Here is a 144,179-nt window from a genome sequence, read left to right on the forward strand (position 1 = left end):
TCAGTATCCCTCCGTAAAGCAGGCCACCAGAAGTCCTTAGAGATCAACGCGTAAGTTTTGCGAATACCAGGATGTCCCGCCATCTTGCTATTATGTAAACACTGTAAAAGTTCCAGTTGAAGAGCAGGAGGAACGAAATGACGGCCCGCAGGAGTCCGTTTAGGTGCTAGATGTTGCAACTTAATGATCTCGGCCAGTAATGGAGAATGAATCCTGAGATTCGTATTAGCAATGATATTGCATTTCGGAACTATAGAAGAAAGAACTGGTTCAGGTACAGTAGAAGGTTCATATTGGCGAGATAATGCATCGGCTTTAGAGTTTTTAGAACCAGGTCTGTAAGTCAGTACATAATTGAAGTGAGTCAGGAATAAGGACCAACGAGCTTGTCTAGAGGATAAGCGCTTAGCCTCCCCAATATAGGACAAGTTTTTGTGGTCCGTCAAAATCGTAATAGGGTGTAGGGTCCCCTCCAACAAATGTCTCCACTCCTTTAAGGCTTTAATGACTGCTAACAGTTCCCTTTCCCCGATGTCATATCTGCTCTCAGGCCCAGAAAATTTCTTAGAGAAGAAACCACAAGGGTGTAACGGTTTATCCACCCCTAACCTTTGAGACAGAACAGCCCCAACTGCTGTCTCAGAGGCATCGACCTCGAGCAAGAAAGGCAGAGTCGTATCAGGATGAACTAGAATGGGAGCCGAGGCAAAAAGTTCCTTGAGAGTCTTGAAAGCACCCAGAGCTTCCTTAGACCAGAACTTAGTATCAGCCCCTTGTTTGGTCATATTGGTAATAGGCGCAATGATAGAGGAGTATCCTTTAATGAAGCGCCTATAGTAGTTGGAAAAACCAATAAACCTTTGGATAGCCTTGAGTCCTTTGGGCAAGGGCCAGTCTAAAATAGATTGAAGTTTTACAGGATCCATTTTAAAACCCTCCCCAGAAATCACGTATCCAAGAAAGTCTACCTGAGACTGATCAAAACTGCACTTCTCCAATTTGCAATATAGACCATGTTGCAGCAGCTTGTGTAATACCTTTCTGACCTGTCTATGGTGAGTCTCAATCTCCTTAGAGTGTATTAGTATGTCGTCCAGGTAAACAATAACACAATCATGCTGAAACTCCCTAAGTACCTCATTAATCAAATCTTGAAATACTGCAGGAGCATTGCATAGTCCAAATGGCATAACAGTGTATTCGTAATGGCCATACCGGGTATTGAATGCCGTCATCCACTCGTGACCTTGCTGGATTCTCACCAAATTGTAAGCCCCTCTGAGATCTAACTTGGTGAAGATTTTGGAGCCCTTAAGACGATCAAATAACTCGGTAATCAGTGGGATAGGATAGGCATTTCTGACAGTTATTTTATTCAAGCCTCGGTAATCGATACAAGGTCTCAGCGTGCCATCCTTCTTCTTAATGAAAAAGAACCCAGCCCCGGCCGGAGAAGAAGACCTCCTGATGAATCCCTTTTCTAAATTCTCCCGAATATACTCCTCTAGAACCGAGTTTTCCTGAACAGACAAAGGATATACATGGCCCCTCGGAGGCATAGTGCCGGGTAGAAGCTTAATCTTACAGTCAAATGACCTGTGTGGAGGCAAAGAATCGGCATTCTTCTTGTCAAACACTGCCCTTAAGTCTAGGTAAAGGTCTGGTATTTGTCTTTCTGTGGACTGAGTAGGATTCTCCGGTATGTTAATATTAGCTAATGGAGAAACCTTGCACAAACACCGATCCTGGCAGCCCTGGCCCCACGAGAGTATCTCTCCTAACTCCCAATCGATAATAGGGTTATGTTTTTTCAACCATGGGTACCCCAGAACTATGGGAACGGAAGGAGACGAAATGAGCAGAAGAGATAAATTCTCCACGTGTAGGATACCCACATTTAGATTAATGGGTATGGTCTCACGAAAGATAACAGGGTCTAGTAGTGGTCTACCATCTATGGCCTCAACGGCCAAAGGTGTCTCCCTTAGCTGGGATGGGAAATTGTTCTTACTAGCAAAGGCTTGGTCGATAAAATTCTCAGCAGCACCGGAATCTATCAATGCCATAGCCCTTACTACTTCCTTCCCCCAAGTTAAGGAAACTGGTAGCAGAAGCCTGTGATCTTTATAATCAGGAGTAGAGGACAAAATAGAAACACCCAAGGCCTGTCCTCTAGAGAGACTTAGGTGCGAGCGTTTCCCGGGCGGTTAGAACAGTTCGAGAGTAAATGACCCTTGGCTCCACAATACATACACAAACCCTCTCTTCTCCTGTGCTGTCTTTCCTCCTCAGAGAGGCGGGTATACCCTATCTGCATAGGTTCAGTAAGCAAAGATATCGTGGAGTCAGGACTTGGAACAGCGGGAGCAAACCTAAAAGAAGGTCTCTGGTTCCTCTCTCGAGTGTTCTGTCTCTCTCTTAGACGTTCATCTATACGAGAGATGAACGAAATTAAATCCTCTAAATTCTCAGGGAGTTCTCTGGTAGCAACCTCATCAAGGATTACATCAGATAGGCCATTCAAAAATACATCCATATACGCCTGCTCATTCCACTTGATTTCTGCCGCCAGAGACCTGAACTCTAGTGCATAATCCACCAGTGTTTGGTTCTCCTGTCTCAGGCGCAACAGTAATCTGGCTGCATTAACCTTTCTACCTGGAGGGTCAAATGTTCTTCTAAAAGCAGCTACAAATGCGTTATAGTTATAAACTAATGGATTATCGTTCTCCCATAGTGGGTTGGCCCATCTCAGTGCTTTCTCAATGAGTAGGGTGATAATAAATCCTACTTTTGCCCTATCTGTAGGATAAGAGCGAGGTTGCAATTCAAAGTGGATACTAATTTGGTTTAAAAAACCACGACACTTCTCAGGAGCCCCACCATAGCGTACTGGGGGGGTAATGTGAGAAGAAGCACCCACTGTGGCTACCTCTAGACCTGAACCGACAGGAGAAACAGGGGTATTCCGTATCTCCTCTGGTGGGTTATTGGCACAAGCTAATAGAGCCTGTAGCGCAAGCGCCATCTGATCCATTCTGTGATCCATGGCTTCAAACCTAGGATCAGGAGCAGCCAGCTGACTGTTTGTACTTGCAGGATCCATTGGCCCTGTCGTAATGTCAGGATCGGGACAGGGATCCAACACGCAGAGTACAAACAGTAGCCAGATACGTATACCGGACCTTAGAATGGCCGGACTAACGTAAGTAGTACAGTATAGAATGGTCAAAGACAAGCCGAGGTCGAGGGTAACAGAAGACAGGTAAGCGAGAGACAAGCCAAATCAAGGGTAACAGAGATAAGCAGAGTAAGGTAAACAAGCCAGGTCAAAACCAAAAGGGATAATAGAATACACAAGCACTGAGTGACTAGAACAAGCTAGAACCACGACAGGGCAATGAGCTAATGAAAGAAGCTCTGTTAAATACCCTGTTCAGAGCAGTAACCACGCCTCCAAGGCGTCCTGATTGGTCCTGCAGCCATTGACTGACAGGTTGTTCCGGGGGAGTGTCCTGATGACTACTTCCTGCCTAGATGCTGTAAAAGGCAGTCACTCCTTCGCGGCCGGCCTAGCATGACCGGATAGACCGCGGGGAAGGGAGCCATCCCGTCTGGATGGAGGAACAGCTAAGTCTCTACCTCTTTCGGAGGTAGAGACCACAGGTACCCTGACACCTGCAGGGACTGTCTTTACTCACCAGCAAGATGCTACCAAGGAGTTTGTCCATGCTCTAGTAATTTCCCGCATGGATTACTGTAACTCTCTCCTGATTGGTCTCCCCAAAAGCCGTACTGCCCCGCTACAGTCTGTAATGAATGCTGCAGCTAGACTGATTTTCCTATCCAGTCGGTCCTCTCACACCTCGCCCCTCTGCCAGTCCTTACATTGGCTCCCTGTATCCTATCGGAGTCAATTCAAAGTGCTAACCCATACATTTAAAGCACTGAACAATTCCAGCCCCTCTTATATCTCTTCACTGATCCAGAGGTATGCCCCTCCTCGTACCCTCCGCTCTGCCCGCGACCACCTCCTGACCGCTGCTCGCACCCGTACGGCCAACTCGCGCTTGCAGGACCTCTCACGGGCGGCTCCTCTCCTTTGGAATAACTTGCCTACTGCCATCAGACTCTCCCCTAGTCTTCAATCATTTAAGAAGGGCCTTAAAACCCATCTCTTCAGGAAAGCGTATGGCCTCCCAGAGTAATCTCTCCCTTACATACCTGTCTCTTGCTCTCTCCTATGGGATAGTGCTTTGCTCTCTTCTTCAGCTCTGCTTCACTCCTACCTGATATTTCCTATCCTAATGTTTCTAATACCCCACCTCCTATAGACTGTAAGCTCATTTGAGCAGGGTTCTCTTCAACCTATTGTTCCTGTAAGTTTTCTTGTAATTGTCTTATTTATTGTTACATCCCCCCTCTCAAAATATTGTAAAGCGCTACGGAATCTGTTGGCGCTATATAAATGGCAATAATAATAATAATAATAATAATAATCAAGCTGTAATTGTTTTGGTGGCTATAGAGTCCCTTTAATAAAGCTCTCGCCTTTTCAAGGCAGCTAGATGTTAGTGTCACTATAATACTTTACAGTTACTTTTTCAAATGAAGTCTCTAATTACAATACATATTTTTTAATATGATATATATTTTTTTGTTATTTTAATATTCTAAAAAACATATTTAAAATATCCAATTGGGGCTTCAGTACTTTATGTTGAGATTTCTAAAATAAATCCTGCTTTTAGCAATATTCCATTGTAACACAATTACGGAACCCCAGAATTCTGGATTCTTGGCTCTTGAAGTTAATCTGAACATTCTTATAATTTCCATTTCAATCTTTGTACTGCACATTTACAGGCCTGGGTTGACCGGCATCTAAAGTGTTCATCATAGCTATACAGTTAAAGCATTATCAAGTATCCCATTCCAAGTTATATTGTCTAAACATATCTCTGGATCCTTTACTCATCTCATCTCTCACCTGCATAAAGGGGTTAAGCAGTAGGTATTTCATAACGTCTTTGAAGATACAACACTCACACCTTCATATTGCACTTACGCAGTGCAAATTGCATATCTTTCAGTGGGACTCACATCAAACGCAGCTTTAGATTACAGGGAAATCTGAATCTGTTTATGTTTTCTTTCATTTATTTTTTTCAGTGTGAAGAGTTACAGCAGCATTTTAAAAAGGAGACGGCATATATCCCTCCTTCCTTCCAGCCTCTCAATCATTATCTTTGAAAATGGAAAGATCACAGAACAAGCTCTTTTTAAGTATGGATTAGTGGAGTTGCCAAACAACTGTGAGTAAGGAAGATAATGTCAGGGAAGTTTATGCCAGGCTGGGTGGCATTCAGTAAGAATTAATACAGAGTTATCTCTAGGATTGGTGGCCTTAGCTGTTCCTTTCTGGGCTTACAGCCTGTTGACGCAACAGAAGAATTACACATTGGACCCGATCTGAAGACTTGCCTTTAAAAAAGCAGATGTAGAGTGCATTTAATTTTGGATCTGTTGTTGGAGTTTGTTAATAATTTAATAGACCTCATGGATGCGAATAAACAGGATGTATTCTTTAATAGGACATCTTTGCATTCTATGGCGATCCCATGGAGTTTGCAGATGGAGCACGGAAATACTCCTTTAATTGACCCATATGGAATTTCATTGCACTTTGATCCATCACCATGCTGGGACAGAAGGTTCTCGGGGCATTTTTCATGCCTGCCCTTCCAAAGACATTTGAGACTCAGCGACTATTCCCTGGAGCCAGCTTTCATTAGGAAACGGAACGAAAGGGAGAGACAACGTGTGAGGTGTGTCAATGAAGGATATGCACGACTCAGACAGCATCTGCCACAGGATTTGGCTGAGAAAAGGCTCAGCAAGGTGGAAACTCTACGAGCTGCTATTGGTTACATTAAACAACTACAGGAGTTACTGGATCTGGAAAGTTTGGGGTCTCCTGTGAAGGACACTCTTGCAGAGATCTCCCCACATTCTTTCCTCCATCCAACAATAGAGAGCGACAAACAAGGGCATTGTTTAAAGGACTCTGCCTATGTGTTTTGTAAAGAGGAACTGTAGCTAAATCCAACAACAATTGCAACTATTGACTGCATATTGGGGAACTATCATGGCATCTACAAAATTATTTTCCATATTTGTTTTCATCTTGATAAAGCTTTTTGCCTGTTTTTAACAATTTCTTTTCTGTGAATGATAATGAAATAACACATTCACCCCATGTGGATTGTGAATACTAATGAAATAACATATATTAAATCCATGTGTACAATTGGCCCCAACTATGCATTTCTGTGCATCAAATTTCACTTTTTATTTTTCTTGTATTCAAACTGTATCATGCACCGATATATGTATCTTGCATTCACAAATAACAAGTCAGTTTTTTCAGTAAAATAATTTACGTTCAAAATGTTTTTTTTGAGGAAGAGTTAGCTGGAAAGTTTAATCGACCTTTTACATTTGCATATTTCTTATATTCTGAAAGATTTAAAATTTTCAGGAATAGAACTATGACATTAAATTGATTTGAACCTAAACTGTTAATTCATATATGTGCCCTACAGTTATATATATATATATATATCAGGTAAGATTCTAGAGAAATTATGCAAGGGTAGAATTGTGTGGAAACAGGTTGTTGATCCAAAGAGGAATCTTATTGCCATAAATGGGGTCAAATAGGATTTTTTCGCATTTTGTGGCATAAAAAAGGCAACAAATGGGGGTTTTGCCTTCTTCGGCGGCATGGAGAATGGATTTTAAGATTGAACTTGATGGACGTCAGTTTTTTTTTCCCCAACCTAGAAAACTATGTAACTATATAATACATGTACACATGCACAATTTTCGATGTCTCTATAAAGAACATTAACTTGTATCTACACTGGCATCAGATTTGCTGGGACGACACAGGACTTAGTTGTACAATTTATATCCAATAAAATAGAACATTTTATCTAGATTTGGAATGGGAGTTTGTTTCAGGATTTGTTTTCCACTGAATATGAGGTGCGGTAAAATGAAACAGATTTTCAAAATGTAGGTCAGAAAAAGTCGACTTTAAATAAAATCTCAGAGTCTGCCAAGTTGGATAATTTTACAACTCTAATTTTGCTAGCATTACAATGCTTAGAGTGTCCTGGTGAAATTACCAAATTTATTAAATACAAAGGAGTAGTTAGAGATAATTTAGTGATCTTCTCAGTCCTTGGTGACTGACTGCCTCCTCCATAGTTACACTGATAGTGTGAAATTATGAGAAGTAGCAAAGTAATTTTGTAAAGTTTTTAAATAAAGAGAAGGCCCTAAAAATCCAAAATACAATAATACCAAATCAGTAACAAATGAAAAATCCAAAAGCAAAGTAATCCAACCGGTTACTTAGTGTTCAATTTAGAATTGCTTATTCATACTCTGTTAATATCACATATAAAAGTGTGTCGGCACTACTAAAATATACAGGGTGTAATATGCTTTATTAAAAAAGTGTTTCCCCAACACTTATAGTAAAATCATTAATAAACCACAATAACAATACACCAAAAAGTGGAAAATCACACACAATTAGTGACACTTGTAAATCAGGAACATTAGGATCACAAATAATGTTGATATGTGAATCTTCACAGTACAAAGTATCTACAGAGATAAATACATAATACACAGTGCAAACTGTAAAACCACTTGGGTATAATAAAGGGTTATATAAAACTCAGATTATAGAGCCGTGCCAGGCTCCAAGAGGTTTTTTTTTTTATTTTAATGTGTGAGTTTTTACATAGTGTCTGATTTTTATACAGTGTAATTTCTTAAACAATATAACACTCTACAGATTTTTCAGTTATAATCACCAATTCTGTGAGTGTACTTGTGTAAAGGATAAATACACACACATAGCTATTTCCTCTTTTGGTAGAAATAGTTTTAACTCTTTTCCTTTTTTTAGTACTCCAGTTACATATTAAGACATTTTAGAATTGTTATGTGTATGATAAAGATACATAGTTTAGTAAAGTAGAATATATGGACCCTATTACACTTAATAGCAAAATGGCCACAGTTATTATGGCCCTGCAATAAACAGAGAAACAGGGGACTGGAAATGAGGACTTTCATATGTCGGCCCGGCAACATGAATGAAGTCATAATGGAAATTACGTCTCCCGGTGACGGACCGAAAGTGAAGATCCTGGCAGGACTTAGAAATATTTCGGCCTAACGAAGACATCAATGCAAGCACTGAAGAATACTTTATTAATAGTTAAAACAAGTTTGCTTTCCATTTTTAGGAGTCCGAGCAGTGCATTTATTTTTTGCAGCACATTTTATAACCAATTCAATCTTTTTTTTTGCATACATACTTTTAAGTAAAATCCTTTTACTTAAAAGGATTTTTAACCTATTGGCTGTTTTCATTCCAGATTTCGATAGCTTGGATAGGCACCTTGGGGCATACTATATAGAACTTGGCACGTGTCTATAATCTCTGAGTTTTATTTCACCCATAATATACATAGTGGAAACTTATACCGTTTGCACTATGTGTATTATGTTTTTATCTTAACATTATTTGTGGAGATCTCCAAAGTTCCTGATTCATAAGTATTACTAATTGTGTGTAATGTTACACTTTTTGGTGTATTATTATTGTAGTTTTAAATACTCTGTTACCTGTTAAAGCGTGCAGGAGCCCCCTGTTTGTAATTAACAGAGCAGGATATAAAACCTTATAAAGTAAACACACTGTGCTGTCACATCAGCCAGGGGAGGTGTGGCTATGACTGCATAAACTAAAGCAAAAACTCCAAAATGGCAGAGAATTCATTAAGTAGTTTGGGCGCATATCTTATCACTTTTAAACACCCTGGAGCAAGGGGGGAGGTTTTAATTTCTAAAAATATATATTGTTGTGTAGTCGTTTTTGACTCTGTAAGGGGCATTCACAAAACTTAATTTAGACAACCCAGACACGGTTTAAGACAAGCATGTCAAATGTGCGGCCCACAATGGGTATCTTTGCAGCCCAGGGCTGGCCTGGCCTACTGGGAAATTTCGCAGTAGGCCCTCTCCTCTGGGGCCGCTTTGTGCTGTGCCCTCCCACGGGCTGCGGTCAATCATGTGCTTCATCGTATGGAGTCATATACAGCGGCGGTGCTACAATGCGCAGAATGGCTGGCTGCGTGCAGTGCAGGCCAGTCCCTTCCCCTTCCTTGCTGCTCACAGTGCTAGAGGAGCGTGTGGCCTGTTTGAGCAGAGAAGATCGAACAGGGCTTGACTGGAAGAAGGCTTAAGGTAGGGAAATAGGGGCTTGGGGGAACCTTCCTGTAGTGTAGTGTATTAAATTTGGGTGGCAGTGCATTAAATTGGGGAGGAGGGAGGGAAAGAAGTGTTTTAGAGTGGTGGGGGTCAGTTTATTAAATTGGGGGGAAGTGAATTAGAGTGGTGGGAGGAGGCAGTGTGTTAAATTGGGGAAAGCAAGGGGGAGAGAGCAGTGTATTAGAGTGGTGAGAGGGAGGAGGCAGTTTATTAGAGTGGTGGGGGGAGGAGGCAGTTTATTAGAGTGGTGGGAGGGGAAGTAGTGTATTACATTAGCGTGGTGGGAGTAGTGTATTATATTGGGGAGAAGTGTATTCGATTTGGGGAGGGGGCAGTGTATTAGAATGGAGGGGGCAGGGCTGCGGGATGCTATGTATTAGATTGGGGGGGGGCATAGTAAGTAACTTGAAGTGAAACGTTTGAGTAAATTATATATATATATATATATATATATATATATATATATATATATATATATATATATATATATATATATATATATATATATAAAATTACATATGTTTGCATGAGAATGATACAAGTAATTTTAGTTTGTGTTGGTCTATGTCAAACTTTATTTTTTTGGCCCACACAAACTTAAACCTTGTTTACTTGGCCCGTGTTAGCCTTTGAGTTTGACATGCTTGGTTTACACTATTTAACAATTTTTGAATTTTGCATAGCAGGTTCCAGATGGATTTCCAAAACACTGACCAGGATTGTTAAAATCCAGGACTAGATTTTAAAAATTTGAAATATTTGCCTGGTGGCACATATTACTATAAGCAGGTTTTTTTTACTTTTTTTCTACCTTCATATACCATGCTGCAAAATACTTGCTCATAATATTGGGAATACCTTAGTCACAAACAGGTTCAAAAATAACTTAACAAAAATATATGTATTTGTGCAAAGCATTTACTGCAATTTGAATTTATTTGGCATGTGCAGATGCATTCAACCAGTTAAAGATTTTCAGCAACATAATCAAAATGCAAACACTGAAGTCAAAATAATGGTGATTCTGCACAAATGGTAATTGAAAATGAACTTTTTCCCAAAGGTTATTGAAAAGAAATTAAATAATTTTGAAACTGATTTTTCCCAAGTATTTGGGTGGTGAGCTCATCGTCAATTTGCCTTCCCTGGAAGGCTGACTTGCTATGCCTTAATGTCAGACAGAGTTACTAGTGTAGTCCGTAGTGATAACAGAGCCTTGGATTCTTCAGCCCTTGATAACTGCTACAGGACGCAGTTTGATAGCTTTCTTGCTAATCCCAGCATCATGACAGGTATTCACCACATCTGTCACATTCTTGTAAGATTCGGGAGCCTGAGAATAGTAAAAATATTGTTTTATTAAAAGGAAGAAAAAAAAAAACAACAACACACGTGATATTTTCTTCTATTCCTGTAAGCAGGAATAGTCCACGCCCAGCTCTACATCCCACTGCTTCACATTTGCCAACTCTCAAATTGTTCATTCGCTGCAGGCCAGCTCTTGCTTGCCCCACAAAGTCCCTTGCAACCATGCCAGAGGGAATTCCCCATTTCTATACATTGAGGCCATTGTGGGAGGGTGGGTAATCAGGCTGGTCATCATCAGTATATGCAGATACAGTATACGGAGAGTTTGCCATCAGGATGGCCCTGATGTCAGGGTGTTAGTGTTAGAACAATATACAAGAATCTTTTTTACCCTGTTTTCATAAATATTATAAGAAAAAACAAACAAACCAAAGACATAGGTGCAACAATCAGTTATCACATGCAGTTATCAATGGAATTGGGAGAACAACTATAACACGCATTTAATACAATTTAATAAGTGGGTCACAAAATGTTTGAACATGGTGTAAATTTTGTAAATTGCAATACAGCCCCCAATATACAGAATTTGTTTACTAGTCCAGAACAAATTATTCCAAAATACTGGTGGATCTGCAGTAAACAGCTTACCTCTTCCATGACCAGTTTGGGAGATGCCACACGAATTGCTATTCCCATATCTGCAAGCTTGTCCAGAACATCTTGGAAGTCCAAGTTTCGTCTGGATTTTGCTCGAGACAGAGCTCTTCCCTGTATGAAGTAACATGTGAAAAAAGCCAGTAAGTGTAATTTCAAAACTCAAACACTGGTTGACAAGCAAGATGGTCAATATCTAAGACCACTAAATACTTTCATTATGCTGAATTTTAAAGCAGGTTTCTCACATTATAAATAAGAGTATGTTTAAATCCAGATCACAGTTATTAGCCATCTTTACTGCTTTACCACATATTTCAGTACAGTGACATTGCACCAGATTTCTGAAAAGGCACAGACAGTAATTTCATGCAGATTAACATTTTCCCATGATCCTGGTGAAATGAAATTGTGTTTGGACTTGAAAGCCATAATTTTGGGTAGATGTGCAGTTTTATGACTGGAATGGAAAACATAACTTTGAGCCACAAAGATAAATTATTGTGTTGGATAAAAAAAATAAAATAAAAAATACTCTTATCACTTAAGATAGCTTATTGTTTAAAACAGGTCTTTTACATGAAATAATAATCCATCCTATCTGAAAGTTTGACATATTCAACTCACAGCTCCATGGCAGGTGGTGCCAAATGTCTCAGTCATTCCTTGTTCAGTACCGGTTAAGACATAACTACAGGTTCCCATGGTGCCACCGATAAGCACAGGCTGACCTGTCAACTGGAGAGAGGGCAGAAATACTTATTTGATGGATAAAAGCAGGCAGAGACAATACACACTTTTGCATAGTGTGTGAAGAATTATACTACTCAGTGCAAAGAAAAAAAAAAAAAGGGCAACATTTCAGGATCTCATAAATACTTATATATTACATTACATTATCAATAGTGTAACAAAATTTGGCAACTCAAACACAGTAAGAATTACACTAAATAATACTACGTGACTCCCTACTGTGACATACAGCTTATGAACAAAGGCCGGCTCATAATTGTAAATAACTAGCTGCTGTGAATGGTTATTATACAACGTCTGTAGAAGACAGAAGTAAGTGATCGGAATGATCAAAATGCACTTGTTGCATCTCACACAGGGCCATTTTCCTTTTCATAGGAGATGCTATTTTACAACATGAAATGAGCAGCAGTGACAACTTAACTAAATGTAAGAATTGCATGAGCAGAAAACTTTATGTAACCAATAAATGACACAAAAGAATAAACAATATGTTTACAAAAGAAAATGTTACGGGGGAGTAAGGGTAAAATAACTAAGTGTTCAGGATCAGTAATCTATGAATACCAACAGGTTACACATGATCAGGGATCAAACTGGTCACAGAGATTTGATTTACTTCAGAAAATAACAGGCTATGTTTCAAACTCATAGATGAGGATTGCTGCTACTAGAAGGTAAATTAAAGGGAAGTGAAGGGTCAGGGGGGATACCCTGCCTCCATGGATTGGGGGAATCTAAGGACCTCTCTGAAAGCCTGCAATCCATTGCTATAGCGATATATATATATATATATCGAGTTGTGCATGCCGCATGCTGTCCTTGCATTTCCCAATGATTTAGAGTGTTGCTGCTAAAATACCCAGCCAGCTCTCTGAGTCACTGAAGAAAGCTAGACTGCAAGGAGGTCCGACTTTGAGCTGCAACTACCAAAGAATCTAGAAAGCAGATCACCAGGAATCCTATTATATCAGCCACCAGTGTTTATAAACCATGCTGTACAAAAGGCAAACAAGAGGGGTTGAGGGGGAGCGGGTGTGGAATGCTGCCTACGCACATCCCTACACACATACATAGGCTCCTCTCCTGTACAAACTCTGTGGGAGCTTAACGCATTGGTTGAGAGTGATAAGATGATTCTCTCCATCAGTGAGCTAGCCCTGCATACAGGAACGAAGTGATTGGAGCACTTCTATCAGCCTAATCATTATAACACACTTTATTACTTTTGTTCATTGAGGAGGCTTTTGATTAATTTGGAGTGTTTGTGAATGTAGGAGGTAGGTGGCTTGATGCAGTTACCTGGTAATCCACAGCAATCAAAGGGTGGTGTGGAGGGAAAGCTCTAGTAGATCCCTTCCTGTGTACCAGCAGCGTCCTTTCCTTGCCATCTACCACGTGTTGTTCCACCTTGGCTATGTTGTGAGACACATCATATATGACATGCATGTCAAGATCATCGGGAGTTGTGTTAAACACTTTAGCAAAAGCCTGAAAGAAAATTATATCAAATTTTACTAGAGATGTACCATTTTAGGAAATTTTGAAGCCATGATAAAAACAATTGCAGAGAAAAGTATCTTTTTTTAAACTGAAAGTAATTTGTCACTTTGGGAATAGCTTGTGCAATTTTAAAAGTCAGCCTGCCACATTCACACAATCACCATGTCGCAGTCACCGCACACACCACATACAGTCACACTCGACCCCTCTAAAATCACTGTTACACTTACCACCCACAAACCGCCCTGTAACACTCACCATGCAAACCACCCTGTTACACTCCTGTCACAAACCATCCTGTAACATTCAAACTGAATCATGAAGTGTATCCCAGGGGGGAATTAGTCAATGACTATTAATTAGTACAAATATTTAGGTAGTATAGATAGTTAACCAGATGCATATTTGTAAGAAAACGTAATTTAAGGGGGCGGGGCCAGGCCGCCAAGCAGGATGGTCGCATGTTAGACCAGCTCCTGGCATTCACAACAAAATAAGCATGAAAACCAGACTTTTGGCTTGAAGAGCCGGCCAGTGGCGGTGGACCTTATCGGGTGGAGAGCACCGGACCCAGGGTGAGGCTGGCCGGCCCGGTTTCAGTCCCCTGGAGGAAGAATCCTCACTGGCGAAAACGAGGCCTACTCCGGCGGTGAGTGGGGCAGACGGCCGCTGCCCCACTATCCTGCCCATCGGCGCTCAACCAAGGCCAGACCCGTCCGGTACTGGCCCCGTTCCCCCCCCTCTGGACCGGGGGGGTTATTCCGGCCCGCAATGGAGGAAAATACCACCGTCCACCGGCCACCAACCAGCCTACAGTGCACCGTGCACGTCGACACCAAACTGGCGGCAACACGACCAATACAGCGTTACACAGCTATACCTGCCCGCAGGCAGAAACAACAGCTCGCTGAGAATGGCCCCTAACTGCGAATCACAAGCATGACCACAAGAGATGACCCGTATGGGAAGTCCCCGACCACCTACCCACGGCTGAGGCTCAGCCGCCGCGAATGCCTCCCTGGGCCTTAACATCAGCTTGAACAGGACCCCAACTGATGGCCACGAGGAACCAGCAACATGGTACCCTGAACACACAGCACTGAGGGACTTCTGATCGCCGGCGGAGGGCATGAAAGTACCACACAGCAGATCTGCTTGCGGGGATACCCCAGCGACATCAGGCTGCCAGACCAGCTGACCCATCTTGCACGGCACCGGTGGACTTTGTCGGTAACCTTGGCTTACCTAGAGGACTGTATGTCTAATATTATGTTGCCACTTATCTTTGATTTCACCCTTATCTGCCATGATAGGCACATGCACCCTGTGACACATTATTTTGATGCCGTCTAAAAGATCTCTACAAGGTGATTAGCTAATGATGTGCCCACATCTAAACGCACTCAGCAGATCGTGTTTAAAGCAGTACCCTGCATGAACAAATTTAGTGTTACATAAATGGTCAGTCTAGGGAGCCTACTCCTCTTCCCTGTTCCCTTTTCCTCCTCTAAATCCTGTGTGCTACTCAAACTGTCTAACAAAACACACTATGCTCTGCACCGTTTCTACCAGAGTAGACTTTAGCTTGCATCCTTTAAAACAAAAATGTGTTGTCTAACTGCATGCAACGACTAAGATTCATTATCTCTTCTTCAGCTATTGTCCCTACACGTTTGTGTACTTCATCTTGTATAGCCAGCATGTACCCAACCTGTTTTATTATTTACTGTATAAAAAAAAAATATGTGCGCACTTATTAATGCTTAACAACTGTCCGAACTCTTGAATGTTTTTATTACTTAAGAATGCTGTTGTGGCATTACAGTCATGCGATTGTTTATACATGCACATCAAAAAAAAAAAAAAGAAAAAAAAAAAAAAAAAGAAAACGTAATTTTAAAAAAAAACAAAAAACTTTTAATTGTTATAGATTCAATAATATCAATAGATCAAAATTATTAAATAAAACTTTAAAAAATTGGATACATATCAAAGGTAGCTATAGTTGGTCTAAAACAGTGATGGCGAACCTTTTTGAGCCAGAGTGCCCAAACCGCAATACATGCCAACTTTTTTTTCCCTCAAAGTGCCAACACGGCAATTAAACCTGAATACTGAGGTTTAAGTTTAGAAAACACAACTCATACAGTTGTCCGAACTTATTAACAACTTTTGTTTTAAAAGAAGAGCACAACAACAGAGAGTTCAATTATACAAATTTTAAATAATGATATAAATAGATAAAATTAAGCTTATATTTATTAGTATCTCCAACAAATGCAATACACCTACTGCTGAACACATTCACACCGACTGCTTAATACACACACTACTGAATACACATACAGACAGACTGCTGAATACACACACACACATATACAGACTGCTAAATAGACACACACACACACACACACACACACACATACAGACTGCTAAATACACACACACACATACTGCTAAATACACACACACAGTCTACTGAATACATACATTGCTGAATACACACATTGCGGAGTACACACACACAGACCGCTGAATGCATACACACAGTCCGCTGAATGCATACACACATACATACTGCATTGAGGGGTGCAGTGTGTGGGGGGGTAGGGGTAAAGAGACAAAATATATAAAATCTGTATTCCCCCCCCTCTTCTTACCTTTGGTGAAGGAGGCGGGGGGGGAGCCAGCCCTGGTGATGCTGCGTGGAGCGTTGCCATGATAACGCGCGGCAACGCTCCACACAGATTGCTCACGGGATGACAGGAGAATCGCTTCCTAGAGCCCTCCCCCTGCCTCCAGGCATGTAGTAGACGCCTGCCGTTTTGGGCAGGCAGGTGCTTTCTCTGTATTGATGCAGGCAGCCAGCGACCCCCTCCCCCGGCGACCTATGGCCGCGTGCCCACAGAGATGGTCCGGCGTGCCACAGGTTCGCCATTACTGCTCTAAAAGATAGCTATTCGGTATCACTACATATATTATATTAGCTGCTTATATGAGCGAAAAATATAGTTGGTGCATAAAGATTATTGTTCAAAGGGTCCATAATAAAGTCTTATGAAAACCTTTGTAAGTTCTATTCAGTATGTCTTGTCAAAAGATCGTTTTTTGTATTTTATTTGGGTTTGTACAAATACACTTCTTGATAACTGTATGGTTATAAAAGTAATAAAAAAATAAGACATAGTTACACAATAGTAATGGCTTGGCTTCAGGCCTCACTCAACTATGTGAAAGACTGCATTTTCCATCCTGCAGTGAAACACCTACCACTCTCAGGTACTGACATTCTCATGTATTACTATAGATTTGTAACCATTTTACCTGTAGTTTGTAATATTCTGTGCATGCAGTATGTACTATAGTCATTTAATGTTTCTGACCAATATTTCATGTAGACAGTTATTAATATTTTGGGTGATAGAATTTGGTTGCTAAACTTTTCAATAGTATATAACACATGGATACTCTACCCCCCCTCCCCCCCCCTCCCCTCCCCTCCCCTCCCCTCCCCTCCCCTCCCCTCCCCCCTTCCCTCTCTCTCTCTCTCTCCTTTTCTCCTCCCCAGTTGTAAATACCTCCATATAACTGTTCAATCCCATTCTCTGTTCTTCAGGCCTAACTCAACTCAGTGAAAGACTGCATTTTTTCTCCCCACTTCTCACCCAGTCTCCCACAAAATATATAGCATGCTCCTACAGCTGTTCGAGATTCTCACCCAATTACCTCTTCATTCCCCTAACATCTTACCAACAGCTGCTTCTCTGTTAACTCTTTCAGCCATCACCTCATAACTTCCCCTACAACCTCTTGTCTCCAACCCCCATGGTATCCTTTTAGATTGTAAGCTCACGGGCCATCTAGGCAAGCACTTTGTATAAAAGAGCTCCAATGGCAAGATATCAGCTTACGGGCAGGGCTATCTCTACCTCTTGCATTTGTCTGTGTATATTGTACGTTTCTCCACTAATTGTACAGCGCTGCGGAATCTGTTGGCGCTTTATAAATAGCAGTAATAAAGTAGCGTTATTTTGTCTAGGATGATACATATATATGGTCACTGTAATCTAGGGTATATGGCGTTAGCCTGGAATACTGCACATCTTTAGTCACGTTGAACTAGGACTCGTGGCCATAGGACCAGTCACCGCGTCTGGGAAGTCACTCTAAATAGAAGTAGAACTCCCGGCTCTAGCTTCCTAAACTGGCTATATATAGTTGTTTCAATTGAGGCACATGGTTCGTAGGTGCTTATACTGCTTATGTGTAGTCGCATTAATCTAGGGCACAGGTCAATTTGTCGCTTATGTGTAGTCACTTTAACTAAAACATGGAACATTGGATTCAGAAACTGCATACACACAGCGTACAGTCACCGCAACTAAGACATCTGACCAGGGATTTATATACTGGTTATATATAGGCTCTCCAGACAAGGACATGAGGTAATAGATTCCTATACTGCAGATAGTCGCTTTAAACTAAGCCATAAGGGAAAAGATTCATATGTTACATTCCTATAGTCGTTTGGACGAAGATATGAGGCATTATATTCCTATACTGCGTAGATATATTTATTGTGAAGCAAAATAGAAGACATAATAGATTCATATAGTCACTGCTACTAAGACATATGGCGAGAGATGGGTATGCTACATGTGTATAGTCGTTTTAAAGAGATTAGGCATTAGAATTATATACATACATATATATATATATATATATATATATATATATATATATAGTCTATTCAAACTAATATATTAGGCATTCGTTTTGTTTACTGAATATGTATGTGGTCCCTTTAAACTAAGACATATAACAATGGGTTTATATACTGGGTAACTAGATTAAAAACAGCCCGAAAACAAATTTATCGAATAAGCGATGATCGCAGACCTACTGGTCTAATCCACCATATTATTCAAGTCACAATTCCTTTGCCTGGAGCTGCTGTTCCCTCTGTTGGCCCAGCTGACAGCTTTAGTTGTCGCAGGAATGCCTCCTTGTCACCAGAGGAGGTCAGGGTCAGGTTGTAGTCTCCGTGCGGGACATTCAGTGAGCCATCTCCTCCCCAGCAGTACCTCACCAAGTGTTCCCTCAGCAGCTATTGGAGTTAAGAGCCTCTTTTCTATCAGGATGGGAAACGTTAGGTCACTGAATACTGCCATGGTGCAACCTTCAAATTGGAGCTTCCCCCTGTCTCTGGAGCAGGCCAGGATGGCAGCGCGAGTCGCAACATCCGTAGTCACCACTAACGTGTCTCTCGGTACCCCGGCTGGTGTTGTTGCTTATTTTGGGATCCTAAATGCGTTTAATAGCAGCATGGGGACAGTCGTCCCCCCCCCCCTTCAGACCCATTGAGGCAATCAGCCCCTGTATAAATGGCATCAGCGCCTCTGCTCCTATCCTCTCTAGGATGCCACACAGGCGGATGTTCCGGGGTCTGTGGCGGAACTATCGTTGAGACCGCCCAGTTGAGCCTGACCCTTGGTAGCTTGCAGCAGGGTGTCCCAAGTGCTCTCCCTGGATTCTACCGTTTGGACTTTCTGGCGTGGGGGTGCCCAGCTCCTCCTGAGCCTCCCTCAGGTCGGCTTTCCACACTTCCCGCAGGTCTGCCAGGAGCCTTTTAATGTCTCCTTTTGTGGAGGGAGAGGAGTCCTCGTCTGATTCAGCCTCCTGGGAGTCCTCCCCCAATCCCAGAGAGGTTCTCTGAAGCCTCATCTTCCTCACGAGGCTCAGTCACCATCTTAAGCGGCTCTGGTGGAGTAGGCCTCTCAAAGGAAAGCCTTATATCGGGCATTCTAAGGCTCTCTCGGAGTTGAATTGTATGGTGTTTGCGCCCCATATTGTCATCTGTTGGGGGTGTCAGGTATGTGTCCTTTCAGAGCTCAAAAGGTTTTGGAAATGTCGATAGTTAGCGTTTCTGGTGCAGAGCTCAATAGAGACACGTCTGTGCTGCTGCTCAGTCGGCCACGCCCTCCAAAAGATCTTGTTTTAAGACACACAATGTCAAATGCCGGTCTGCAGCATGGCATTGAAATTGAGCGGGTTACATCATTACTTAGTATCAAAATAGTTTGTCGTAATAAAATGGTAAGTAAGATTTGTAAAAAAAAAAATTAACCTGCCGCTCATGGGTGGGGGCCGAGGGGGACCCTATGTCCCCTGTTAAATAGGGCTCGGGTGAGAGCTCGGGAGACACATTATGTCCCCCACGCTAGTTATTTTAATAGATAACTGACGGGGCACTTTATTGGAAGGGTGGGGGGATTTACAACAGTGAACAGCCACAAGCTTCTCACTGTTTAGTAGACATACCCTTAATCTGGCATAGCAGATATGTCAATCACCCTTATTTACCAATACTAAGTAGTTTTTACTTAGTATTAGTACATTTGGCTGAAAGACAGTGGACACACAATATGCATTCTGTTAGGACACAATTCGGTAGCTTTGCTGGTGTCCTGTTCGGGACTACTGAAAGGAGGCATCACAAGATCACGGAGGAAAGGGTGAGTATTGTGGAAAATGTATTTTAACAACAGGAAATGGGTCAAAGCTTGTCCCTACGTAGCCTTATGTTTTAAGGAAAACTAGATCTGAAAGGAAGAAAAGATCTTGAGAGAGAAAGAGAAGAGTAAGCGATTGGGGAAAGGCAAGTTCGGCGTGACAAAGTTGTTTTAAATACATCCAACATGAAATAAAATGTATTTTAACCCCTTAAGGACCAAACTTCTGGAATAAAAGGGAATCATGACATGTCACACATGTCATGTGTCCTTAAGGGGTTAAACACTGGAAAATTTGGGTAAGGACTAAAATTAAGTCAAGGTGATACAAAGATTGCAAAAGTTAGGTATTTGGTGGTTCATAGGTGGCTATTTAAACCAAACGTTTGCTATGTGAAACCTATTTGGCTATACAAAGAACGAGTTGTTTCAGCCATATTTTCATTTAATTTGGTCTTCTATTTACACACTATTTACAGCTGAACTTCAACCAAATGTTCTATATTCATTTACTTTAATCCATCTGATACAAAACAGGGGTCTTGTATCTATAACTGCAGCTTCAATAACTCTAAGTCACACAAACGCTACTTCCAAACCCTTAACGGTATATTTTTTCTTACAGCAGGGAAATTTATCTGCTATTCTGATAGAATTTGGTTGCTATACAGCTCATTGCAGCAGAAGGACTTGAATATAAATTTGGATTAATTATGTCAAAAGAAAAGAAGTGAATTTGCTACAGCATACCCAGCATTTAGTTAGAAGACCCCAGAGAGTTTGCTTTCCCTGGCAGAGTTTGTACCTGTCTAGTGAGAAATGTCATAGAGGAACGGTTGACCCACGCATAATTGCCAGCGCCAGCCATGCCTTTGAGATAGTCCTGCCCCTCATTAGAGTGAATTCTGGCACAAGCCAACTGTCGATCATTTACAACAATCTTATCCCTTTTCATTGCTTTCTCCATAGCAACAAGGGCATCTGCAAATAAAATAATAAATTATATATTTTTAAAAGCTCTATGTTTTTGCATTTATAATCTGTAGATTGAGGGAAAAAAATTCCTTGAATGAAATAAAGAAAAAAAAAAATACGTTGAAAGAAATGTTACTAACAAAAATTTAGCTTTAGGGTTCTATAGTGAAAAGACCGAAATACTGACCATGTATGGAATACATAGATCTGTTAAGTGCTCTAGTCTACAATCTTTATTATCCAATTGTTGCAGTAGTGGCATCGCAATATTTGTTCAGAGATACAAATGTGAGTAACATTGCATTAATAAATATATATATCTCTATCTCGAAATTTCTGGCACTCTTCCCCTGTATATTCAAATAAATTCACAATTTGACCAGGGTGCTTCTCTGTGCTCAAATATATAAATCAGAAACACCTTTGAGATATGCAAGAATGTTTTGGCTCATACCTGTTGCAACCTGATGCCCAAGCCCACGACTTCCACTGTGAATCATGACGCACACCTGCCCCTTGTGGTCAATGCCCATTTTCTTTGCAGCATACTCATCATAAATCTCATCCACCACCTGGATCTCTGCATAATGGTTTCCTGCTCCAAGAGTCCCTAGCTGTAGAAGACAAGAGTATCGAAAAATAACAGTCTGAGAAAGAAGAATAGGATCAAACAGAAAACAAGAGTAGAATAAATCAAGCCCTAAGTTATTGGATAGTAGATGGAAACCAAAACATTTCTAAGATACTTATAGGCAAACTGCCCATTAAATTAGCTCTATCTATGCAGGATCCTGTGGTCTCATGGGATCCGATCCTTCATAGACCTCAATGCTGTACTCTCGTGCATACCACTGGACCCCCCAATGGCAATGTCCCCATTGGAGGTCTTTGCAAATTATGTTCTGCTTCAATACTGTGTGTGTTTGTTACAAATATGAGTTTTTTCCCACCTGTGGTTTTTATCTCTTTTTGCTTGGCTTCTATCAAGTGGATGTGCGCAGTATTAGTTTGTTAACGGACTATATGAAACATGGTTTTGCAATTGCAACAATTCAGAATTTAGAAGCAGCTTAAATTTATTGATGCGCTTTCTTTATGTGTGTGTTTGTTTGTTTGTTTGTTTGTTTGTATGTATGTATGTATGTATGTATGTATGTATGTATGTATGTATGTATGTATGTATGTATGTATGTATGTATGTATGTATGTGTGCATGCATGGTACTGAAGCTCTTATGTTCGTTGTTGCTGATTACTTTGCTACTCTGTCTATATTTTAGTAACATTGTACCTTTAACCCCTTAACAGAGGTGTTGCCACATTCTGAAACAAAACCTTGAATGTGAGCTATAATGTTTGTTCCACTGTAATTTAAGGGTTTTCCTTTAAGTGCCCCCATACATATTATATATGAATGTGTTTAAAATACAGAAAAAGCTTTCATTTAACATCCTATACAGTCAGGTCCATAAATATTGGGACATCAACACAATTCTAATCTTTTTGGCTCTATACACCACCACAATGGATTTGAAATGAAATGAACAAGATGTATTTACATCCAAATCAGGTGAACGGTGTAGGAATTACAACAGTTTGTATATGTGCCTCCCACTTTTCAAGGGACCAAAAGTAATGGGACAATTGGCTGCTCAGCTGTTCCATGGCCAGGTGTGTGTTATTCCCTCATTTACAAGGAGCAGATAAAAGGCACAGAGTTCATTTCAAGTGTGCTATTTGCATTTGGAATCTGTTTCTGTCAACTCTCAATATGAGATCCAAAGAGCTGTCACTATCAGTGAAGCAAGCCATCATTAGGCTGAAAAAACAAAACAAACCCATCAGAGAGATAGCAAAAACATTAGGTGTGGCCAAATCAACTGTTTGGAACATCCTTAAAAAGAAAGAACGCACCGGTGAGCTCAGCAACACCAAAAGACCCGGAAGACCACGGAAAACAATTGTGGTGGATGACCGAAGAATTATTTCCATGGTGAAGAAAACACCCTTCACAACAGTTGGCCAGATCAAGAACACTCTCCAGGAGGTAGGTGTATGTGTGTTAAAGTCAACAATCAAGAGAAGACTTCACCAGAGTGAATACAGAGGGTTCCCCACAAGATGTAAACCATTGGTGAGCCTCAAAAACAGGAAGGCCAGATTAGAGTTTGCCAAACAACATCTAAAAAAAGCCTTCAAAGTTCTGGAACAACATCCTATGGACAGATGAGACCAAGATCCACTTGTACCAGAGTGATGGGAAGAGAAGAGTATGGAGAAGGAAAGGAACTGCTCATGATCCAAAGCATACCAGCTCATCAGTGAAGCATGGTGGTGGTAGTGTCATGGCATGGGCATATATGGCTGCCAATGGAACTGGTTCTCTTGTATTTATTGATGATGTGACTGCTGACAAAAGCAGCAGGATGAATTCTGAAGTGTTTCGGGCAATATTATCTGCTCATATTCAACCAAATGCTTCAGAACTCATTGGACGGCGCTTCACAGTGCAGATGGACAATGACCCGAAACATACTGCAAAAGCAACCAAAGAGTTTTTAAAGGGAAAGAAGTGGAATGTTATGCAATGGCCAAGTCAATCACCTGACCTGAATCCGATTGAGCATGCATTTCACTTGATGAAGACAAAACTGAAGGGAAAATGCCCCAAGAACAAGCAGGAACTGAAGACAGTTGCAGTAGAGGCCTGGCAGAGCATCACCAGGGATGAAACCCAGCGTCTGGTGATGTCTAGGCGTTCCAGACTTCAGGCTGTAATTGACTGCAAAGGATTTGCAACCATGTATTAAAAAGTGAAAGTTTGATTTATGACTGTTAATCAGTCCCATTACTTTTGGTCCCTTAAAAAGTGGGAGGCACATATACAAACTGTTGTAATTCCTACACCATTGACCTGATTTGGATGTAAATACCCTTAAATTAAAGCTGAAAGTCTGCAGTTAAAGCACATATTGTTTGTTTCATTTCAAACCCATTGTGTTGGTGTATAGAGACAAAAAGATTAGAATTGTGTCGATGTCCCAATATTTATGGACCTGACTGTATGTATACCTAACACAACATTAAGTATAAATACAATATTAAATAATGGGGAAAAACTAAACTTAACATTTTTGCTTATAATTTTTTTTTTTTTTTTACACATCCAGTGCTCACTTTCATTATTGCACAGAGCTCATCAGCCAGTCTGGGATCACCCCAGCTGACAAAAAAAATCCCCAGGTAACCATTGATACCCAAGGTTGGCAAGTGTGAGCAGGGTTTTAATCTTGCTCACATTGTAATCTCTAAGTTTGCATTTAAATGACTATTTAAAAAAGAGCTGCTTCCAGTACTTCAAACAGCTCATCAAAAAGGCTGGGGCCACTAAAATTAAACCTGTCAAAGTCAGTGAAGCCCCAGGCACCACAATCATTTTAGTAGGCATTTAAAACAGCTAATTCAAAAGTCTGGGGCCACCAAAAACAGGCCACAGCAGACAGAGGGGAGCCCCAAGTATCCATTGATACCTGAAATACCCTGATGTAACCGAGTCATTACATCCTAGGTGTTAAAGCCTATTATAGTTAGGACGTGCTGACACATCCTAACATTGTTAATGGATTATGTAGCAATATAAGCCTTTGCAGAACTATTAAATCTAATGGGAGTTTACTTGACGCTTTAAAAAAATAAAATAAAAGTATGTTAAAAGGTAACCGTGAATGGGTAATAGTCCCAATGTGGTGATCTTCCCTTGATCTCCAGCTTATATAGTTTTAAGGTAGTGCAATTTTCTTTATCTTGGAGAGTGATGTGGTATTTGATCATCAGTTTGGGTCTGAACGATACGCAGATTTGGATAATCACAAGTGCCCAGAATCACGAGCTACCAGGTTGTTCTGTACCTGGGGAAGGCCTCTTTTCTTCGCTTTGGATGACACTTTGCTGGGATCTGCCTGCAGCATCCTGCCATACTCTTCACAGTGCTCTTTGTCTTCGGCCCATGCATAGCCCTCCCTTAGGGACCAGTCTACACCCATCTCTAGTGCTTCTTCAAGGTCCCTAGAACATAATGTTGCATTTCATAAATAAAAAAATTTTACATTGTAATTCATCATCAAGATTTATATACATGCAACGCCCCCTCCCCTGCCACCAACTCACAACTTCTTATGAAGTCCATGTTTATGTTGCAAACCCTCAGGATTTACAGCTTCTGCAGTGAGTGCTCACATGAACAGGATGTGACAATTTTTTTCCATAGCTTCACAATTATTCTCAGTGAGTGTTAAGCTTATCTTGTAAATCCCTGACTAGCAAAGGACTGTAGACTAAGAAGTTCAGGAAAGACATGAAAAGACACTGCTGTGCAAAACAGAAGCCACAGTGTAGCATGTTTAAGTTGCTGAATAACTCTATTCATACTCTATTTTCATTAATGGAGCTAACTATGGCTGTGCATGCAAATCTACACACACAAGCTCTCTTAAAGATGGCTAGATGGGGCATAAACAAAACATGTCAGAGGGTAGGGGAGCATCTTGTACAACAAGCATGTCAAACTCGCGGCCCACAAGGACCATCTTTGCGGCCCGGCGAGCCGCGAGTGCATGCTCAGTGTTATAGCACAGTAGGCACCTGCTTTCCCCATATAGCAGGTGCCTACTCTGCTAACATTTACCTGGAGGAAGGCCGTGAGCTAGCTCAGTGTTCTAGCTCCTCACTACTCCCTCGCGCGCGCCAAATTAAATGAAGTCGGGCGCCGGAATATGACATCCAGGCGCCCCAGGGAGAGGAAGGTAAGGAGCAATAATGAAAAGTATGTGTGTGTAAGTGTGTCTGTCAGTGAGTATGTGTGTCTGTCAGCAAGTATGTGTGTCTGTCAGTGAGTATGTGTGTTTGTGTCTATATGTATGTGTCTGTCTGTCAATGAGGGTGTGTGTGTGTATGTGTCTGTCTGTGAGTATGTCTGAGTATGTGTGTCTATGTATGTGTCTGTCTGTCAATGAGTGTGTGTGTGTGTGTGTATGTGTCTGTCTGTCAGTGTGTGTGTCTGTCTGTCTGTGAGTATGTGTGTGTGTCGGTATGTGTGTGTCTGTCTGTCAGTGAGTATGTGTATGTGTGTGTGCGCGCATGTGCGACATGATGCCTGCCTCCACATATCTCCGATTGTCAGCCCCGGAGCAGGCTTGTCAGTCGCTGTTTTTTTTATTATTCTGTCCCATGGACCTTGGTAAGTTCCCACAGCTGTGCAGGGGTCGGTAAGGGTTATTTTGGGCCCAGTTTCCCCGTTCTGTGCTCGGAACTTCAATTTGGTGCGTCCGCTCGCTTCGGCAGTTAGGCTCCGCCCCGACACTATCATTTTTTGATATACATACTTTTTTTTTTTTAAATCAATAAATGTGCACTCATTTTGTATACATAGTTTTTCTGTGGATTATTTGGGATTATCTATGTGTGTGGACCTACATGCACCTATTGTGACACATTATCTATGATTGGGAAAAGTTCAGCATCGTGGCAAGAATCCTGTTTATTTAACAATGGAATGACTCACAACTACAATCTAAATTTTGGGGGCATTTCTGAGATAATTTGGTGTTGCGGCTATACATGTGAACGGAATATTACTTCCTGTTCACACTATCTTTAGTTCTTTGTTCTATCACTGTTTTCTAGATATTTGAATTAATCAACAGTGTGCCTAATTAAGTAACCACAGAGTATAGAATCCCATTGTATAGCGCTATGGAATTTGCTGGTGCTATATAAATAATAATATAATTGCGCCAACATTTTACATGGGTAATAGCTACATTAGCTAAAACCACAATATGTCATTTCAGTAATGTGCAAATGAAAACAAGCAAAACAACAGGCATACTTGGCACTCATGGGAATGACTCCCTTGGATCCCACGCCTACAGGTATGTGATCGAACATGGACTGTGCAAGCTGTTCTTTTACTGGCTGCACATCACCCTCGTCGAGGTTTGTACGCAGCAAGCGGACTCCACAGTTAATATCAAATCCGACACCACCTGAGGGACACATAAAACGATTAGGTAATCTATGGCTATTCTGCCCATGACCATGCTCCATGCTTCTAACCCAGAAATGAATGTGGCCATTTGAAAATTTGGAGCCTGTTTACCAACCTTGTGACTATTAATGACAAACAACTCACAGTAATATTAACTGGTATACCAGCTTTTAATTGATAGCATCTTTAACAACAATAAGAAAAGAAGGAGAAAATTCAAATAAATCCTCCAATGATACCCTATAAGGAGTGAATTAGCGGTGAAAAAAAACCCACAGTATTATCTTTAAATTTATAACAGTTAATTCAAACTATTTTTTCCTTGTATTTTTTTTATACCATACAGATATTGTCCTGGTGACAGACTGGGTGCAGATTACAGTTTTTGAGAAATATTGAGTATTTATATTGTGTAACTGGAATGCAATTTCTGTAATAAAAATGAGCTTTTAGCAATATAAAAGGAAAGGAGTAAAGTAGCTTTGTTATGAATTACATAGAGATATTCAGGTTTACCTGGCGATACAACGGCATCAGGGTCATTCATATCAAAAGCGGCCATATTTCCAATAGCAAAGCCATAACCAGAGTGGACATCAGGAAGCCCAATAGATCGCTGTAAGGAAAGTCCCCAGGGGAGTATTAAAAAAAATTCAAGATTACCAGATAACTGCTTCATACCATACCACACAAAGTGCATACCACTCTATCAGCCAATGTTTGGCAAACAATTATGGGAAATGCACACTAAAAACAGATGGGGGAGGGACCAAATAATGCACTAGTGAATTTAGTGGAGTCAAAAAGGTAGCATTAGGTAGAGTATAAGTGCAAGATTTCAAGTTGAATGATAGAAAATGGCAAGTAACATGAGATACCTGGAATTGCCTTCCAATTGAAACAGTCCAAAATGAACAAATAAGTTAAAATAATTTTTGTCTGCCTACAATTTCCCAATAGGGAAATTTTGTACCACTTGCCCTTAATAAATAGTATCTGGAAATGGAAAGGCTGACAATTTACAAAAAAAATCTGTTAAAATCTTACATGAACGATCCCAGGCAAAGCTGCCACATTTCCGATTTGCTTCATGGCAGGAAGAAATCCGCCGGCAGCTGAAAGGCCAAGAAAAAAAAAAATATTCATTTTCTATCAAAATGACATCATGTCTGCAAATGTATTCTGACAAATAAAACACTGAAGCAACCTCTAGTTCAAATACAAGGAACGTATTAGAGAAAGATTACTATAGCAAATGGTGAACACTTGAGTTTATTTTTGCCTTTGTGTCTGAACAGTCTGTGCAGAGATATCAAAGTATTTTATACATAGAAGAAAAATGTGCATCATCTTTATTATTAATTAATCTCATTAAAATTATTGGAATTATTACATGGAGACTTTTCACTGAGTAAATTCATTTGACACAGAATACAGGGTTATGGTAGTGTGGTAAAAATTACAAAAACATTTTGTTTTTTTAATATACATGCAGGGTCATTTCTTAAATGAGAATTCAAAGTGGATTTCAAATTTAAGGTCAGGGTAGCCAAAATAAGAGCATAGTTAGAGAATTTTTCCAGTTTAGTTATTTTAACCTCAAATTTAAAATTCACATTGAAATCTCACTTTAGTGAATAACCCTGACTGCGTGTTACTAAAATAAATATATATTGTGGATCAACCACAACATCAAATATCATGTAGGTACCCCTTCCCCTTGTGCTGCTAAAGCAGCTGTGATGTATTGAGGCATGCACTCCATAAGAATTCTGAACAGGTTCTGTGGTATCTGGCACCAAGACATTAGCAACAGACCCTTTAAGTCCTGCAAATTGCGAGGTGGTGCCTCCAATGATTGGATTTGTTGTTGCCACTACATTCCACGGATACTCAATTGGCTTGAACGCTGAGGAATTTGGAGGCCAAGGCGACACCCAGAACTCTTTGTTATGTTTCTCAAACCATTTCTGAATAATATTTGCAGTGTGGCAGGGTGCATTATCCTGCTGAAAAGGGCCATTGCCTTTAGGAAACACCCCATAAAGGTGTGTACGTGGTCTACATCAATCTCTAGTTAGGTAGTACGTGTCAAAGAAACATCCACATGAATGCCAGGACACAAGGTATCCCACCAGAACATTGCCCAGAGTATAATACTGCGTTCGCTGACCTGCCTTCTTCCCATGCTTCTGCCCTATCTTCCCAGGTAAACGACACACACACACACCGGCCATCCACCTGATCTAAAAGAAAATGTTATTCATCAGACCAGATAACCCTCTTCCATTGCTCCATGATCCAGTCTATCGCTAATGTCCCTACTGAAGGTACTTTCGGTGGTGGACAGGGGTCATCATGGGCACTCTGACCGGTCTGCGGCTGCGCTACCCCATACGAAGCAAAATGCAATGAACTATGTATTCTGACACCTTTCTACCATGGCCAGAATAAAGTTTTTCAGCAACTTGAGCTACATTAGAAATTTAAGAATGGACTGTTCACTTTCTACCTAATATATCCCACCCCTTGTCAGGTTCCACCATTGTAACGATATAATCATTATTTACTTCACCCATCAATGGTTTTAATGTTGTGACTGATCAGTGTGTTTGTATATGTGTATATACCCACACACACACCTTATAATATATTTATATATTTTTTCCCTGCACACAACACAACCTAAGACATCCAATGACAAAAATCCAATTAACTGTGTTTCAAAAGAATTACTTTATATGGACCAACAGTAATACCTCCCCCTCGACATGCATTCCTCAGCTCTTCAAACATCAACTTCTCCAGTGGGTCATTTACATAGAACACTCCTTCCACCTGCATAAGAAAAGGAATCCAAAACAAATTAGATAATCTGCCATGCTCAAAGTTAAAGGTAAAGAGCTGAATTATATGGGCTATCACAAGTTTGGTATCTGCATTTTTGTAAGAACACAGCATTATTCACTAAACAAGGAACTGACAAGAGAATTGCATGAAAATTGCTAAAATTTCTAAATTATCCAACTCGGCCACAACTTTTCAATTTCATAGTCAATTCCTAGCAATTACTAGGTTAGTGAAAAACATTTTATAAAGTAATAAATGCTTGCAGTTTTACCCATTTATTGAGATTCGCAATGAATAATGAAGCAAACAGAACCAATTTAAAATCAATGTATCTATTGTTGCTCCGTATATTTTATTAAATCTATTTTGCACATTTATTTTAGGATTAAACGTACTATAAATTATATATGACATACATTCAAGGCTGTACTTAAAGAGTCTGAACAACCACTTTAAGACAAAATAGAAGAGCACTTAAAAACCTGTGTTTGCCAGTGCAGCTCTAGAAGAATGTGTATGAATATAAACTAACACCCCTCCAACGAAATTTGCAGGGACGCTGGTTATCTGTCAATGAAGGGATTTATACTAGCCCTGACCACTATCCAGCGATTGATAGCATTTCCAGACATTTGGCATGTACTACGCATTTTCCACATGATCACAATTCGAAAAATTATGAACCCCTTTTCTGACAAAAATCTTAAAGGACCACTATAGTGCCAGGAAAACAAACTCGTGCCCCCACCCTCAGGGTCCCACTCCTGTCGGGCTGAAGGGGGAGGAAGGGGTTAATCCCTTATCTTTTTTCCAGCGCCAGGCTCCCTCGGCGCTGGAACTCTCCTCCCTCTTCTGATGTCATCGGCTGAATGCGCATCAAGAGCCGTGCGCGCATTCAGCCAGTCTTATAGGAAAGCATTCTCAATGCTTTCCTATGGACGCTGGCGTCTTCTCACTGTGAAAATCACAGTGAGAAGCGCGGAAGCTCCTCTAGCGGCTGTCAATGAGACAGCCGCTAGAGGCTCGATTAACCCGCAGGTAAACATAGCAGTTTCTCTGAAACTGCTATGTTTACAGCAGAAAGGGTTAATCCTAGATGGACTTAATGAAGTGGTTTATGTGCCATGTCTCACTCATTTTAACCTTGCAATTTAAAGTTACATTGTATGGTTTAAATGCTTGTATTGGCTGCCATACTTACAGTAACTAGAGATGGTTCTTAAGAAATAGCCGCATTTCACTTGCTATTTCAATCAGATGGTGTCACAGAGTTTTAATTTGTGTGCATTTCTTGGATCTTAAAACACGTTAAAATATTCTTATAACATAAGATCCAGCATTTCATCTAACTACTTTATGAGAATAACCAGGCATGAAACTGCTAAGAAAGAAATCATTAAAAGGACCACTATAGTGCCAGGAAAACATACTCGTTTTCCTGGAACTATAGGGTCTCTAGGTCCCCCCCAAGCTGAAGTGGTCTGGGTGTCTATAGTGGTCCTTTAACGTCCCACCCTGTGGTTTGAAAATACATAACAGGGATTCAATATAACTTTCAGGGTGTAATTGTTGCAAAGATTCCTCTCCATGCTGGATAGAAAAAGTGCTTAAAGAAACACTAAAGAGTTAGGAATACAAATGTTTATTCCTAAAACTTTAGTGTCCCCCCGCACCTGATGTGAGAATGGAATAAAAATAATTATTTGCTCACCTTACCCAGTGCCAAGGCTCCCTCGTCACTCCTTACCTCTCTGCCTCCCACAACGCCAGGGCTACTTCCAGCTTGGTCTAATCGAATGTTAGAGGAGCACTGGGGACCTAATGCTCATGCACAGTGAGGGCTGTACATCCATGTTTCCCCATAGAAAAGCATTAAAGGAACACTCCAGGCACTACACACAACTTCATCTAAATGAAGCTGCTAGGGCGCCAGGATGCCCCCAGGAGCACTCTTACCTCAAGGGGTTCTTGAACAGTTTAACCGCAAAGTTGCCTCCAATGCTGATCTGAACTGCCCCAGGTGGCATCCGGCTTCTGAAATTTGTCTTCAAGCCAGTTTTGTACATGGGGGAAATTGGCAGAAAGCCTCAGCTGACCACTCTCAGCCAATCAGTGGCGCCCCTGCCCTGGTGGCTCTCAGCGCTTCCTGTAACGGAAATTTCAGAAGCTGGATGCCGCCACGGGCAGTTGAGATTGGTACTGGAGGCAACTTTGAGGTGAGCGAGCACCCATGGGCCTCCTGGCACTTCAACAACTTAAGTTAGATGAAGCTATTATGGTGCCTAAACTGTCCCTTTAAATCAGTGGTGTCCAACCCGCGGGCCACATGCAGCCAATGACCGCTAGCTGTGCGGCCCGTATGCCGGGAGGCAAAGAGCACTTTACATACGGTGCTCCTCCTGGACACCTCCCTGTGTGCCCTGTAGTGAGCCAGCTGCCGGGATATGAAGTCATCCCGGCATCGGCATCACTGCTGGGCGCGCGAGGGACCTTTGCAGGAAGAGCACAGAGGAGGTCCCAGCCCAGCAGCAACCAGAGGATCCACTCCAGCCCTCCTAAAGTAAGGTAGGGAGGCTGGGTGGACCTCTTGGGTACGAAATATGTATGAATGTAATTTTTCAGTATTTTTTGGCAATGAATGTCTGTGTGTATGTCTGTGATTAATGTGTTTGGGTCTGTGATTGTGTGTGCAGATTTGTGATTGTGTGTAAAGGCCTGTGATACAAGAATGTGACTGTGTGTGCACATCTGTGATTGTGTGTATAGGTGTGTGGGTCTGTGATTGTGTGTATAGGTGTGTGGGTCTGTGATTGTGTATGTATGTCTGTTTGTGATTGTATGTACATGTGTGGGTCTGTGTACATCTGTGATTGTGTGTATGTATGTGGCTGTGTGTGTGGATGTGACTGTGTGTGGATCTGTGATTGTGTGTGTAGATTTGTGATTGTATGTGACTGTGTGTTTAGGTCTGTGATTAGGTGTGAGTGTATAGATCAATTACTGTATGTGTGTGTGTATATGTGATTTTGTGTATAGGTCTGCAATTGTGTGTGTGTCTGTGATTAATTGTGTATAGTTTTGTGATTGTGTGTGTGGTTATGAGTGCATATGTATATACATATGTATTTGTTTAGTAGATAGTTCACTAAGTTGGTATCCTTAAATATGGCAATCCCACATAAGGATAACAAATAAGGGAGTTATCTACTATACAAATTTGATAAAAGGGCTTTTGAAGTTTTATTATATAAATTATTTGTTATAGGTTTTATGTGCGGACCAAGGCAATTCCTCAGCGCTCAATGCGGTCCTTGGAAGCAAAAGGGTTAGACACCCATGCTTTAAATCAAAGCTTTGCTATGGGGGCTTACATGCCACGTTTATTTAGTCGCCAGAGAGCATCTAGGGGCTGTCAGTAAGACAGCCACTAGAGGTGATGTGGACTTAAACATGAATTATTATTTTTTTCTTAAACTATGTTTTACATTGCAGGGCTAGTATGAAAAGACCACTGGACACAGGCCACTTTATTGAGTGGCATGGATGACTTTAGTGGGACCGGGATCCGCTCATGTTACACTGCATGAGCACCATGTAGGAATACCATAACCACCCTGAATTCCTGGCCACAAATCAATGATACAAACTGACTGGCTGTACATATGGTAAGTGCTGCCTTACAGTAAGCAGGTAGGAAACCAAGTGACTAATGAATCAGGAATCCATCATGCAGCCCATACACTGTACATACTGCAGGCAGGCCGTCACTGTGAGTACACTGTGCGTGTTCAGGAATACATGGCACAAAGAGCAAGACAGCACTCCGTGTATATATATATATATACACACAGCTATGCTATTCTCTCTCTCTCTCTCTCTCTCCATGCGGTATGTATTGTTGTGCATAGGGTGTATTTTGGTCACCTGCATGTTGGGCACGAAGCCCTTGCGGATCCTCCAGCAGTTTTTATGGATTTTATCCAGATACTGTAACTCATCGTTATAACTGCGACTCATGGTGACAGCTGTTCAGTGTCTCACAGGAACACTACCGGCACCGGAACCAGCACGGCACTGCTGGAGAACTCACTTCCTGCAGGGCTACGGCGGCTGCGAAGAGGCCAAAAAAGAACTGCGTAGCTTGAGTCATCCGCTTGTTTGTTGCACGGAGAGCGCCTGCGCGCGGGGGTCACGTGATCGCGACATGCTCCCCCCGCCCCCCGGGGATCTCAGGTGAGGGAACTGGCTGCTGCCCTCAGACACCGGCTCCTAGCTCCAAGTAAGGAGGGGGAGCAGGGAGGGACATCACTAACCCGTGCCCGGCCACACCCGGGGACATGCTGCATACTGAACAACACTGCTCACATGGGCTGAGGAGCTCAGACTCACTAACTGTCATTGTCCAAAATTTGATATTACTGAGCGTGGTCTCTGTAATGGGAGACCTGCTTTCACTTTCTGTAGCTCGTGGTGATCCGTATATTTTACGTTTTGTACTGAGGTGTACCTCACATGTCAAATAACAGACGGTTGTTTATGAACGCACACTTGCCAAGTGTCCCTATTTTAGACTGCAATCCCTATGTCGTTCTTTTCTTGCCTACTGTCCCTCTGATTTAGGAGTTATCCCTATTGTTGTTGTGTCTGAGTGTATAACAGAGCTCCACAGCAATAACAATGTCAGTAATGGGTATATAAATACAATACACATGTTTAGAAATCAGTCTGTGTAAATTAGACACAATGTTATTCTTCTAAGTTACATCTTAGTTGCATAAATTGTTACTAGTAAGTTATCTAAAATTTCTTAGAACAGCCCTACCTTTGTCCATTTAAAATTTTGGAAGAGAAGCCAAAGTGCGTATTGTTGGGAACATGTTCTATATACCAAAACTGCTTCATTAAGCTGAAGTTGTTCTGATGCCTATAGTATCCCTTTAACTATCTTGTAGAACAGAAGGCATTGGTTGCATTTATTATACAAATATACTAATAATCGAACCTTCACCCAATTAACACAAGTTTTATTAAGTTGCTGACAATATCCTGTAGACCTACTTTAATTTAGCAATATTTACTGTGGTCATTGTGCAGCACTGTGAAAATGAATGGAATAGAATGCAATACATTCACAGCAGAGTGTCACCCACAAATGTAACCCTTTGCGGTCCTATGTCAGAATATATCTGACAAAATATTTGACCTCTTGCGGTCCAATGTCATATTCTTCCTGGAGTACTGCCAATCCTCCGTGCCGCGAATGTACCTGATTCCAGCGCCGATGTCTCTTGGTGCTGGGTCAGGCCCTGCATCCACTCCACACATATTGGACCTAATGTGCATGTACGGTGAGTGCCGCAAGCACATTAGGTCTTCCCCTATAGGAAAGAATTGTATCAATGCTTTCCTATTGGGTTTTGGGTGACGCTGGATGTTTGTATGCAAAGCGTGAGGACATCTAACGTCATTTAGTGGAAGCAAAGTCTGCTAAGGACCCAGAAGCACCTGTAGTGGGAGACCGCCACTAAAGGTAGAGTTATCCCTCCAAGGTAATTATTTCAGTTTCTCGATAATGGGACTTGGACACTGCACCCAGATGATGAAGTGGTCTGGGTGCCTATAGTGTCCCTTTAATTAGAGTTGTTTACTAAAATCAAAGTGAATTCCCAAAGAAAAGTTGAGGCCAAAAAAGCCAAGTTGATGAAAATAGAAAAATGGCCAAAAAAATAACTAACTAAATGTCTCTATATAAATTAGGAGCAGATCAGGGGGTAACCCTAAACAATAATGATGAAAAAGAAAAAACAAAAATCTGTTCCAACACTATCGAAAGTAACATGCGATAAGTAAACTGTTCAGAATTAAAAATCTTGAAGATACTTTATTGTTAAGTCAAAAACAAACAAACCACAAGTGACGCGCGTTTCGCCTTTGAATCAAGGCTCATCAGGGGGAACTGACTCACCGGTCTGTCAGGGTTTAAAAAGCCTGTCCTTGAATCTCATTGGTCATTTTCTGGAGTGCGGGAAAGTAACTGAGTACGGTGGCCGAAGTGATTCACAAAATCACCGAACTCAATTTCTTGTAACTGCATACGGCAACAGAATAAAAATCAATGTCGATAAACAGGGGGACTGTATAATCTTACTTGTAGACTATTGTGTCAATTAAATTATGTTTAAAGATGTCAATAAATTCAATACATATATATAAACCATAGTCAAATAATAATAAAAGTGGGATAAAATGATGATATAACACAATATATATGTAGAAGAACCCCCACCAAACAGTCCACCCTGTTAATAATCGTCACATCTAAATCCAAATTATATCTTAAAGCCACTGTACAAATTAAAGTTTTTTTGTTTTGTAGGCTCAGTAGTGAGCTATTAATTAACTAATGGTAGATACATGCTGAACTAATAGTCTACATCACGTTGTAATATTTTAAGTAGTGCCAAGAAGGAGACATCTGTCTGGAGGATCTGAAAAAAACGTTATCCCGATCCAAAATAGGTAAATAGAAAAAGATCATTGGTTAGTATATAAATAAATCACAATTTTAATGGTGTATAAAGGCTGTATAGTTGAATTCCTCGTTAAGACCCATAGGAACCAGGGTCTTAAACGAAAAAATCTATTGAGATTCTTTTCTGAGCAAAGTTTTGTTAAAATCTCCCTTAAGAGGATTGGGTAGCAATTTCTCAATGGCCTGGAACCTCAAGTTGACCGGGTCCCCATTATGGAAATTGAGAATGTGTCTTGCTACCGGAGTGGGGGTAACAGTATTCTTGACTGAAGTAATATGTGGTAAGATCCTGCGCCTAAACTCTTGATACGTTTTGCCAATGTATTGAGTCCCACAACTGCAAGTAATCAGATAGATCAATCGTGTGGAGCTACAATTGACTAAAGCATTCGTTTCAACCCTAATCTGAGTTTGGGTGGATGTAGTGAATTTAGAAGGCAGGATATATTGGCAGGCCTTGCAATGCCCACACTTGAACGTCCCCTTAGTATTAGATAACCAGTTGGTCGGTGGTAAAGGGGATGCCAAATGGCTGTGAACAAGTTGGTCCTGTAAATTCGATGGTCGACGCGCTGTGAGGGGTGGATAGGCTGGTAACACCTGTTGGAGTATAGGGTTATGCAAGAGTATTGGCCAATTCTTTTTAAGGAGTTGGGACATAGGTCCCCAACCTTGATCAAATGTGGCAATGCCATCATTTTTAGGTTTAATACAATGAAGGCTAGTATTCCTATCTATGCCACATATCCGATGGAATGCTCGTTTTAAAACCCGGTTGGGATACCCCAATTCCCTGAAGCGAGATCTCAGTATATTACATTCATTATAAAAAAGTTTGATCAATGGAGCAATTGCGCCTTGCCCTTAGATATTGGCTGAAGGGGATGGAAGCCTCGTAGACATGGCCTTCCTAAACAATTCGGTCTGGATGGTGCCATCCTGTTCCAGTAAGATCTTGAGGTCCAAAAATATCAACTCTTGTTGGTCTATCACATAAATCAGCTTAAGGTTAATATCATTGTCGTTGAGGGCTTTGACAAAATCCTCAAACATGGGGACGGATCCTGTCCACAGGAGCAGCATGTCGTCAGTATACCTATGCCAACTTAAGATGTATTGGTGAAAGTGGCTAAATTGGGATGTCATGACTACATGCTGCTCCCACCACCCCAGAAATTGGCATATGTGGGTGCGCAGACCATTCCCATAGCAGTCCCAGAGATCTGAAGATAATAGCGGCCATCAAAGATAAAATAATTATGAGTTAGGATGAACTCAAGAAGGGCCAAGATGAAGTTTTTTTTGTGGATCATTATATGATGTGTTATCAAGGAAGAATCGGCATGCCTTGAGACCTATTTAATGAGGGATATTCGTATATAATGACACTACATCCAAACTAGCAAGTTCGGTGTATGGTGGTACTGTCATGTCTTCTAGTGCTATAAGAGTGGACTTAGTATCTTTAAGATACAATGGTAATAGTAGCACCATAGGATGTAGAATTTTATCGATGAATCTGCTGGGAGATTCTGTAAGGCAGTTGTTCCCAGACACGATCGGTCTACCGGGGGGGGGGGGGGGGGGTCTAGTGCCCTTATGAACCTTCGGCAAACAATAAAAGTTTTTTTTTTTTTTTGAGGAAGTAGAAAACGAAATTCGTCTTTGTTAATTACTTGTTGGTCTAACGCATCACTTAGAAGAATATCCAATTCCTTCACAAAATTGGTCATATGGTCCGAAGGGAACGTCGTTGTAGTTGAGACTACACCTGTGCTTTTTGAATTTTTCTTGCTCAGTTATATTTTCTAAAATATCACCATTTGGATTCTGATTTGCTACGTTTTGAAGATCAGTAGATAAACCCAAATGTTGTTATTTTGAATCTGTCCATTTTTTGGCATTTCAGTGTTTTGTGTTTTTTTTTTTTTTTTTTTTAGTTTCTTGTTAGTTAAGTTGAAATGAATACTGACGCTGTTTACATCTTTTGAAAATATATTTTATGTTTACATTTTTATAAAAAAAATTGTACGTTATTTCAGTCCTCAACATATATCAAACCTATGATTTAATTGTGGTAATGGGATTCTAAAGCATGCTGAGTACATTTCCAATGTTAAAATTTTGACTTGAAGGCAGTAATAGTTATAGTAATAGTAAGGTTAACTATTACTGGGGGCGGGGCCTGACCGCTGCAGGGAGAGGACGCAGACCTGGTTAGCTCCTGCCCTGCAGCAACAATTAAGCTGAATTAAGCCACCTAAACGGGACCTAATCGGCCCAAAAAGGCTACCAACCGGCAGGTGACATCCAGGGGCACACAACCTTGCCACCCAAACGACTGAATTGGTATACACCGCCTGCCCTACCTATGAGGCCTACACGCGTGGTCGGCGCGACGGAGACGGCCGCTCCCCCGCTGACACCCACGGCTGACAAGCGGAGACCAGACCCTCGTTCCCCCCCCTCTGGACCGGTGGGGGTTATCCCGGTCTACCCTCGAGAGACCCTGGCACGACCCGGCGAGAAAGCTGAGGAGTCACAGGGGCCTGCAACAAGCGATGGCACTACACCTAAAATGGCGGAGACCGCATGCTCCCCCTGTACTCACAGCGAGCAGCAAGACATAGGGCACCGGCTGGACAGGGCCTTCCAGGCTTTCTGGGACAAGCTGGAAGCCCTTATGTTCCCGGAGAGCACTAGGGCAGTGCCTGCCATCAAACCACATACACACCTAAACGAGACCGCACGGGTGCAGGCACAGACACCTCATGTAGAAGGTTGGCAGCAGCGAGACACTCGCCAGCAGCAGGAGACCGAGGACCGGTCAGATGGCAATAGGAGAAGGCAAGTAATCGTGCAGAGGCACACTAACCTGACCTCCCACCAGCCTCACAGAGATGGCTTGTCCCCAACGAATATGACAGAAGTGCTAGAGGAGAGGGAGACCTCACAGCATGTACCCCCATCAGCGACCATTAACTTTACCGCCAAGTACAGCGCACTTACAGCGGAGACTTTACACGCACGTCCTGCAGTAAAGCCACAACAGCACCAAGTACAAGCCAGAGAGCTCACCTCAACGGCAGTACCAGGGAGTACCCCTCCAGCGACACTCCCTACCTGCAGACCCACAATAAACCGGGACAGCCTGCAATGCTCAGCTTGGCAACAAGACTCTGTGCACCTCCGGTCGGGATTTGGTTAAACTGTCCTCACCGCATGGACTTAATGGCCATCCACCTTACCCACTGTAAAACAGGGGATATGGCATTCAATTCACCTGGAAAATGAACGCTATCCTGTCTCTCACCACCTTTTATTTTCTCATGTGATGCAAATGTATAGCATATACAGTAATTGCAAGTATACACCCACAACTCATTCAGCGTGTCCTAAAGTATCCAGCATAATGCTACCTATATTGCTCTACTTTACTTAGAAAGCACTCGTATGTGGAATACCATGGCACACACGCACAGCTCTTAGGTGAAATGGTGTCTCACTGTGAGCTTTTTAGATAAATGCAACATACCCTGCCAAGCTACTCACACACATGAATAAGCCTATTAGCTAATTGACTGAATCGACTTGATGTTTTTCTTTAATCTAAGTTTCAACGTTCTCGTATGGTCACACAAGTTTAGGTGATCCACACTGACCGCTTAATGTGTATTGTCGTAATGTGTAACCTGTCTGCTTAATTTAAAATCAGAACAACTTTACATGTTTCAGCCTAGCATCTGACACAGCATATTAACCTACTGCGTAGAAAACAAAAGCGTTGTTTTTATATGTTATGTTTCTCAAACTCTCAAACTCTAAGCGATGTACATCATTAATGTTCATGTTCTTACTTAAAAATTGTGTGCAAGATCTCATGTTTACCCCTATGTTCAAACTATGCCTAACGTGCTAGAGGACTGCCTTTGGCGTACCTCATAAGCAACTGTAATAACTATGCGCACTTAAAAAATAAAGAATTAAAAAAAAAAAAACTATTACTGCCTTCAAGTCAAAATGTTAACATTGGAAATGTACTCAGCATGCTTTAGAATTCTATTACCACAATTAAATCATAGGTTTGATATATGTTGAGGACTGAAATAACGTACAAAAATTTTTAATAGAAATTTTTGAGTTACAGACACCATGATGTTTATAACCATCACTGGAGAGGTAGTTTGATTATAATTTAGTGTACGTACTACAGTTGCCATATTCTTGTTGTTTTGATTTCCGAGCCACAAGGCTGTCTGGCAGCCTACTCCACAGTTCTAAGTTCTCTGTTAGATAAATTACATGAATTATTGGAAATTTCCATATCGGTTTGTCATTTTTTGATTCAGTATTGTGGCAAACCTAGCCACTTCTAGGATACTGAACTTTATATAGCCAAAAGGTTGTCTGTAAATACTGATATGCTGTATGGGTAACTTAGATGTGTATTGGGCTGCCCATAGGATTCGTATGCTAGCAGCCGTAAGCCACTAGCATTCATATAGTTTGTTTCACGAACAGTGGCTGTACGGGCTGTTCGTGAAACGAATGCGGGCCCCCCTGTTAGACCACCCATTGAGGGACGTGTGGCGCTCGTTAAACGATTACAAAATTGTTGCAATCGGTACTTAAAGGCTCTCCTGGGTGGCCGTCGTTCGACTACCGACCACGCGGCGGTCGGCCATCTTGGATCCTTTGTCTCACCAGCGGTGTTTGGTCGTCGAGCGCCTGGAACTGAAAATGGCTACTCGACGGCACGAACACCGCTGGACTTCCAGGCCGTTCGGGAGTTCCGCCCGTAGCACATTAAGGTTCCCCATCGGTGTTCGGTAGTTTTAAACCGAACTCGAGGACAGAGTCTATTTCGTGCGGTGTTCGGTAGTTTTAGCTGGGATCTGAGCGGTATTCTCACGAAATGTAACCCCAGACCCCAGCTATCTACCGAACGTCCATTCGTGCAAAAAGAGTGAATTGTTTGGAAGTTATGGATTTAAATGTAAAATGCCGGTTCTGCTGCACGGAGGGATAATCCACTTAACGGTATTTTCCAGTGGGAGTGTCCCTCTCGTGCAGCAGTGCCTGATGGGAGAAATGCTCTGTAATTTAAGTTTCCCATGTAGTCCACTCCTGTAATACCCCTGTGATGTGACTCTGGAAACCACTTGCATGGGGAATTGCATAAATATGGAAGCATGTGAATAAAGACCTCAGTTGACTCCCAGAACTGTGTTTCGTCCGGTTACTGGGGGATTTGGGATATTGCCTTACTTTTCAGCGCTTGACTGTGGATTACCCTCTTTACCAGCGGAGATCGTGGATTTTAATACTGCAGCTCCGCTAAAAGTATGGGTTAAAAAACAAATAGAAAGTATGAACACAGCGAGTATACTTGCAAAGTGAATATAAAGCAATGGTGACTTTATTTTAGCAATACACACTTTCTTAGGGTCTATCTACTAACTTGTGGGTTGAAATTTGGCCCAAATGTTGAATTGTCAGTGTTTTTTTCCCCCAACTCCATGAACAGGGCTGGATTAAGAGCCCAGTGGGCCTGGTGCGGATAATTATGATGGGCCTAATTACAAAATCTTATTGACCAAAAACACTAAAACAGTCCTACCTCCTAAGCGTCATGTATCTGATGGAGATGATGCTGTAGGGAAACTCATAGGATGCAACTATGAGAAAACACATACCCTTTGCTAATCTCATGCTTTCAAGTAAACCCATACCCCCTAACAGCAGTGTCCAGTAAAGCAGGAAAGTCTATGGATGCAGTAAAAGGGTGGGCTACTGACACAAATCACATAACCAGAACGGCCGAAAGGGCGAACATACACAAAAAGGGGGAATGTCTGTGTCCCTATGTCTCCCAGTCCCTTAGTGTTTGTGTCCTCATGTCTCCCAGTGTCCCCATGTCACTAGGGGACATTGAGAGACATTGGGACACTGGGAGACCTGGGAAATCTGAGACTCTTGGGGACACTGGGTGACAGATACGAGGGGACACGGGGAGACATGGGGCACTGAGACACTGTGATATATAGGGGACACTGGAGACTTGATAAAAACCTGGGTACAGGTCAAAATGTTGCGGTGTCCAATAAACCTGCTTAAAGCTATCACAGTGAGTGCCTGAGATTTTTTTCTTTTATACTAGGGGACACAGACACTACGGGCACAGAGACACTACGGGCACAGAGACACTACGGGCACAGAGACACTACGGGCACAGAGAGACATGGGGCACAGAGAGACATGGGGCACAGAGAGACATGGGGCACAGAGAGACATGGGGCACTGAGAGACATGGGGCACTGAGACACTGATACATAGGGGACACTGATACATAGGGGACATTGGAGACTTGATAAAGACCTGGGTACAGGTCGAAACATTGCGGTGTCCACTAAACCTGCCTAAATCTATCACAGTGAATGCCTGAGATTTTTTCTTTTATACTAGGGGACACTGAGACACTAGGAGACATGGGGACACAGAGACATTGGGAGACTAGGGGACTTTGGGAGTCTAGGGAACACTGAGACACTAGGGACACTGGCACACTACAGACACTGAGAGACACCAGGGACACATGGGGATACTGAGATACTAGGGACACTGGCTGGGAGACATGGGGACACTGCCATGTCTCCTATGTTTCAAAGTCACCCAGTGTCCCCATGTCTCCCTGTGTCTCCATGCCTCTCAGTGTCCCCATGTCGCCCAGTGTCCCCTAGTGTTTGTATCCCCATGTCTCCCAGTGTCCCTTAGAGTCTGTGTCCTCATGTCTCCCAGTGTCCTGATGTCAGTAGGACACTAGGGGACACTTAGAGACATGGGGACACTGGGAGACATGGGGCCACTGAGCCACTAGGGAGAGTGGCTGGGAGACATGGGGACACCGACTAGGGGCTACTGGGAGATACGGGGCCACTGTGTCCCTAGTGTCTCAGGGTCATGGGCGTCCGAATGGGGGGGTAAATGGGGGTACTTGCCTCCCCCCTGGATTTTTCAGCTTGTGCTGCTATTTTTCGTTTTAGTGTGAGAATACAGTGCAATACCAGCGCTGGCCAGTAGGTGGCGCTGTGAATGGAGAAAGGCAGGAAGCTACAGCTTATCCCTGCCTCTCTCTCATGACTGAATCGCAGGGGAGCAGCACAGAGGTAGCCTACAGAGCAGGTAAGTGAGGGATGGGGGGTGGGGGAGACCGCATAGAGGAAGGTAAAGTAGAAGGAGCAGAAAGGTTCTGCAAGGGGCAGGAGGGGTCAGCAAGGAATAGAAAGGGGCAGCAAGAAGCAGGAAGGGGTTGAAAGGTTTTCAAGGAGCAGGAGGGTAAAGTAGAAGGAGCAGCAAGGAGCAGGAGGGGTCAGCAAGGAGCAGGAGGGGTCAGCCAGGGGCAGGAGGGGTCAGCAAGGAATAGAAAGGGGCAGCAAGAAGCAGGAAGGTGTTGAAAGGTTTTCAAGGAGCAGGAGGGTAAAGTAGAAGGAGCAGCAAGGAGCAGGAGGGGTCAGCAAGGAGCAGGAGGGGTCAGCAAGGAGTAGAAAGGGTCTGCAAGGAGCAGGAGGGGTCACCAAGGAGTAGGAAGGGTCTGCAAGGAGTAGGAAGGGTCTGCAAGGAGCAAGAGGGGTCAGCAAGGAGTAGGAAGAGGCAGCAAAGAGTAGGAAGAGGCAGCAAAGAGTAGGAAGAGGCAGCAAAGAGTAGGAAGGGGCAGCAAGGAGCAGGAAGGGGCAGCAAGGAGTAGGAAGGGGCAGCAAGGAGTAGGAAGAGGGAGCAGGGAGTAGGAAAAGGGAGCAGGAAGGGTCTGCAAGGAGCAGGAAGGGTCTGCAAGGGGCAGGAGGGGTCAGCAAGGAGTAGTAAGGGTCTGCTAGGTGTAGGAAGGGGCAGCAAGGAGAAAGAAGGGGCAGAAAGGAATAGGAAGGGTCTGCAAAAAGCAGGAAGAGTCTGCAAGGAGCAGGAAGGGTGTGCAAGGAGCAGGAAGGGTGTGCAAGGAGCAGGAAGGGTGTGCAAGGAGCAAGAAGGGTCTGCAAGGAGCAGGAAGGGGCAGGAAGTATCAGAAGGAACAGAAAGGATCAGCAAGGGGCTGCAAGAAGCTGGAAGGGGCAGAAAGAAGCAGGAAGGGCAGTAAGAAGCAGGAAGGGTCTGCAAGAAGCAGGAAGGGTCATCAAGGAGCAGGAAGAGCCATCAAGGAGCAGAAAGGGATCAGAAAGAGAAAGGAGCAGAAGGGCGCAAAATAAGCAGAAAGTAGCAGAAAGGTAAAGGAGCAGAAGGAGCCTCAGAAGACAAAGAAGACTGTGTCAAATGAAGGAGAAGAAACTGAGATTGGAGCACTTCATTCTGGACACCACATCATAAGGCGTTGGTACCTGGGCCTGGCAGGGAAACTTTGGACCTTCTCATCTCCCCAGGTAAAAAAAAACAATATCAGTGTTAATGTGTTCACTTTTATTTACTGAGTGTCAGGAAACACAGAAGGCCGCTGGGTAGGGGTGCCACTGATTGGCTAGATGGGTCAGCTAGCACTCTAAGCCAATCAGTAGCTCCCCATTCATAAAAATGTAAAACATTTTTATGAATCGGGAACTAGCGATTGGCTTAGAGTGTCAGCTGACCACTCTAGCCAATCAGCGGCACCCATGCCCAACGTCAATCTGCACTTCCTGACACTCTGTTTCAGAAGTCGAATACCACTGAGCGACCTGGAGCTGAAGGAAGCCTTTGGGGGTAAACCATTTGAGAGCGGTTTCACCCCTTCAAAGAAAGAGCACCCAGGGGCCTTCTTGCATCACAGCATTTTCATTTAGATAAAGTTGTTATGGTGACCAGAATGTACCTGTAATTTGATGAAAGGAACACTATAGTGTCAGGAATACAAATATATATTCCTGACACCATAGTTGTGAAAACGCTATTCATCCTTGCTTTATGTGAAAATGACTATGCTCCTTCCCTTTCATGACACTGTCAAAAAGGGGCCAAGCATGGATGTCATTACAATTATGCCCTCCTCCCCCCCCCCCCCCCCTCGGAAAAACTCCTGCGGACGTCCATGCTCAGGGTCCCCATGTTCCCCAGTGTCCCAATGTCTCAATGTCCCCATGTCTCGGAGCTGCTGTCTGGACTCTCTGTGCAGAGCTGCTCCCCGCGGATCAGTGAGTAGAGAGAGGCAGGGAGGCAGATGCCGTAACTTATTATCACTACCTCTCTCCACACAAACAGCGACCCCTACTGGCCGGCGCTCGCAGAATAATCTATGTTTATACTGAGACAGACATTTGTATTGCCGGTATTACTGCAATACCGGCACCGGCTAGGCAGCCTCAAATACCTGAGAAATACTTCTGAGAAATACCTGGCAACCCTAAGAAATACATGAGAAATACCTGGCAACCCTAAGAGTAGTGTGTAAAAAAAATTTTTGTTTTTTTTTAAACCAATGGGCCTATTCCATGGGCCTGGGCCTGGAGCTGCAGCTCCATCAGCCCCTATGTTAATCCGGCCCTGTCCATGAAATCCTTTACACCGCCTCCTGAAACCACAGCTGCAGAATGTATTGGGCATTGTGGGATGCCATACATGCCATTGGCTGGTGGGCAGATTGTTTTTATTGGAGCAGAGATCACACACTCTTTCATTTTTTTGTGTATTCTTTTTTTTAATTCTTTATTTTTATTGTGCAAGTAGGTAAATAACTTTGTCAAGACTCCACAACAGCGCATACAGGTTAGGTAGTGGCATGAGTTTCTGCACATTTATATGTATATATTTATATATATATTTATATACCAAGCTTAACGTAATGAGTAGGTTTCTACAGTTTATAAAGCATGCTTATGGTGCACGAGAACAATATTATTTAAGTCCGTTTCAGTACAGGCTAATATATATAGCAACATGTGTGGCTCTTCTGTAGTGCAAACAAGGCTATAACACATTAAACATGATAGCCTGCTAGCTTGTAAGCGAGGTGTGTGTGCATAACTGATGTGTTCTGAAGAGAACCGTTTAAGTGAGCCTGAGTAGCGTTGCTAATATGGTTAACCCCTGGGGTGCCTCTGTGTAGTTTGAAGTGTGCTCCACCTCAGGTAAGCAACTCAGGAGCCTGAGGTAACTTGGGCTGTAGCATAAAATGACGTGAAATGATAGAAAATGGCATAACATGAAATTGCCTCCCAATGTGACCTTAGTGAGCGACAGGCTGAAACCTAGGTCTGCACTTGTGACCAGAGGTAATACAGCATAAACAGTGAATCTCAGATACTGACATAGTGTCTTGGCGCAGTCCCATATATGTCCAGTGCTACTTAGGATGTGACCTAAATCTATTCATGGTGGGTGGTCAGGCTCTATATGCTGCACATTTTTATATTCTACAGGCTATATCAGAGTGTCTAAGACTCTATCCGACAAATAGGCAATGTCTATTATCTGGTGGAGATTATACTTAGAAGAAAATAGGGAAAATGGGGGGGAAAAAAATAAAATAGGTAAGATGGGAAAAAAAAAAGATAAAAACAAGATGCTTAGCTCAAACAGCATGTGCACTTCTAAGCTTGATTAGGCACAGACATGTGTATAAATGTGTTGCAACGTGTCTACCACATGACTGTCATGTAGGGGAGGACATATTATAGGACAATGCAGGTTATGCTGGGTGTTACTCTACAGTCGTCTAGAGCACTAAATTTGGTCCCTTGTGTGTCAGGCCTGGATGTGAGGCTCTGCGTGTCAATGTTAGGGACACTTGGGCACCGTGTCTAGAGTTCCAAGGACACAGGGTTATAGACTGTCCCTGTCAATCCTATTCCGTCCAGTGGTACACAACTGGAGCCCCTCTGGGGGCCGCCGTGGTACAGGTGCGAGTGGGGGTGTCCCTCCAGCCCCAGGCTGTTATCTAGGCCGGCATTTCTGTGCCACTAACCCGGTGTGTGCAGGAGTCCGAGTTTCTTCCTCGTGTGGAAGTGCAGGAGGGTCTGGTGGTCAGCATCCGCTTGTGGTGCGTGTGCCTCCGTTTGTGTAGGTAATGCCTTTGGGTTCAAGCCCTCGTGGCCTTCAGCCTGGTGGGCCCCTGAAAGTTGACAGTAAGTGAGTGAATTGGTGCTGTGCCCGAGGGTGGTAGCCCTTTTGCTCCCTGTAGTTTGCGGTCTAGCACACCCTTTGCTAGGAGATCTTGGTGGTCCATCTGTTCCGCCTGAGCCCGCTTACGCAGTTATTCCCAGAAGCACAGGAATATTTGTTCCAGGTGGTGCAGAGAATCAGTGGTGGTACAAGGATGGGGCCTTTGACTTGAAGACAGGCTCGGCATCTCAGGTATGTAAGCGGCTGCCATTTTAAGAACGCCACAAGGGAGAAGCGTCGCTGGTTTGTTTCTCCGTGTATTGGACTGGAGCTAGGCTGGTTGCTCCAGGTGTCTAGCGTGGACTGGTATAACCCCCACCTGTCCAATGGGGGGTGGAGGGGAGGTTGTAAGAGTGCTTCAAAGTCTGTTTTGGGGCTGCGAGTGGGAAGAGCGGCAGTCTCCTCCCGCCTCAAGCCTCAGCAGGCCTCAGTGGCTGGATCGTGGCACCCGGTTGTCGATATGCTTATGTTTAGTATCAGGTTGTTTGCCCGTGTGTCCCCTGCACGTTTAGAGCTGACCTGGATAGGGATGTGCCGAGTTTCTTGTTTTTTTTCCCCCCAAACAGTCGATTTGGATCAGAGACTCTGCACGTCTGCTCAGCTTGGCTGCCCGGCTCCACACCTTTTTGTGTATTCTGTATAGGTAAAAGTGACAGTAAAGTCAGAGTTGTAGAAATGAAAGTGATACATAGATGGGTTTTATGACATAAAATCAAGGCATGTTTTGCTTAGGTGCGATATAAATCATTAGATGGGTATATTGATAAGATGGTGTGGTAAAAAATCTCCCATATCATTGGACTTATCAAGTAAGCCTGCTTTTGTCTAAGAAATGCATTTGGTAACTAGCATATTTATCCACAATGAATATATATGGTTTTATTACGTCCATAAGGGTAGGACCAGCATGACGGAAAATTTCCGTCATGCGTCCTTAAGGGGTTAACACTGAGCGTGATTGTTTGGCCGTGGAATTTAAATGCCATGTAAAGGGCTGTTTGCAGTGCTCATTTTGAGCGTTGCATACTGCTTGTCTGTCAGTCTAGTGGCACTAAATATGGCCTTTACTAACTGATGGGAGCCTTAAGTATTGATTGATACCTGGGTCTCACCCGTGTTAGTGCAGATTTAACCCTGCTCACACCAAAACATTAAGCATTCCATGGTGTTCTAACACTGTCCAAGCACACAAGCGTTAGGACTGCATGTAACGTCCCAATGTCCTTAAGGAAAGAGATTTAAAGTGACAATCTTTAAAATTGAAGTCTCGATATGACCTTACATGGTCAGTTACAATTCAGAGGTTTTAATAAAGAGTTTTAAGAGGAAATGTAATGTCTTAAGTACACTGTTAAACGCATTTGTCTTTTTCAGGGCTCACTGGTGTTTGAAGATGAAGCTGAGAGTGAGAGTGTGGAAGCAGACATGTCGTCTTGAGTTAGACGAGGAGAATCCGACACTTGGAGACCTGAGAAGCAAGGTGTCTGCCTCGCTCCTCCCATCTCTCAGTTACAGGTAAGTATATACAGTCATTGGAAAAAGCAAGTACATCCTCTTTACATTTTATGTTTTTTAAACATAACAATCATCTGTTCCTTAGCAGGTCTTAAAATTAGGTAAATACAATCTCAGATGAACAACACCACCCTGTCATGAATTATTCAACAAAAGTAAAGCCAAAATGGAGAAGCCATGTGTGATAAACACCTTATAGTACACCTTATAATTCTATTGTAGAACCACCTTTAGCAGCAGTAATTGTTTTCTGTATTACTTTATCAATCTCTCACATCGTTGTGAAAGGATTTTGGCGAGTGGCGGAACTACTGCGGTCCATGGAGCCCGGACGCCCTGTGTTGCAGCCCCGACCACGTGGTAGAACCGCCGGGGCCACACGTTAGGGAGTCCATCGGGTGGCCTATGCTCTTAGGGATACCTGATGGAAATTAATTAAAACAGCGTGACCGGGCCCCCTGAGATGACCTCACAGCTGGGAGGAAGTGACTGCCCTGGTCACTCCTCCCAGCTTACACCGGGAGCCGTGCGGGAGGAAGAGGAGGGAGTCAGAATTCCCACTCTGACTCCCATCAGGCTGAGCCACCACTGTGTGTGTGTGTGTCTGCATGTGTATCTGTTTATCTGCATGTGTGGGGTGGGCAATGTATGCGAGAGGGAGGGTAGACATATATGGCGGGCCCCAGGGCAGTTTTCGCACTGGGGCCGCGTGGTTTCTAGTTACGCCTCTGATTTTGGCCCACTTTTGACAATGTGTTACGGGTTTGCGATGAATGGGCTCATTATGCAGAGATTTGGACAGACACAGTCTTTAAATTTAAGGTCTTTATTATAAGGCAAGTAAATATCATTTTAAAAAGTCCCAATGCCAAACAGAAGCAGAAAATAATGCAGTATCTTGATAAGATATAATAGGTCCTTAATGTGAAATGTAAAGTCTTTACCAAAGCGTTGGCACTGGATGAATGATGTGAAGGCTTGATCAAAGTTGGAGCAGGTTGGAGCAGCTCAAATAGGACTGCAGGCGTGATCCCAGACTCGAACAGGATTGCAGGCATAAAGCCAGGCTCAAACAGGATTGCAGGCATTAATTCAGGAAATCCAGGACACAAGGAGCATTACCAGAGTCCAGGCAGGCAGGTGTTAATTCAGGAAATCCAGGCAGGTGAGGGTAATCAGATAATTCAGGCAGGATCTGGCTCTGTACTCTAGGGAGACAACAAAACAACTGAGCACATACCCTAGGGTGGTCTGTGCTTAAATAGGGTATATGTTATGGGAGTACTTACACAAGAAGGGGTCTCAGGACGCTATGTCCGTTTGGTTATTTAACGTGCAAAATGCTATGATGCTTCCATGCTTGCTGAGCTGAATTCCCTCAGAGCTTTGTCACCTTAAGGGTATCCTGGAGCAGCATGGGGAACACACAACACATATCACTCAACATAGGAGGGGAGGCAGGCATAAGGATAGAGAGGGCGTACCTGGCTTTCCCTGCACATCACAACCCACATGGAGTGGCTGCGATGCGCCTTGCACTCATGCTGCATCACAGGGCTACCATTTAAGATGGCTGCTGTGAGGAGGGCTTGGTGCATCCCCTACTCCTAGGAGGCAAAATCCATGTGGCATGAGGGGAATGAGCGCAGCGCACTAGCTTCTCCAGGTGTACCATGACACAATGCTGCTTCAGTTCATTGATGTTTGCTGGCATTTGTTTATGCATAGCTACCTCAAGGTCCAGCCACAGCATTTCAATCGAGTTGAGGTCTTGACTTGCCATTGCAACACCTTAATTCTTTTTCAGCTTTCTTTGTGTTCCAGATTTGCTGTTGTGCTTGGGATCATTGTCCTGTTGCGTAATCTAATTTTGGCCAGGCTTGAGCTGTCAGACAGATGGCCTTACATTTGACTCTAGAATACTTTGAAATACAGAGCAGTTCATGGTCAACTTAATCACTGTAAGGCTTCCAGGTTCCGTGGCTGCAAAAGAAGCCCAAATCATCACACCTCCACCACGGTGCTTGACAGTTGGTGTGAGGTGTTTTTGCTGATATGTTGTGTGTTTTCACCAAACATGACGCTGTGCATTATGACCAAACATCTCCACTTTGGTTTCGTCTGTCCAAAGGACATTGTTCCAGAAGTGTTTTGATTTATTCCGATGCAACTTTGCAAACCTAAGCCGTGCTGCCATGTTCTTTTTAGAGAGAAGAGGCTTTCTCCTGGCAACCCTCCCAAACAAACCATACTTGTTCAGTCTTTTTCTAATTGTACTGTCATGAACTTTAACATTTAACATGCTAACTGAGGCCTGTAGATTCAGCAATGTAACTCTTGAGTGTTTTGCAATTTCTGTGAGCATTGCACGCTCTGATTTTGAATTTGCTGGGACATCCACTCCTGGGAAGATTGTCAACAGTCTTGAATGTTGTTTCCACTTTTGAATGATGGACTTTTAACCCCTTAAGGACTGGACTTTTTTTGCGATGTTGTACATTTGCGACCAGGCATCTTTTTGACACTTTTGTGGTGTTTGTGTTTAGCTGTAATTTTCCGCTCTCTCATTTACTGTTCCCATACAAATTATATATTGTTTTTTTCAGGACAAAAGGGGCTTTCTTTACATACCATTATTTATATAATCTCATCTAATTTAATTTTAAAAAAATGAAAAAATATGATGAAAAATTGAAAAAAATACACGTTTTTTGAATTTTATGTGAAAAATCTTTTACTCATCTACAAAAGCGAATGAAAAAACTGCTAAATAGATTCAAAATGTTGTCCTGAGTTCAAAAATACCCAGTGTTTACATGCTTTTTGCTTTTTTTTTTGCATGTTATAGGGCTATAAGTACAAGTAGGAAATTGCGGTTTCAAAACATACATTTTTAAAATGTATCAATAGTGACATTGTAACACTATTATCTGTCATAAATTGCTGAATAACACCCCACATGTACATATTTTTTTAAAAGTAGACAACCCAGGGTATTCAATATGGGGTATGTCCAGACTTTTTTAGTAGCCACTTAGTCGCAAACACTGGCCAAAGTTAGCGGTCATATTTGTTTGTGTGTGAAAAAAGTAAAAAACTAAATTGAACGCTAATTTTGGCCAGTGTTTGTGACTAAGTGGTTACTAAAAACGACTGGACTTACCCCATTTGCAATACCTTGGGTTGTCTTCTTTTGCAAATGGTATGCCATCATGGGGGTAATTCTCATTCCTGGGCTACCATATGCTCTCAAAGGCAACGTAACCAACCTGGCCATTTTCAATGTAAAAATATTTGACCTATATATTTGACCCTGTAACTTTCAAAAACGCTATAAAACCTGTACATGGGGGGTCCTGTTCTACTCAGGAGACTTTGCTGAACACAAATATTAGTGTTTCAAAACTGGAAAATGTATCACAACAATTATATCATCAGTAAAAGTGCTGTTTGTGTGTGAAAAATGCAAAAAAAGTCACTTTCACTGACAATATCATCGCTGTGATATGTTTTACTGTTTTGAATCACTAATATTTGTGTTCAGCAAAGTCTCCCGAGTAAAACAGTACCCCCCATGTACATGTTTTAGGGTGTCGTAGAACGTTACAGGGTAAAATACAGTGATAGCAAATTAAATTATCTGGTCTTTCGGCCTGGGTTGGCAGGCAGGTCCCTTAAATTGCAATCAATAAAATAACTTAATTATGTAAAAATATTACCTAAATACGCACGTAGAATTTAAATATATATGCATATTTATATATTTGAAGTCTACGTGTATATTTATATAATTATTTATGTAATTTTGTATATCGACATATGAATAGTTCGCATTCTTTTTATTTATTTAAATATACATAGATATATATACAATTTCATTCTAAGTGTATTTTGATATAAATATATATATATTAATATCAAAATACAGTTAGAATAAAATTTCGTAAAGATATATAATTTTTTTTCAATTTTTTATTATTATTTTTAATTTTTTTAATTTAATTTAAATTATTTATTATTCGTATTTTATAATAATATATATATACAATATATATAGTTATTATATATATTATATATATACGTGTGCAAATTAATTATAAGTGTATTTTTATATTAATATATGTACATATTAATATAAAAATACACTTAGCATGACATTATATATATGATATATAGACATATATTATATAGGTATAATATATGTCTATATATCATATATATACACATATATAATAATATATATTTTTTTTATTAACTATAACTTTTTTTTTTATGATTTTACAGTTGCAGGGAGACTGCCTGTCAGCACAGACAGTCCCCCTGCAGGCAGAGTCTAGGACACCTATTGTGACCATGTGGTCGCCCTGTTGGGCGATCACATGGCCCCAGGGGTCCTAAACCGCCATGGGGAGACTGTCTGGGCTGCAGGCAGTCTCCCCACACCGGGAGCACCGCCGATCGCCGCCGGGGGAACGACGGCGATCGGGTAAGTACATTTTAAATTTAGGACGGTTCAGGACCGTCGTCGGTCGGCAACGCAAAAATGCCGATGACGGTCCTGAACCGTCCTGCGTCCTCAAGGGGTTAAATTGTTTTATAATCCTTCCCAGTTTGATGGGCAGCAACAATTGCTTCTCTAAAATCATTGCTTATGTTTTTCATCCTTGGCATTGTGTTAACACACACCTGAATGCTCCAGACCAGCAAACTGCACCTGTCTGTTACTTAGCTTCTTAATTCCTATGGAAGCCGTAAGGGTGTACTTAGATTTTTTTTTTTTACACATTCTTCTCCATTTTGGCTTTATTTTTGTTAAATAAATCATGACACGGTGTAATATTTCATATGTTGTTCATCTGAGGTTGTATTTACCTAATTTTAAGACCTGCTAAGGAACAGACAATTGTTATGTCCCTATATGTAAAACAATATAATATAAAGAGGGTGCACTTTCTTTTTCTCCCAGGACTGTAACATACTTATGATCTTTAAATAGCATTGTGTTATGAACCTGTCATAATTTCTAGATGAAAACCCATGTAAAAAAACTAAATATCACAAACTGCTGATAGCGTAAAGAAAACTGTTTATTCTTCAAGCCTCCTTCTGTGTTCGATAACCTTTTTTCTCTTTGTGTACAGTTTTACATATATTGCAGAGATCCATTTAAGCTAAGAAGCACCATTTGCATGTGCCTACCCAGAATCATGCTAATGAATAAACATTGTATACAGAGGAAATCTGTTGGACTTATGTCAGAATTACAAGTAGACTTCCTTTCAGAACAAATGCTACAATTAATACACAGCTTTTTGCTTTCATAGCTTTTAAATTGCACTTTTTCAAATATTTAGTTCATGTAGACCACATAATATGGCTAGTATTGTACCTTTAAAGGACCACTCTAGGCACCCAGACCACTTCAGCTTAATGAAGTGGTCTGGGTGCCAGGTCCAGCTAGGGTTAACTAATTGTTTTATAAACATAGCAGTTTGAGAGAAACTGCTATGTTTATCAATTAGTTAAGCCTTCCCCCTAATTCTCTAGTGGCTGTCTCATTGACAGCCGCTAGAGGCGCTTGCGTGATTCTCACTGTGAAAATCACAGTGAGAGCACGCAAGCGTCCATAGGAAAGCATTATGAATGCTTTCCTATGTGACCGGCTGAATGCGCGCGCAGCTCTTGCCGCGCGTGCGCATTCAGCCGACGGGGAGGAACGGAGGCGGAGAGGAGGAGGAGAGCTCCCCGCCCAGCGCTGGAAAAAGGTAAGTTTTTACCCCTTTCCCCTTTCCAGAGCCGGGCGGGAGTGGGTCCCTGAGGGTGGGGGCACCCTCAGGGCACTCTAGTGCCAGGAAAACGAGTATGCTTTCCTGGCACTAGAGTGGTCCTTTAAAGTGAATTAAAGGAACACTCCAGTTTCCAATATAACTTTAATGTGTTATCAGGGGCTCCTAACCCAGTCCTCAAGTAACCCCTACCAGATTTAGGGATTACCCTGTTGTGTCTAAAGTCTTTTTTTTTCTTTTCTTTCTGAAAACACCTTTGACACAACTAGGTAATCCCTAAATCCTGGACTGTTAAAGGGTACTTGAGGACTGGATTGGGAACCATTGCGTTAGATGCTAGATTTTGACCTCATTAATATGCTCTATCTTTTCATAATAATAAAAATAAAAAAAAATTAAAAAAAGTGGCTTATTACAGAAACTGTTAAAACATTTTACTCAGTGCCTTAACAAAAACCAAACTTTAGGATGTGTCACTATGCCCTGAATGGCATGGACTTTAAAACTGTAAGGGTGTAATGACACATTCTAACGTCTGTGCCTCTGAAGCTTCATCAAATCATTCTCACCTCTCCCGGATACGATTGGGGGACTGCCTGGGAACTCAGATAATTCCCCTGCAGCCAAGCCATCTGATCAGAGTCATGTGGCACTCCTCCTATTTCTCCTGAACAGAATGATATATAATAAGTGTGGGGGCACTTCATATGAAAGGTCTAGGTTTTGGCCATAGTGTCGTCCGTCCGCCCCCCCAGTCTCTACAGGTGCCCTGTGAGTGGGGGGTATTAAACTAAACTGGGGACTTAGTGGCCCCCACACAGCAGCAGCTGGGGGCCCTAAGTTTCAATGGGGGGGGGGGGGGGGCTATTGTTACATCCCGGCTCCATTCGTGGAGCATAGGGGACCTATTGTCTCCCACCTTCTGGCCCCCCATTAGCGGCTAGGAGAGAACACTAAGTGACACAAACGTGGGAGACAGGTTTGGCTTGTTGTTAAAATAACCCATCTTGAAATGCCTAGGGGTCCCCAAGTCCCTAGTCATCCCCTAATCCAATCCTGCCTAGCCACTTACCCAATAAACTAAATACCTGGAAATTATACTTACCATAAGATTTCTCAGATGTTCAGCCCCCCAAAAAACGAATAAAAACCCATAAAGCCCACAAAATTACAAAATAAAATAATTTTTTATTCTTTTTATTTAAAAAATCCCAACGCTAAAAAATAATCAATTTTCACACAGCAAGGGCTCTACGCAGACTGAGCTCTGCAGGACGGGAAATGTTTCTAAAGCTTTCTCATGCCCTGCAATTTGAATCATAGCAATCTTATTGGTTGGCTTAAGCAAATGTAAGACCACCCTTGTGTAGGATGTGGCCCAGATCTGCCAGAGAGTATTGTTATAATTACTATATAATGTGTAAAATAATGTCTGGATTCCCTGCCTCTGATGAAGGATGGCTCTTGTTGGAAATGCTACTCTGTATGTTTAGAAGACTCCAACTGTAAAACTGTAAAGTGTGTCTTCTTAAAACAACAGCCAAAAGGGGGGACTCAGCTCATTTTGACAAAGCAATTAGTTACAACGTGAACTGGCTGAGTCCTTCCCCAATAAATGACAAAAATACTCTGTAGCCTCTAGATGCATTATAAAAGACCGATTATGATTATTAAAGGAACACTATAGTCATCTAAATGACTTTAGCTAAATCAAGCAGTTTTAGTGTATAGATCATTCCCCTGCAATTTCACTGCTCAATTCACTGTCATTTAGGAGTTAAATCACTTTGTTTCTGTTTATGCAGCCCTAGCCACACCTCCCCTGATTGACAGAGCCTGCATGAAAAAAAACTGGTTTCACTTTTAAACAGATGTAATTTATCTTAAATAATTGTATCTCAATCTCTAAATTGAACTTTAATCACATACAGGAGGCTCTTGCAGGGTCAAGCAAGCTATTAATATAGCAGGGGATAATAAAATCTTAATTAAACAAAACTTGCAATAAAGAAAGCCTAAATATGGCTCTCTTTACAGGAAGTGTTTATGGAAGGCTGTACAAGTCACATGCAGGGAGGTGTGACTAGGGTTCATAAACAAAGGGATTTAACTCCTAAATGGCAGAGGATTGAGCGGTGAGGCTGCAGGGGCATGTTCTATACACCAAAACTGCTTCATTAAGCTAAAGTTGTTCAGGTGACTATAGTGTCCCTTTAAAGGAGCACTATAGTCCCCCCCTTCCGCCACTTAAAACCCCTTCAGCCACTTACTTTCTCCAGTGCCGGGGTCCCTTTGTGCTGGGGAACTCTCCACCCCCTGCCGACGTCAGCGCCGAATGCGCATGCGCGGCAAGGGCTGCGCGCGCGTTCAAACAGCCCATATGAAAGCATTACTTAATGCTTTCCTATGGACGTCCAGCGTCTTCTCACTGTGACTTTCACAGTGAGAATCGTGGAAGCGCCTCTAGTGGCTGTCAGTGAGACAGCCATTAGAGGCTGGATTAACCCTCAGTGAAATGTGTGTATGTTTTAAGCTGCAGGGTTAAAACTAGAGGGACCTGGCACCCAGACCACTTCATACTAAGCCTGGTAGTGTCTGGATTAAATGCATAGGTGCAGATTTAAAGTAAACACAGTTTACTAAAGATATGTAAAAGAGATTTAAACAGTTGTTTGTTAATGCACATTTTTAACCTTGGGATTCACTCCCATTCGGTGTTACATACAGCTATTCTTCTTGGGATGTATGTGGCTGTTTTTCTCTATGCACTTGCAATATACAATGAAGCTGCTTTTTAATCCACAACCTAATTTTGTTGACAGTCCGAGAGACTGCAGACGTCGGAGGAGGCAGAGAACTGACCCAGCGCATAGGGCAATCGGCGCTGGTATCGGGTTAGTAAAGGGGTTTTAATCCTTTATTTGCCCGGTGTGCAAGTGGTGGGAAGGGCACTATAGTGCTCTGTATTCCTAACACTATGGATTATCTTTATCACCTTCCCGACGCTAGACGAAGATTTTCTGTCATGCTTGTCCTACCGTTAAGGATGCATGAAACAGAAAATTTCCTTAATTTCCAAGTTTACCCCAGATCACCAAGATCGCGGGGTTAACGCTCCTCCGGTCTGCCTCAGCATTCGTGCTGCAGGGACTCCTGATCCACCTCCCTGCTCTTCCGCGGTCAGTGTGAAGTGCAGGGAGACTGATCAGTGCTGATCTTCTTCCTGTGTAAAAATAATAAAGTTAAATCCCACCCCCCATTTCCCCTGCTTTATTAAAATTAACTGACTACAGTGATCAAAATACAGATCACAGTATTTTACATTAACATTTTAAAATTATATATTTATCTAACTGGGGGGGGGGGGGAGTAGAAATTAGTGGGAAATTGGGAAATTTGGTGTTAGGTTAACTAGGGGTTAACTAGGGGTTAACTTTTTAAAAAAAAAAAAGTTGAAATAACATTTAAAAAAAGTAACCCCCTCCCCCTTCCCATTCCTAATAAAAAATTTACCCCTTACCTGCCAGTTGATCACTACCTACATGATCTGATTTTTTTTTATGTTTTTTTATAACCCCTGAGGGTAACTTCTATTTACTTTTTAACCCTCAGGGGATCAATTTATTTAATTACTGTAAATATTTTAAAATTATATATTGTGCTAGCTATGGTGGATGGGAGTTATGGGCGATTGGGGAATTTACTGTTAGTGCTGCTTACCACTAGTTGTTGTTGTTGTTATTATTATTATTACTGGTGTATATATATAGCGCCAGTATATTCTGTTATGCCTGACAAAAATGGTAAAAAAGTTTATAAAAATCTTAAAAGTGTAAAAAAAGTTTTAAGAAAGTTTAAGAAAAAGTTTAAAAACAAGTTGTAAAAAGTTTAATAGAGTAAAAAAATACATTATAAAATGCTCATTACCACTACACCTGGAACAAACTAGCAAAAAAATGATCCCACGCTAAGGTTCAAAATATGCCCACATATACCTGGCAAAAGTACATACGGGGTATTGTTGTACTCGGACGACATAGCTCAGCAACATATGAAGTATTATACAGCTGTAGCACACACAAGGTTTGCAAAATACACTGTGCAAACTCACTGTGTGTCAAAAAGGCTGAAAAAATCATTATTACCACTACATTTGGTACAAGCTAGTGGAAAAATGATCCCACGCTAAGGTTCAAAATATGTCTTTTAAAATAGTTGGAATATGATCTCGCCTTCACCAATCTCTGTACCGCCTCTAATCTTTCCAATATTCCTTTTCCTCTATCTGACCACTATCTGCTGACTTTTGACATCGGCATACCTAAGACCCAAAATAAAAACAAACTGTGTTTCTCTTACACCCCCCCTTAAGAGAAACTCTTACAATACAATATTGTGAAGCTTATCTCTAAGATTCACAGTAAAAGCAAGATTCAAACAGAGTGTCAATGGAAGAGTTGATGATTACTGCTCGTGGATACAGATTTTCCTGAACCGATCCTGTGCGCTTAGATCGGTCCTTCCCAAGAACGCCGGCTTCCAGACACTGCTGTAATCGTTGCAAATTCAAAAGTCCCGCCAAAAGAACACGATCTACGTGTTTCGCTCGTTTGACCGAACTTTTTCAAGGTCATCTTCACAATATTTTATTGTTTCTCTTAAGGGGGGGTGGGCACATGGGAAATAAAGTTGTAACAATATTACGCTATGTCAGTATCTTCTCTATTTTAAAGTTTGGATACGTATAAAGACACAGATTTTACATATATGCTACTGTTGCAACAACTAATCCCTGTGGACTTTTGGAAGAACCCTCAATTAAGACTGAAATTGGAACTCTTTGTCAAATAAGACATTTTTGTGCTGGACCCTGTGTTTAAAATACAGGGGTATATTCACTAAGCGCTGATACAGTTTTTTTTATTTTGTGTCTGATTAGATGTTTTAAAACTTGGGAAGGTTTTTTTTTTTTTTTTTTTTTTTAATATAAATTCTTTATTTTTGAGTGCATATAGAAGGTTAACATTTACACATGCGTGTGCCATGCCCCAACGGCAGGCACCCGCTATATAGCAGTAAACAACATTGCTGTGTGGCATAACATAGAAATACAATGCACAATTTTTTTTTGTAAGTGACTCTTGAAAAAGACATCGCACAATTAATAAAGATGCAGAACAAAGTTAAGTGTAAGCGGATATAAAGTGGTAACTCGAATTGTTATAATTGCAAAATAAATTCGCCAGCAGTTATATATTAAAGACAGCTTCTAAAAATGAAACGTTTAAAGCTTTAACTAGACATTCATACATATGGATTTGGGCTGTGCTGTAAACGCCTCATGTAACAGTGTACTGCAGTTCCCTCTTGTGGTATATGGCTAAATGGAGCGATCAGACGACCAAATCAATTTTCGTCTTTCCATCGTAAATGCATGGTTCAATTCCACGTAACGGCCTAAATAGTGAATTAGGGCAGGTGGGAGGGTCTAATATTTAGAGCTTAATAAGTATAATTAAATGCAGTTTTGCAAAGGGCAGGTATTGTGGACTGGTTAATTGTAACTGTTGTATTCATCCTTAATAAAAAGTTAGGGCAATTGTCCCATCCACCTAGCTGCCATAAACGACATTGGGCAAGAAAATAGGCTCAAAGTACACCGAGCAGTGTATTGCATCCCCCATTATCGCTACAATTAAGAGCATTGTAGGTCAACATAGGGAGTGCAGGGAGAGTCTAGCCCCATCAGGGATGCTGCAGGAGGTTTAGCTTATCTTAAACAACCAAAAATACCAATACAATATATATACATGTATATAAACCCTTACTCTATATGTGAGAACGCAACATAAAACATTCGTATAAAGCTCCCACTGGCCCAGACTAATTAAAAACAGTAGAGCCCAGAAGCGATAGCCCCTTATTATATGAAGCAGTAGTAAGTGCCTCGTGAGATGAAATGTATAAGGAGATGTTGGGGATATTATGAGCTGTGAAGAAGCCCGGGAAGGTTTTTAATGTATCTAGCAGCTTTTTAAATTTATTTTCTTGTGGATATTTGAGTGTGGGGCACTGTTCCAGAAATTCCACTATGCTACTTTTTATTGTGTGCTCTCTATACTGTGTTTTTATTACACCTAAGATCCAAATGACACCACCGTCTGAACATCAATCTCACAGAAACCTCCAATGTCTTGACCTAGAGCATTTCTCCACTAATCTCCAAACTCTCCTTTTACCTATCTCAAAACTCACTTGTCCTAGCTCCGCAACCTCCTTCAACAATTCCACCCTCTCCTCTCAACTAGACATCATGGCACCTCCTACATTTAAACGCAGCAGGTGCCCCCAACAACAACCTTGGCAAACCAAGCTGACTTGATACCTCCAGAACTGCTGAACGCTGTTGGAGAAAGTCTCATTGTGCGTCTGACTTTCTCCACTATAAATTTAAGCTGCGCTCATACAGCTTGGCTCTTTCCTCTGCAAAAGTAAATTACTTCAATACCCTTATAACCACACTCTGCCGCGAACCCAAGCAACTATTTCACATATTTAACTCTGTTCTTCGCCCTATTGTTCCTCCGACACCTACTAACTTGACCCCCTCAGACTTTGCAACTCACTTCACTGACAAGATATCTACAATCAGGGAAGAGATCTCTCATCTTTCTTCTTCCCCTTACAATACTTCCCTTAACCTCACTCCCTCTGCTATTCTATGTTCATTCACATCCGCTACAGTGGAAGAGGTTTCTGCTCTGCTCCAGTCCTCCCGCCCCACCACCTGCTCCCTAGATCCAATTCCCTCGCATCTCGTCCATACTCTGTCTTCTTCTCTTTCTCCACCTCTCACTAAAATTCTGAATCTCTCTCTCTCTCCTCTGGCATATTTCCATCACCCTTCAAACATGCAACTGTAACCCCAATTCTAAAGCAGACCAAACTTTACCCTGACTCCCCATCCAACTATCTACTGTTAGTCTAAAAGCTAGCTGAGCATCATGGGAAATGTAGTCCAGAAACAATTTATGGTGTGAAGGTCACAGCCATCACTGGTCTAGGTCATACACTGGGCATATTGTTTTACTCAGAAGATGTAACTGAGCATAATTTGGGGATTTTATGACAGTGGCACGCTTCAAGTGGAAGAAATACTCAGCAAAAATGCAACATGTATGTAAAAATGCAATTTCCCCCCCTCACCACATACATTGACATAAATTGGTGAAAACATGGTGACAAGTTAAGGCACAATATACACCATATAAGATACCCCTAAAGTCCTTTGTGGGGTTATTTGAACAGTTAAACTGCTATAATACCCCAAAATGAGACATAAGCCCATCAAATCCATCTATGAAAACTCTAACTATAGAAACTGAAATAGCCTTGTCTCTTATATGGCATTGTATCTTCACAGAATAGTGCCAAAGGCATACAATGGGGGTATCGTTATACTCAGCAGATGTAGTTGAACACAATATGGGGTTCTGTGCAGGAATAGCACACACCAGCTTTATGAAATAGACATTACAAAAACCTTGTTATATGTGTATGTAGCGTGCCTCCTGGCAACTCGACTGGTTGTCCCTGCTCAGCCACGTCTTTCCCTGGGAGGGAATCTGTTATAATACAGAGAGACCCATTTCCCAACCAGTAACCGGACGACACACAGTCCTGGGGGTACAACAACAACTTTATTGGCCACACTCTGCTTTATACTTTCCCCCATGCAAGGGGTGGATCACACATCAAGACAAAGTCCCCTCCCAGGGTCCTCCCCTTCCCAGGGGTCATATAATGGATCCGGAACCCCAGTTCCTATGTCCCCTGTTCCTGCCACTCAGTTTCCCCTCCCAGGGTCCTTCCCCTCCGAGTGGTTTCCTGACAGAAACAGAACTCCAGTCCCTTTGTCCCCTGTTCCCGCCACCCATCCTCAGGGCTTCCCACCTTTCGGTGTCAAGGTCTTCATCCCATGAGCCTCTGTAGCGGGAAAGGTTGCCGCCTCTTTGACTCCCAGCTACAGAAAGCCTGACAAACCGCCATTGTCCCAAAGAGTGTCCCTACCAATCTCAGGGACCCCCAAAATGGTAACCGCCATGAACAGCCTCCGCTTGTGGGGTCCCTGGGTGAAACCAGGCAAGGAAAGCATCTCCATTCGGGACACAAATGTTCCCCCCGGCCGCCGCTCATCTATATAAACGGCGGCAACCTCGGGAAGCACTCATTAATTACTTCCCTTGGAGTGTTCACACCAATCAATTAGAACGTTGGTAACTTGCAACATAAGTATAAAACCGCAAGGGGAGGTCCTCGTTCGGCAACGGAACGAGGTGGGAAGCAATCCATGAATGCTCCCCCTGGATGGCGTTTGTCTAGCGAACAGGCTACAACCCAGGAGAGGCACACGCCAAGACTTCCCTTAGGGGAAACAAACAGAATATAATACAGCAAATCACGAACAGGCAGCAGTCCCGCCACACAGCTCCCCCTTAGCCTCAAGCCTGCATACACAGTCAGATCAGCTTGTGGATGTCCGCGGGAGTGCTCACAGATCACTTCTCCAGGGCTGTCTGTTGCCGACCTGGCTGCGTACCACTCCTAACCCAAACATGGAGGCATCTGTGTGAACGAGAAAACGTTTTCTGGGATTAGGAGTAGCCAGGACAGGGGCATTCACCAAGTTGTTCTTGACGGCTTGGAATGCCTGCTCATACTCTGGGGGCCCAGTTTACCTTTCGGGGCAAGGTCTTTCGGGTCAAGTCGGTGAGGGGCTTTGCTAGGGCGCTGTAGTTGGGGACACACTCCCTGTAATAACCGGCGGTACCTAGGAATGCCAGCACCTGGACCTTAGTGTGGGGACGGGGCCAGTTAGCTACTGCCTCTATCTTGGCTGGCTCGGGCTTCTGGGACCCACTCCCTACCCGGTTTCCCAGGTACTGCACCTCTGCCATCCCTGGGTGGCATTGGGTGGGTTTTCGGGTCAACCCTCCCTTCCTAATCCTGTCTAGTACAGCTCCCATGTGTACTAGGTGCTCTTCTAAGTGTCTCTGTATATGGTGATGTCATCCAGGTATGCGCAGGCATACTCCTGGAGGCCATCCAGCAGCCGGTCCACCATCCTCTGGAAAGTGGCTTGGGCATTCTTCAACCCAAATGGCATCACCTTAAATTAGTACAAGCCAAATGGGGTGACGAATGCCGACATAGGGACAGCATCGGCTGCCAGGGGAATCTGCCAGTAACCCTTGCACAAGTCTATAGTGGTGAGGTACCGGCCCCTAGCCATCCTATCTAGCAGCCGCCTATGTGGGGCATGGGGTACGAATCTGAAACCGTCTTGTCGTTGAGCCTCCTGTAGTCCACACAGAACCTGGTAGTCCCATCTCGGTTCGGGACCAGCGCGACTGGGGAGGCCAAAGGACACTGGGACGGTTCGATGACCCCTAGCCGAAGCATCTCTTGGATCTCCTGCAGCATGTTCCCAGGCACAGCCTCTGGTACCCTGTAGGGGTGTTGCCGCAGGGGCTGTTGGTTGGGAGTCTCTACCCGTTGGGTGACTAGTGGGGTATACCTGGGCAGGTTAAAGAACGTCTCCTTCCTTGCGACCTCATTTTCTGTGCCCGTCAGCGTTCTCATTTGGTTAGCTGGTCCTCTAAGTGGACCTCGTCTATGCACCCTGCCTGAGCCCCCTCCTCCAGGATGTTGGGCAGGGGAAGATTATCAAAATCTTCTGAGACTGGAGCACATATGGCATATTGACATGCAACAGGCATTGGACTCCAGTTACCGAACACGGGCTGATCACATAGGTAGTGTCACATTTCTGTTCCACCACCCGGTATGGGCCCTGCCAGGCAGCCTGTAGCCTATCATGTCGGACCAGTTTCAGAATCAAAACCTTCTGTCCGACTTGAAAGTTATGGATCCTGGCACCCCGATCATACCATGTGCACTGGCGCCTCTGGGCCGCCGTGAGGTTCTCCCGCACCAAATGGGTGAGCTTCTAAACTCCCGCAAAAATGGCTTGTGTCCTTAAGGGTAAGACAAGAAGCTGTGTCCTTACGGGGTTAAGATCACTCAGTCCTGTCAGTGCCTGAGCCGTTTACAAACATACATAAGGAAGTCTTTGGGAGGGTCGCGGCATTGGCAGCTAAATCATAATCAGAAAGGATCATTAGTCGGTTTGTATGATTTTCTCTACTTGACTTTGTGTATCTAGTCAAAGTAGTGTATATTAATATAATATGCAGAATTATAGTGTTTTGCATATATTTTGTTCCACATTAACTTGATTAGTTTACTAATGTTTTTTTCTATTGACACACCTCTGTAAATTGCATTTGTTTCCTTAGAGCAGTGATGGCCTATTTCCACTTAAAGGACCACTCTAGGCACCCAGACCACTTCAACTTAATGAAGTGGTCTGGGTGCCAGGTCCTTCTAGGGTTAACCCATTTTTTCATAAACATAGCAGTTTCAGAGAAACTGCTATGTTTGTGAATGGGTTAAGCCTTCCCCTATTTCCTCTAGTGGCTGTCTCATTGACAGCCGCTAGAGGCGCTTGCGTGATTCTCACTGTGAAAATCCCAGTGAGAGCACGCAAGCGTCCATAGGAAAGCATTATGAATGCTTTCCTATGTGACCGGCTGAATGCGCGCGCAGCTCTTGCCGCGCGTGCGCATTCAGCCGACGGGGAGGAGAAGAGGAGGATCGGAGGAGGAGAGCTCTCCGCCCACCGCTGGAAAAAGGTAAGTTTTAAACACTTTACCCTTTCCAGAGCCGGGCGGGAGGGGGTCCCTGAGGGTGGGGGCACCATCAGGGCACTCTCTAGTGCCAGGAAAACGAGTATGTTTTCCTGGCACTAGAGTGGTCCTTTAAGATTATGGCCTCCCCGATTAGCTTGTTTCATTTGTTGTAAAATGTCCAACTTTTATAATATTGTAAAGCGCTGTGATAATTTGGTGCTATATAATGCCAATAATAATAATAATAATAATAAATATGTTTGCAAATTATATTTCCTATGGTGCTCCGCAAACCTACATACTTGGGAGTTCTTCCTATAAACACAGTTTGCCAAGCTGAACGAGTTGTTTGTTAAAGCTTTAACTCTTATTAATTAATTAATTTGTGTAGAGGTTATTTGACTGCCACCTTCTGCTCTCTTACAGCAATGAAGTTATGTTTACTATAACGCTAAATGGTAGTGATGCCCTCACAGACGATCAGAATACTCTGAAATCCTATGGTATCATCTCTGGTGATCTGATCATTGTGCTGTTGCCAGATTCTCTACACCCGGTCGATGCCTTGTTACATCTTCAGGATCAGCCGGGTTCTGTCATCGTCCCTGAGAGTTGTGCCTCCTCCAGCAACACCACCTACAAGAGGCAGAAGTCCCAAGATGATAACATGACCACAGGGGTCCATGGTACATTTAAAGTATGTTCTTGTGAGACAGCCTTACTTCAGAGCATATACAAATTCACTTAGACTAGTTAGTTACAAATTGCAATAAACCACTGTGTAATTTAATCTCAAACTTAAATATTGACGTGGGAAACCTCCACTTCAAATAGTTTTTCCCCCATGAATTGCACAGGGAGAAACAGAGGTTTATGACATGTCAGGTTTTTAAAGCGCCAATATTTATTTGGAACCAATCATTTAACTACAATTTTATCTTATATACTACTTATTAGTGTGTTCAGCAGTGTAAATAATATTTTTTATGACAAAAAGAAATATTAACATTTATAATGAAAACTTTATATGAGAGTTTCTCCCCAATCCTACATTATGTTCACCATATCTTATACGCTATAGGCTATGGCAAGGACTCCAGGTTCAGAACAGGAAGATTTTCCCGGTGAGCAGTTTGTGATGGAAGAAGGGACCAGCTCTCCTTGGGAGCCAATGCTATGCAGTGAGGCTGTAGATGGGAAGATACCACACTCCCTGGAGAAACTCTACCATGTGGCAGAATGCACTAACGCTAACGATGCCCTGATTGTTGTCTTACATCTGTTAATGCTGGAGACTGGGTACATCCAACAGGTAAGATGAGACAATTGACAAAGCATTATTGTTGAGATTCTCATTTTTTTCATCTAGAACTTTTTGTGTGGGGCATGCAATCCACCAGTGACCCGATGTTTTGTGGCAAAGATTTTACATTATTATTACTGTATTATTTATTATTACTTTTATATTACATATTACTTTCAGATCAGTAGTTTGGGATTCATTAATGTTCTGTGTAGAGAAAAATGATACAGATTGTAAGCTTGTTTTAGCAGGGCTTTCTTCACTTATTGTCTCTGTTATAAATCATATGTTACTTTATTGTTTTTATAATTGTAAAGCATTGCAGAAAATGTTGGCGCTATATATATGCTAATGATCATAATAATAATTTGGCCATCGTGGTCATCACAGCTATTATCTGCCATTATCCTTGCTTTTCCTCACAATAAAAAAACACAGACACACCTCAAAGTTGTGCTTGAAAAATTTAATTGGTATTGCGCCTGGCAGACCGTGCCATGCACTGTAATGAAAAAAAAACTTATCTTAGATTGCCCCGATATACATTGAATATATCATATATCACAAAGATGTATGTATTATATATAAAATATGGAGTTATACTTATCTCACTTGCGTTTCATCTTCAGAGCTTTGTGGGTGTTACCCACCTCCAGTCCATTTTTTTGCTCCTCCTTCAGTCTTTTGACATTTGCCCTGCTTGCAGAGGCATCCCCAAGCAGAACAGCAGTGATGCTGACATGCAAGCTTTGTTGCCAACATGCTGGTGTCAAAACAGATTGATGACTGTCATTGCATTCGTAAACTCCTTAGCCAGCACTGTCGGCTAGGGAGTTTCCGTAGTTCCATGCCGCTGGGTGCAATTTCCCTGTCAATTTCCAGAAAACCACAGCACTTTAATGGATACATGGCGCTCCCTCAAGTCCAGGGTGTCGTTGGATGCCTCACCACCTCCTCTGTCTCCCCTCCAAGAAGCATCTCTCTAGCTAGAGAAAAAAATTTACCTGCACGCTTCCCAAATTCCTATGCATATTTAAACAAATGGAAATGCTTATTAACCCCTAATAAGGAACACATGGGATGGGCGGCAGCATTGTAAAATAGCTGTGTATACAAAAGTGAATACAAATACAAAAAAACAAGTCCTGCACTCAAACTCCCATCACTCCTGGGCGGGAGCAAGAACCATAGGAAACATCAACCTCAATACATATAGTAAAAACCAAAGAAAAAAGTTACCTGCGCTCTTCCCAAATCCCCATGCATATTTAAACAACTGGAGATTATTTAGTTTCTCCAATGGCGATGAGAGACTTTAGCCCACCTGCCAAGTCAAGGCAAACCTACACTACACTAATATTTCACCTTGCTTCCTTAAACGTCTTGCAAATATATCTCTAATGAGACAGAAAGGGGTATTTTTTTTATATACACCCCTACATGCTTATTAACCTCTAATAAGGAATACATGGGATGGGCGGCAGCATTGTAACATGCTGTGTCTCTAGCTAGTCCTGAGACCAAAAGCGGTCACAAAGGTTTCAGCAGACCGCAGCTGGTTCCATGGCAGAGTTCCATACCTCTGAAGCCTTTCGGCGGGTTCCTGATGCTTTTGAATACCACTGTAATGGGCGCTAGACTGTGATTTATAGTTTCCTTTAACCCCTTAAGGACCAAGCTTCTGGAATAAAAGGGAATCATGACATGTCACACATGTCATGTGCCATGTCATGATTCCCTTTTATTCCAGAAGTTTGGTCCTTAAGGGGTTAAGGGGTTAAGGGAGGTGGTGGTTGGGGGGTCATGTGCTAGTCCTGGGTGACCAGGTGGTGTGTCTTCTCTAAAAAGGCAGTGCTTACATTAATACACCTGCAGGGACTGAATATACTCACCAGAACAACTATATTAACCCTTTCCATCGTTGCAGTCCTCCCCTTAAGGATGCAGGATGGAAAAGTTCCGTCCCTTACTAAAATTAACACAAAATTGCCATGATTGCGGTAGTCGTGGGATTAATGCTTCTGCAGTGTGCCTCTGTGTCTGAGGCACACTGCTGCAGGCAGTCTCAATGTCCCAGCCCATGTGATCGCGCTGACCGGCAGTCAGCGCGATCACATGTGCTGCAGTGAAACCTGATCTGCCTTCCTACACCTTGGTGTAAGCTGTGAAGCCGATCTGCTTCTATGTGTAAAAAAATAAATAAAATGTTTGTTAGAAAATCCCCAGCCTCCTCACCCATTTCCAATAAAATGTATCCCCTTCCCTGCCCTTTGATCATATTTCACCATAATCTTTTTATTTTTTTTATTTTTTTTATCCCCTGAGGGTCAACTTTTATCTTTTTTCAACCCTTAGGGGTTAAATTTATTTAATTAGTTAACTATTTGTCAAATATACTATACTATACTATAAATATAGTACACTATATACTATAGTGTATCTGTCCCTACATAAATTCAAGTCCTCCACCCCTTCCCCACCATAAATATTATTAAAAAGAAAAGTGTTGGGTTACTTACATTTATCAAGCACCAAGACTCCCTCTGCACTGCTTCCCTCCTTACCTCGATTAATGTTACTAATGGGGCAACGCTGGTCCAGTCCAATGTTCCTCATACAAGAGCATTAGTGGCAAGCGCTTTGCACTTCCAATGCTTCTCATAGTTCCATGGAATTGTAGCAGAGGTTTCTCTAGTGGCTGTCAGTGTGACAGCTACTAGAATCTTGTTTAACCCTTCAAGGTAAGGCAATGTTTTATCTTGTGGGATTAAACCTATTTGACCAATGTGGAGCGAATGGGTTAGCAACATTTTTTTTTTTTTTTTGCATAGGGCGGCAAAAATCCTTGCACTGGCCCTGCATATGGGTGTATTACTGTACTCAGATGACATAGCTGAGCAACAAATGAAGTATTATAGAGTCGTACCACACATAAGGTTTGCAAAATATACAGTACAAACTTACGGTGTGTGTGTCAAAAAGGCAAAAAAAATGCTTATTTCCTACTCAGATGACATAGCTTAGCAACATATGAAGTATTATGCAGCCATAGCACAATTAAGGTTTGATATGCATTACAAACTCAATGTGTGTGTCAAAAAGACTGAAAAAATGCTTATTATCCCACGCTAACATTCAAAATATGCCTTTTACGGCTGAGGACTGGAGATTCGTTGGGCTGGTGGGCTTTGCCGTCCCGGCTGGAGACGAGATCCCTTCTTACCTACTTCCCCCTTCTTATGAACTTGTTCCTTTCCCACTACTTTTTACTTTCTCTTAAAAAAAATAAAAATAATAATGTTCATGATTATATATATATATATATGGAGCCATGCCACCATACGTGAGCAAAGATGCATATTCAATGACACCCCTTTAACAGCTCTACCACAGGACCAAATGTATTCAGTTTCAAAGGCAAACTGACAAGTTACATACTATTATTATTTTTTTTTTTAGTCAATCTTTATTTTAAGTTTTTCAGAAACAAACAAGACATAAAGTAAGGTTCAAGGGATACGATTTACACAAACATCGAGAACATAGTTTAGGATACACCCTCGTTTCCCGGTAGGGCCTATTCCAACATATAATACAATTGTGGGGGGAGACCCCAGTCGCCATTACATCGTCCTTACATTTACATGGTTAGTATATGTCCCAATCAAGGCAGCATAACCAAGTGAGTTAGCAGAGGTGTCGGGTGGGAGTGTCAGCCTGGGACTACGGACAGCAGTGTAGGTGTTTCTCCAAGTTACCTATTCATCAGTCTTCCCATCCGTCATCCCTGAATTACACCCTTCTGTCCTCCTTCTTTATTTATTTCCTCTACTGAGGGGGGGGTAGTAGTCAGTCCGTAATTGGTGTGACCTCATTGTGTTTGCTAAGTGCACCTTTGGGTAGCAAGCATTAGTCAGCAGCATTGGAACATGTGTTCCGTTTGGGTTCTCAGTCAACCTTCCCCCCTTCGTTGCCAGTGGTGTGGACCGTAGGGTCTGAGCTTGTTAGTCGCCTGTGGGATGCGTCAGTCTTGGCGGCTTGGGTAGTCGGTGGTGGTCAGCAGACAGTCTGTGACTTGTAAGGGTCTAGGATTCCTTATGCCTCACTGCCAGTGCCAATGGCCCTCGTGTCCCTCGTACAGATAGCCCTTTAGTCCCTGTTGTCCTCTATTAATTGTTCTCCCCGGATCATGGTGTTTGTCCATGGTTCGGAGCTGATCTGTAGGGCCTAAGTGCGGCCCAGCCCCAACTTTTGCGAGGTGACATGTAAGAGGCGACAGCCTCGACTTAGTATGCCTTAAGCCTGTACTTTGCTCGAGGGAGCGGTGTGTTCAGGGGGAAAGGAGAAGGGAGGGGTCGAGGTGGTCAGGGTGGGAGGGTGGTGGTGTGGCAGAGAGGGGGAAGGGGAGGGAGGGGAAGGCTCGTTCGCCGACTAGGTCGGGGCCCCCCGCATTCCTCCGGACCATCCAGCCGGGCACCCCTCCGGGGCCCGAAAAGGCCCCCCAAGGTTTGACCCCCTGTCACGTTCCCTGCTCCGATCTCACTCCGGGAGTCCGTGTTGATGTTTATTGTGGTCTATTTGATATATACGTTATCCAGGGCATCCAAACATGCATGTATCTTTCTGTGGTGCCATTGAGAGCGGCGGTTAGCTGTTCCATTGCATGTATTTCTTCAACCCTATCCATCCAGTGTTGCAGGGTGGGAATCTGTGTGGTGCGCCATCGTGTCGGGATAAGCGTCTTGGCAGCGTTCAGGAGGTGTTTGGTTAGAGTCTTTTTATATATCAAGATGGGTAGCGGTGTATGGTGAAGCAGCATCTGAAGTGGTTGCAGGGGGATAACTGTGCCCGTGATATGTTCGATCTGGGTGTGTACCTGTTGCCAGTACGGGGTTATCTTTTGGCACGTCCACCATATGTGGAGAGCTGTGCCTACTTCCTTGTTGCATCGCCAACAGGTCGGCGATGAGTCCGGGATCATCCGTTGTATTCTCGCTGGGGTTCTATACCAGTTGGTTAATAGTTTATAGTTGAGTTCCTGTTGTTTGGAGCTAATAGAGCTTTGATGAGTCAAGATGTGAATGTTCGTCCACTGGGGGGTCGTCAATGTTACCCCTGTGGTTTCCTCCCAGCGAACGATGTGTTTCAAAGGTGCATGTTGTGTGGAGGATATCAGCATCGCATATATGGTCGAGATCCCTCTGCATAGGTGTTGCCGCTTCGTGCATAGTTTCTCAAACTCTGTGAGGGGTCTATGGAGAAGGCGTTTCCCTGGGAGGGCCTGATAGAACGATTTAACTTGGAAGTATCTGAATCTTTCAATCCCCGTTGGTGCCCTATCGGTGATCAGGTCCGGCAGTTGTTTTAGCGCGTCGGTCGTGCACCACTGCTGCATGTATGCCCATTCCGCGTCCCCAAAAGCCTCTACGTCGCGTGGAGATAGTCCCCCTGCCAAGTCCGGATTGTGTGTGATCGGTGTCAGCGGTCCCGGGGTCGTTGTCCACGCCAGTTTAGTCCTTATCGAGTACCATACTCGCAAGGTCGCACCGATAAGTGGGTGCTTGCGGGTTCTTACCGAGGTTAATGGGCCACTCAGCCATATTGCTGCTGGCAGTGAGCCTCCCATCTGGAGCCGTTCCATGTGTATCCATTGTTTCCGTGTGCGGGTGGCGTGCCAATCAACAATTCTATGGATGTGTGTGGCTCTATAATAGTCCAGGAGTGATGGGAGTCCCACTCCGCCCTGCGCTTTTGGTAGTCGCAGTTGCGATCTTTTCAGTCTTGGTGCCTTGGAGAGCCAGACAAACTTGGAGATGGCCGTGTCCAAGGTCCTGAAGTAGGTCCGTGGTATAGAGATGGGTATAGTCTGAAATAGATATAACAGACGGGGCAGGAGGTTCATTTTAATCGCGTTCATTCTCCCGAACCACGATACGCATAAACCAGCCCATCTGGCTAAATCCGAGCCCAGTTTCTGCTGTATAGGGGCGAAATTGTGAGTGAATAGCCGTGAGAGGTCTGCAGGTAGCCAGATGCCAAGGTATGACAGCTTTTCCTGACACCATGTGAAGGCATATTGTGATTTAAGTTGGGTAGTCATCGTATCGCCCGTTGTTATGGGAAGAGCCTCCGATTTGTCCGTGTTTAATTTTAGATTCGATATTTGTCCATATTCCTCAAAGGCCCTCAGGAGACTTGGCAGGGAGACCAGTGGTTCGCTAATAAAGAACAGCATATCATCAGCATATGCCGCCACTTTGTGTTCCTGCCCTTGCAGTGCAAACCCCCGTATGCCCCCATCCCGTCTGACCGCCCCCAGGAAGGGTTCCAGGGAGAGGGCAAACAGAAGGGGGGACAGCGGGCATCCCTGTCTCGTTCCGTTGCGTATGTGCACTGGGTCTGAGAGTGCGCCGTTCACCCTGATCCTAGCAGATGGTATCGTGTATAAGGCGGAGACCCACGCCAGGATGTGAGGGCCGAAGCCCATTGTCTGTAGTGTCGCTAGCATATAGTGCCAGTCTACCCGGTCAAAGGCCTTCTCCGCGTCTGTTGAGAGGAGAAGGACCTTCTGTGACGACTGTTTTGAGGCGTGTATGATATTCAAGGCTCGGATGGTGTTGTCCCTGGCCTCTCGACCTGGGACAAACCCAACCTGGTCTGGACATATCAGCTCCGGCAGAACCCAGCTTATGCGCGTTGCTATGACCTTCGTGAATAGTTTCAGGTCAGCGTTCAGTAGTGATATCGGCCTGTAGCTGGCACAGTTGGTCGGGTCCTTGCCTTCCTTTGGGATTACCGTAATCGTGGCCGCTAGGGTATCCCTAGGGAGCGTACCCCCCTCCAAGAGGGAGTTGAGACCCGCCAGGAGCTTGGGCATGAGTATGTCTCCGAGCACTTTAAAATACCGCACCGGTAGGCCATCGGGTCCCGGTGCCTTATTCGTCTTGGAGCCTTTCAGCGCTGCCTGGAGTTCCTCTATTGTGATGGGGGTTTCCAGTGTGGCTGTTTCTTCTCGGGTGAGGGTCCTCTCTACATGTCGTTGTAGGTATTCCGCTATGCGTGTGTCCTGGAGGCATCGGGCGTCAGGGGTGTCAACCCCCGGTAGGTTGTACAGGTCATTGTAGAACCCTTGGAAGGCGCTCAGAATTTTATCCGGTATTTGGGTGGTCGTCTGGTCTCTATTCTTAATTTTTGTGATCTGGCACATTCTGCGCCTCTTCTGTAGTACTCTAGCAAGTAAACGGCCGCATTTGTTCGAATACTCGTAGAAAAAGCGCTGGGACTTGCGTATCGTGTACTGAAGTTTGCGTTGGAGAATGTCCCTCAGTGCCCTTCTCGCATCTAGGAGGGATTTGTAGTCCGCGTCGGTCTGGGAGGCCTTATGTGTGGCTTCCAGGGTCGCTATCTGTGCCGTTAACTCGGCCACTCGCAGGCGTTGTTGTTTTTGTCTGTGGGTGCATAATTTGATGAGGTGTCCCCGGATGACACATTTGTGTGTTTCCCACACCGTCATGGCTGATGTCTCTGGGGTTTCATTTTCTCCAAAGAAGGTTGTTAGGGCCGTTCGGAGTTCCGCGACTACCGGTGCGTCATTGAGGATCGATTCGTTCAACCTCCATTGACGGTCCCTCGGTCGAAATAGTGGGGACTCGAGTGTAGCCGAGACAGGCGAGTGATCGGACCAGGTCATTGGCATAATCTCTGCTGTTATCAGCTTAGGCAGAAACTCCTGGGATACCAGTATGTAGTCCAGTCTGCTATACGAGCGATGCACCGTGGAAAAATAGGTAAAGTCCTTGTCTGCAGGGTGCATCACTCTCCAGCAATCCACGAGTCCGGAGCCCCCGAGGGCTCTTCGAATGGTCTGCAGACTTTGGCGTGTGAGGGAGCTAACGCCTCTGGAGGTGTCGCTCCTCGGTTCCAGAGCCACATTCAGATCCCCTGCAACCACCAGGAATCCCTCTCTGAATCTCTCCAACTTAGTCAGTGTCTGTCGGACGAACCTGCCTTGGCGGGTGTTCGGGGCATATACGCTTGCGAAGGTATACGAGCAGCCAGCTATTGTGCCTTTTACGAATAGATAGCGTCCCATGTTGTCGGCAAGGGTGTCTACACAGTCAAATGGTATCGTGTTTGCGAACAGAATTGCTACTCCTGCCTTCTTGGCTGTCTGGTGGTTCGCGAAAAAACCCACCGGGTATCGCGAGTCTCTTAGCGTTGGGTTTTCCGTGCCTTTGAAATGAGTCTCCTGGAGAAAGGCGACTGACACCCTGTCGGCCCACAGGGTTCGCAGCAGATGGGATCTCCGCTCGGGAGCGTTCAGGCCCCGGGCGTTACACGTCCAGACGTGCAGAGGGGCGGGCGTAAACCCCGACCCCATGGTCCCGAGCCTACTTAGGAAGGGGAGTGGGTTAGGGATAGATGCAGGGGGGGGGAGGAGGGGGGAGGTATGTCAGGCCCAAAACAGACCTGTATGATTCGGCACCTGTGGCGGGGGTGTCGCGTGCGACGCCCAAGAGGTGCGTCCCACGCCCCCCCCGTCAACCTTTGAGTGGCGCCTGTCTATGGGGATCCGGTCCCTTGGAGCACAGTTGCAGGCAATTGACACTATACCAAAAAGAGCGTGGTCAAAAACTATTAGCAAGTGCTATTCACAATTCCCCTGTCTGCGGGGTTACAGTAATAAGTAGAAATATAAACCAACTATCGCACACCCCCCTGGCCAGCGGTGGCTTGGCTTAACGGGAGGCATAAGGTTCCGAACAGAGAGGTGCTGTTTTGTATGTTAGCGGTGAGTGAATGTGAGCGGTTGGCATGGGGTTGGGTCCCTAGACTCCCGGGGGCATCTATCGATCTCGGGGGGGGAGGTAAGTTCACCGGGTGGGGTCGGGCGCGTCTGGAATATTCTAGGCACGTATGCATCTTGTCCCTGGGCTACTCCGTTGGGGTAAGGGGAGGCGCATGCCTTCTGCGTCACGTAGTTGTGGTGGGTCCTAGGGGGCCTGGGTGTACGGGACATTGTCTCTCAGCTAGTGACTATAGATCCCTGATTCTCACTACATAGTCTCCCGTCCCCAAATACATATGTGTGTCTACTGTGGCCCGTCGGGTCCCCCTCATGCTCTATGGCCCTTTCTGGTAACAGTTATTCGTCCCATGTGTGGGTCTCCCGGTCTAGGGCAGCAAGTCGTATTGACAAATATCATGCATTAGGTCCTCAACGATCAGTATACATTCCCTCCCCACTCTCTTGTACATCATAATATCACATAACATTTCTGACAGTGCATACACTTTTTTTCTTTTTTCGGACCCTTCTGGGGCATATGTCTCTAGGAGCCATCTTGGGGCAGTCCCTTCCCCCTGAACTGTATCGATGCTATGCCTTATGAGCGGAGTGGCGGCACATCAATCACATTGACAATAGGGGCCCCGCTCGGGCCTATACCAGAAAACATATTAAGCTGCTGTTTCACTATCGGGGTTGTAGTAGGTCAGCAGAGGTGTCCGCCCCAGGCAATATTATCCCTTCGTCCCCCCACCCAAATCCCCCATCTAGGGGTTGCATGTGTTGGCCACCCAACTTGTGTCTACCGTGCCCTGTGATGACAGTTCAGGTTAGTAACCCGCCAGTCTCCTGGTTCCCAGTGTCCCTTCCGGAGATGGGGGAGCTATCAGCGGCATTAGATACCCTCGTCCCTCTCCCTCCCCAAGTGTCCAGTACCCCCCCCGTTGCCTTGTGATCCCCATTGTCTATGAGTGTATATGTCCCCAGGTGTGTTCAGGACTCACCAACTCCCCGACCAATCGACCTCTCCTTGGGGCCTACTCTTCCGGGCCCTCCGGGCCCCCTCGCCGACGTGGTGGAGGATCGTTGCCGGGTAGAGGTGCCTGTGGGAGCAGCGGTGCCAGAGGGTCTCGTCGTGTTGCCACAGCTTCTTCCAGTATCCAGTTCCTTACTCCAACGGGTGGTAGGCCTAAAGTCCGTAGCATACGTGGGATTTCTTCCGGCCAGCGGGCCGTGAGCCATGTATTACCGTGTTTCACTTGGAGGCTGAATGGGAAGCCCCATCGGTACGATATGCGTTTATCACGGAGGGTACTTGTCACCGGTCTCAGGGCCCTCCTAGCGTCTAGTGTGAGGCCGGATAAGTCCTGAAAGAGTGAGACTTCGACCCCACGGAATCTGATGGGGGTCTGCTCTCGTGCAGCGGCCATTATTTGTTCTTTCACTCCTTGAGAGGTTAGGCAGCATATTACATCTCTGGGGTTGCCATCCTGTCGTAGAGGGCCCAGTGCTCTGTGTGCCCTCTCTACACGGAGTGTTTCAGGGGCCTGGTCCCGCAATATCTGTTGAAATAAGGCAATTAGCGTTTCCTGGAGCTGAGCTGCGTCCGCTTCTGGCAGGCCCCTAATCCGGATGTTATTACGCCGGCTCCTATTCTCCAGATCTTCCACTTGCCTGCGGAGCGTTAGGAGCATGTTGCCCTGTCTTGTAACCGCCACCTCTGTTGCCCTGTGGTGTTCATCACAGCCCTGGGCTGCTGTCTCTATTTCATCTACTCTTTGCTCGAGCGCAGTCAGGTCAGAGCGCATTTCGGCGAGCTCGCCACGCATTGCGGCTCGGATTTCCTGCACTAGGGTGCCAGTGTCTGCCTTGGTGAGCATGCTGGCTGAGATGTGTGCCAGTTCAGCCCTGATCTGGGCTAGCTCACTACCCTGTGCGACTTCTGTGCGGGGCTCTCCCTCGTTTTCCGTGGTTGGAGAGGCGGGCGCCATTTTGTGCTCACCATGCTGTTTTCGCGTGTCGGGCGGTGTAGCGACGAAATCGTCCATCGGGCCCGTGTGTCTTCTCGGTGAGTCTGTTCCCGCTGTCTCTGCTGTTAGCTGTCTCTTATTGCGGACCATTTTCTCCCGTTTTTGTGGCTAATTTTCGCTGTTTTGGCCGGCCAGGGGTGCGGAGCTCTTTCAGTGTGCGTCCTGCACCATGCTCGTCCAGGCCACGCCCCCCTTATTATTATTTTATGATAATTTTAAGTGACCTGAACGCTGTCTGATGTCGTGTAATCTAAACGTTTTAGCCTAGTTTTTACCTATAATCTGTATGTGTAACTAGAAGTAACTAATACAAAATAGAGAAGAATAAAGCGTCCCAAAGAATATAGGGAGGGAACAAAAGAGAAAGGGAGGGAAAATACTCGCCTCCTGTCATTATTAAAATTATTATTATTATTATTATTATTATTGCCATTTATATAGCGCCAACAGATTCCGTAGCGCTTTACAATATTTTGAGAGGGGGGATGTAACAATAAATAAGACAATTACAAGAAAACTTACAGGAATAATAGGTTGAAGAGGACCCTCCTCAAATGAGCTTACAGTCTATAGGAGGTGGGGTATTAGAAACATTAGGATAGGATTAAGATTATCTGTACACTACGTTAGCATAATCTGCAATTTTATTACATGACAGGAGGCTTCCTATTTTGCATTTTTAACGCTGAGGTAAAAACGAGACGGCCGCGTGCGAACATTGGCGAAAGTAGAAAATTCTGAAGGTATTCTCTCTAGTCCAATCTGGCGTACGCAAAATGTTTGTCAAGGAGGCTCCCGCCGAAAGGGCTCTAGATGCCGCCGCCCCTCAAACCGAATGGGCCCCAAAACTAGTGTCTATTCCAGCTAGAGATAGTAACCATCGAATCCATCTGGCTAATGTAGTAGTGGTAACAGGTTTGTATGGTTTGGTATATGAAATTAACAGTTGTCCCGTTCCGGAGGATCGAAGAGGTGCTGTAACCTCCACATAACGAAGTAGAGTGTTGACAACACAGAGGCGAGGAACCGCCGGGAAAAACAGATAGGACACGGACTTAGAATCAGTCTTAGTCCTGCGGGAAACCGAAAACGTAACACCGACAGGGGTTATAGAGAAGCCATCCATGTCGAATGCCCGAACGTCCGAAACACGACGGAAGGAGACCAGACATAACAGCAGTGTAAGTTTGGCTGCCAATTGACGGACGAAAGGGCCGCGGTGTCCGTCCAGTCCCGGATGAAACGGATAACTACATCCACATCCCATAATTGGTTGTATTTTGGAGCCGGTGGTCTGGCTAATTTCATGCCTCGTAATAGCCGACACACTAAGGCTTCCTGGCCCACTGGGGCACCGTTAATAGGAACATGAGCCGCAGAGATAGCGGAGCGTGTGACATTAATAGATCTGTATGATTTTCCGGTGGAGAATAGGTTGGACAAGAAATTTAGTATGGTCGGGATAGGTGCAGTAAAGGGATTGAGGTCCCCAACCATACACCAGCGGTTCCATATATTCCATGCTGCCATGTAGCTACGTCTTGTACCTGGTGCCCATGAATCCCATAGTAGGTCTTTAGTCGTTTGCGATAGGCCTGGGATTGCCCAAGATCCCCTGAAAGAGTCCAAACTAGTAATTCTAGGCGTTCTTGCAGAATTAGTGGATGAGGTTCCCCTCTCGGGTTCGTGAGGAGCATGGGGAACGTTGGTATGACCAGTGGGTGATCCTGCGACAATGCCAGTAGATCTGGGAACCATGCCTGACTTCTCCATAGAGGTGTTATTAGTATCAACGATGTCTGGAATGTGCATAGTTTGTGAAGTACCCTTGCCAGCATCGAAAACTGTGGAAACGCATATGCTCCGACCAGGGGCCATTGTTGCAGAAATGCATCTACTGCTTCGCTCTGTGGGTCTGGTAGCCAGCTGTAGTTTCTTGGTAGTTGTGTATTCGTGCGTGAGGAAAAGAGGTCTACGTGTAGAGGTCCTCTGACTGCTCTCACCCAGTTGAAGATTGTTGTGTCCAGGTGGCAATCGCTGTTGTCCCGCCAATGACGTGAGAACCAATCTGCTATGAGGTTGTCGAGACCCGGTAGGTATTCCGCTTTGATAGTTATGTTGCGGGGAAGGCAAAAACGGTATATGTCCTTTGTCGCTTCTGTCAAAGCTCGTGACCTGGCTCCCCCCAGGCGATTTACGTATTGGACTGCAGATATATTGTCCATGCGTAAAAGTATGCAGCAATTGGACATATTTTTGGCCAGACTGCGGATAGCGAAAAAGCCTGCTATCAGTTCTAGGCAATTGATATGTAATAGCTTTTCTTCTTCTGACCAAGGTCCTCCCGTGGATGCCTGTGCGCAGTGGGCTCCCCAACCCCACAGGCTGGCATCCGATTCTAGAATGAAGTCCGGGTTTGAGCCGAATATGGCTCTGCCGTTCCAGGCCTCCATGTGGAGGAGCCACCAATGGAGTTCTGACTGAACCTCTGCAGATATCTTGATCCGGTGATCGTAAGAGGGTCTTCGCGGGGCATGTCCTGCCAGTCCTCCTCCTCGGAGAGAGAGTCCTCTGCTCTCCACTCATCCATAACCTCCATTGAGGATGGAGGAGTATGTTCCTCCTCGTCGGAGGATGTCATAGGAGGGGTTGAAGGGCCCTGGCATTCCATCTGGTGGCTTTTCTTCAGTGGAGCCTTGCCATTCGCTTTCCGGGGGGCTGGACCATTGCCTTTCCAGTGCCGTTTAGAAGTGGCAATCTCCCCTGTAGACCTATCTGGGTCTTTAGTGTCAGGGTCCCCATTTGGCTATAGCCTTCTCCATCGAGGCTGCCACCGCTGAGCTAATCATCGACTGGAAGTCGGGTGGGGTTGGTTGTGAAGATTCGCTTATTTTTTATGGCCGTAGATTTCTATGTCTGTGGAAGACAGAATAGGTTCAGGTACCGAAGTACGAGAAGTAATAATAGTAATCACAGTAATGTGGTTTTCCACTTACGACTGGGGTTCACCCAGTGTATTTAATAGACCTAATCTGGTGATTGATAAGTCTGTCTGTGTATAGCACCGGTGCCTTTGATAATGGGCTAATGAGGGGGTCACCCTCAGTGAGACCGGGATGAGCGGTCATAAATATGGACAGTCCGTTTCGGCTGTATCGCCTTATAATGATATGGGGTTCACCCAATTATCATAGCCCAGAGGAGACCTACTGCAATAGGTTCCGTCTCCGTAGAGTAGGAGAAATTTACGGGTCACCCCAGTCGTAGTGTGGAGGGTGCCTGTAATTTACACGTGCAATATAATCTATGGGGGTCACCCCGAATTGTTTATGGCAATGGTGCGAGTATAGCACACATCTGGGGGTCACCCATCGTAGGGGGGTCACCCCTTCAATATTAGTAATTAATGTGCTTATGGGGGACACCCCATTTAGAGGGGTCACCTCTGGAATAGTACACTCTAGAATGATGGCACTGTTAATTGATAAAGAGTGTAAACATTTGGTGCTTAACTTGAATGAGGGTATTTCACCCTATGCTGCCATAACTGGCAGCTCCTATATGGGCAAGCTGTAGCTGATGCTAGATTGATAATCACTATATTTGCGTTTGGCTGAGAGTAGTGGTACTGGGGATGAACAAAATACATAGAAAAAGACCGTTTGAATCACGGTCTTTCAGCAGGTAAAATGGCCGGCTTGGATCTCGCGGGCCGCGAGATCCAAGACGGCCACCGTTCGCACCTAAACTGAGGTGCGGTCCGCGGTCGTTTGAAGCAGCAATCGCGGGCCGCCAACGCGAACCCAAGTGCCCCTAGCTCCCACCACCCGCTCAGATCCCCCAGAATCACCAATGTATACCCCTGAATAATATCGCGATCGCGGTAAAATGCCGCGATCGCGGAGGAAAGAAAGGGGCTGACCGGATAGAGGTGGGTGAGCAGACAGGAGAGCAGGTCAAGGATATGAAAATTAGTGTAAGAAAACACACATTAATATAAAAATGTAAGCATCTACTGAAAACATAATAGTAATAAATGGAAATATTAGAACAAGGTTAGAAAAAATTACTCTGACCTGTGCCTTGCTGGAGCAGCAAAGAAAGAGGAAATGGAATGCCTGTCAGAGACTTATATACATGATGTGCTGGACTCTGATTGGTTAAAACTTTTTTCATTTGATTGATTGACTTGTGCTGCTGGAGGCATAAAGTAAAGAAAGTTTATGCAAAATAGGAAGCCTCCTGTCATGTAATAAAATTTGCTCTCGACTTTTCTCATACTACAGTGTGTTAACTTCTATGTCTTTGTTTCCATGTGTGCCTTTGTAATTCTTGTTCCCTGATTGTTGTGCCTTCTCTGTTTTTCTAAAAACCTTTTAATAAACTTTGACTGACATAAAAAACATTGCTAGCAAAATCTAGATGTAATTCTTTTTATGTCTTGCCAGGGTGCAGAAACCAAAACCCTTGCCATTCCAGATCAGTGGCGCGGTCAGGGTGTGTACAAACTTCACTATTCTCACCCCATGTGTGATGAAGGCTCGGTGACACTATCATGTGTTCCCATGGGAAAACTTCTTGTTGTCAATGGTAATGCTTCCATTTAAAAATATAAAAATGCATTTTTATGTCCCCAGGCTTGCTCAACACAAGAGTCTTGTGTAAGAGTATGAAGAGTAAAGTGATGTTTCCTACATGACATACACAGAAAGACCGTTCATTCGCTTTATTTAGCTTTACTTTCAGTTTGGCTACTCTGGCCTCATATGTGAAATTCGCTTTGGCTTCTCAACTTAGTAAATAACTTTGTATATCTTTTATATAGCAATAAATTATTTTCTCTTTGCAATATTTCATACCAGGAATTTAAAGAAAATCTCCAGGATGTAGATTACATTATTAGTTTTTAAAGCTTTATATAGATAATGCAATAGAAATAGTAAACAAATACAGAAACGCTTTAAAAGTATCCTTTAAAACTCCTGTATTCACTGGAAATTCATGTAATAACTATGCATTATATTGCTAATTGTTAGTGACCAGTCTAGGTCCCAAGTTATCTTAAAGCGGCTCCTTGTAAATATGTAAAAATTGAATATTTTATAATATTTTACTATACTTTTTTTTTTCACATCTGTAATTTTACAGATTAACAATTTTTCAGCAGATATTCTGTAATTTTATCTTCAGGTATCAACCAGTTTCCATTTTGAAAGCTGGCTAAGAGCAAGTCAGAGTGAAGCAACTTTTCTCTATGAGAATCATTACTTCTGTAATATCAGAGTCAGAATAAATCTGGAGCAATGAAAGACCTATACCCCTGTACTCACATAACATGTCCAAAGTGAATCAATGACTGTTCTGCTTTTTCATAACCGCAACATGTATATCAAGCATGTCAAACTCACAGGTTAACACGTGTCAAATAAACAAGGTTTAAGTTTATATGGGCCACAAAAAAACAAAAACTTAAATTTTCATAGAAACTTTATTTTTAAAAGTACAGTATAAAAAAACAGCCCCCTCTACTAAACACCAGCCCCCCTTCTACTAAACACCAGCCCCCCTATACTAAATCCCAGTCCCCCTCTACAAAATCCCAGTCCCACCCCTTCTACTAAACCCCTGCCCCTGTTTAAAAAGAAATACATTAAAAATCCATCTACCCACACCTCTGGACCCTGCCCCTGCCTATTTCTAATGAATATCTTTGCTGGGCCACAAAGATATTCATTGTGGGCCGCGATTTTGACATGCTTGATGTACATCAATATAAAGTATTGAGCATCTGTATGAAATTAAATGATTCGTTATTCAAGAATCCTGCAGCATGTACATGATATTTACTGCCGGGCAGCACTTTCAGCGGTGTCATTAACATGAAGGAATTCTGTGTGTCTTGGAAGATATGGTGGATATGGCAGCCCTACACGCAAGATATGGAAAGGATTAACAGAGTTAAATTTTAGCCAATAATATGCATTTCCAGATGGGGAAAAACTATATCAGGATCATATTACATTATTGTTTTTAGAAATCCATGTTACTCTCCAGAGCCCTAAGCTAGAATCCTGCAGTGTAAGGGACATTCATTCCTCATAGCTTACCTTCCACACACAGCCTACCTCATATCACTGTGTGACATACTAGTGTGTAATGGAAAAATCAGGCGCAATGAATGAATTGCACACAGGTTAACTTGTTAAAGGAAAGCAGGTAACATTGGCATAGTATCCTAGTGTTAACAAGATGTAGTCCGTAAATTCCAAATGCAGGAATTGCTTATAGAGAGACCATCCAGAAAGCATATTCTGCACTCTCTGCTAAGATGTGACCTGGAGATTTGAAACGAAGCATTATAAGATAAAAAATAGACAGGCAGTAGCACACCATGTCTCCATGGCTGTCCTCTTTCACTAGTCTGAAGTCTATGTCTTCCAGCAGCTCAGCTCACACTTCTGCCAGTGGCTGAGTACATACTGAGAGGCTGATCCTGGAAGACATGGTGTGAGAACCAGGCTATGTATAAGGAGACCAGATTAAGCTGCAGATAGCTGGAAAACCTTATTTATTTATTTATTTATTGTTTACTCGATGTATTATGTTAATCTTTTTTTTTTTTTTTTCAAAAATGCATTGATAAAGAGGGAATAATAAAATAAAGTTCTGAAAGGCATTTCACAAAATGCTGAATACCATAATGACGTCAAGACTCTTCCATGTTAGTTAATTGATTATGTCAAAAAGTAAAACGTACAAAAATCAGATAGAAATAGCAGGAAAGATAAAGTAAGGTAAGAAAGCAAGGGTGGGTTAGGAGGGTATGGAGTGTAGAAAACGCTTGAGTGGAGTATGCCAAGGATTGTTGGTGATGTCTGGAATAGCTATCAGACATTACTTCCATGAGTCCCAAATTGGTTTGAAAGTCTCTAGCACTCCCAGAATTTTGAAGACCTTAACTCATATCATTTTTTACCAGTGTGGGCGATATTTAACTGCTGACACAGATGAAAGACAGGTTGATTTCCAAGCGTGGGATAGTGTTGTAAGGGTTGTTTTGAGGATCTACATGAATAGCTTCTTGGGTGGGCCTGCACATATGCAGGAAACCTATTCAATCCAAAAAAAAATGTGGCAGGATCCAGAGGGAGTAGCAGTTTGAATTAAGGAATGAATATTAGAAGAAAAAGGCTGTAGCATTGGGCAGGACCAAAAAATGAGTGAGTTGGTGCTTTGTTCACTTTTACATCTCCAACACATAGCAATTGGCACTAGGAAAATGGATGTCAGTCTCTGTGGCACCTAAAGACTCAATGCACCAAAACCACTACAGAGAACTTTATTGCTTAGAATAATAAAACTGTCATTGCTCATTATACTAGCCACATTTTGTAAACTTAAAGGGACACAATATTCACCAGAACAACTACAGCTTATTGAATTTGTTCTGGTGAGTAGAATCATTACCTTCAGGCCTTTTGCTGTAAACACTGTCTTTTCAGAGAAAATGCAGTGTTTACATTACAGACTAGTGATCACTTCACTGTCCACTCCTCAGATGGCTGTTAGAGATCATTCCTGGGTCATGGCTGCCTAAAATGCATCTAAACATTCAGTATCTCCTCCCTCTGCATCCAGAAACTGAACTTTCCTCAAAGAGATTCATTGTTTCAATTCATCTCTATGAGGAGATGCTGATTGGCCAGGGCTGTGTTTGAATCATGCTGGCTCTGCCCCTGATCTGCCTCCTTGTTAGTCTCAGCCAATCCTATGGGGAAGCATTGTGATTGGATCAGGCTATCACTTCTGATGATGTCAGCAGGCTGCTTGTTTTTCTGAGTCTAACGGCATGCAGAGTTACAGCTTCAGGCTTGAATACAGTAAGATTTTTACTATATTTATGGATGCATGAGGGGCCCGGGTTTTAACACTATAGGGTCAGGAATACATGTTTGTGTTCCTGACCCTATAGTGATCCTTTAAAATACTGTGCAGGTAAAATTAATCTGTTTAATTTGTACAGTAATAGAACCCATTTCCGTTAGATTTATACGATCATCCTTAAAACAGTGTTGACTCTTTCTGATGTTATGTGCAAAACCTATTCCTGAATATTTTCCCCTCAATAACTATTCACATAATTTCTCCACTGTAGATGTTAAACTCACAAGCCTATAGTCTTTTGCAGAGAGACTTCCATCACTAGGACAGAAAGAAAAGTGATTTAAAGCGGCACTGTCATGCCAAACTTACCCTTCCCCAATCCCTTCCTATTCTCTTCCTCTCTCAGGATCTGTTCTTCTTTTCTTCCTAACTGATCTAGTTTTTTTTTAAACATAAGACAAAGTAGGAGCTATTTTGTATTAAGTATTTTTCCTACTCTTGATCAGCCTTGACTCAAAGTAGGAGCTAAGTCTGCTTTATTTCCTGTGGTCAAAGAGATTTTCCCACAATACTCACTTCTCCTACGTTTTCTCCTGCTGCTTCATTCGCCATTCATTCATTCGCCATTCAAACTACCGAATTTCATCCTAACAGAATGAGAACAGTTTGTCCATTCGTGTTCGAATGCAATTCGGTTCTCTTTGTTCGGATTAAATGCATAAAACTCTGATCCTATTCGTGCTGCGGCTGCATCTTGCAGCCGCTTAATAGATAGCTCCCTAATTCCCACGGTATTAGGGAGCGACTTACTAAAAGGCTGAAAGACCTATTGACCTATTGTCCAGTCCCCCACCCATGAGGTGCGGGCCCTAAGTTACAATGGGGGAGGACCTATTAACCATGGGAGGTGGTTGGGGGCCCTAATTTACAATAGGGTGGATGATCTATTGTTCCCTCTTTCCGGCCTCCACCCATGAGTGGTGGGGCCTCTAGTGACAATTGAGGGGAGAACCTAATATTCCCCCTCCCGGCCTCCACCCATGAGCGACGGATGGGTAGCCTAAGCTACAATAGGGGAGGACTTTTTGTCCACCCAGCCCGAAACTCATGAGCGGCAGATGGACACCCTAGTGACAATGTTGCAAGAGAACCTATTGTCCCCCACTTCCCCTGCCCCCACCCATGAGCAGTGGGTGAGAGCCCTAAATGACAATGGGGGACCTATTGTCCCCCCCCAGACTCCACGCATGGATGACGGGTGGGGGGTAAATGTAACCCCCCCCCCTCCCCCCAAGGTGACAAGGGGTCCCCAAGCCCCTAGTCATCCACCCTCAAATAAAATAAAAGCCTACCTACCCCCTCACCCTAAACTAGTGACGGGAGACGCAATAAACCTAAATACCTTTAAAAAAAATAAAATCATACTTACCATTAGATGTTTTCTTTTTTCTAAAACCTTTTTTTAGGCCCAAAAAAGGCCACATAAAAATCCATAATTCCCGTCAAATGTCTAAAATAAAAAAACCCAAGCGCAAAAAAAGTGCCCAAAAAAATTCTTGATGCTAAAAAAAAATAATCCATCTTAAAGGGACACTATAGTTACCCAGACCACTTCAGCTCAATGAAGTGGTCTGGGTGCCAGGTCCCTCAGGATTTAACCCTTCAGATGCAAACATAGCAGTTTCAGAGAAACTGCTATGTTTACATTTGGGGTTAATCCAGCCTCTAGTGGCTGTCTTCCGGTGGGGGCACCCTCAGGGCACTATAGTGTCAGGATAGTGATCCTTTAACCCAGTAAGGACAACGTGCAAACTGAGCTCCGCAGGGTGGGGAAAGGCTTATAAAGCCTTCCCACGAACTGCAATTTCAATCACATTGCTCTGATTGGTTCCTTTGAGCCAACCAATAAGAGTTCTCTGACAGGAACATCTTGAGCCTTACCTGATTGGTTACTTGCAATGCTCAAGAATTACCTTAATTATTTTTATTGGTGCCTCACTAAGGGGCACTTTAGTAGTATTAGTATTGTGGGAAAATTACTTTGACTACAGGAAGTGGAGTGGACTTAGCTCCTCCTCTGGGTCAAAGCTGGTCAAGCGTAGGAAAAATATATAAAACAAAATAGTCCCTACCTTGTGTTATGTTTTAAAGACAATTCGATCAGATAGGAAGAAAAGAAGAACAGATCATGAGAGAGGAAGAGAAGAGGAACTGATGGGGGATAGGTAAGTTCGGGATGACAGTGCCGCTTTAACTCCTAAATGTCAGAGGATTAAACAGTCAGACTGCAGAGGCATAATCTATACACAAACACTGCTTAACCCCTTAAGGACCGCTGACGGTTCAGGACCGTCAGCGGTAAAATGTGCGTTTGGACCGCTGACGGTCCTGAACCGTCATAACGGTCAGGGGCTACTTACCTGATCGCCGTCGGTCCCACGGCGGCGATCAGCTCTCCTCCCGGTCCAGGGGGACTGCCTGTCTGCCCGGGCAGTCCCCCCTCGGCAGATCAGGACCCCACGTCCATGTGATCACTCGATCACATGACCGCAATAGGGGTCCATGTGTCTGCCTGCAGGGGGACTGTCTGTGCTGACAGGCAGTCTCCCTGCATCTGTAAAATCAAAAATAAAGTGTAAAAAAATAAAAATAATATGTGTATATATATATGATATATATACATGTATTATATCTATATATACCTATATATAATATATGTATATATATATCATATATATAATGTCATACTAAGTGTATTTTTATATTTATATATACGTATATTAATATAAAAATACACTTATATTTAAATTACACACGAATATATACAATATATATATAATAACTATATACCGTATATACTCGAGTATAAGCCGAGTTTTTCAGCACATTTTTTGTGCTGAAAAACCCCAACTCGGCTTATACTCGAGTCAATTGTCTGTATTATGGCAATTTGCATTGCCATAATACAGACAGGGGCTGTGGGGGCTGCAGAGAGATGTTACTTACCTTTCCTGCAGCTCCTGTCAGCTCTCTCCTCCTCCGCCGGTCTGTTCAGCTCTTCTGTCAGCTCACAGTGTAAATCTCGCGAGAGCCGCGGCTCTCGCGAGATTTACACTGGGAGCTGACCGAGGTGCTGAACGGACCGGCGGAGGAGGAGAGAGCTGACAGGAGCTGCAGGAAAGGTAAGTAACATCTCTCTGCAGCCCCCACAGCCCCCTCCTACACAGTGCCCATCCACTGGACCACCAGGGAAGGAGAGCCCCCCTCCCTGGCCAGCTAGCAAGCAGGGAGGGGGGACGAAAAAAATGTATATATATTAATAATAATAAAAAAAAATAATAAAATAAAAAATAATAATAAAATAAAAAAATGTAATGAAGCAAAACAAATATTAAAATAATAATTAAAAAATAAAAATGCCCACCCCCCACCAAGGCTCTGCATCACACTCTGCATTACACACACACACACACACTGCATTCATACACACACACACTGCATTCATACACACACACACTGCACTCATACACACACACACACTGCATTCATGCACACACACTGCATTCATGCACACACACTGCATTCATGCACACACACTGCATTCATACACACACACTGCATTCATACACACACTGCATTCATACACACACTGCATTCATACACACACTACACTCAAACACACACTGCACTCATACACACCATTCTCATACACACACACTGCATTCATATACACACTGCATTCATATACACACTGCATTCATATACACACTGCACTCATATACACACTGCATTCTCATACACACACACTGCATTCTCATACACACACACTGCATTCTCATACACACACTGCATCCATTATATACACACACTGTAAATAAATATTCAATTAATATAATTTTTTAAGGATCTAATTTTATTTAGAAATTTACCAGCAGCTGCTGCATCTCCCACCCTAGTCTTATACTTGAGTCAATAAGTTTTCCCAGTTTTTGGGGTAAAATTAGGGGCCTCGGCTTATATTCGGGTCGGCTTATACTCGAGTATATACGGTATATGGTATATATATATTATTATAAAATACAAATAATATGTTAATAAAAATAAATAACAACAAATAAAACTAATTTTTAATAATTAAAAAAAAAAATATATATATATATATGCAATTTTATTCTAACAGTATTTTGATATTGATATATATATATTTATATCAAAATACACTTAGAATGTAATTATATATATATCTATGTATAAATAAATAAATAAAAATAATACGAAATATACATATGTCCACATACATAATGACATAAATAATTTCATAAATATACACGTAGACGTCAAATATATAAATATGTATATATATTAAAATTATACGTGCATATTTATGTAATATTTTTACCTAATTAAGTAATTTTAATGATTGCAATTTGAGGGACCTGCCTGCCAGCCCAGGCCAAAAGTCCAGATAATTTAATTTGCTAGCACTGTGTTTAACCCTGTAACTTTCTATGACACCCTAAATCCTGTACATGGGGGTACTGTTTTACTCGGGAGACTTCGCTGAACACAAATATTAGTGTTTCAAAACCGTAAAACATATCACAGCGATGATATTGTCAGTGAAAGTGAAGTTTTTTGCATTTTTCACACACAAACAGCTCTTTCACTGAGGATATTATTGCTGTGATATATTTTACTGTTCTGATACACTAATATTTGTGTTCAGCGAAGTCTCCTGAGTATAACAGTACCCCACATGTAGAGGTTTTATAGTGTTTGTGAAAGTTAAAGGGTCAAATATAAGGTTTGATTTTACTTTTTTTATTTTCTATTGAAATTTGATTGGTTAGGTTGCCTTTGAGAGCGTATGGTAGCCCAGGAATGAAAATTACCCCCATGATGGCATACCATTTGCAAAAGAAGACAACCCAAGGTATTGCAAATTGGGTATGTTCAGCCTTTTTTAGTAGCCACTTAGTCACAAACACCGGCCAAAGTTAGCGTTTTTTGCATTTTTAACACACAAACAAATATAAATGCTAACTTTGGCCAGTGTTTGTGACTAGGTGGCTACTAAAAAGGACTGGACATACCCCATTTTGAATACCCTGGGTTGTCTACGTTAACTACGTTAAAAATGATTGATACACTATTGATACACTATTGATACATTTAAAATATATATATATTGAAACAGCAATTTCCTACTTGTATTTATAGGCCTATAACTTGCAAAAAAAAAAGCAATAAAGCATGTAAACACTCGGGACAAAATTTTGAATCTATTTAGCAGTTTTTTTCATTAGCTTTTGTAGATAAGTAAAAGATTTTTCAAGTAAAAGTCCAAAAACATGTTTGTTTGTTTTTTGTTTTTTTTTCACCATATTTTATTATTTTTTTAAAATACAATATATGACATAATATAAATACTGGTATGTAAAGAAAGCCCTTCTTGTCATGAAAAAAACAATATATAACTTGTATGGGAACCGTAAATGAGAGAGCGGAAAATTACAGCTAAACACAAACACCACAAAAGTGTTAAAACTCCTCTGGTCCTTAACGTACAAACATCGCAAAAACAGGCCGGTCCTTAAGGGGTTAATTAAACTAAAGTTTTCTTATGACTATAGTGTCCTTTTAATGTATGTCATTGACTTGAGCTTTGTGTCTTTTATGTAGGAACTCTAAAGATTAACAATGAAATGAAAAGTGTCAAAAGGCTGCAGGTTTCCACAGATTTGTACATTTCATTCCCACAACAAGGTAAGACTGTTTTACTAGAGTCGATTTATTTTCCAAAAGTTTGAACCAAACCATAACTTAATGCACGGTATCCCCTTCATAGCCCCACTGTCCTGATTTCACCCTCAGATGACTCTGCCTTTGGATACACTTAGACTCCACCCTTGACACTGAACTTAACTTATGGCTTGTTTTGTTGGTCTCAAATTGTCACTGTTAAAACCAGCCGGTAGCTTGTAGTTGCTACTAATTACCACCAGATTTACAACCTTGTTGCTAAATTTTTGTAGTTCAACACTAATGACAGTTGCCACTACAGACACCAACTAGTCACAGTTTAGCAGCTTTCTAGTAAAGTCCAAAAACACACCGAGTATGCTCACTTTGCCCTGTATGGCATTAAAGGACCACTCTTGGCACCCAGACCACTTCAGCTTAATGAAGTGGTCTGGGTGCCAGGTCCTTCTAGGATTAACCCATTTTTTCCTAAACATAGCAGTTTCAGAGAAACTGCTATGTTTGTGAACGGGTTAAGCCTTCCCCTATTTCCTCTAGTGGCTGTCTCATTGACAGCCGCTAGAGGCGCTTGCGTGATTCTCACTGTGATTTTCACAGTGAGAGCACGCAAGCGTCCATAGGAAAGCATTATGAATGCTTTCCTATGTGACCGGCTGAAAGCGCGCGCAGCTCGTGCCGCGCGTGCGCATTCAGCCGACGGGGAGGAGAAGAGGAGGATCGGAGGAGGAGAGCTCTCCGCCCACCGCTGGAAAAAGGTAAGTTTTAAACACTTTCCCCTTTCCAGAGCCCGGCGGGAGTGGGTCCCTGAGGGTGGGGGCACCCTTAGGGCACTCTAGTGCCAGGAAAACGAGTATGTTTTCCTGGCACTAGAGTGGTCCTTTAAGTGGCTGGCCTATAATATGAAACCGGGTTGGAACAAGATTTTTTTTTTACTCCAGTAGGATATACAGGGAGTTAAGTGTTAACGTCTTTAATTTTTTAGGTTTTGGATGAGTGGCAGCCGTTAAAATGCAACAACAGAGTCGGAAGCCAGTGCTAAGTATAGGGTAGCAGTTCTCATAGAGAATAATGAAAGCCATTAGTTCCTGCTTAGCAACTGACTTTTATTGTTGTCAGCCAATAATTCCTTGTAGCTACTTGTGAAATGGAAGTCAGTAAGCAGCCACTACGTACTCTCTAAAAGTAGTGTTAGGCAGGTTACCAGCATGCTTACAAGAAAGAAATATATTTCTTAGTAATGTCCCACTCCTTTTAGCGTGAATACCCGGTGGTCCCACAACGCATTGATTTAAAGTTATTGTTTAGCTTATTCCTCACACTACACTGTATAAACTCAGATGTATAGCTGACTACACTATGACACAGTTTACCTAACCCTGCCAATCTGTAATGTATACTTATGTCGCATAGATTTTAATTGCAAATGTTAGCAATGATGTTTTCTGTTTTATTTTTTATATATACACGCAACACAGCGAGACAGATCACAATGGCCTATATCGCACCCTTGTACCCTTTGCAGCGATCACACGTCTCACTACACATAATTCTCTTGCAAGCATGGCACTAAATTAGCAGGCATAACCCTCACCAAAAAGCGTAGAACAAACCAGTAAATATCGTTGTTATAAGTAACCAATACTGACCCAAGATATGTGTTAGCATTTCTACATGTTTATACATGTTTTACGCTTAGTAACCATCTTGTCAATCTAGTCAGCCTGAAGCATGCATGTCCTCTATTTACGTTAGTTATGTTTGGTTACGTTTCCTACCTATTGACGGAGACAGCCCAGTATGTGATGTTCTGCCTGGCGATACCTTTATTTCCTTAATATTTCTTTACTATTACTCTTGGTTAAGCGAGAGACCTTTCAAACACGAATGTCCGTATGTAATAAGCTACACTAACAAACCCTAGGGCACAGACACCCATCCAAAGCAGCGAGCATGATATAATATTTAGACTTAGCATAAGGGTACAAAAAACGTATAACCTGAAACCTATGTTGATTCTGCTACACACAGATCATACATACAACTAGTTCAGTTCAAAAATGTACAACCCTTCTATGTCATGTATTGAATATACCTAAGCGATTTTAATCAATACTATGTATAACCTTACCTAAAAAAGGTGCTAGATCCACCGCCTGCCTCTTTACTTAACCTGTTTCCTTCTTTGTCACTCCTCTGAAAACTCTTCCCAGACATGTGTAACTTACTAACTCACTTAAACTAAAACGAGAACATAAACTGTTAACATATAGATCTCATTAACTAAAAACTGTGTGCTGTTTTACATATGCCATGATGATGTATTTCTCTACTGTCATTATTGTACTTGCCCATGCTGTCGTGGCTGTGCAAGCTCTTTTGTTATAACATGCACAACAAAAATAAAGAATAAAAAAATAAATAAATAAAAAAAAAAAAGTAGTGTTAGGCATTTTAGAAAGTAATGGCTGTTTAGTATAAGTAGAAACAGGACTGTAAACGAGCCATAAGTCTGTGGTCACCCGATACATGCACATACAGAAATGAGAATGAATCCTGTGACTAAGGACTGGAAGGTCCAAATCATGTGAGGTTTCCTTTGCTGTAAGTGCCAATAAAGTTTGCTTTACTTTCTTTGGTGATTGCTTGTTTTGAAGTGCTTTGTAGAAACCTGAATCTGTTTAGTTTTTCACAAATGCATTTATCCATATATAGGCACTCATTCACCGAAGCATGCACAACACACACCAAGAGACTGATGTAGACACCCTCATGTAGTGAAAGAAACATAACACATGCACAGACAGAAACACTCAGATATGCATACATACACACTCATGTATACAAATGCCCCCTCAATTCAATACTTCCTCCTCATCACTGTTGTTCCAGTGTTCAATTGCTGGTGTTTTCAGGGTACAGTAAGATGACAAAATTCTGGAAATTCTACTTTGTCTCTGTTACTGAAAAATAGGATAACGTGAACCAGAGTACACTTCTTGGTGTACCAAATTAAACTAAATGAATAAAACGGTTTTATCAAAAAGGTGCAAACTTGGCAAGGTGCAGCAGTGTAAAAATTAATAAATGCTGCCAAAAGATGGAACTGCCTTTCACAATTCCAAACACCATATATGTATAAAAAATGAAGGTCTTGGGGGCGGAGCCTGGCCAGCATCCTGATCACACGCATGGCTGCAGAGCTCCTGCAGTTAACTCCTGAAAACTGCCAAAAGATAAGCAAAAACGACTCTCACCAACACAAGACTACCCTGCCTGAGCTCGGTGTGCCCCACTGAACACAGGGATACCCGTCTCGTGAGAATCGGTGCACAAAATCCACGGATGCATGAATGCGGCCTACAGGCGCGGGAACAAGGGAGAGGCGGCCGATCTCCCCGTCCTCTCGTCAACAGCACCGGTGGCATGATGCTCCCTCCCCCCCCCGGATCGGTGGGGGTTATCCCGATCCACTCCTGGTCGCCCAGGAGGCAAGCGACGAACCCGCACAGCAAGCTTACAACGCCAACACCCAAGGCAACACGGGACCGCTCGGGCCCAAACAAAATGGCGACACGGCCGCGGCAAGCCACAAACCTAGCACCAATTCAACCTCCTAGGCGAACACAGGAGTTTTATGAGCGGATCGGCTCTATACTCTGGACAAAGCTTCATGCCCAGAGGAGACCCTTTCAGGTGGCAATGAAAGCAGTGGCGGCCTGGATTCGCCCGGCACTCAGGCGCCGTCTGGGCGGATACCCCTCTCGTACCTCCAATGAGCCGGCACGACGAGATGCAGCAACAGGTACCCGGGGCACCAGCACTTGCGCCCCAATGCCACAGGGAAGGTCCCATCAACATGCCCCACCTGCCCGCTCCTAAGCAGCCCCAACCACCCTCCTCAAACTGGGCGCTACTTCCTCCTTACCAGCTCACAATACCACACGCGACGCTGACCGGGAGACAGAGAGGCTGGATGCCGGTGTGCGATGCGGGTGGCAAGCCCCTCCGCGGCCCACTGAGGTGAAAATTCTGCAAGACCCACAGCAAGGAGACCGCCGCAGCCTGAAGGAAGGCATAGGATGAAGGGACTTTGCAACAACCGTGACACGCAACTGAGACTACTCAGTTTACAGGGCGGCATGCCACCCAAGACCCCAGAGCACAGCGAAAATATTATTACCACTCTTAACATATCTATCTGCTGTTTAACCTAGTCTGTAATAGTTACTTTACCTAGCACGTAGATAGCAAGCCAGCCCCTACTTAATGCATATCTCTTATAGCAAGTGTCTCACTGTGGCAACCAGCGATAGATTTTGAGCGTATATTATTCTGTGCTCCTGTTATAATGTTATAATCCTATAATTTTAAAGTCCATAAGCCTGTTACTTAACTTCATTGAGCAAAATTCTCATTATTAAGCGATGCAAACATGTTACACATATTATGCATAGGTTGGATTTATACTCTAAGGCTAACATAACATTCATTTAGTCCATGCCTAGCTAGACTAGAGCTATGTCTGACCATCTTGCTAATTAGCTTAGGTTATACTTAATTGTACAGTCTTGCTTGTATAATTAATTCACATAACCCAATCGTGAACCTACACTACTGAAATATTGCTATATATAAAAAAAAAAAAAGTGCCTGAATAGCAAATGCCATGACTTGTATTATCAATGTTTACTAACTGCCCCTGATGTCGCTGTTGTGGCGCACCAAGGATACTTGTTAACTTTGTGCACAAATAAAATAAAGAATTAAAAAAAAAAAAAAAAAAATGAAGGTCTTTGGCGCCAAATTTTGTGCAATTATAACTGGTTCACGCAATCATAAATTGCAAGTGCATCCAAAACGTGTTATCTTAAAACATTGGAAGTAAAAGCACTTTTAAATTACATGACGTGGAAGCACTCTCAGGTAGTATATATGAAAGGAAAGAGAACAAAAAAGCACTTATAGTGTAGTATTTAATATACATAAAACATATAACAAGTGAATAAGAGGCACTCACAAGTGTAAAGCACAAAATAAATTGTGAAAAATACGCCTTGCCATTTATCTCGAGAACAGTATTAACTGGAGGTCCAGTTCTAGAGATAAGTGGCAAGGAAATCTCTCACTGTCTTAGCACACAGTCTGTGTTAAAATTGCATAAAGGATAAGTTCCTATATGGTGAATCAACTGCAATAGGTTTCACAAATCGCTAGAGGTTCACTTCAATTTTCACGTGGAGACTGTTTGCTTCTATTCGCTTAGGATCTGCTCAACGTGTTTCATCCAAGGGCTGGACTTTCTCATCAACTGTGGATGCACCTGCACTTTATAATTGTGTGAACATGTGTCATAATTGCACAAAATATATTCTGTTTTTCTACAAACCTATTTTATTATTATATTCAGGCACTTTAGATGTGGGAGCGATATTACACTTTTATTGCTACACCACTCATTAATTTATACTACACCTCTCTCAAGCTTGTATAATTGTTTTTCCAGATAACAATGTCACCTCCGTGTATAAAGACCTTCAGAAATTATCACGTTTGTTTAAAGACCAACTGGTGTACCCTTTACTTGCAGCCACTCGACAAGGTACCCTCTGTCTTTTTATTCTTTTGCTTACCTGACTTCCTAAGGGAACCTGGTATTTTGTATTTGTGTACATGAATGAAATGTTGAACTAGCAAATATTTTTACAAGTTATTTATTTTTGTTTTAGAATTTTGACAACTTTCTGCAATTGTTTACAGAAAGCACTGTTTCTAATGAATGTCCTGAAATGTCATCTGTCATGAAATGGAGACCCTGCTTTTTCCCAACTCCCTTCTCATTTACTTCCTCACTTTGCATTTATACATAACTCTTTAGAGGAAGTGGTGCTAGTGTCATGCCTCTTTATTAGCTCTATTGTTCGTATAATGTACAAAAGGACGTGTAGTTTTAACAAATATTACCCAGATATATGAATAGTTGCTCTATTGATTAGATCATCAGGTGTGAAGTTCCTCTTTAATGTAAACACGTAAACTGAGTGTCACTAAGCAATCACCCCTCTTACGTATTCTTTGCCACTTTAATTACCCTAGTACTAAACCTCCCGGACATGTTTGGACTTGTGGTCCTCCCCCTGGAATTAAAATTGCGTGTTTTCCGACTCTTGGATGTGCAGTCTCTCCTCTCTCTGTCTGCCTCCTGCCGAGAATTATGTGCCGATACTGAAGACCCTTCACTGTGGCGATTCTTTTACATGCGAGATTTCCGAGGTGAGATGACTACTTTGCCAAGCATTTTCATTTTCAACATAAATGAGACTGACAGTAAGGGGAAGTGATGTCTAAAATGGAAAAATCTGTAAATATATATACTGTATTTTGTATCTGTGTGTAGAAAGGTCACTCTCTGGAGTAAATCAGCATGAATCCGTTTTATCTGGTGCTTTGTTATTTTTTTACTTTCTGTCTCTTTATTTCCCATTGTCTAATTGCCTCAGTGTATGTGTGCTTCTTTTTCTTAAAGGGACATTGTAGGCACCCAGACCACTATAGCTTATTGAAGTGGTCTGGGTGCAAACTCCCTTAACCCTAGAGTTATTATTATTGCAGTTTTTATAAACTGCAATAATTACCTGCTAGGGTTAACCCCTCCTCTAGTGGCTGTCTACCAGACAGCCACTAGAGGGACTTCCGGTTGCTTAGACAACTTTGCATGAGGACTTCCAGCGTCACCGTAGAATCACCATAGGAAAGCATTAAAAGCATGGAAATCCTAATGCGAGAGCGGCCATTAGGTCTTCCCAGACGTCGGCGGGGGAGGAGGATGGGCGGAGTTGAGCCAGCGCAGAGGGACATTAGCGCTGGACTCTGGTAAGTGACAGAAGGGGTTATTAACCTCTTCTGAACCACGAGCTATAGTGCCAGTAAAATGAGTTTGTTTTCCTGGCACTATAGTTTCCCTTTAACTTTGGCTTTTTCTGTCTGATCTTACCTGTCATTTTCAGAATGCTGCTTCTATGTGTTTACAGTGCATTCCTTATGAATAACAGCTGTATGTGTCAGAAATGAAATTGCCAATTCTTGCCCATGAAAAAAACAAACATATTATGCTGTGGTTACAGTGATAGCTTCAAAGACTGCATTTTGCCAGGCCTTCACAGGCAAGTGCTTCAGCTGGCTGACCACTGCGTGACAAAAAAAAGGCTCCAGTAATCAGGAGCCTCTCATTCTGTCTGCTTAGATTATCCTATTAACTCCTGTCCATATGCAGTTTGTCCTCCAGCTTTAGTTCCACTCGCCACATGAATAGAACTGCTGAGTTAAAGGATCACTATAGGGTCAGGAACACAAACATGTATTCTTGACCCTATAGTGTTAAAACCACCATCTAGCCCCCTTGGACCACTCATGCCTCCATAAATATAGCACAATCTTACTGTATTCAAGCCTGAAGCTGTAACTCTGCACAATGCTTCCCCATAGGATTGGCTGAAACTGACAAGGGGTCAGAGGCAGCACAATTTAAACACAGCCCTGGCCAATCAGCATCTCCTCATAGAGATGTCTTGAATCAGTGAATCTCTATGAGGAAAGTTCAGTGTCTGCATGCAGAGGGAGGTGATACTGTATGTTTGGATGCATTTTAGGCAGCCATGACCCAGGAAGCACCTCTAACAGCCATCTGAGGAGTGGCCAGTGAAGTTATCACTAGGCTGTAATGTAAACACTGCATTTTCTCTGAAAAGACCGTGTTTACAGCAAAAAGCCTGAAGGTAATGATTCTATTCACCAGAACAAATTCAATAAGCTGTAGTTGTTCTGGTGACTATAGTGTCCCTTTAACTAATAAGAGGTATAATGTAGCTATTAGCAAATTAATAGTTGTATGAATTGGGCTGTTTGCAACACCCAAGCCTCCAATGGAGCATGTGTGCTGCAGCAGTTTGAGCTCAGTGTGATGACCTGATTCTGCCCCTCAGCCAATAACCTTTCTTTTATCTGCCCCTTTTACCTCAGCAGAGCTTTGAACTACTGTAAAAATAATAGTGACATTGATTGGCTGTGGGGTGGCCCCAAATAAGCAGTTCGCCTAATAATGATCTCTAATTGGCTATGGTGCACTGCGTACCTTCCAATCAGAAAATTATTTTGTGAACTTAAGGGGCTGGGTTGTGCCCAAAGTGTTCTTTTTTTTTTTTTTTTTTTTTATATTGGTTCCTCTCCTTGCAGTACGGATCCAGCCTGCTGTTTTGATATTGCTAATACAGAAGTTCCTACTTCTCTATTGGTGATTTCAATTCTGCTCATATTTGTACAGAATTAATTAGCCTAACTTCTAACTAGATAAATTGTAATGCTTTGAGCTTGGGAATTCCTTTTAAATAGGGACTAAATAGATAGATATATCTGTGGGAGAGGGAAATTTCTACTTTTGCTATATCAGAGGATGAGGCTGAACCAGTGGGATTCAGGGGATCCAGCTGTCAGCCATTAGAAAACTTTTAAACTTCGACAACTTACCAGGGGAGAGTGCCAGGAGACTATTGAAACCATTACAACTATAGCAGATAGTAGTGGGTATGGTGCTTAGGCAGCCCCTTTTAAAATAGGCACAGATTGTAACATTATATAAATCAACTTGAAAATGTTGTTTGTGTACATTAGTGAAGACAGACATAATTAATATTAGATCACTCTACTAAGTTTGTCTACAATGCAAAGTGTTGTCTGTATGCTTTATGTCGAGCAGAAATGTCAGTGTACTCAAATATAACAACTGTAAATTAAATAGATGAATATTGATTTTGCCAATAGAAAATGCCTTGTAGGAATGACAAATGTCCTTACACTTGCTTTATGTTAAACCAAAGAAGTGCTATGATATTCTGTTGCTCTGTAAATACAATTGAAGAGATCATGTTATGGTATATAGATATAGTTTACTCTCACTTTTGTAGTAACTGTTGTCTTTGTCTTTAGATCCTATTCCCAGGAGCCAGGACACAGACTGGAAAGAGGTAAGTGTGTATTTGTATGTTATTTGTAGCATTTCAGTTTAAATATGAAGTGATAAAATGTTCACTACCTTATTGCCCTAATAAAATTACCACATTTCATAAATAATTACTGGTGCAATTTATGGCATCTAATTTTCCAAATTGAAATCTTTGGGATGTGCAATAAATTGAGCAGTCCTATTGTTGATGATAAGGTTTATCACCTGTGATAGATCATTATTTACAGCAAAATATTTAACAAGGGGGTGAAGTGCAGGGATATATTGCATGTGGCAAGTAGCCTACTTCTACTAGCCACCTACTTGTAATGGGGTTTATGAAAAAAATAGGGAACAAGCGATCTTAATTCCTTACCTAATCAACCCCCCTTAGCTTATGAATAGTTGAATAAATCCTCTTGTAGGCAGATACAGCTTTCCACCAATTTTTACGCCCAGAGTGGCTAGGGCTCTATTTCTACCTATTACCCATACCTAGTGGCAGGGCCAGACTGGGGATACAAAGCAGCCCTGGAAAAAAATCTATGCCAGCCCCATAAGTCATTGTGCTATGTAGTGTGTGATATACAGTTGCAAGAAAAAATATGTGAACCCTTGGAATGATATGGATTTCTGCACAAATTGGTCATAAAATGTGATCTGATCATCATCTAAGTCACAACAATAGACAATCACAGTCTCCTTAACCCCTTAAGGACCAAGCTTCTGGAATAAAAGGGAATCATGACATGTCACACATGTCATGTGTCCTTAAGGGGTTAAACTAATAACACACAAAAAATGAAATGTTGCCATGTTTTTATTGAACACACCATGTAAACATTCACAGTGCAGGTGGAAAAAGTATGTAAACCCTTGGATTTAATAACTGGTTTAACCTCCTTTGGCAGCAATAACTTCAACCAAACGTTTCCTGTAGTTGCAGATCAGACGTGCACAACGGTCAGGAGTAATTCTTGACCATTCCTCTTTACAGAACTGTTTCAATTCAGCAATATTCTTGGGATGTCTGGTGTGAATCGCTTTCTTGAGGTCATGCCACATCATATCAATCGGGTTGAGGTCAGGACTCTGACTGGGCCACTTCAAAAGGCGTATTTTCTACTGTTTAAGCCATTCTGTTGTTGATTTACTTCTATGCTTTGGGTCATTGTCCTGTTGCAACACCCATCTTCTGTTGAGCTTCAGCTGGTAGACAGATGGCCTTAAGTTCTCCTGCAAAATGTCTTGATAAACTTGGGAATTCATTTTTCCTTCAATGATAGCAATCCGTCCAGGCCCTGACGCAGCAAAGCAGCCCCAAACCATGATGCCCCCACCACCATACTTCATAGTTGGGATGAGGTTTTGATGTTGGTGTGCTGTGCCTCTTTTTCGCCACACATAGTGTTGTGTGTTTCTTCCAAACAACTCAACTTTGGTTTCATCTGTCCACAGAATATTTTGCCAGTACTGCTGTGGAACATCCAGGTGCTCTTGTGCAAACTGTAAACGTGCAGCAATGTTTTGTTTGGACAGCAGTGGCTTCCTCTGTGGTATCCTCCCATGAAATCCATTCTTGTTTAGTGTTTTACGTATTGTAGATTCACTAACATTGATGTTAGCATTTGCCAGTGACTTTTGTAAGTCTTTAGCTGACACTCTAGGATTCTTCTTCACCTCATTGAGCAGTCTGCGCTGTGCTCTTGCAGTCATCTTTACAGGACGGCCACTCCTAGGGAGAGTAGCAGCAGTGCTGAACTTTCTCCATTTATAGACAATTTGTCTTACCGTGGACTGATGAACAGCAAGGCTTTCGGAGATACTTTTATAACCCTTTCCAGGCAATGCAGGGCAGCTGTAACCAACACCTCCAATCTCATTTCATTGATTGGACTCCAGTTGGCGGACATCTCACGCCAATTAGCTCTTCGAGATGTCATTAGTCTAGGGGTTCACATACTTTTTCCACCAGCACTGTGAATGTTTACATGGTGTGTTCAATAAAAATATGGCAACATTTAATTCTTTGTGTGTTATTAGTTTAAGCAGACTGTGATTGTCTATTGTTGTGACTTAGATGATGATCAGATCACATTTTATGACCATAAAAATGTGCAGAAATCCATACCATTCCAAAGGGTTCACATACTTTTTCTTGCAACTGTGTGTGTGTGTGTGTGTGTATGTATATGTATATATATATATATATATAGTAAAAATAGAAATCCAGCACACTCACTTATCAACTAAACAGCTACTTTGATGCTGACAGATTTGACTAGTTTTATTAAAAACACCTAATCTAGGCAAAAAATAATGGGGGTTTAGTTACACTATATGATCATACATTGCATAAGCCTGCCACAAACATCAATGTAACTCATCTTTGGCAGGTCCTACTCTCACTGCCAACTGTCTACTAAATGAGCTACTCACTTGGGGAAATCTTTCCATCTCGAGTTCTCTGCAGTACAAGGCTTAAATAGGGTCCTAAGATGAGACACCTGTGACAGGGGGCGGTGCAAAACCAAGGAGCTGGCTAGACTCCTAAATATATATGGGAAAACAAGGGGCTGGCTGCACTCACCTAAACATGCTTAAATGGGGTGCTGCTGGGGGCCAATAAATACAGTAAAAATAGAAATCCAGCGCACTCACTTATCAACTAAACAGCTACTTTGATGCTGACAGATTTGACTAGTGTGTGTGTGTGTGTGTATATATATATATATATATATTATTGGTATATTTATTTTTCTAATTCAAATTATTAGTCTTTTCAGGGTAATTAAATTATACAGTAAAGCATACTCACATGCAGACACAATCTTACTGATGCACACAAATAGGCTTATTGACAGACAATCTCAATGACACACACAGACAAGGTTACTGGTACACACAAATTTAGTACAGACACATTCTGATACACACACAAGCTTACTACAGACTAGCTCACTGTCACACACACGCTCACTAAAGACAAGCTCACTGATGCACAAACACTCTCCCTACAGACAAGCCCATTGACACACATATGCTCCCTACAGAAGAGCTCACTAACGCACAGATTCACTACAGACAAGCTCACTGACACACATATGGTCACTACAGTAAGCTCATGATCACACACATGCTTACTACAGACAAGCTCATTGCACACATATGCTCACCACAGACAGGCTCAGACACACCCATGCTCCCACAGCCTAGCTCACTGACACACATACAAGCGCACTCACTATCAGGCACACACACACACACAAACTCACTCACTAGCAGGCGGGCACACACACACAAGCTCCCTCACTAGTAGATGCGCACACACACAGAAGCTTAATTACTAGCAGATGCGCGCACACACACACTCAGAAGCTCACTCACTCACAGATGCACACACACACAAAGACATCCACACACACAGAGAGACAGACATCCACACACAAACATACAGGTACACACACACAGGCAGACAGTCACACACAGGCAGACAGCCACACAGTCACACACTCACACACATACACTCACACATACACACGCAGGCAGACGGTCACACGCAGGCAGACGGTCACACGCAGGCAGACGGTCACACGCAGGCAGACGGTCACACGCAGGCAGACGGTCACACGCAGGCAGACGGTCACACGCAGGCAGACGGTCACACGCAGGCAGGCGGTCACACGCAGGCAGGCGGTCACACGCAGGCAGGCGGTCACACGCAGGCAGACGGTCACACGCAGCCACAGCCACACACTCACGCAGGCAGACGGCCACACGCAGCCACAGCCACACACTCACGCAGGCAGACGGCCACACGCAGCCACAGCCACACACTCACGCAGGCAGACGGCCACACGCAGCCACAGCCACACACTCACGCAGGCAGACGGCCACACGCAGCCACAGCCACACACTCACGCAGGCAGACGGCCACACGCAGCCACAGCCACACACTCACGCAGGCAGACGGCCACACGCAGCCACAGCCACACACTCACGCAGGCAGACGGCCACACGCAGCCACAGCCACACACTCACGCAGGCAGACGGCCACACGCAGCCACAGCCACACACTCACGCAGGCAGACGGCCACACGCAGCCACAGCCACACACTCACGCAGGCAGACGGCCACACGCAGCCACAGCCACACACTCACGCAGGCAGACGGCCACACGCAGCCACAGCCACACACTCACGCAGGCAGACGGCCACACGCAGCAACAGCCACACACTCACGCAGGCAGACGGCCACAGGCAGCCACAGCCACACACTCACGCAGGCAGACGGCCACACGCAGCCACAGCCACACACTCACGCAGGCAGATGGCCACACGCAGCCACAGCCACACACTCACGCAGGCAGACAGCCACACGCAGCCACAGCCACACACTCACGCAGGCAGACGGCCACACGCAGCCACAGCCACACACTCACGCAGTCAGACGGCCACACGCAGCCACAGCCACACACTCACGCAGGCAGACGGCCACACGCAGCCACAGCCACACACTCACGCAGGCAGACGGCCACACGCAGCCACAGCCACACACTCACGCAGGCAGACGGCCACACGCAGCCACACACTCACGCAGGCAGACGGCCACACGCAGCCACACACTCACGCAGGCAGACGGCCACACGCAGCCACACACTCACGCAGGCAGACAGTCACACGCAGCCACACACACAGAGGCAGACAGTCTCACACACACACACACACACACAGAGGCAGACAGTCACACACACACACACACACACAGAGGCAGACAGTCACACACACACACACACAGAGGCAGACAGTCACAGTCACACACACACACACTAACCTGCTTCTTACCTCCAGATTTCTTGGAGCTCCTGGAGACCGGTTGTTGGGGAAGCAGGGACTCCTTCCTGCTTCCCATGCTGCAGTTACCCAGCTCATTTAGCCCCGTTGCCATATCATGCTAAACTCTGCCCCGTCGCACAATAAGCCCCGCCTCCATTGCGCACTAAGCTCCGCCCCTGCCACAATAGTGTTTCCTTTTTTTATGATCCTCGCCGGCCATGTGTGAGCTGTGCCGGCTGCCTGGCTCCCCCTGCTCCCATGGGGCCCTGTGCATCGCACAGCTCGCACATGGCCAGCCGGGATTACAGGAGCCTGAGCAATGATTAGGGCTGTCAGACCAGCCCCAGGTGCCGCGGCCCACCGGGAAATTTCCCGGTGGGCCAATCCGGCCCTGCCTAGTGGTGTGGAATTATTAACAGTTGAGCTGTCTGCAGTCCCTCAATTCTTAATAACTTTAATCTTGTCTTTGCTCATAAATGTTAGACTTGAGAAAGGCAGGTTAAATCTAAAGTTTATTACAAAATTCAGTTTGTCCAATAAAAAAGGTCTTACAAGATACTAATGTTATCTGTTTTTAACTTTAATCTTGTTAGCCATGAGATTGGAATCCGTAATAAGTAGTAGAGTGGGTCAGACACAGTGGACACTACTTATTCCAAACCCATAACCAGCAGTTAGGGGATTATATAAATAAACAATGGCAGCTTTAGTTGTTTCATAACCCACATCCTTAATAAATAATATGAAGGCACCTGCCTGTTGTCCAAGGGTAGGGGTTAAAGGGGTGGGATAGTTCGATTGTGCCAGCCGATTTTAATGGCCCCCATTTGCCAGTCCTATAATAGATATGGTAAATAGAGCACTCTGCTATAGTATGCAGATACCAGGAGCTAACCTATGATATCGGCTGAGTATGATAGAAGGTGCAAGTATATAGATAACAGATAAAAATGCGTGCTGTGCCTTTAAGATATAAAAATGTGTGCTGTGCCTTTAAGATATAAAAATGTGTGCTGTGCCTTTAAGATATAAAAATGTGTGCTGTGCCTTTAAGATATAAAAATGCGTGCTGTGCCTTTAAGAAAACCAAAATAGTATGCGTTGCAGATCTAATTGTAGAGATAAAATGAAATAAAAAGGAAGGAGTAAAAAATGTGTAGAATAATAGTAAAAACAAAAGATGAATCCAATAGGCAACAAAAAAACAGAAAGTAAAATGGAAAAATAGAAATGAAAATAGGTAAATGATAAAATGCAGCAGATGATATGTGCAGTGCAAATATCTCTATCCCTGATATAAAACAGGGTAGCTGATATCCGCTCCAAATGTTAAACTTTGTCTAATTTGAATTGCATCTTTGAATTAGACAAAGTATAACATTTGGAGCGGATATCAACTACCCTGTTTTATATCAGGGATAGAGATATTTGCACTGCACATATCATCTGCTGCATTTTATCATTTACCTATTTTCATTTCTATTTTTCCATTTTACTTTCTGTTTTTTTGTTGCCTATTGGATTCATCTTTTGTTTTTACTATTATTCTACACATTTTTTACTCCTTCCTTTTTATTTCATTTTATCTGTACAATTAGATCTGCAACGCATACTATTTTGGTTTTCTTAAAGGCACAGCATGCATTTTTATATCTTAAAGGCACAGCACGCATTTTTATCTGTTATCTATATACTTGCACCTTCTATCATACTCAGCCAATATCATAGGTTAGCTCCTGGTATCTGCATACTATAGCAGAGTGCTCTCTTTATTTATAGGTTTTAGTGAATCCCTATTTTCCAGTTTTGAGCGACCTATTGTTAGTCAGACTCCCTCTCCCCTGGGTATTACATTAGGTATACCAGAATTATCTATTCAGATATGGTAAATAGCTTGCAATTCATTTTGAAGGAAAACACATGTTAATATCCGTGGATCTAATTTACCCTTTTGGCTACCCCTTATATAGATAATAGAAAAAACAAACAAAAAAAACTCTCTGCTAGGGACTGGGTACTGGTACTATACATGGAGAGGGTGTCACTGGGAGGGCAAACAAACAAAAACCATTTGTTGACCAGTTTGGCCAATGTAATTTAAAATTGTTGGATAAACTTTCCAAATTATTAAATATGTTTGGATAAACTTTAAAAAATATTTTTTATTTATAATAGATATTTTAATTTTGTAATATTTTGATAGTTATTTATACATTTTTTGATATTTTTATATTTTGTGTAAATAATTTTAAACATTTATTAAAAACTATTAAATCATTTGTAAAGCTTATCCAACAATATTAAATTGAGACCTTTGATCATAAACAAGAAGAGTGTTTGTTTCTCTCAACTGCAGGGCATGTTTACCTTGAGAGTACATTTTTTCATTGATTCTAATTGTATTGGATTGTTTTTTGCATTAATATGTTACAAAGTTCTTAGTGGATTGGCAATTCATGCAATGGCATGGAGGCCACTACAACTTCTAACATGTTATAGGAATACTTTAGTGTTCTAGTATTTTTATTTATTTATTATTGCCATTTATATAGCGCCAACAGATTCCGTAGCGCTTTACAATATTATGAGAGGGGGATTTAACTATAAATAGGACAATTACAAATAAACTTACAGGAACAATAGGTTGAAGAGGACCCTGCTCAACGAGCTTACATTCTATAGAACAGGGTCCTCTTCAACCTATTGTTCCTGTAAGTTTATTTGTAATTGTCCTATTTATAGTTAAATCCCCCTCTCATAATATTGTAAAGCGCTACGGAATCTGTTGGCGCTATATAAATGGCAATAATAAATAAATAAAAATACTAGAACACTAAAGTATTCCTATAACATGTTAGAAGTTGTAGTGGCCTCCATGCCATTGCATGAATTGCCAATCCACTAAGAACTTTGTAACATATTAATGCAAAAAACAATCCTAGTGCATTATTGTCTTCCAATGTTTCGTGAGAGAACCCTTTTTCAAGTTTTAATTTTCTGTATTCCCTTTGGCTCGTAGTGATGACTGTTACTTTTGACTCGACTTGGAAGCATACCCTTTTTGCCCCCTTAAGTATTTGACGCAACTAGGAAAATGTGCATAAACCAGTCACCTCTGCGGGTCATTCGGGGGATTGTGCCACCGTATTTGAGACATGCTCTGCACGCATGCTCAATCTCTTTGAGTGACTCTCGATACTTAGACAAGGCGCCAGAGTATAGGTCATACATTTTACTGACTTGAGTTAAAGCAAAATAATTAATTTCCAGATCAAAAATATACCTAGCCATATCGAATAGATGGCCCTCGTTAACCTGATAGGTCTTATAACTGCAACTCCCCAAAAATACACTATTGTCACAACGAGCATATAAAAACTAGATCTTAAAACCATAATCTGTTTACTTTACATGTCTGCAATGTTAATCTTGTTAATTTTTATACCACTTTGAAATGTGCACTGTATTTTTTATACCATATTATCCTGTGTTAATGAACGGTTGGCTGTAGCTATTGTGGCGCAGCAAGCCAGACTGTACTTTCATGCACAAACAAAAATAAAGAATTTAATATGTTACAAAGTTACAATTTACCAAATTGATCCACCATACTTTAATAATAATAATTCAAATTGTTGGTGTTTTTTCAGCTTTACAAGAAGAAACACAGACAGAAGTGGGAGACATTACGATCAAGACGCATGATCTTCATTCCTCCAGTACCACATCCTCTCCCTTTCCATCCCAGTCCCTATTACCCCAGCTCATTTCCGCCACCCAACACATTCCCACCTGGAATTATTGGTGGAGAGTATGATGAGCGCCCAGTTCTTCCCTTGGTTGGAGATCCCATAACTTCTTTAATTCCTGGCATAAGCCCCACCTCTGGACGCTTCCATCCATTCAGGCCACACTTTGACCCAGTGGGGACACTTGCAGACCCAAATCCAACACTTCAGGGCCGCAGTGGTCCCCGTCCCAGTAGAGGGAGAGGTCATGACACACGAAGGGCATTTATTTGAACTTTTAGTGAGTAATAAATACCAGACTGCGGATAGAAGAATTGTACATTCTGTTCTGTGGCTTAAACCAAAGGTGCAGTCAGCGTGTCTGTGAATACTGTTTTTCCTGCACCAATTAGGAGGCTTACTTGACATGCTAGTTATTTGCACCGTACTGCCTTTTAATTCTTTAACAATCTTTTACGTGAGATATCAAAACAAAACCAAAAACATATGCAGCAAGAGAATGACCTGCCTAGCAGAAAGGCTTATTTATGAGCATTTACAAGAGAGTAAAGCTGAAGATACATACTCTTTATATTAAAAATGGCAATTTAAGCAGCATAATGATTACATTTTTATTTATAAAACATTTTACCAGGAAAGATACATTGAGATTTCTCTGTGTAGTGGTTATGCTGCCTAGAGTCAGGGGATGGAGTCTCAAGCTTTGTATCAACTGTTTAGGAGCAGTTTGACCAAAAAACAGGCTGAAAATCGCCCCAGACTCAGCCACTTTGATAACGCAGAATTAACACTTCCACTCTATCAATGTTCTGATCAATCAAATTATATCCAACCTGGACCGGTGGTTGACTGAGAGTGCTGGTGCTGTCCTTCTCTCTCCGAGCTTGTCATTGCTATCTAGGATGGTACCAAATATTTCAGTTTGGTGAAAAATCATTCTTGCTGTTGATTTTCCATTTTCAGGCGCTAATCTATTTTTTTTTTCTACTGAATAATATATTAAATCTGTACTATATATGTAAGATGTTCTTCAATATACGGGGATTACTTATTACGGACAGTAGGAACATTGGCCATCAACTTATTGTGGAAGTTGAGTAAATGTCACATAATTGATATGCATTATTTTTTATTTTTTTTTCTTGTAGCCAGGGAGAGCCTTGCACACAGTGATGACTAACATTGGCATGTTTATTACACTTTTCCTTTAGCCTTTCTGAGAATTCTCATTTTACACCAGTTACTCCTTTAAACACTTACATGATATTTTTAAATTGTATAGGAAAGAGGTTCTATAGCTAACAATAGTGAAACGCTGGTCTTAAAACTTCTAGCAGTTTTATTAACATAATTGCTTCACTGGGCTTGATGTGAGTTTTATCCTCTATTTACCTATGGAATTTCTGTGTTCAATGGCAGACTTACACCATGGCATTCGATAGCAGATCTACTAAAACCCTTCATATCTGCAGGCTGTTTCAGGCACTTTGAATGCAGCTGTTAAAGGAACAGACCAGCATTGATATTTTGTGTTTTACCATTGCTGTACCGGTGTGGGAGTGAAAGATAGGCCTCTGTCACTGATCCCAGTATAATACAGATTAAGGAACCCCGCACACATAAAAATAAATTTTAAAATTTTATAAGGCTACTTGAAATCACCTATCACAGCACACAAAATTATTGGGATTCAGTTCCACCATATGGCCATATGCACTAATTCCAATGTGGAAGACAAATTAAATAGTGCTAGTATTCCTCACCCTATAGTGGTAAAACCACCTAAAGGTGGCTTGTCTCCCCTTAACCCATTTAAAACGTGCTAAAATTTACCTTATTTCCAGCGCTGTGCGGGTCCGCCGATGCAGGCCCCGGCACCATCCCCGATCCGCCTCCTTGCTGACATCATCAGAATTTATGATTTGAGCCAATCCAATGCTTTTCCTTAGCATTGGATTGGCTGAAATTGGCAAGGAGGTGTGACGGGGGCAGGGCCAAACGCTGGCTTGGACAATCAGCACCTCCTCATAGAAATGCATTGAATGAACAAATGTCAATATAGATGCTGAACGGCAGTGATGCACACTGTGTAGCACTGCCCCAGGAAGCCCCTTCAGCGGCCACTGTGGAGTGGCTACTCGAAGCGTTCCTAGGGGCAATGTAAAGGCAGTGTTTACATGAAAATGCCTGCAGGGAATGATTATACTGACTAGAACAACTACAGTTTAATGACTATAGTATCTCTCTAAAGTTTTTGTTTCTAAAAGTTTACTGGTTTCTGACATACAGCTTGCTGTATAATAAAAAAACAATGGGATGCTGGATAGTTTCTTCAATAAATTTGTATACATTACTATAGTTTTGCAAATAATCTGCCAATGATATAGTGAAGCTTTGATACAGAGTATGCAAAATCAAGGGGAGATTTATTGATAGTGTAATCACACTTGTTCTACCAGTGCAGACTTGGGCGTTGCTTACAAAGTTACTGCAACAAAAAGTGACTCAGGATGTACAAAACCTATATCTGCTAAAACTTATAAAGTAATTACTGCTATAAAAATGGGTAAGTGTGGCAGCTACACTGGAAATGTATTTAAATTGTTGTTACAGGGTAAATATAAAACAATTTAAAAGGACACTCAAGTGGTTATGGTGCCAGGGCCCAACCCAACTGTAATTTGTCAACATATTTAAGAATAGTTTGACACTAACCTTTCTTTCACGTGCCTGCAGTCCACCCGCTATTAGCTGGCAAGGTAAAGTAGGTATTCATACTTCCACATTCATTATCATACAAACTAAATACCAAGCTGGGACATTATGCATTGGACTAGAGCCATCAGCTGTTACTCTCAACTAATTATGTCTGAAGTAGGGGCTGGTTTCTGTTAGCAGAGTAAATGTTTACTTTGCTTACTGAATAGCACATTTCCCATAGACTTTAATTGGCGAGTAAGAATAAACCCTTACTTTGCCAAGACCATTCAGCCCTTGGCATGATTATGTGTAAGTATGAACATTTTCTTTACCAACAATGGAAATATTGCGGGTGAGCTTTAAACTGTTCTTTGACAGATTACCACCAGGCTGAACTAGTTGACTCCTGGCAACTTAATCACTAGTGTGCTATGGTGATTATGGTGTAATAGTATCCTTTTAAGGCAGCTTTACAGTTTAGCAAATGTATGATTAATATATTCATAGTTTTGTCTTTTAATTTTTATATATATATATATATAGCTTCCCTCTCTGCTACCAAAATTATAAATTAATAAAAACATTTACATTTCTTAAGTGAGTATGTGCATCATGGTAATTGTTTCACATTGTTATAAACCCCATTAGATGTCCCCCTATTTCCCCCTGGGCCCTTTATCTTTTTCAATTGCCCATTTGTTTCTCTTTTGCACCTCCAGTTACCTCTCCCTAGCCCACATACACAATAGTTTTTACCTCTCCCACCTTCCCAGTTCTTCATTCTCTTGCCTGCCCCTAATTTTTCTTTCCCCCCAACCAGCCAATTCCGCTAGTTTTTGCTCCTTTTCTCCCGCAGTTTTCTTCTTCCATAATTGTATTGTATCCATTACAGCACGTGAGTGCCCAGGACAGCTGTGTGACTTCCTTCTTTACCTTAGTACTCCGTGCAACTGGCAGCAGTGCCGTGCTGTTCCTGGAGGCGACAGGGACATTATTTAGCATTAAATCCCTGCCTGTTTCACTATTATGCTGCTAGAGTTCTAAGGCTAAGAAGGATAACACAGCACGGCTCTGAGCACTGCTGAGCAACTTCCATGTGCTGCTGAAGAGGTTGAAGTGGACAGCAGACCAGGCCACATCCTACATGTGGAGTTCTCTGAACTTCAGTACCAGCCATTTGCTGGTAATGTGGTGGCATGTCCTGTGTGGTGCCACCTTGAAGGCTTGTTTTGATTCTAAAGTAATTTGCCGTCTCAGGGATTTCAAAATAATGACCATACTAGAACCTGCTATTTCAAGTAATACTTATGGCATGGGGACATCCATTAAAGCACCAAATCAACTTTGGCTTATTGTAGCAGTTTTCATGTATAGAACAAGCTCCTTGGGTGTCTGCAGGAATTTTTGATTTTGGGGTGGGGGTCCCATTTTGACAGTGTCATGAAAGGGAAGGGGCATAGTCACATAAAGCCAGGGTGAATAGCGTTTTCATAACTATGGTGTCAGGAATAAATGTTTGTATTCCTTTCTGCTCCTTGATGTACCTTCCTGCTCCCTTCTGTATTCCTGACACTAGTGTTCCTTTAAGCAAATTAAAGGACCATTCTGGTCACCATAACAAGTCCTCTAAATGAAAATGCTATGATGCCAGGAGGACCATGGGCGCTCTCTTTTCTTTAGGGGGTTAAACCACTCTCAAATGGTTAAACCCCAAAGGCTTACTCCACCTCCAGTCGGCTTCTGAAACGGAGTGTCAGGAAGTGCAGATTGACGTCAGGCATTAGTGCCGCTGATTGGCTAGAGTAGTCAGCTGACACTCTAAGCCAATCACTGGTTCCTGGTTCATAAATTGTTTTGACTTTTTTATGAATGGGGAGCCACTGATTGGCTTAGAGTGCCAGCTGACCGCTCTGGCCAATCAGCGTCACTCTGTGCTTCCTGACACTCCGTAAATAAAAGTGAACACATTAACGCTGATATTTTTTTTTTTACCTGACTTGATGAAAAGGTCCAAAATTTCCCTGCCAGGCCCAGGTACCAAAGCCGTATGATGTGGTGTCCAGAATAAAGTGGAAGGTTTACTTCACTTGTCTTTCCTGCTCCAATCTCCTTTTCTTCTCCATTTGACACAGTCTTCTTTTTCTTCTGACACTGTCTTCTCTCCTCCTTGGCTCCTGCTCCTTTACCTTTCTGCTTCTTTTGCACCCTTCAGCTCCTTTCTCTTTCGGATCCCTTTCTGCTCCTTGCAGACCCTTTCTGCTCCTTCTCCTACTTTACCTTTGTGCTCCTTGCTGTCCCTTTGTGCTGCTTGCTATCCCTTTCTGCTCCTTCTCCTAGTTTACCTTTGCGCTCCTTCTGCCCCTTCCAGCTCCTTCCTACCCTTTTCTACTCCTTCTCCTACTTTACCTTTGTGCTCCTTCTGATTCTTTCTCCCCCCTTACCTTTATGCTCCTTGCTGCTCGTTCTTGCTCCTAGCTGACCTTTTCTGCTCCTTATCCTACTTTTCTTTTGTGCTTCTTCTGCCTCTTCCAGCTCCTTGCTGACCTTTTCTGCTCCTTGATGTACCTTCCTGCTCATTTCTGTTCCTTCTCCTACTTTAGGTTTGTGCTCCTTCTGTCCCTTCCTGCTCCTTGCTGACCCTTTCTGTTTCTTTCTGCTTCTTCTCCTACTTTACCTTTGTGCTCCTTCTGATTCTTTCTTCTCCTTCACCTCTGTGCTCCTTCTGTCTTTTCCTGCTCCTGCTGCCCCTTCCTGCTCCTTGCAGACCCTTTCTGCTGCTTGCTGACCCTTCCTGCTCATTTCCATTCCTTTCTGCTCTTTCTTCTTCTTTACCATTGCGCTCCTTGCTGCCCCTTCCAGGTCCTTGCTGCTCATTTCTGCTTTGTGACGGACTGCCTGGCACCCCGATCGGGTACCTCCGTCAATCGCTGCTTCCTAGAACTTGCGAGCACCATAAGCACTGGACTGGAACACCATAACCACCGTAAATCCCCCACAAACCACTGCAGCCGGGCTGGGCTGGGCTCTCGCTGTCCTCCAACCACCCTGGACCCAAGACCAGGATCCAGCTTCCAGTGGGTAGACCTCTCCTAGTCTCTCTCCTAGAGAGCGAAGCAGGCTGCTCTTATTAGAGCAAGTGTGATCCAAGGGAGTATAGTGATTATAGCAATCCCCCAAACATGAGCCAAGACTACATGAAGGGGTAAAACGAATCTCTCCTCTGTGCCTGGGAGATAATTGGATCAGGAACTGTATTAATCTAATCAAATTCTCTCCAAGTACAGAAAAAAACATAACATTTGTACAAACCCACCAAAATACCTTAAAACACACAAAACCCCCACAAAGGTTACATCCCCTGATAGCCCTGATTTGGGTGACCAACGTATCCAAAAATCACCCAGATCAGTTCAGGAATTTACTGGAAGTCTTATTTTTGACCGACCGTGTACATTGTCCTATACAAAAAAAAAAAATGCTACGGGGAATCTCTCTGTCTGGAGTACAAAAGTACATAACTCACATGAACAGAGCCTTTTAAAGTGCATTGGGCAAGGTATATTGCAGGGCCCATATTTCTGAGGCAGGAGGCTGGCCAGCAGGCCCCTCCAAGAACACGTGACGAGGTTTAGTTTGTCACATGCTCCTTCTCCTACTTGACCTTTGTGCTCCTTCTGTCCCTTTCTGCTCCTTGCAGACCCTTCCTTCTCCTTGCAGAATATTCATTCTCCTTGCAGACCCTTCCTTCTCATTTCTGCTCCTTCTCCTACTTTACATTTGTGCTCCTTCTGCCCCTTCTAGCTCATTGCTGACCCTTTCTGCTCCTTGATGTCCCTGCTCATTTCTGTTCCTTCTCCTTTCTGCTCATTCTCTTACTGTACCTTCCTGCTCCTTGATGTCCCTGCTCATTTCTGTTCCTTCTCCTTTCTGCTCATTCTCTTACTGTACCTTCCTGCTTCTTGTTGACCCCTCCTGTAGGCTGTCTCCCCCTTTCCTCACTTACCTGATCTATAGGCTTCTCCCCCCCATCCCTAACTTGCCTAATCTGCAGGCTGCCACCCCATCTCTCACTTACTTGATCTGTAGGTGGATCCCCCTATCTCTAACTTACCTGATCTGTATGTGGATCCCCCTATCTCTAACTTACCTGATCTGTAGGCTGCCCCCATCCCTCACTTACCTGTCCCCAGCCCTCCCCCTCCCCCTCCCCCAGTGGCGTACACAGGGTTGCGACCCCTGCGACTGCGGTATGTACGCCAGTGCATGCAGATACACATACACTTAAAGGACCACTACAGACACCCAGATCACATCAGCTCAATGAAGTGGTCTGGGTGCCAGGTCCCTCTAGTTTTAACTCTGCAGCTGAAAACATAGCAGTTTCAGATAAACTGCCAAGTTTCACTGAGGGTTAATCCAGCCTCTAATGGCTGTCTCATTGACAGCCGCTAGAGGAGCTTCCGTGATTCTCACTGTGAAAATCACAGTGAGAAGATGCTGGTTGTCCATAGGAAAGCATTGAGTAATGTTTTCCTATGGGCGGTTTGAATGTGCGCGCGGCTCTTGCCACGCATTCGGAGCTAGGAGGCGGATCAGAGAGATCCCCAGCGCCAAGGGAGTCCGGCGCTGGAGAAAGATAAGTGCTTAAGACACACACACACTCTCATGAACAGACGCATACACACTAGCTAACAGACACACACATTTACTGACAGACACACACTAACAGACGCACACAAACTAACACACTCCGTAACAGACACAAACTCGAACACTAACACACACACACACTCACGTTTAAAAAAAAAAAAAAATTATTCCCCCCAGCCTCCTTACCTGTGGGAGTGCTGAGGGGATTCCCTGGGGTCCAGTGGCGTCATCTTCCGGCACCGGTATCAGGGCGGTTCGCGAGGGAGCTGAAGAGGGAGCACACAGGGGAGAGTGCTCCCTCGCGCGCCCGCCAGCCTGCCTGCCGCCGGGTGTCACCAGGGCCAGCCTCGGGGGGGCCTGAGGTGGCCGGCTCCTGGGCCCCCCAGGAGAAGAGGCTGGCCACAGTAACATACATACCGGGTCGCAGGGCGGCAGGACCCCTGCGACCTCGGCATGTATGCCCCTGCCCTCACCCCATCCTCACTTACCTGATCTGTAGGCTGTCTCTGCAGTCTGGGAGATGCTGGTTGCACTCTTAGTTGCTCCCCTGCGGATTCAGTAAGGTGAGAGAAGCAAGGATAAGATGTAGTTTCCTATCCCTGCCTCTCTCCACACACAGTGCACCTACAGGCCGGCGCTGGTATTGCAGTACTCTCAATTGTGTACTCTCAATCTGAAAATAAAAATACTGGCACAAGCTGAAAATTCCAGGGTGGAGCAAATGCCCCCCTCCCCGCGGATGCCCATGCAAGCCCCTGCAGTCTCACTGCTCAGTTCTCTGCCATTTAGGAGTTAAATAACTTTGTATGTGATTAGCATCTAGGATGTGACTTACACAGTCCCCCTACACACTTCCTGAACAAAAGCCTACATTTTTTAGTTTTGATTACTGCACAGTGTGTTTTATTTAGAATTTCGTATCTACTGCTCTATTAATGATACCGGAGAAACTGACGGAAGCCAAGCACAGAGAGATGGACACAGGTTTCTTCAGGAAGGAAGAGATTCTTTATTCGGTTCACCGATCGGGACTCAGAGGGACTAATGTCACCAAAATACAACAAGTTCTGAGCCCCAGACAATAGTGCAGGCTCCTTATATAGGCACATAACTCCTCCCATATTAAGCTCCACCCGCACATTCTCTTAACCAATCAAAACAAATAAGAATTAACTTCCTGCTTGACCGCATGGCTTGTCCAGCACAATGGAGGAGGGGAATACTACATCCTGTATTCTCGCACATGCTCCGTACACTACTGATCGTATCTTGCCACGTGCAACCAACTGATCGATACGTCAGCATATGCACGTACACATGCCACGTGGTAATCTCGGCCTACTAAATTTATTTTTACCGAGATTCCACCACATTCCCCCCTTTGATGCCTCTTGATATTTCACAATTACTTGAGGCATCACTTAACCTTGGTTTGCATACACCTCAGGTTACCATGAACCAGACCAGACTTTTCCTATGATGTGAATCCCTTAACACTCCTCTTCCTGCATTGGTTCTCCCTGATCTAGAGCCTCGTATTTATATATGGACATTATCTGTGCAGCAGCCTTCCTTTCTGCTATATTTTCTATCAGGCTTTGCACAGACCTAACTACTAAGGGGATAAGAGTAGACACAACATTAAAATCAGTAGGACTCCGCCTACCAATGCCTTAAGCCCTCCAAACTGCTCATACCAGCTACCAAACCAACTGCTTGGATTGTACCCTTTCCATACCTGAGTAGGCACATGCGCTAGTTTAACCATATGGCTAGTAAGCTCAGCTATTGCTTGCCCTTCGTCATCTATCTGAAGACAGCAATTGCTCAGATTAAACTTCCCACATACACCTCCCTCTACTGCCAATAGGTAATCCAAGGCTAATCTATTTTGGTACACTGCTGTCCTCATCTTGGTATTATGTTTTGCTAGAAGATTGAGCGCTTGTGAGGTCTCATTAGTAATAATCTCAACCACCGCCTGTAACCTTATAATGCGGTTGAGCATATAAATTGGGGTTCTATATCCAAAAGTACCATCCTCTGCCCACGTGGCTGGCCCATAATAATCTATAATACGCTGGGGAGGCCATTCATTATCTTCCCAGGCGCCTATCTCTATGGGTCCCCTTTTCTTCCTATGATTCACATCATACACTTTAACACCCAAAGTCTCACCTGTTTCAATAGGTAACAAGAAGAAGGATGGTTTGAGCATACCCAACACACATGCCCCTTCCCAGTCCTGTGGCAACTCCGAATAGGCTTTCTTACCACAGATCCAGTACAAATTTGCTGGGGCTCTCCAACTAGATGAGATGGATAAATCAAACCATGCGTCCTTTAAATTGGCATATCTTGCAAACGGGTTAGATGGTTCTGAGACATTTGAAGCCGACCACCAAGTTGTATTCTTTGTATCATCATCATAAGCTTTTTGCCCTAGACAAGTTAACTCTCCTACAGAAGTATTATACATCATTCCTTTCCTTGCTAGGCAAACATAACCTATGATGGAGGTCTTTAATCTCCACTCAGATTTACCTCTAACACTCATCTGATAATCGGCTTGTGAAGATATCAATTGTTCAACTGCCTCAGAACCGGACATTACCTCCTTTGCTTCCCAAGGCCATTGGTCTCCCATGTTAGTACCTCCACACACATAGCAGTTGGTAACATTAAGACTACCGGCAATACTTTCGGCTAAATCAATGAACAGGTTTTTAGCGTTATGGGGGATCTTATTATCTATACTCATCTCTTCATAAAAGGAATGGTATACTTGATGAGTTTGGGAGGTTACCGTATCGGTCTCTATCCCTATAAACAATACTGTCCCAGGGTCTAAACCCGTCCCGTATATTTGAAACCCAAATAAATTACCATATCTATCTAAGAATTGGTCAGGATTATTTATAAGAATATGGACTGGATTGCATTCCATAGACTTACAGTATGGATTGGTAGGCAACTTAGTCACAATCATATCCTTGTCTGCTGTCTGTCCCCAAGTTGCCCACCCCACACAAGACCAATATGGGCAAAAATTATAATCCCTATTTGGGCATCTAGGACTCACATACTTATTTTTACTGCTGGGACAAATATATTTATCATTAGACCCATACGTTCTCTCCCATCTAAGATCCCCACATACATTCCACGGCTTTCTACCACTTGATATCGCCTTACACGCATCAAATAGCAGAACACCCGAAGAATGTACGGATTCTAATACCATTTTATTTATTAGGGTCCCCTGAGGATCTCCATTCCTGAGAGTCAACCAAATTGTACGGGGTTGATACTCTGGATCGAAGCACTTGGTTTCTCCTACCCCTAGATGGCATACACTATACTCTACATTTAAATATCTACACCTAGATACATCTCCTTTACATTCATATTGCGAATGCCAAATTGCGGTCTGGGAAACATGATTACCTGTTCTTGTAGTCTTAAAGCATAACGCGCAGCTAGGAGTGTTGGTACCTCTACCTTCCTGGATATAAAAATACATATAAATAAACATTATCATAAGCACATCTTTCGTCGGCATCCTCAGTCTTCGTCCGTGCGATGGCACCTCAGCTTCCAGGATGTAAGGGCTGCAGGGAATGGAGTTCTGCTCGTCTTCACAGGGGTCCCTTCGAGACTTTTCCTGACTTTTAAATCACTCGTTGGTGAGAGGACAGGCTTTATTATGGCCGTCTCACTCACTTACCAATCTCTGAAACAATAAAATTTGTAATCCACAAAGTTCCTCGTCACTCCGACTGAGTCGTGCGCTTTAACCGGATCTTGCAGGGATTCTCTGGATCTGCTGTAGCTTGCCAAGAATCGACCGCTGCTGGTTTAACCCTGGAGTGATGTATCCACGGAGTTACTTCGGCTACTTTTATCGCTGTAGGGGTAGACAAAAGAACAACATAAGGACCTCTCCACTTGGGCCCTAACGGTACATTATTCCACTCTTTAATCCACACTTGGTCTCCTGGGTGGTAACTATGAACTGGGGGATAAATATTCACAGGTAATCTATCTTGTACCCATTTCTGTACCTCCTCCATAGTCTTACCCAACTCTACAACCTGCTGCCGAGAAATTCCTTCTCCCAACTGACTCAAATCCCCCCTTAAGTTACCAAGTACGGGAGGTGGTCGCCCATACATGATTTCAAAAGGAGAGAGGCCCATCCTTCTGGTAGGTGTACTGCGGATTCGTAACAGAGCTATGGGCAAAAGAACGTTCCACTTAAGTTGGGTTTCCTGACACATTTTTGCCAACTGGTTCTTAATAGTTCTATTCATTCTCTCTACCTTACCAGAACTCTGAGGTCTATATGCCGTATGAAGTCTCCACTTTATACCAAGCATATGAGTCAGTTGTTGTAGGCATTGATGAACAAAAGCTGGACCATTGTCCGATCCTATAGAGCAGGGTAGTCCATATCGGGGTATTATTTCTCGTAGCAGGAATCTCACAACTTCTCCTGCTTTCTCTGTACGAGTAGGACATGCTTCTACCCAGCCTGAATAGGTGCACACAACTACTAGTAGGTAGCGATGTCCACCAGATTTAGGCATTACTGTATAGTCAATTTGTAGATCGGACATAGGGAGTCCCCCCATAAACTGGACTCCTGGTGGCTTTACTGGTCCTTGCCTTGCATTATTTTTAGCACACGTTACACATCTTCGTACAATGGCTTGAGTTAAGTTGGACAATCTTGGTATGTAGAAATGTTTTCTGAGAGATTCTTCTGTACTGTCTCTCCCAGAATGTGTCCCGTTGTGATAGTTTTGGACAATTTCTACCGCTAGTGATGCTGGAATAACTATTCTCCCATCTTCTAACTGATACCATTTGTTCTCCAAATACTTTCCAGATTCAGTCTTTAACCACTCCTCTTCTTGAGCTGTATAAACTGGAGTCAATTGAGACAGTGGGGTTGGTATAAGAGCAGCTATATGTTCCACATATTCCTGTCTTCCTGATTCAGCGGCACGCTTAGCTGCATTATCTGCCATCCGGTTTCCTAGTTACATCGCCATCTCCTCTCAGATGCGCTCGACAATGTATAATACCGACTTCTTTCGGTTCCCATACTGCTTCTAATAGTTGTAGTATTTCAGCTGCGTACTTGATTTCTTTGCCCTCTGAATTCAATAGTCCTCTTTCTTTATACAAAGCTCCGTGGGCATGAGTGGTTAAAAACGCATACTTGGAGTCCGTGTAGATGTTCACTCTTAAACCTTCAGCCAATTGTAACGCTTGTGTCAGTGCTATCAATTCTGCTTTCTGTGCTGATGTTCCTTTTGCCAGTGGCCGAGCTTCTATCACCTTGTCTATCGTTGTTACTGCATATCCTGCATAGCGGATCCCTTCTTTCACATAACTACTGCCGTCTGTGTAATATTGAACATCGGGGTTCTGGATGGGAAAATCACAAAGATCTGGTCTACTTGAGAATACTTCATCCATCACTTCCAAACAATCATGTTGACTTTCAGTAGGTTGTGGCAAAAGGGTAGCTGGATTTAAGGTATTTACAGTCTCTAAATGTACTCTTGGGTTTTCACACAACATTGCTTGATACTTGGTCATACGGCTGTTACTAAACCAATGATTTCCTTTGTAATCCAACAACGTCTGTACTGCATGTGGGACTCGTACATAAAGTTCTTGACCCAGAGTGAGTTTACCGGCTTCAGCTACCAGCAGGGCGGCTGCAGCTACGGCTCTTAGACAAGGTGGAAGTCCGCTGGCCACTGCATCCAGTTGCTTAGACATGTAGGCAACAGGTCTTTGCCATGATCCCAAGTACTGTGTCAATACTCCCACAGCCATTCTTCTTTGCTCGTGTACATACAGGTAGAATGGTCGTGTGTGATCAGGCAGACCTAATGCTGGGGCACTCATCAAAGCCTTCTTCACATCTTCAAATGCCGTTTGCTGTTCTTGAGTCCATAAGAAGGGGTCGTGTTCTGTACCCTTGATAGCTGCATACAGAGGTTATGCCAATATTGCGTAACTGGGAATCCATATCCTACAGAAGCCTGCTGCCCCCAAGAACTCTCGCACTTGTCTTCTATTCTTGGGTGTTGGTATTTGGCACACAGCTTCTTTTCTCTCTGGCCCCATTATCCTTTGACCTTCAGAGATATGGAATCCCAGATATTTGACAGTTGGCAGACACAACTGAGCCTTCTTCCTAGACACCTTGTATCCTGCCTTCCAGAGAATGTGTAGTAGATCGTGCGTGGCTTGCTGACATATTTCTCTTGTGACTGCGGCTATCAACAAGTCATCTACATATTGTAACAATACACACTCTCCTGGGATGGACTCGAAATCCAGTAGATCTTGACTTAGAGCTGAACCAAATAGGGTCGGTGAATTTTTAAACCCTTGAGGCAGTCTTGTCCAAGTCATTTGGCGTTTCGAGCCCATTACAGCGTTTTCCCATTGGAAAGCGAAGATACATTGGCTTTCTGCAGCAATTCGGAGGCAAAAGAAGGCATCTTTGAGGTCTAAGACTGTAAAATAGGTAGCCCCGCCCGGAATTAAAGCAAGCAGGTTATACGGATTGGGCACAACTGGATGTATACTAACAACCGCATCATTGACTGCTCTCAAGTCCTGCACAGGGCGATACTCATCTGTACCGGGCTTTTGAACAGGCAGCAATGGGGTGTTCCAGGGGGAAGTACAGAATTTTAGGATACCATACCGTATGAACTTATCCAGATAAGATTGAATGTTCTTCTTAGCCTTCTGCGGAATGTGATATTGTCGTAGGCTCACTGGATAAACCCCAAGTTTTAGTTCGATTTTAATAGGTGGAATATTGCGGGCCAGTCCTGGTGGGTTGTTCTCTGCCCAAACTCCTGGTATGTTGAATAAGGATTCATCACTGCTAGGGTTTTGGCTAGTCAATGCTGTATAAAGTCGCCACTCTTCTTCCTTTGGTACGGATAATGTCATAATACCTGAAGGTCCATTAAACTTTAAGGATGTTGTTCCGTTTGGTAGGAACGTAATCTGCGCTTGTAATTTGGATAGCAAATCACGTCCCAACAATTGGACTGGACATTCAGGCATGTAAAGGAATTGATGTTTTACTACGTGGCCTCCCAATGTACAGAGTCGACTTTTAAGAACCGGTTTTGCAGCACTTCTCCCAGTTGCTCCTATTACGGTAATAGTTCTTCCAGATGGAGGAGCAACTAGGTTAGTCACCACCGAATGTTCAGCACCAGTGTCGATCATGAATGCACTCCTTTTTCCCCCTATTGATACATCGACCATAGGCTCCGCTCGACCAAGGGGGATGGAGCCCGGTCGGTATCAATAGTCCTCCATGACCGTGTCAGCCAATCCTACAAAGTCCCTACCTTCTCTATCGCGGGACCTTTGCGCTGCGGGATAGTACCTGTCTTCTCTTACACTTCCTCTGTTACCACTATTACTCCCTCCGGGGCCTCCTCTACCTCTCGCCCTGCCTCTAAAGTTTCCATAACCTGCCCTGGGTGGGTCTCTCTCGTACTGCTCTCTTTTCGGACACTCGCTTCTCCAATGCCCTTCTTCTCTGCAATACGCGCACTGATTCCTACTCAGGGGCTCCCTATTCCACCTACTATCGCCTCTATCTGGGCCCCGTCTATCTACGCCTGCGATCGCTACCGCTAGCATATCCGCCTTTTTACGCATCTTGCGCTCTTCCTCTTTCTTACTTTCTGATTCCCTATTCATGTACACCTTATTTGCTACCTCCATTAGTTGGGTGATGGACATTCCTGCAAACCCTTCTAACTTCTGTAGCTTGCGCTTAATATCCCCGTAGGCTTGGCTGACAAAGGCAGAGTTTACCATTCGGGAATTCTCTGTGTCTTCCGGATTAAAGGGGGTATACAGGCGGTATGCCTCCAATAATCGGTCTTAAAAGACACTAGGCGCTTCATCACTTTTCTGAATCACCTCAACTGTCTTCGACATATTTATGGCTTTCTTCCCTCCGGCTCTCATGCCAGCAATTATAGCGTCTCTATAGGCTTTTAGTTGAACCATATCTGCGCCATTAACATTCCAGTCGGGATCGGTATTAGGATAATGGGTTGCGGCCCATGCTGCTGGATTGGCTTGGTTTAAAGTACGGGCTTCTTCCTCTAGCGCTTTAATGGCCGCTTGATTAATCCTAGTCCTCTCCTCATTATTAAACAATGTCATTAATAATTGCTGGCAATCGGCCCAGGTTGGATTATGCGTCTGGACTATCGAGGTGAACAGGTCGGTCATGGCTTGTGGTTTCTCAGTATACGAGGAATTGTGGGTCTTCCAATTCAAGAGATCGGTAGTCGTGAACGGGACATATACGAAGACTGGGTCAGCATACACCATTTGACCTAAAGCATCAAGATAGGCTGACCCAGGATTCAAACGAAGAGGCATTTGGTAATGTTTGGGTTTTTGGGTACCGGTCAGTTGTCGGGTTAGTATAGGGCTTCGTGGAGGGGCGTCGGTTAGAGGTTTCGGTCGGGGGGTAGTAAGACGTGCGGATAGGGAAGCTTTATCATGGGGAAGGCCAGTGAATAAAATATTCCGAGCCGGGCTAGAGGAAGCCTGACCGGAATCTTGAAATGGCGCCAAATCGGAATAGATGGACTTAACGGGGGCTGGTGTCGGAAGGGGAGGTTTAGTATGGCGGGGGTGGATTTTGAACTGGAGGAGGAAGCAGATGGGGACAACGGGCGAGTGGGTGTAGAACTTCCTGTACTTGTATCACCTCCCCCTACAGGGAAATAAGGGTGCGGCATAGGAATCTCGGACTCAGGGGGCGTGTCCAAAATGGGCTTAACCGTAGTCCTAGTGGACAAACAAGTCCTGGCCACCATGAGGCCACATTGCTCCTCGTGGCATATCCGGATCCATCTTGGCGAGTCGTTTACGGCCTGCCTCCAACAATCAATGTATGGAAACTGTCCGTAAAGTTCAGGCCTACCTGATACAGCCACGTGTACATGCTGTACCAGATTTGGATCTAAACTGCCACGTGGCGGCCATGCCGCAACCAAAGTAGGCCACTCCCTAGTGCACAAAGTGACCAAACGTACAGAAGACATTTTAACCCCAAAATCACATTTTGTAAATCCATTTTTAAAATTCTTCACCATACAACCTAAGGGATCCAAAATCGTCGACTCCGACGCGCCCATACTTATCAATGGAGCGTCGTTGACAACGAATGCTATACACACACTCTATTCAACAGTCACACCCGTTTCTTCCGGCAACAGCACCACGTGGAACAGTTACCAAGTGAAACGTACACAATAACACAATGAACACTCAGGGAATTCCCGTGCACACACAGCTGTTACACCAGTCACTAAGTAATCGATATTATGCCCTTTGGCGAAACTATACAGTCACCCACGCTATAATTCTCTGTATATGAATTACCCGTCTATAACACACCCCAGTAACAACGTCATTTACAAACAGCAGTTACAGTACGGTTAGCATAGGTCAAAGTACAATTTAAGGTCACAATACAATTATTAGTGGTTATGGTGTTAGACATGCAATAGACGACAATGATTAGTACTTATATACAGTGTCAGTAAATATACAAGGTTATGGTACCGTGCACTATAATACAGCAACACACTATTAACACTCTCGCTAGACGGCTGAGCTCGCGCTTTCTAACAAGATATACACGTTACTAACAATCTTTAACACATATACAATCCCAACTAAACTATTGGCCAGTACCTTGATGGACTACCTAAAACTATCTACATCCGTTTTGGTTAGCCACACTGCCCAAGCACCACATATAGCGAACTAGAGGGCGGAATTTACAACAGAACCCTTTTAGTCTTTCTACTCTATCAATAGTCTAGTGGGTTCCAAATTTACACGCCTTCCCACTTAGCCAAGATAGGTTGAGAGCTAGCGGACCGAATTTACACAGACGCCGCTTAGTCTCCCGGTCCCTCCGACCTAGCGAAAAAATTGTACACCCTAGAACGCTAGTCTAGACAAGACACCGGTGTCCGGCTAGGGCTATTTACACAGAACCCCGCCTGACTCCAAACCAAATCAAACGGTCTTACTAAAGAGCGTTTGATTGAGCGGTGCGCCTTCGCTCCTTCCCTCCGACAGAGGGGGCAGATTCCATACACAGATTTAACCCCTTATGGGCCTACCGCACAATCGGTATACCCCTAGTGGGTCCGCCGTCTAAAACAGCGGTCGTCTTACCTCCTCGTTCCTGAACCTGAGTTCACACTCATCGACGGGGACACCCCAGCACTTACTACGTAGAGGCCGATGATCTCCTGGACAACAGACCAGTGGCGCCGAGACGAAGGGAGGTCCACGCAGAAGTTCAGGGGTGCAGCCGTAGAGAACGTGGGCAAAGATAGACCGTCTCACGCCTCTGCTTCTCAGCTACCGTTGAACGATGAGCTTCCCGGCCAATGCACCAAATGATACCGGAGAAACTGACGGAAGCCAAGCACAGAGAGATGGACACAGGTTTCTTCAGGAAGGAAGAGATTCTTTATTCGGTTCACCGATCGGGACTCAGAGGGACTAATGTCACCAAAATACAACAAGTTCTGAGCCCCAGACAATAGTGCAGGCTCCTTATATAGGCACATAACTCCTCCCATATTAAGCTCCACCCGCACATTCTCTTAACCAATCAAAACAAATAAGAATTAACTTCCTGCTTGACCGCATGGCTTGTCCAGCACAATGGAGGAGGGGAGTACTACATCCTGTATTCTCGCACATGCTCCGTACACTACTGATCGTATCTTGCGACGTGCAACCAACTGATCGATACGTCAGCATATGCACGTACACATGCCACGTGGTAATCTCGGCCTACTAAATTTATTTTTACCGAGATTCCACCACATTAATAGCCTGCTATAGTCTACAGCAGTTCCCTGAGTGTGATTCAAGTTCAAATAACAGAACAGGAAAAAAGAACTACTGAAGTAAGCACACTGTGGGGAAGAAAGTAGATTTTTTTTTTTTTTTAGCACCTAGTCTGTAGGCTGCATAAATAAAGGTTATTTAACTTCTAAATGGCAGTGAAACTGCAGGGGCAAAACATTCATTAAAATAACACTGTAATATTAGGAATACAAATCCTAACCTTTATAGTGTTCCTGTACTATTAGGCTGCCTCCTCCCCCCATTTAGCATAGAAAGAGCTGAAATACCCTTTTTAAAAAACTTACCTTCTTCCTAATGCTGAGGCTCTCTCTGCAGCACTCATTTTCCTCCACATGCGCTGTCATGAAGGAGGCAGTGTTCAATAAAATGCTCTTCATAAGAAGAAGCTAATACATATGGGCGGCGAGCATTCATGTTTTCCTATGTAGCTTCCGTGTCATGTGACTGAGTTTTACTTAGTTTATGTTTTGGAATCTCCTCTTGTGCCTGTCATACTGACAGTCGCTAGAGGAATGCTTATCTGGCAATGTTAACATTGCTGTTTCTAAAAACCTGCAGTCAGACCTCTTTACTGAGGTGAACTTGTCTGGGTGACTATAGTTTTCATTTAAAGGACTGTCATCACATTCTCACTTCTCTTTCATTTTTTAACTTGTTTTGTTTTTTGTCTGTAGAAACTGCTATGTTTATATTACGGTTAAGCCAGCCTCTAGTAGCTGTCTCATTGACCGCCGCTAGAGGGCTTGCGTGCTTCTCACTGTCAAAATCACAGTGAGAAGACGCAAGCATCCATAGGAAAGCATTGTAAATGCTTTCCTATGAGACCGGCTGAATGCGTGTGCGGCTCCTGCCGTGCATGCGCATTCATCCGAGGAGGCGGAGAGGAGAAGGAGAGCAGGAGGAGAGCTCCCCGCCCGGCGCTGGAAAAAGAGGTAAGTTTAACCCCTTCCACTCCATCCAGCCCGGCGGGAGGGGGTCCCTGAGGGTGGGGGCACCCTTAGGGCACTATAGTGCCAGGAAGACGAGTATGTTTTCCTGGCACTATAGTGGTCCTTTAATGGTATGTTTTTTTTAAAATGATTCATATAGATTCATTTTTTTGTAAGAGAGAAATATAAATTTGTATCTGCCTGAGCAGCAATGTTGGGCCGGCGGGATTCTGAACTGCTGCTGCTAAGCATAACTTGCCTGCTGCTGTGATTGCTCTATGTGAAGCTGCTGCAGCAAAGATTACATTGCAGGACTAAGACTGCCTCTAGCGGCTGTCAATCAGAATATTCTCAAACAGTTTAAGCACAAAAGAGCCAGATCTCTTTTTTCCCCAGCAATTGACTTTCACGAAGTGCAGTGTGCGGCCAGGCAGTGGCACCACTGATTGGCTAGAGTGCTCAGCTGACCTGGATGACCATGGAAAACAACTGTGGTGGATGACCGAAGAATTCTTTCCCTGGTGAAGAAAACACCCTTCACAACAGTTGGCCAGATCAAGAACACTCTCCAGGAGGTAGGTGTATGTGTGTCAAAGTCAACAATCAAGAGAAGACTTTACGAGAGTGAATACAGAGGGTTCACCACACGATGTAAACCATTGGTGAGCCTCAAAAACAGGAAGACCAGATTAGAGTTTGCCAAACAACATCTAAAAAAGCCTTCAAAGTTCTGGAACAACAACCTATGGACAGATGAGACCAAGATCAACTTGTACCAGAGTGATGGGAAGAGAAGAGTATGGAGAAGGAAAGGAACTGCTCATGATCCAAAGCATACTACCTCATCAGTGAAGCATGGTGGTGGTAGTGTCATGGCGTGGGCATGTATGGCTGCCAATTGAACTGGTTCTCTTGTATTTATTGATGATGTGACTGCTGACAAAAGCAGCAGGATGAATTCTGAAGTGTTTCGGGCAATATTATCTGCTCATATTCAGCCAAATGCTTCAGAACTCATTGGACGGCGCTTCACAGTGCAGATGGACAATGACCCGAATTGCATACTGCAAAAGCAACCAAAGAGTTTTTTAAGGGAAAGAAGTGGAATGTTATGCAATGGCCAAGTCAATCACCTGACCTGAATCCGGTTGAGCATGCATTTCATTTGATGAAGACAAAACTGAAAGGAAAATGCCCCAAGAACAAGCAGGAACTGAAGACAGTTGCAGTAGAGGCCTGGCAGAGCATCACCAGGGATGAAACCCCGCGTCTGGTGATGTCTAGGCGTTCCAGACTTCAGGCTGTAATTGACTGCAAAGGATTTGCAACCATGTATTAAAAAGTGAAAGTTTGATTTATGACTGTTAATCTGTCCCATTACTTTTGGTCCCTTAAAAGGTGTGAGGCACAAATACAACTGTTGTAATTCCTACACCATTCACCTGATTTGGATGTAAATACCCTCAAATTAAAGCTGAAAGACTGCAGTTAAAGCACATCTTGTTCATTTCATTTCAAACCCATTGTGTTGGTGTATAGAGCCAAAAAGTATGAATTGTGTCCCAATATTTAGGGACCTGACTGTGTGTGTGTGTATATATAGAAGGCTTGGCCTGTAATTGTGGGAGGCACTGTCATCCCTATTTAAACCCAGTGAGCCCCTGCTTACCTGTCGTCGACGATCTCGGAAGTGATTCTGTTTACTTCCGGTACACAGCTCCTGACGTCATTTTCCCGCCCGCCGGCAGTCCGTTTTCAAAACTCTCTCTGACACAGAGTTCGTGAGTATAACTTAGAAAGCCAGCGTTCCAACGGCTAACCGTAAGTTATGCTCCTACATTTGTGCGCACCCATCGTACACACGGTCCATTGCTGGGCACAGATGGCATTTGAGCCATGCCCATTTCCCCCTCATTCATTAGCGTAGGCTGACTAAATAAGTGTTTGTTTGCAACTTTGTATCCGCTCTATGCCAGTATGCCGTGCCCAGGAGGATCCAAGGCAGTGCCATTAGATCCTCACCCGCTGTCATTTTTTAAACCGGGTACTGAGCACCGGCCTCTCTAGGTCCACCTATTTATAGATATCGTTACAGGGCCTCCGACCGAGGCTACGTGGGGTTTATTCACTAACCAGTCTATCATTGTCAGCTGACAACGTGTGTAACCTTCACCTACACAGCCTCATTCTACGTTATATCAGGTGTCCGTTCTCATAGATTTCGATTAGACACATACTACAGCTGGGCATGGTAGTCACTTTCATATATATCTGTCGTTTATTTTAGGCAGATTCCGTCTATCTAATATTGAAACCCCTGTCAGTACAAACTTTCCTTCCGTTTCGGGTAATCTGTCATTCTGTTGCAACGCTGGCTTTCCCGCACACTTTGCAGTAGTTATTGAACCTACTGTGATAACAAGCGCTGGTAAAGCTTGTTCATGTTAAACTACATTAATGTCAAGAGTTATGTCTTTCATTAAAACGTCTTTGTCTTTCGATTTTCTAAATAAACTAACTGCCTTAATCAGAAGGGCACAAGGGCAACTAAGGTTTTTATAACATTCTTCTTAAGCTGGCTCACACGCTCTGTATACATTAAAGTTAAGTTTCATGGTATTTATACGGTTCTGGTTGAATTTAGTCTTTTTTATGGTGTGGCAATTATTTGCAACTGTATCCCCATACAAATTAGTTGTGGTAATGAAAGCATGCACACACGCTCTCCATGCTCTTATGTACATTTATTCAGCAGCAGCTGTCTGCTTTGATATTATCTTATAGTATATAATTGTCAAGTTACTTCATTTGGCGTCAATAAGGTTTTGTACTATTGTTGTCATCTACTGGTTTTTTTTAGTACAGTTTTATGTATACGCCCTTTAATAGACACTAATCTGTCTGGGGAGTATGACTAAACAGCCAGCAATCGTACGGCTACACCATTAGTTATACTCTGTCATTCGCACGTTCCCCTGTACTTATCTTCATTCACGTCTTCGTCTAAACTTTCATTCAATGCTATTACACTCACGTTAATCGGTCGTTATGTACCACTGCTATTCGTATGGTCCGGCTTTCGGTTAACTGTCGTCAGCACAGTACCATTTATGTATGTTTAGTTGTCCGTTTGCCTAAATTTCTATGCTTACTATTCCTATACATATGAGTCTTTCTTTAAAATCAGCCTTTTCCTTGTATTCATGTCTATATTAAAAAACTAACAGCAATATCATAATCAGGAGGTTTTAGGGCAATTAAGGTCATACAATCACGGTGTATTATTTTTCTTAAACCATAGCTAAGGTGTTTTTGGTATATGTAAGCATGGTAAATAAGCCTACGTCTGTCTCCTGCATCTCATGTTCCTAATTACACTAGGCTGTATTTAAATTAAATGTCAATTTAAGTTAGTTTATCTTCCCTCTGGTTAAAATTCATACTATTACTGTCACTCATTGCAACGGTGCCTTCTTGGTTAAATACGCCACTTCATTTAAAGAGCTCTCAGTTATTTATTATACTACATTGTGCGCTCAGTTATAGTTGGCTTCTTCTAAAAACGCCGTAATGATTAGGGTGCCAATTAAGCCTGCTGTATTCCCATTTTTTAGCATTTGCCGGGCAGATAGTCTATCGTTGGCCCTTTATAGCGTGTTGTTATACATTTTCATGAACATTTCTGTTTAAACGCTAATGTGGTTCCCCAGCGCACATTACTAGTTACAGGGAGTACCGGCAGTTACATTCTTTCAACGTCTAGTATCCGTTCACTTAAAGTCATATATTTAACCATTTGTACGCTTACAGCAGCCGGAAATGGAGACACTCTCATACAATCTTTTTCGTTTATTTTATGCAAACTGTCGTTTATTTTCAAATGAACCTTCATCGTTATGTTTCTTGTGGTATCATATAATCTATCAAGTAGTACCACGCTGGTTTTCGCTCTGTCATAACACTAGTAGTTTATTCCGTTTAAACAGCGCTGATATAATCCTGCATTATTATGTTCTTTTCCCGTACTTTTGTCCATATACATACACAAAGTTAACATATACAACGACAGGGTCATTAATTTACTAAAGTATTTTTCCTTAAAGCAATTGTGTGTTTTTGAGTATATAAGTATGTTAAACTATGGTTAATATCATGCTCAGCTTATGTCTGGGGCATTACTTGTTGCTAACTAAACTACGCTATATAATTAAGTTGACAATTATGTTTTATTTTCTCCGGTTATAAGATATTCCTTCCTTTTTGGTTAAAACGCAAATGCAGCAGTTAAAGAGTTCTAGTTATCACCCTACCAGGATAAGTCAAATCTTCTTAACAATTAGTCTACATATACGGGTCTGGTAGGTTCATTTTCAACTACAGTATACGTAGCTCAAGACAATCAGCAGGTGCGGTAACTAATAAACCAGGTGGGATCAGGAGTAAGTTTAAACTCTCGCCAAATTAGGTATGGTCCCGTGGGCCTCTACGCCTATTAGTCAGTGGTCCCGCAAGGCATACAATCAGCCCTTCCGTTCAGAGGTTCGTGCCCAATCGGCCGAACGCATAGTTATAGCCTTGCATCAAATCAGAGTTAGGGCCTCACCCGTCACGGCCAATCGATATTACATTCTGTTACGGTCACCGAGAGGCCAACACCCCGCCACCCACCTCAGTGGCACAAAGCCCCACGAGCCAAATCATAGGTAGAGCCTCTCAAAGCCACTTGGCAAGTAGTCAGGGCGTCACCTGTCACCAACATTAGCTAGTTAATACAATTTCGCCTGTAGGCACTACTCTAGTAAGCTGGGTCACTGCAGGTCTGTATGGTACTATACTAACCAAGCATCTGCTTCACTTCCTTAGCATGTTTAATGCTTCTATACTAGGAGATGTTCTGTCAGTTACTAGCACCCCTCTCAGGTCAGGCTCGGAGAGAATACAATACAAACAACGTTTGAGGTCAGTTACACACAGAACTGTTTCTAGCGCATTTTTGGGGTCTCAAAACACCTTCCTGCACCGTATGCTCAACAGCAGCTCATACGATCAAATTTTGTACGGGAAACGTAGCAAATTCCCTCTACCAATAACGCTAACGCGGATTATCAGTACAACGTCAGATGGAACATATGCAGATGTCCAATAGTCATACACTACTTGGACAACTTCCTCACCATCGCACCATACCACGCCACACAGCCTTAATCACATGTTCACTCTGTTCAAAGATTTAGAAGTTCCCGGACAAAACAGTAGGTCCCAACACCGACATTCCTGGGGATTACACTCAGTTCTATTTCTATGCAGGCCAGCCTGCCACAAGAGACAGATACGTTTATTTCTTACTTCAACATCTGCACGTCACAAGGCACTTACACCAGGAATCAGCTACAGTCACTACTTGCTTCACTCAATTTTGTGATGAGAATAATTCCACAAGGCAGGTTTTAATTTCCAGATTCCTCTCTCTCTTGCATGGTCTCCCAGATGACGACCCCACAGCTCTCGTACTCCATCCAGCTAGAGCTGATCTTAAATGTGGCTTCTCTTCCTGTTTTTGGAATGGCAGGTCGCTATTTCTTCCCCCCATTTATAACAATTCCCCTGTGGTTCAGACTGACGCATTAGGTACTGTAGATTATGCAGCGATTTTGGTAACTTATGGATACACGTCTCTTGGCCAATTGAGTCCAGAGAACGTATGAGTTTAAAGTTTTGTTCGTAATTATTGCGTAATTAATGCTTTCCATTTTTTAAACTGGTCGCATTCACAACTTTTGCCACTTTTCTCTTAAATTAGTTTACAATACTATGAAGCCTTACTTGACAGGCATACACGTTTATCTATTCTTGTACCAAAACGAGCATAGCTGGTCCAACAGTACAGATTAAATATTAGCCTACCTCTACCAAATCTTGTCCTATCCACGTTTTAGATAATCTAGTGGAATCTCAACTCCATCCCTGATTCCCCACTATTAGCTATTCAAGGGAAACCCCTAACCACTATACATTTCATCCTTTACATGACTAGGACATAACCCACATTCCTTCTCGGGTCGTTCATTCCGCATTTGGAGCGGACACAGCTGCCTCTGCAAGTCGTGCACCTACTCACATCATTACAAAAAATATGGGTCGGTGGAAATCATCCGCATACAACAGATTCATACCCACTAATGAGATAGAAGTAACACTGGTTTTCTGTGTAATGTCTATATAATGTTCTGCTTTATAAATGTATCTGTCTTTTAAGAATCGCTTGTTATATTTTTGCCCTCTTTTACAGGTCTAACCTCACGTCAGTTTCGGCACACCTCAACTGACTTTGCTCTTACTACTTCTGCTTCAATTATTATTGTTCCGTACGTCCTCGGTATGTGCCGTACACAAATAGAAGGCTTGGCCTGTAATTGTGGGAGGCACTGTCATCCCTATTTAAACCCAGTGAGCCCCTGCTTACCTGTCGTCGACGATCTCGGAAGTGACCCTCCCACCGCACCCTCTATTTATTCTCATATCACCTAGGTGGGCCCTCTTTTACAGGTCTAACCTCACGTCAGTTTCGGCACACCTCAACTGACTTTGCTCTTACTACTTCTGCTTAAATTATTATTGTTCCGTACGTCCTCGGTATGTGCCGTACACAAATATATATATATATATATATATATATATATATATATATGTCTTATTTATTTTACCCTCATTTCCACCTCGCCCAGATTTTATCAAAGATAACTTGTTTGCTTTTTATCCTATATGCCATCTCCTCGCAGGTTTTAGTGATAGAGATCTTTTCCCTTATTATGCTTTATGATGGTACTGGTTTTGTTTTCCATAAACTGGCTATAGCACTTTTTGTAGCCATTAAAATATGTATAATCAGCACAGTTTCCTGTATCAGTGTTCTCTCTGAAATAATATGTAGTAAAAACATTTCTGGTTGCAGGGGCATCAGTATACTTGTAACATTAAAAATCAGTCGGATATGTTTCCATACATCAGTAATCTTTTTACAATGCCAAAATGTATGTGTCGATCCTTCCATTTCCCCGCATCTCCAGCAGGTTCCCATATTCCCTGGATATATTCATGCCAGTTTTTGAGGTGTCATGTACCACCATAGCCATATTTTATATGTTGATTCTATGTGTTGTATGTTATGTGTGGCAGCCTTAGTTGACCTCATAGCCCTATACCACTGTGAAGGCTCCCGTTATTTATTTAGTTCCTTCTCCCATTTTAACATAAGGTTAGGTTTGCTAGGTTTAATATTCCTCTGTAGCTTATTGAAAGAGGCTTAGCTTGGGGTCGTCTCCCCGAGCATAGCTTCCCAAATTCGTTCATCTTTGAATTTTCCACCTCTGGGCCCCTAAACTCCTTGAAAAAGGCAATTATTTCAATTATGCAACCTTGCAAAGTTTAACTTACTATACAAAAGGTTTAAAAATGTAGCAACATGGAGAAATAAAGGGATAACAAAAACCCGACATCTAATAACAGGCATAGATATACATCACTTCCCAGATAAACAAATTAAATACGATCTTCATAACAGGGAGCTTTATACATACCTCAGAGTGAAACATATTTGAATGAAACTTCAAGTGATAGAGAACTACTTCATTCAAATTAAGTTGCTACGGTGCCCAGTGTTCCTTTAATTAAGATTTTTCAGATGTTTGGTAGATAACTCCATCATTTGCTATCTTTATGTGGGATTAATATAAGGATACCAAATAAGTGATCTATCTGCTAAACAGTGCCCTAATTTGGCATTCCCACTTAACTCCCTGAACTGCTACTCTTATCAGATAAACTAGTGAAAAATGAAAACGAAGAAGCCATTTACTTGATCTTTAGGCTGTTTAGTGGATAACTCCCTAATTTGCTATTGTGGTGGAATCTCGGTAAAAATAAATTTAGTAGGCCGAGATTACCACGTGGCATGTGTACGTGCATATGCTGACGTATCGATCAGTTGGTTGCACGAGGCAAGATACGATCAGTAGTGTACGGAGCATGTGCAAGAATACAGGATGTAGTATTCCCCTCCTCCATTGTGCTGGACAGGCCATGCGGTCAAGCAGGAAGTTAATTCTTATTTGTATTGATTGGTCAAGAGAATGTGCGGGTGGAGCTTAATATGGGAGGAGTTATGTGCCTATATAAGGAGCCTGCACTATTGTCCGGGGCTCAGAACTTGCTGTATTTTGGTGACGTTAGTCCCTCTGAGTCCCGATCGGTGATCCAATAAAGAATCTCTTCCTTCCTGAAGAAACCTGTGTCCATCTCTCTGTGCTTCGCTTCCGTCAGTTTCTCCGGTATCATTTGGTGCATTGGCCGGGAAGCTCATCGTTCAACGGTAGCTGAGAGGCAGAGGCGTGAGACGGTCTATCTTTGCCCACGTTCTCTACGGCTGCACCCCTGAACTTCTGCGTGGACCTCCCTTCGTCTCGGCGCCACTGGTCTGTTGTCCAGGAGATCATCGGCCTCTACGTGAGAAGTGCTGGGGTGTCCCCGTCGATGAGTGTGAACTCAGGTTCAGGAACGAGGAGGTAAGACAACTGCTGTTTTAGACGGCAGACCCACTAGGGGTATACCGATTGTGCGGTAGGCCCATAAGGGGTTATTTGTGTATGGAATCTGCCCCCTCTGTCGGAGGGAAGGAGCGAAGGCGCACCGCTCAATCGAACGCTCTTTAGTAAGACCGTTTGATTTGGTTAGTCAGGCGGGGTCCTGTGTAAATAGCCCTAGCCGGACACCGGTGTCTTGTCTAGACTAGCGTTCTAGGGTGTATATTACGTTCGCTAGGTCGGAGGGACCGGGAGACTAAGCGGCGTCTGTGTAAATTCGGTTCGCTAGCTCTCAACCTATCTTGGCTAAGTGGGAAGGCGTGTAAATTTGGAACCCACTAGATTTTTGATAGTAATCGACTAAGATGCGCCTGTGTAAATTCGGTCCTCTAGCTCGCTATATGTGGTGCTTGGGCAGTGTGGCTAACCAAAACGGGTGTACATAGTTTTAGGTAGTCCATTCAAGGTACTGGCCAATAGTTTAGTTGGGAATTGTAAATGTGTTAAAGATTGTTTAGTAAAGTGTATATCTTGTTAGATAGCGCGAGCTCAGCCGTCTAGCGAGAGTGTTAATAGTGTGTTGCTGTATCATAGTGCACGGTACCATAACCCTGTATATTTACTGACACTGTATATAAGTACTAATCATTGTCGTCTATTGCATGTTTAACACCATAACCACTAATAATTGTATTGTGACCTTAAATTGTGCTTTGACCTATGCTAACCGTACTGTAACCGCTATTTGTAAAAGACGATGTTACTGGGGTGTGTTATAGACGGGTAATTCGTATATAGAGAATTATAGCGTGGGTGACTGTATAGTTTCGCCAAAGGGCATAATATTGATTATATAGTGACTGGTGTAACAGCTGTGTGTGTACGGGAATTCCCTGAGTGTTTATTGTGTTATTGTGTACGTTTCACTTGGTAACCGTACCACGTGGTGCTGTTGCCAGAGGAAACGGGTGTGATTGTTGAATAGTACGCGTGCATAGTATTCGTTGTCAACGACGTTCCATTGATAAGTATGGGCGCGTCGCAGTCAACGATTCCGGATCCCTTAGGTTGTATGGTGAAGAATTTTAAAAAGGGATTCAAAACATGTGATTTTGGGGTTAAAATGTCTCCTGTACGTTTGGTCACTTTGTGTACTAGGGAGTGGCCTACTTTGGTTGCGGCATGGCCGCCACGTGGCTGTATCGGGTAGGCCTGAACTTTACGGGCAGTTTCCTTATATTGATTGTTGGAGACAGGCCGTAAATGACTCGCCAAAATGGATTCAGACATGCCACGAGGAGCAATGTCGCCTCATGGTGGCTAGGACTTGTTTGTCCACTAGGACTGGTGTTAGGCGCATTTTGGACACGCCCCCTGAGTCCGAGATCCCTTTGCCGCCCCCTTACTTTCTTTTAAGAGGAAGTGACGCAAATGCAGGAAGTCCTGCACCCCTTCCCTCATTGCCCTCATCCACTTCCGCTTCCTCCTCCAGTACAGAATCCACCCCCTCTCGTACTAAATCTCCCCTTCCGGAACCAGAGCCAACCCCCATTAGATCTGAATATCCTGATTTGGCGCCATTTCAGACTTCCGGTCAAGCTTCTTCTAGCTCGGCTCGAAGTGTTTTATTTACTAATTTTTCCCAAAACCAAGCTCCCATATCCTCATGTTTTATTACCCCCCGACCGGAACCTCTAACTGACGCCCCTCCACGTAGCCCCATACTAACCCGACAACTGACCGGTACCCAACAATTAAAACATTATCAGATGCCTCTTCGTCTGAATCCCGGGTCAGCCTATATTGATGCCGCAGGTCAAATGGCACATGCTGACCCAGTCTTCGTATATGTCCCGTTCACGACAACCGATCTCTTGAATTGGAAGACCCACAATTCCTCGTATACTGAGAAACCACAAGCTATGACCGATCTGTTCACCTCGATAGTTCAGACACATAACCCGACATGGGCTGATTGCCAGCAGTTATTAATGACTTTGTTTAACAATGAGGAAAGGACAAGGATTAACCAAGCGGCCATTAAAGCGCTAGAGGATAAAGCCCGTGCTTTGAATCAAGCCAATCCATCAGCATGGGCCGCAACACATTATCCTAATACCGATCCCGACTGGAATGTTAATGGCGCAGATATGGTCCAACTTAAAGCCTATAGAGACGCTATAATTGCTGGCATAAAAGCTGGAGGAAAGAAAGCCATTAATATGTCGAAGACAGTTGAGGTGATTCAGAAAAGTGATGAAGCGCCCAGTGTCTTTTATGACCGATTATTGGAGGCATACCGCTTGTATACCCCCTTTAATCCGGAAGACGCAGATAATTCCCGAATGGTGAACTCCGCCTTTGTCAGCCAAGCTTACGGAGATATTAAGCGCAAGCTACAGAAGTTAGAAGGGTTTGCAGGTATGTCTATCACCCAACTAATGGAGGTAGCAAATAAAGTATACATGAACAGGGAAACAGAAAGTAAGAAAGAGGAAGAGCGCAAGATGCGTAGAAAGGCAGATATGCTAGCGGTAGCAATCACAGGCGTAGATAGACGGGGCCCAGATAGAGGCGATAGAAGATGGAATAGGGAGCCTTTGAGTAGGAATCAGTGCGCGTATTGCAAGGAAGAAGGGCATTGGAGGAACGAGTGTCCACAAAGAGAGCAGTACGAGAGAGACCAACCCAGGGCAGGTTATGGAAACTTTAGAGGCAGAGCGAGAGGTAGAGGAGGCCCCGGAGGGAGTAATGGTAATAGAGGGAGCAATGGGAACAGAGGAAGTGTTAGGGAAGATAGGTATTTCCCAGCAGCGCAAAGGTCCCGCGATAGAGAAGGCAGGGACTTTGTAGGATTGGCTGACACGGTCATGGAGGACTATTGATACCGACCGGGCTCCATCCCCCTTGGTCGAGCGGAGCCTATGGTCGATGTATCAATAGGGGGAAAAAGGAGTGCGTTCATGATCGACACTGGTGCTGAACATTCAGTGGTGACTAATCTAGTTGCTCCTCCATCTGGAAGGACTATTACTGTAATAGGAGCAACTGGAAGAAGTGCTGAAAAACCGGTTCTTAAAAGTCGACTCTGTACATTGGGAGGCCACGTAGTGAAAACATCAATTCCTTTATATGCCTGAATGTCCAGTCCAATTGCTGGGACGTGATTTGCTATCCAAATTACAAGCACAGATTACGTTCCTACCAAATGGAACAACATCCTTAAAGTTTAATGGACCTTCAGGTATTATGACATTATCCGTACCAAAGGAAGAAGAGTAGCGACTTTATACAGCGTTGACTAGCCAAAACCCTAGGAGTGATGAGTCCTTATTCAACATACCAGGAGTTTGGGCAGAGAACAACCCACCAGGACTGGCCCGCAATATTCCACCTATTAAAATCTAACTAAAACTTGGGGTTTATCCAGTGAGCCTAAGACAATATCACATCCCGCAGAAGGCTAAGAAGAACATCCAATCTTATCTGGATAAGTTCATACGGTATGGTATCCTAAAATTCTGTACTTCCCCCTGGAACACCCCATTGCTGCCTGTTTAAAAGCCCGGTACAGATGAGTATCGACCTGTGCAGGACTTGAGAGCAGTCAATGATGCGGTTGTTAGTATACATCCAGTTGTACCCAATCCATATAACCTGCTTGCTTTAATTCCGGGCGGGGCTACTTACTTTACAGTCTTAGACCTCAAAGATGCCTTCTTTTGCCTCCGAATTGCCGCAGAAAGTCAATGTATTTTCGCTTTTCAATGGGAGAACGCTGTAACGGGCTCAAAACGCCAAATGACCTGGACAAGACTGCCCCAAGGGTTTAAAAATTCGCCTACCCTATTTGGTTCAGCTCTAAGTCAAGATCTACTGGATTTCGAGTCCATCCCAGGAGAGTGTGTATTGTTACAGTATGTAGATGACTTGTTGATAGCAGCAGTTACAAAATAAATATGTCAGCAAGCAACGCACAATCTATTACACATTCTCTGGAAGGCAGGATACAAGGTGTCTAGAAAGAAGGCTCAGTTGTGCTTGCCAACTGTCAAATATCTGGGATTCCATATCTCTGAAGGTCAAAGAATTATGGGGCCAGAGAGAAAAGAAGCTGTGTGCCAAATACCGATACCCAAGAATAGAAGACAAGTGCGAGAATTCTTGGGGGCAGCAGGCTTCTGTAGGATATGGATTCCCAGCTACGCGATACTGGCAAAACCTCTGTATGCAGCTATCAAAGGTACAGAGCACGACCCCTTCTTATGGACTCAAGAACAGCAAACGGCATTTGAAGATGTGAAGAAGGCTTTGATGAGTGCCCCAGCATTAGGTCTACCTGATCACACACGACCATTCTACCTGTATGTACATGAGCAAAGAAGAATGGCTGTGGGAGTATTGACACAGTACTTGGGATCATGGCAAAGACCTGTTGCCTACATGTCTAAGCAATTGGATGCAGTGGCCAGCGGACTTCCACCTTGTCTAAGAGCCGTAGCTGCAGCCGCCCTGCTAGTAGCTGAAGCCGATAAACTCACTCTGGGTCAAGAACTTTATGTACGAGTCCCACATGCAGTACAGACGTTGTTGGATTACAAAGGAAATCATTGGTTTAGTAATAGCCATATGACCAAGTATCAAGCAATGTTGTGTGAAAACCCAAGAGTGCATTTAGAGATTGTAAACACCTTAAATCCAGCTACCCTTTTGCCACAACCTACTGAAAGTCAACATGATTGTTTGGAAGTAATGGATGAAGTATTTTCAAGTAGACCAGATCTTCGTGATTTTCCCATCCAGAACCCCGATGTTCAATATTACACCGACGGCAGTAGTTATGTGAAAGAAGGGATCCGCTATGCAGGATATGCAGTAACAACAATAGACAAGGTGATAGAAGCTCGGCCACTGGCGAAAGGAACATTAGCACAAAAGGCAGAATTGATAGCACTGACACGAGCGTTACAATTGGCTGAAGGTTGAAGAGTGAACATCTACACGGACTCCAAATATGCGTTTTTAACCACTCATGCCCACGGAGCTTTGTATAAAGTAAGAGGACTATTGAATTCAGAAGGCAAAGAAATCAAGTACGCAGCTGAAATCCTACAACTATTGGAAGCAGTGTGGGAGCCGAAAGAAGTCGGTATCATACATTGTCGAGCGCATCTGAGAGGAGATGGTGATGTAACTAAAGGAAATCGGATGGCAGACAGTACAGCTAAGCGTGCCGCTGAATCGGGAAGACAGGAATATGTGGGGCATATAGCTGCCCTTATACCAACTCCACTGTCTCAATGGACTCCAGTTTATACAGCTCAAGAAGAGGAGTGGTTAAAGACTGAACCTGGAAAGTATTTGGAGAACAAATGGTATCAGTTAGAAGATGGAAGAATAGTCATTCCAGCATCACTAGCGGTAGAAATTGCCCAAAACTATCACAACGGGACACATTCTGGGAGAGACAGCACAGAAGAATCTCTCAGAAAACATTTCTACATACCAAGATTGTCCAACTTGACTCAGGCCATTGTACGAAGATGTGTAACGTGTGCTAAAAATAATGCAAGGCAAGGACCAGTAAAGCCACCAGGAGTCCAGTTTATGGGGGGACTCCCCATGTCCGATTTACAAATTGAGTATACAGTAATGCCTAAATCGGGTGGACATCGTTACCTGTTGGTAATTGTGTGCACCTATTCAGGCTGGGTAGAAGCATGTCCTACTCGTACAGAGAAAGCAGGAGAAGTTGTGAGATTCCTGCTACGAGAAATAATACCCCGATATGGACTACCCTGCTCTATAGGATCGGACAATGGTCCAGCTTTTGTTCATCAGTGCCTACAACAACTAACTCATATGCTTGGTATAAAGTGGAGGCTTCATACAGCATATAGACCCCAGAGTTCTGGTAAGGTAGAGAGAATGAATAGAACTATTAAGAATCAGTTGGCTAAAATGTGTCAGGAAACCCAACTAAAATGGAACGTTCTCTTACCCATAGCTCTATTGCGAATCCACAGTACCCCTACAAGAAGGATGGACCTCTCTCCTTTTGAAATCATGTATGGGCGACCACCTCCCATACTTGGTAACTTAAGGGGGGACTTGAGTCAGTTGGGAGAAGGAATTACCCGGCAGCAGGTTGTAGAGTTGGGTAAGACTATGGAGGAGGTACAGAAATGGGTACAAGATAGATTACCTGTGAATATTTATCCCCCAGTTCATAGTTACCATCCAGGAGACCAAGTGTGGATTAAAGAGTGGAATAATGTACTGTTAGGGCCCAAGTGGAGAGGTCCTTATGTTGTTCTTTTGTCTACCCCTACAGCGATAAAAGTAGCCGAAGTGACTCCGTGGATACATCACTCCAGGGTTAAACCAGCAGCAGTCGATTCTTGGCAAGTTACAGCAGATCCAGAGAATCCCTGCAAGATCCGGTTAAAACGCACGACTCAGTCGGAGTGACGAGGAACTTTGTGGATTACAAAATTTTATTGTTTCAGAGATTTGGTGCGTGAGTGAGAGGGCCATAATAAAGCCTGTCCGCCCACCGACGTATAGTATATAAGCCAGGGAAAGTCTCGAAGGGACTCCTGTGAAGAAGAGCAGAACTCCATTCCCTGCAGCCCTTACATCCTGGAAGCTGAGGTGCCTTCGCACGGACGAAGACTGAGGATGACGACGAAAGATGTGTTCTTGATAATGTTTATTTATGTGTATTTTTATATTCAGGAAGGTAGAGGTACCGACACTCCTAGCTGTGAGGTATGCATTAAGACTACAAGAACAGGTAACCATATTTCCCAAACCCTAATTTGGCATTCACAATACGAGTGTAAAGGAGATGTATCAAGATGTAGATACCTAAATATAGAATATAGTGTGTGCCATTTAGGAGTAGGAGAACCTAAGTGCTTCAGTCCGGAGTATCAACCTCTTACAATTTGGTTGACTCTCAGGAATGGAGATCCTCAGGGGACCCTAATTAACAAGACAGTATTAGAATCCGTACATTCTTCGGGTGTTCTGCTATTTGATGTGTGTAAGGCGATATCAAGTGGTAGAAAGCCGTGGAATGTATGTGGGGATCTTAGATGGGAGAGGACGTATGGGTCTAACGATAAATATATTTGTCCCAAGAGTAAAAATAAATATGTGAGTCCTAGATGCCCAAATAGAGATTATAACTTTTGCCCATATTGGTCTTGTGTGGGGTGGGCAACTTGGGGACAGACAGTAGACAAGGACATGATAGTGACTAAGTTGCCTACCAGCCCATATTGTAAGTCTATGGAATGCAATCCAGTCCATACTTATAAATAACCC

At 43.2% G+C, this 144,179-nt stretch overlaps 2 protein-coding genes across 3 annotated transcripts; one reads left to right on the forward strand and one right to left on the reverse strand.

The window, feature by feature from the left end:
- Positions 1 to 10,274: 10,274 nt before the first annotated feature.
- Positions 10,275 to 34,084, reverse strand: RTCB (RNA 2',3'-cyclic phosphate and 5'-OH ligase). Its single transcript, XM_063447544.1, has 12 exons — positions 33,885 to 34,084; positions 29,870 to 29,948; positions 28,158 to 28,225; positions 27,627 to 27,726; positions 26,952 to 27,108; positions 24,973 to 25,129; positions 21,520 to 21,679; positions 20,896 to 21,071; positions 13,378 to 13,566; positions 11,950 to 12,060; positions 11,317 to 11,436; positions 10,275 to 10,690 (listed from the first exon to the last, which is right to left on the reverse strand). Exons 1-12 carry the CDS (start codon positions 33,975 to 33,977, stop codon positions 10,583 to 10,585), a joined length of 1,518 nt encoding a protein of 505 aa, XP_063303614.1. The 5' UTR covers positions 33,978 to 34,084; the 3' UTR covers positions 10,275 to 10,582.
- Positions 34,085 to 34,122: 38 nt separating this feature from the next.
- Positions 34,123 to 110,031, forward strand: FBXO7 (F-box protein 7). 2 transcript variants are annotated; one of them, XM_063447542.1, is made up of 10 exons: positions 34,123 to 34,193; positions 48,985 to 49,125; positions 66,089 to 66,359; positions 66,744 to 66,974; positions 82,232 to 82,373; positions 91,350 to 91,433; positions 96,934 to 97,029; positions 97,524 to 97,700; positions 100,410 to 100,447; positions 108,911 to 110,031. In XM_063447542.1, the coding sequence occupies exons 1-10, from the start codon at positions 34,165 to 34,167 to the stop codon at positions 109,280 to 109,282; spliced, it is 1,581 nt and encodes a 526-aa protein (XP_063303612.1). In that variant the 5' UTR covers positions 34,123 to 34,164; the 3' UTR covers positions 109,283 to 110,031. The 2 variants fall into 2 exon arrangements, with proteins under 2 accessions (XP_063303612.1, XP_063303613.1); XM_063447543.1 differs by having other exon boundaries at positions 34,165 to 34,239.
- The last annotated feature ends 34,148 nt before the right edge of the window (positions 110,032 to 144,179 follow it).

The sequence above is a fragment of the Pelobates fuscus genome, chromosome 3 (assembly GCF_036172605.1).
Source record: "Pelobates fuscus isolate aPelFus1 chromosome 3, aPelFus1.pri, whole genome shotgun sequence".
Taxonomy (NCBI): Eukaryota; Metazoa; Chordata; class Amphibia; order Anura; family Pelobatidae; genus Pelobates; species Pelobates fuscus.

What these genes read in the sequence shown, in the direction of transcription:
- RTCB (XM_063447544.1), bottom strand. Translation starts at nt 33,977, where the DNA reads ATGAGTCGCAGTTATAACGATGAGTTACAGTATCTGGATAAAATCCAT. An exon ending in GAATGCATGTCGAGGGGGAG is followed by an intron (nt 28,226 to 29,869) that starts GTATTACTGTTG and finishes TTGGCCTTTCAG; the next exon opens with CTGCCGGCGGATTTCTTCCT. An exon ending in GCACCACCTGCCATGGAGCT is followed by an intron (nt 11,437 to 11,949) that starts GTGAGTTGAATA and finishes TACTTCATACAG; the next exon opens with GGAAGAGCTCTGTCTCGAGC.
- FBXO7 (XM_063447542.1), top strand. Translation starts at nt 34,165, where the DNA reads ATGCTCCCCCCGCCCCCCGGGGATCTCAG. An exon ending in CTCCCATCTCTCAGTTACAG is followed by an intron (nt 49,126 to 66,088) that starts GTAAGTATATAC and finishes GCTCTCTTACAG; the next exon opens with CAATGAAGTTATGTTTACTA. An exon ending in ACTTGCAGCCACTCGACAAG is followed by an intron (nt 97,030 to 97,523) that starts GTACCCTCTGTC and finishes TAATTACCCTAG; the next exon opens with TACTAAACCTCCCGGACATG.